The sequence below is a fragment of the Cuculus canorus genome, chromosome 9 (genome assembly GCF_017976375.1).
Source record: "Cuculus canorus isolate bCucCan1 chromosome 9, bCucCan1.pri, whole genome shotgun sequence".
NCBI lineage: Eukaryota > Metazoa > Chordata > Aves > Cuculiformes > Cuculidae > Cuculus > Cuculus canorus.
In genome coordinates, this window is record NC_071409.1 from 22,591,683 (window position 1) to 22,735,861 (window position 144,179).

A 144,179-nucleotide genomic window follows, 5' to 3' on the forward strand; every position below is an offset into this window, starting at 1 on the left:
TTGGAGTAGTGACCTAGAGGTAAAAAACTTTTTAAGACATACTGTCACCTAAGATATTGCCACTTGGCTTCGCTACCACTTAAGGCCCTTCCTTTAGACCTATATCCCTCTTATTAGGATACGTGCACTCTGCACAGGGTTTGCAAAAGAGAACAGAATTAATCTCACTATATTAAAATTGCTTTTCATTTAAACAGGAGCACATCTAAGCCAACGATGAGAAACTCTATTATTCCTTTCTCCTTACTTTCCTCTGTTCTAGTCATTTTCTGTAACCTTGCTCCCACTCTGCAGAGCAGAGCTGATGAAGTAACCCCTCAAGATGACATAATTTATGATCGGCCTTACTTGCACGTTTTTTTACTGACAGTATGAGAAGTAAAATATGGAATGTGGTCTAAATCTCTGTATTACTATATTAATAAAGAGGAAAGATCTCAGAAAAGTAAATCAAGAACTAGCTCCAGTGATCTTATAGATAGAATGGAAGAGGAACAAAGTGAGATGAGCCCTCTTGCTCCAGAAGAACTTCTTGTTACCAAGTCTTCTCCTTGGAACTCAGCAATATTTCTTTCTACCACAAAACTAAAGCTGGCAATTTGAAAATAAATGACTATATGTTGTGACACATTAAACCATACTACGAATGTGAAAGCCACAATCACTTGGGTTTCCTCCTTTTTGCAATACCTTTAATCCTAATTCTAGTTCCAGTTTACACCGGGACTGCCCGGACAGTTACAAATGGGTCTGCTTTACTGGCCTGATTGGATTAACTGAAGTTGGAGCTGCTTTCCTGCTGGTAGCATTTATAAACATGTACTGCTGCAAAAAGACTCTAAAGCCACACATTCGCACTTTTGACACGGGACAGAACTGTCAAGTGCAGACCTAATCCCTTAAAGCTAACATACAAAGCCAATGCTGAAACACTCATTACTAATTGATTGAAAGCTGATGATATTTACATTTCTATTTTATACAGATACACATAAAGTACTTTCCCCCCGCCCAGAAGCGAATAATAAACAAAAGTCATAGGCACATCCCAGGAGTATGTATGAGCTGATATGCCTTCATTTGCACTTGCTGGGATGCAAGATCTACCAGTCTTGTGGAGTAAGATATTAAATATTACTGTAGTTGTACTTTTGGGTTTCCATATACCATTTCCATGTTCTGATTTCCATATAAGAGAACCAAACAGCACCAAGACTGATGCAGAACTAAAGTGTGGACTTTGGCAAAGCTACTCGTGTATCACACCATGGTGGTTGCAGGACTTCAAGGGGTTCACAGGTATGGCCCATAAAAGCTATCAAGGATTCTTTGAAGTAAACCCGTAACAACTTTCCTCTATCACACAGCACATGAATTTCCACTCCTCTTTAAAACCACTAATGCAATTGGAAGTAATATCCAAAACACATTGTGGAGAACCAAACTTTTTTTCTGGCTTTGAAAGCACTTGCAGACTTATTGTGAGAGACTGCATTTTGTTTTATATAAGTATGTAGATGAGACTGCTGACTTTATTTACATGCTACACATTAGTTGGCCATCTGGCCTCTCCCAGAATAACATAAGAACAGATTTTCAAGTAATTAGAAAATCATAAAGGCAATAAAATTTATTTATTGTTATGAAGGACAAGTCTGAGTCATTCTTATTCTCTTTCTTGATTTTTTGTAAAGTATTAAAAATTGAAAACAGATTTTAATAAAGATATGATTAGATGTACAATTTGAAGTTAATATAAGAATTTTGATACATGAAAGAAAAGGCAACGATCATGTTATCTAATAAAAACTAATTAAGAATAAATCCTCACTGAAAAGTGCTGCCATATCATCTTTTTGACCAGTTCTATTTTTTTTTTTAGGATTTAAAATATTACGTAATTACCACACAATATTTTACATAACCTTCTACATTAAACTAGCTGAAACGGTAACTGTGAGCAAATGTTTGTTGGAAATAATACCCCTGTAAGATCACTGAATTGCACAGAATAGAGCTGCTGCCACACACCCCCCTCCAGGGCAGGTGTGAATTGAGCCATGCTATTGTGATAAACATGTTGACAGTAGAATCATTTGCAAAAGAAAACTATTCATATCTTTTGAAGTGAATCAAAATAGAGAGATTTCTTTCATTATCCGATGGATAACTTCTTACACAATTGCTATTGCAGCAGTATTATTTCTCATTTCATTGACTGTGAAGGCCTAATCTTTATTTACTATAAATATTTAAGGGTTCTCTTTAAATAAAAATTACACCCAGTATTTTTAAATAAACGGTAATTTTTCTGAAATCAGAGAGATTTCATTTGCTGAAGAAAATCAATATATAGGCTCATTTGCAGATATTCAGAAGTTGCATGCTTGTACCTCTTCTTGATAAAAAAGTAAGTGGCTTTCCACATAAGTGTTTTATCAGAAGGTACTTAGTTATAAGCACAAAATTCTTCAAGCCATAGCTTGAAAAATAAGGCATTATTTCAGTGAGGACTATAGAATTATATTCATCTAGAAATTCCACAGAGGAAGGAGAAAATCAGGACTCTCGATACTCTTCAGTGATTACATTGCAAAATTCTGTGCTCAGTCGTCTGGAGAAGTTAAGCTCATCAGGCCATGACTCTCCATCATTCATTTATTTTCCCTTTGAGCCATGAATGCAACACATTTTCCTTCCCTTCCTTAACAGAGCTGAATTTTGTATTGGATTTTTTTTTTTTGAATGTCACAGCAAGCAAGATGTCTAATTTCAGTATCAATTCAGAATCCATTCGGATACAAATCCACAGGAGTGTCATTTTCCTGGAAGCACAGCCAAAATAGAAAGGGCTCTGCAGGCAGGGATGTGTCAGTCTTGCTCTAGGACTGTATTTCCAAGGCTCCACCAAACCAGGCTCTCAGCACCATTTCTCACTGCAGGTGCCCCTATTAAAGTCACGTGCATGATGTGCCTCATTGATTAGAAACTCAGAGTTTTTGTTCCTATCTAAAAATCTAATTAAGAACTGTTTCTAAAAAAGTTGCCTCCTGAACATGGCAAACACATCTAACAACGCTTGTAGAGCACTCCAGTTTTGTGTCCCATTGATAGGTTGCAAAACTTTCACCTCATTTCAATTGTTCCCAGTCAAGGCACGACAACAACAAAATTAAGATAACAGACATATTTTGCTGTTGTGTATGGATTATGAAACAAAAATAATAGTGCCCTTGATCTGGGCACTAATGGGCAAATATCCCATTGAAGAGATGCGGAGGAGGTACAGCTGAGATGTCAAACTTCCCAGCAATAGTGTTATCTACTGTATTTTAGATACTAAATTAATTCTTTTTTTTTTGTGATTATAGTTATCCCAAAAAATAACCAATCTCCCCAATTAATTTTTGGATGTAGCTGTCTAATAATGTTATTTAAACATTTCTTCAAATAAGGGTATTTTAAGTTCAATCAGAAAAGAAAGTAAGAATTAGAGCCTTTATACATCTTAATGGGTCTTATTTAAGTACAGGCAGCCTAGAACACTGGTGGATAACATACCACAGCGAAAAAAAGGCAACGTCAAATTAGTTTGCAGGCATCTTCCAATCAGTACAAAACCCACAATCCAGGTAAATCGCCCATGCACATCAATTACTGTTTCCAAAACTGACAGGTTGTGTAACGTGAAGCAGCAGCCATTTACTCCGGAGCTTCGCTTTCCGTAAAATGTCAGTTTCTAAAATTAAGCTATTTTTTAAATTATGCATGACTGTGCAAAGTGTTCCGTATAATTAAAGACAGTTTGGAGGCAAGAAATCTTGTTTGCTCTTAATCCACAGTGTCAGGAAACTAACTGCAAGTACCCCCAGGAGAAGGTATTTCAGCATAAGGACAGTGCGCAGATCAGGTGTTGGGGAGCTGCTACAGGAAACTCTTAGAAAACTGGGTTTATGTGAGAAGCACAACCAGGTGTTAAATATTACACAGGTATTATTGCCAGGCACGCTTTCAAAAAAACTTTCTAAACCAAGTTTTGTATTCTGTCTCTTCAACTCTTCCAACAAAGTGAAGACTAGGTTGTCTCTTAGGAAACCCTCCTACAGTCATTTTGGTCTCTATCTAATGATATTTTTATAGGAAAAAATAAAAATGCTTCACCTTTTATTTCCAAACTCACTCTAATATTTAATATTTCTCAAATGAGAGAACTTTGCTGTGAAGCAGTGACTTATAAACCATTTTTCTACATGGTCAAAAATTTTCTGAAAATACATTTTAAAAAAGATTTTTAGAGGAGTTAATGAAAGTTACTGATTATCTTCTAAAAATGTTTCCAATAGAGTGCCATATTTTTATAGAAAATATAGTTTTTCAGGCAGAAAAGTTTAGAAAAGTCCTATTTAATTAAATGTTGATAGATGATCTTCACTAACAATATGTCCTTTCACTTCGACTAGCTGTCTTAACTAAGAACCACAAGTGAAACAAAACCAGTAGATGAGTAAACTAATCCCAGAAATACAGACCAATTAACTCCAAGGAAATCTGACTTTTCTTAATAAAAATTGACTCCTCATTACCAACCCTTCCAGCTCTGTAAGTTCTTTTAGTGGAAATAGCTTCTTTTTAGTTAAAACCCAGGCCATGGTGGGACAGCACGCTGCGAAGTATGTAGTCACCATGATAATTATTTAATTAGATATTTTTTAATAAGTGAATTCAGAGTTTTAACACTTTGACATTACTTCAGAATGTTCAGGGACCTCCAGGCTTAAGACAAGTATTAATTACTACAGATGTAATAAACTACCCCTTGTTCATTAGGTTCATCTTTTCTGAAGATGCCAGCATATAGCTACTCTCATTTTTTCTCTCATTTTAAATCTGTATTGGTTGAAACCAATATTTCAGCATTCAAGAGTGTTAAACACCTACTAAATTAATATCAGTTTTATTAAATTAATGTTAGTTTAACTTAAGTTGCTCAGTAAAGAAGAAAGAGCTATGAGACGCTCTACTTGAGTGAGTTGAACAGTTAGTAATTAAACTGCAGGAATGACATCTCCATAGCAAGAACCATGAAATTTTTGTTTGTCAATTACAGAGAAAATGTAGATTATTGAAACTATTCCAACATATGGCAATAAATAAATGTAAATTAAAATACTATATCACGTTTCAGCATGGCTGAACTTTTGACGCATCCTCAGAGAGAATGAAAAGTCCTGCAAGTCTTACCCATTACTCCCCCATCAATCCCAAAGAAAGATATGTTTGTAAGGGAAGTATTTTGTTAGAATCGTACTGCAGAAAGATAACAAGAAAAACAGTTCACTTTCATTTCCTATGCACTGGAAGAAACATGTGCAGCTGAAGAGGCTTACTCCCTAATCCTCTTGGCACTCAGCTATACACACCACAGCTGATACTGATACCCTCCAAGATCCTAGGTGAGATCAGCCAGCTTAATACAAGCTCCCAGCTGGCCTCAGGTTGGCTATCCACAGGTCTGAAGCTGCCAACCTTCCTCCAGCAAGAAATTGTCACTTGTGGCAGCCAGAGCTCTTCCAGTTTCCTTACTGCCCTGCCTGGGATCACTGGCCTTCCTGTTGTGACTGTCCTGACCTTCCTTCAAATGATGACAGACAGCTTGAACCACACAATAAGCCATGGAGGGGCTCTGTAGGACAGAAACTGTATCAAAAGCTTGTGACGTTCCCTGCATGGCCTATGCAAAGCTAAGCACAAGTAGGGGTCTACGTGCTTACTTTTGCCTTTTACCACTGTGTTATTATTAGTTTGCAAGGATTAACCTCTTGCCCACATCCAGACTACTAATTTTAGAGACGGTTTAGAAGGGATCATTTTTCCTAACTGATCTTTGCTGCTGGAAAAGCTGTAGCCTCAGATCTTGATAATTTTTATGGAAACAAAGTTCAGGCCTCTGGTAGCACCGCCATAGCCTTGTTGCACTTGTGGGTAGTGTGCTGCATTACACCAGATGAGCATCTCTGCCAGATGTCAAACTTAAAGACATTACCTGGAAAAACGATCTCTCATGCGCTGCTGTAACATCGACCGACCCTGGAGGGATGTCAATTTTGAAATCACATGATGTTGCAGAAGACAAATGGAGCTTGAAAACCTGTGTGAGAGGTGCTGGTAGGAAAGTTCCTGCAGGATAGCAGTGATCCTTGTCAGTTTTTTAACCTTTTTAACATTGAGACTCTAATCCCTTTGCAAGAATCTATCCTGTGCAGACAACCAGCCTTTGTCTGCCAGACACTACAGAGATGTGGAAAAGACAGGTCATGCTTTGGATGGGAAAAGCAGCAGGTGCAGGGTGGGGAAGTAGCGTATTTCCTTCTCATACACCCACTGAATAGCAGGAACCTGTAGCTTCCCTCAGTCTGCTAAACCAGGTGACAGTCCTTTATTTTCAGTCTTTCCTTCCTACCAGAGACTTACCGTTGAAGGAAAAACTGCACACTACAGAGAACAATTTCATCAATTAATTCACTTTTATTGTTTTCCCAGCTGCCCTAGATAGCTGTTTTTAGTCCAAGATGGGCACAGGGGAAGCTAAGGTTGTTCTCATTACCACCTTTCACGCCACTGAAGTGTGATATTCTGTTTAAATTTTAACAGTTTTCAGTATTCGCCATGCTCAACAGGAAATTTAATCTAGAAATCATCTTTACTTACTGTCATGCCACTGCCAGTCACTCCCGAATCCAGCAGATTCTGTCTCCTAGATGCTTCGTATGCGAGTGTGCCCTGCTGCCCATTTGCCCTGGGATATCTAAGGAAGAACCTAGGAATAAAGTTTTGACACAGGTTATCCCTCTTCCTGGATAATATCCTCCATGACCTGTGGATCCGCAGCAGAACAGCTCTCCAAGCGGCTGTCCCAGCAGGGAGCCTCCTGCCCCCAGTTAACACTTTCCACAGCAGCCACACAAAGCTGGAAGTGCTCTTTCTTCTCCCCTTTCCACCTACAGCTGTCCACCTAAATTAATTTCTGCCTGCACATCAGAAGGCTTAGTAATAATGAAACAAAGACAAAATGTTGCATTCATCTTTTAGGGATTTAAACTATATTCTAAAATCTGAAGATATGACCTACTTTTGTGTAAATCTCCACGAGCAATGTGTTGCTATGTTGGTTTAATTTTATTTATCATTTTCGATTCCAAACTATAGGTCTACAAGGCATTTGAAGAGCAACATCCAGCTTGACTACCGTAATTGCAGCTTCCAGTTATCAGGGAAGAATCACAGTTCTACACTTACAAAATTATCTCATCTCTCTTCATTACAGCTTGACCTTTGCCCTCTATTATTGATGCAGCTGACAAGGCAATCACATAAGATGGCTCTGAAGAAGCTGACACAATGGAGCTTTCAGATATAAATGTGTAAGTGTCCTGATTTGTCAGTTTTCCCATTACAAACCTTCTTTGTCAGGGGTTAAGGGGAAATAGCTAGTTCAAATTTAACCATGAAATTTAATTATGGGCTAAAATCTGCTGAATTTAGAAATGAGATTTGGTCATAAAACTGCGTGTGAGAGAGAGAGACTAAAACCAGAGGTATGTGACATTAAGACATCACCAAAAATTCACCTTTGCAAACCAGGTGCCTGAATAAAACCTTCCCTTCAGAATTTTGGACCTTAGTCTCAAACGTGCTTATTCAAGACCTTCATACTAAATTCAAACTATTAAAACAGAAAAGGCAAATGATGCAGTAAAGTCAAACCCTTCAAACCAGTACTCAACTCTCTTTAACTATGTTAGATATAAATAAGTTTTAATAAGCAGAGGATATAGAAGCATTTTGTGTCATAGATTCTGAGTAATTAGAAGACTGGATTAAAGCAATATTACAGGCCACAGATCATTAATGCAAATGCTGGAGTTAGCAATTCTGGACACAGCCCTGGGCACATACATTAGTATTCACAGCAAGGACTTCATAAACAGAACAGCACACTAATAAAAAAAAAAAGAAAAGAAAATCACTCTGCAGATTGCAGATGCTCAGTATAAGTCATCTTTCAATTTTAATTTGAATCATCATCTTTACAAGTCAAATTGACTAATATTAGGGTACCTTATCCAAGAGCCATGTGGTCCAATCAAAGATCAATTTAAAATGCGTTTGAAGAGATTGATTCTATAATTCAGGGACATAAGAAGCTTTAAGCTCTCCTAGCATTGCCAAAACATGACCGAAGCATCATTAGAGCCACAAAGACACACAGATAATACTCAGTGGATGCAGACTAACTGAAATGAATCCCTATTAACTTACCTGGAAACATAAGTCAGAAATAAATCACTCAGAGCTTGTCCTTCCTTGAGTATTTCACTGTGATAGCCAGGCTTAAACTTTCCTTTTCCTTTCTGTAAGGTCCTTCAGACCTCTATGTGCCTTCTCATAAATGCATCTTCAGTTTTGGTTTGTTGTCTGTCTTTGCAGGAGCTCACACCCATCACAAAGCCGCTAGAAAAGACCTTGGCCTGCTCAGCTCCATGGCCTTAGCTTGGAGAGACCAAGTCACCGCTAACTACCCAGCATCAAATCTGTGGAGAGGAGCTCAAGCTCAAGGATGTGAGACATATTTTCTGACCAGTTGCATAAAAAAATAATCACCTCCCAGTTACTAAACCAGCTAAGTCTTCTCAACCTTGACAGCTTGACAGCATAATGTTCTTTGCTGCAATACATAGGACTGAATTATAACTAATTCCTCACAAAGCTTACGGATCTACAGCCTGCAAAGTCAAGAAGCACACAAGTGTGGGGCAGTCCTGTTTCTCTCTTATTATGTCTCCAAAAAGAATAGCAAACTGTCCTCTAAAATACATGTGTAGGCATAATTTGTCATGCTTCAGAAATGCTCTCTGCAAATAGCAGTGGAGACTTGAAAGGAGAGGGATGCAACGGGAGAGTCAGCAAACACTCCACCGACAATGCCAGTTGCTTAGGTAAGGTTAGAGTAGTCTGAAGTGCTAAAAGTGCCTCTGCCCGATGAGCCTTATGTGGAGACAGGTGTTTTAAGAAGTAAATGTATTGAAAGACACTTGGACACTTACCCTTCACCTTCATAATCTGTAGATGTCTACATTGACAGAGTCTGTGTAAGAGTTACCATCCTTCCTTTTCCCTCTGGTACCTCTTGTTTAGCTCCTCCAAAATAACAACAAAATTTTGAACAGCAGATATATGAAATTCCAGGCTGTTTTGATTGAAGAATGCAGTACACAGATTACATTTGATTTCCCAAGCCATTCAATATCCTTAGGTACCCTTCAGGTAATGATTTTTAACTCCCACTTGCTGGATTTTATGCTGAAAATATAACCTTTCTCAAAAATCAACTGTTCCTGACATTCTCTAGGGTGGAGGTTTTTTCAGTGTTTGTGTTTGTCAAGTATTTCACACAGAGAAGAACTTGGCATAATTGTTCTGCCAAATTCATATATCCAATTCTAGGAAGCCGGACAGACTTTCTCCTTTTTATTGTTGGCTTTACCACACCATTAGTTTTGATTGGTGGTGGTAGGAGCACAATGTGCAACACAGCATCTACTGCTCATCGTTTGCTCCCTGTGATGTCAACACCAGAGTCACTCTACACAGAGCCAGTCTCTCTATTGATGGTTCTCATCTCTCAAAAAAATTGAAAACTCTTAGAAATGTACTTCTAAAATTTCAGAACGTAATTTCGGATATTTTCCAGTTTCATAAAGCAAAAAATGCTTCCAGGGAAAAATTTACTAAAAAATGGAAACCAAAATCTTAAGGACTAGATACTCGAAGAGAATACTGTGAGATTCCTCTGCCTGTCCCCCCAAGCGTCATATATATTTTTTTTATTTTTTCATAAAACTCTATGGTTTGAGTGACCTCTGGGCATAATTTTAACACCAGCAGCACTGTACATTATCCAATCGGTGGTAATGAAAACACAGCTTCCCATAGGTTCTCAAGCTAATTAACTCTGTTATGCACAAAGGTTTAAAGTTCTTACTCTTTGTCTATTTGAAATGAAACAAACTCATTTTTTTTCTAGCATTTTCATTATTTCCTCATGAAAATCAGAATAGTAATTGTCTATTTTGTTTTTTAAGGAGTTAGATATATTCCTTTGGCTGAAAAGCTTATGTAAAGAAGCTGAAACACTTAATGTTTAATAATGAAATCAATAATATGTTTCTGTTAATCTATTTATCTGAGATTTTTCTTTTTACTTTGTTCATTTTTCCACCTCAATACCTTTTGCAAACTACTTGTTATTATAATTTACATAAAGAAGTGATTGCAAAAATGCCTCAGAATAAACTGTTTCCAGGAACAACTCATTTTACATAAAAGATGATGCTTCAGGACAGCAGCTAAGTAGTCTTTCTAATAGTGCCACAGGAGGCAGTGTTTGGCGGTGTCTTCCAAAGTTTTAAAGCAGCCCGAGCATTTGAAACAGATGTTAAAGACTAAAGCAATACTTCATTATATTTGCAAACAACAGAGGAATTCTATTGTCCAGAAAAATGTTTTTGTTACAGATATGAAATGAAGGAAGAAGCTGTGGCGTTTATCATGGGAAGAGAAACTTTTTAACAGTTGCCAACATGTCATACGCAGTATACTCAAATATTTTACAGGTTATTTGTCTAAGTAATTCAAGCAAGATTGCTGTGGTCAAAAAAATCACAGTATCAAGATATTATCTAAAGGATGCTGTTAAAAGGTGAGATCCTAGAGCGGTTGTTAAAATAAGCTTCCTCTCTGCAACAGAAAACGCCACCACTAATCCCCGGGCACATCTGGGCTGTCAGTTGGGTATAAGGGTCACCTGCAGGATGGTGGCAGCGGATGGGTCTCCATGGCCTGGCAGCAGGAGTTTTGTATCCTGCACTCATGCCACATGCAAAACATGTATATAGTGATGTAAACAACCAGACTCTTTAAGCAGCCTCTGCAGGGAGCAAGGGTTTGCAAGAAAATGCATTTCAATTTAGCGAATCTCTGTCTTTTGTGTTTGAGTACCTTCTATTACATTAAGAAATCTGAATATGTTGTGCAAAATTTGTATTTAAATATTCATAGAAAATTCAGAGTTCTTTACATTTAAAAAGTGGGATTGAATAAAATAGTCCAATTGGCTAAACTCCCATCTGAGATAGCACATCCCTTGTTTCTATCAAATGGGGGAAGCTAAATGCAGTCACTAAAAGTGTGCCTGCATGTACAGAAATATATAGATTTTCTCAATGTGGGGGGCACACTACTGTATTCATAATAAATGTGAAGATGTAATAGTCCCTACAAAGCACTTTCCTCAGCAGTTTCTCGTTTTACCCTCTGACTTACCTTTTGGCCAGGACTCCAACCTCCTCCCTCCGGTTTCCCGAGCTGGAGGTGGCTTTCCAGAAAAGCCTCCCTTTGGCAAGTGAGCCTCAGCTTCAGTTTCTGCCATTCTCTCATAATAATGGCAATGTCACTCTTGCAAATATTTCACTACAGTAAGGATATTCATCTTGTATTTACAGGAAGACCAGTTATAGGAGGGGTCCAAGAAGGTGCAGGCTCTTGAGCAAATAGAAAGAGCTCTGTAACCTGATGAGAGAACAAAAAAATTCAAGTGTTGTGCAGTGATGGAAACAGATTTGTGCAGTGACTATGCGGTTTTCAGTAGGTTTTGTTTTACGAAGCTTTTATTTATACAAGACGTATCAAACTGTTTAAAAGAAATCTGCAGCAAATGGAACCAAAATTGGCTTTCTAATAGCTGATATTCTACACCCTGAAAAGGTAAAATATTACCCAACAAAACAAAAAAGACAACCATTTTCTGAAATAGAGCAGAGCAGTTTCCTCTAATGCAGGAATCACAGATTAAATTTCCTGGCTTGCAATACACAGGAGGTCAGAAAAAATGTTTATAATGGCACTTTGTTGCTTAAAATCTATGAAAACAACTGTTTGGTCTGTCAGGTTCAAGCTATAGTCTGCTTTGTTACTTTCTATTTCGACCTCTTAATCCCATCCATCTCTGAAACAAAGTTAATATCTTCCTAAATTCACTTAAGTTCTCCTTCAAAGGTTCTGAAATCAGTAAGAATTTTTCCACTGGGTGCAAGTTGGACATAAAGCCTGTTTGTTTCTAAAAACTTGTACGGATTCACAGGATATATATATTCCAAATATATATTCATTTTTATGTAGACTATTTTAGTTTGAGTTCCCTACACACCCCCAGTGAATGAGAGGAATAACATTACTATTTTTTTTTTCTCTTGTAGCACTGACATAACGAAGTAAAAACCCAATTAATTTATTTCTAAAATGCAGCAAGTTAAATAAAGCACATAGCACCTAATTCCACGAACAGAAAAAACAATATCCAATACAAAAGGAAAATCAGAAAATCTTGCTACAAATATTGTACTTTTTTTAACTCACAAAATGAACGGACTATTACAACTTCTGTAGTGTTGTTGCAGTTGCAGAACATATTCCTTTGCATTATGGGGAAAAAAAAGAGTTAAATAATATATAAAGACAAAACACACAGAAGATGATCTAGATCATCTTTTTTCATGAAGAAGACCGAGTAATAAATAACATTATCACTTTTTCCTCTTTTCCATTCATTGTGGATGCCTGAGAGTTCAAAAAGCGCACAGAAGAATAGAAACAGACTGGTCAGTGGACTATAGGCATCATCTACCACTTGAGGAGAACTGAAGCATAAGTGCTTCAAAAGAGGGGGGTGGTCAACCTGACTGTGAAGTAGACTGACGACAGAAGTCAGTGTGGGGGGACAAGGTGCTCCACCCATCTGGATCCATCCTTTTATTTTGGCTTTCTTGCTCCCATGTCTTCAAAACTAAATTTCATTGGTGTCTTTGGAGAAGGGGAAGACTTTGCTGTCTCCATCTCATCTCTTCAAGAACAGCTTTCTGGCCTGCTTGGATTGACTGAGCTACACACCTGGTCCAGGAGGGCATCCTTGTGCAAGTGAATGCCAAAACCAAAGATGAACCTTACCAAAAAGATGAAGATGCTGGAAGTGAATACACCTAAAGACTTTTATTTAGGTTAAAAGCACTCAGAAAACATTGCACAGTATCATAAGACCTGAATTTTAAATCCAAAAGTAAATATTGCCCTATTTATATTTTAAAATATTTATCTCAATTATTACTTTCAGAAAAAAATGAAAGCACCAATAAGCATTATTACGAGTAGCATATCTGAAATGTAATCATTAATGAGTTGTAAGCAGATAACATTAATTGTATATACTCTTTGTGAATTTCTAATTACCTTGTACAATTTTTCCTAATGATGGTAAGCATATTAAGATGTGCCATACTTTCTAATAATCTGCATTATTTATTTATGCTATATTTACACTCCTAAATATATGGAGACACTTTAAACAGTTCAGAATATTTGCAAAGTCTAATCAACTGACACAAGCCCTGGTTGAGATAAGCACTTAAGCATTTGTTTTGCTGTGTTTCCAAAAGGGATTACAATGCATTTAAAAAGATCAAAAAATCCACATTATTTATCCAGGTATGTAGCATCTATTCAGAATTCTATATTTTAGATTCTGTTGAAATAAGTAAAAATAATCACCTTGGCATAATTTAAGTGTGTAATAGAGAAAAATATGAATGCTGCTCAATCATACTAATTACATCCTGGGCAGTCGTAGTATTGTACTTATAAAATTAGAATCACACAAAATAGTTAATTAGTATAAACAACATGCTGCGGAATCTGAAGAAGATGAACAATAACTCTACAGTATATAGTATATATATAACAGTAACTAAATAACAACATCTATAAAGTAACTAACAGCCTTCCTTAAATTATTAGTAGCATATGAAGATTCGGGAATTTTTCGAGATCAACACTAAGAGTGTTTGAGACAACGACAGTGGAATAGTTATGTTTTGAGAGGATGATGAAAGCCCAAATCCAAAGCTCGGGTTCAATTTTGTGCTTAACAAAAGGTTTCCACGTAAGGCCCAGACCTTTGGATTTGGGACATCTGATGTCTCCTCAGGTCCACGGCTTATGGGTCCTCTTCATTTTTAAAAATAAAGGATGGACTAAAAATGCTACCTGCCTGATCAGGAAGTTGAACAGAAACTAGTTATATGTAATCATTAAATGTAAATACCAACAGTCCGAGACAGGCAAACACTTTGGTAAAGAGCTTTCTATGAGACAGGAGGCAAAGCACACACTCGCTGCATATCCTGTGCATTTATTCTTCAGATTTTCAATATAGCATGTCTGATATAGAGCAAGGATGCGATTTTTAGGGAATAAGTAATTTTAAAATTTAATATTTAAATACAATATATAGAAGAATGCCTTTCTATGGGCTTAGTAACAATTGACCAATGTCAAATAAACAATATTGTTTTATGAATATGAAAACATTATTTGCTGCACATCGTTAGTAATTTCAACACAAAGTCAGTCAACTAATACTTTTTTCGAACGTCTTATTATAGCGCATAAATTGAAATCCACTATAGATGTGAAGGATGCGAGACAAAGAGCAGGTGTATGCTGTGCTGTTTTATGGACGTATTTTACGGCTGGTAAACAGTTTGATGATACATTTGAAATGTAGCCTCTTTTACCTCTCCTGCGTGGTCTGTTTTGGGACTGTCGGCAACTCCTGAGCTGCAAACTAGTATTCTCTGTCTACACAGATCATGTGTGCGACTTGACCCTCCGCATTTCAGATTTTGCTCTATAAAGCCTCACTCCATCAGGTTTATCCTGTACCTGTGGGACTCCACGTGCACAGAGCTTCCCTTCTGCCCGGTACGTGGGGCCGTTACAGGGCAGCACTAACACCCATCCTTTGCTAGAAGCTAATGAAAAGTCCTCTCTTTTTCCAGCCTGAGCAATCGGTATTCACTGAAAGGGCAACAATCCCTCTTGTTTCAGAACAACTTGAGCACTTGCAAGATCACAGTCAAAACCACTAGTGACAGCCAACAACAGAGCAGAAATCATCTGCTGAACATAACGCATATCCTAGTGTGACAAGCCCCTGGAAACACTCCTGATAAGCCTGGGCTTGCAAGCCTGATTTAATTTATTTTCTCTCATGCAGTCACACCGTAGCACAGAGGTTCAGACAACCCCCAGTGTATAAGCAGCACCTCTATGCCCAGAACAGTCTTTCTGCTCCAGGACTGAGGCTCACACAGACACCATCCAACTTGAGGCAAACCCCATAAGCCTTTCTGAGACAAACAGCTGCTGGTTCACAACTTGAGATTTTAGGACCAGATTCTGAAAACTTGGTTGACTGTATTCACTGTTTCTTTCTACTAAGATTCATTAATTTTAATAGGAAAAAGTGTGTTTTGTAATATCATTATAAATCTTGCTCGTTAGTCTGCCAGTCATGCTCGGCTACTGCACTGAGATAGAAACAGAAATTGCTAATTATGTGCCACAATAAAGATTATAATGTATGCTATCATTAACTATTCCTTTATGTTTGATGAACTAATAAATAATTTCTTCCTCAGCCATTATAAAATCATTTTGCATAAAGACCCTTGATGCACTCCTGCTAGGGCATCCACTTACATGCCCCTCCAGGTAAGTATTTATTATGTATTTTTAATCACCTCTGAAACATGGTGTACCTCTCACAACTCAAATACACATTCACTTTTTTTCTGTTGCCAATGACATTATGCATGAAGAACTTCAGCCGGCAACTGGTTTACTTGCACTCTGTTGTCAAGCTCAGGGCGTTCTTACCACCCAGAGTGAGTGGACCTGCATTGTTCATCCCTTTCTCCAATGGTCTCCCAGATGCCTCCAAGTCAGGTTCAATCCCCTCTCTCCTGCCACGCTGAAGAGATGCTCCAAAGATGTGGAAGTGTAGTAATGAGGCATGAGGTGCAGAAGATGGTCCACGCTGCTTGGCCTCAAACCTGGAGGCTAAAAGCAGATGGTACCAACTGATGGATAATACGCAGCCACACAACACGGTGTGAACACACAAGGCTGGGCTTGGACCTCTCCCTGGGCTTCCTCCTGGTGTCGGCAGTCCGTGTCAGCAGAAGCCGCAAGGTAAAACTGCCCAAGTCCACTCCAGCTGTACACTTGTGCCCCGGAGCAGATGCTGCCTCTGCTCACATCTCCCCTGTGCCCTCACCCCGTATCGCTCCATGCGCAGAGCTGCAATTGGGAGCCCATAAACAGCTCCCCAGAGCCACTATTATTGTCTGCAGCGATTCAGCCTACGGTTCAAAGACAGACAAAGAGGTTTCCTGTCTCACCACTGAACTTCCCATTCCACTCGCTTTTCTTTTAAAATTGAATCAAATATAACAAATCCACTGTAAAAGAACAACAGTATCTGCTTGCATTGAAATGCTTTTTCTCCCTGCAAGAGAGAAGATAGCACAGCTAAAGCAGCAAGTCCAGCATGAAATCAATTCTATCCGCTGTGTACAAGTAAAATGCGAAATATAAATATGAATGTTCTTGTACTATTATAAACATTGGGTTTTTTGTATCGGGAGTGTTAGCTTATCTGTGTTATTTCCACAAAGCTTTTTGAAGTTATGCGTATAACAGCAGCCTTAACAACTTGTTCCTTCAAAGAAACGATGTAGCGCAGCACAAGCAGAGTGACTTAAATAGCAAAATTACAAATGAATTGCATCTGCAGCCTTAAGAGCCACTTTTCATATTTGTTACATGAGCCATTTAAGTCCAAGTGCATTTTAGAACTAAGGACTGGGTAAGCTAAGCAGAAAATCTGTGATGATAGCAATAATGGTTATATTCATCTACACTTGGAAAGTGGGCAAGATCCCTGATCATGCACCAGGAAACAGGAATGCAAAGGACTGCATAACCTGGGAGTATTTAAATAGGCATTATCCCTAGAGCTTACACAATGTATGAAATATCTTAACAGCAGCTCCTTTGCTATTCACTAGCATCATGCACAAGTATTCTGGCTCAGCAGGCACACCATTATGGTTTTTAATGGTGCAGCTAGGTCACATCAATCTAGATCTATGCTCCAGAGCAGAAATAGGTCAAGAAATGATAATTAGGAGAATTCTGGCTCTGAACACTCTGGCTTTAGAAAAGCTTGTCCAATATAATTTGATAAGCATCCACCACTTCTGTTTCTAGGAGTTCCACCTGTTACTTGCAAAGCTTTCTCAGGACAATGGTTTTAATTACATTAAGTCCTTACCTCAAAGAGAATCTGAGAAATGTTTTAATCACTGTCAATATACAGCCAAACATAAAGCATTATTTAGCCTGAGAGAAGGGAAAAATCTTGAGATCGATTCATTATTTTAGTTATAACAAATGGACTGTGGGCTTTGTCCAAATTCTGCTGAAGTTGCTGATAGTCAGCCCATTGACTTCACTGGAATTTGGACAAGGCTTCATCAGCTGTTGCAAATCCTTCACTGGTAAACAGTCCAGTTTGCCCAGAAATTCCAATTCTCTTTGTGAATTTGAACCCCAGAGTACAACACCCATGTGTAACAAATTCCCGAATGCAAACCAATATGATCAGGGAGATCCAAGAAGGCTGCTGTAACAACAGAGACCACTGTGACAAATACAACTCTTGACGTGCAACAGGTGGAGCAAATGTCACTATTAATAACATCTACCTGAGTTGGGTTGTTATACAGCCACTCACCAAATAGGAAAACACATCATTACAACCCAGTGCTTTTATCAATTCCAAAAATGCTATCCAAAAAATTAAGAGAGAATGAGAATAAGTAAAACAACAAAAAGAAACAGGAAGAGATGGAAAGAGCTGATGAGTTGTGACCATCTTTTAGAAACAAAATATTCATACAATAAGCCTCATCAATAAAACCAACTTAACAGCTATTTTTTAACAACATTTGAATACCCACACAATATTGCCGTGTGCCTGTATTTTATTCCTTGTCTTTCAATAATTTAATGGCATTTGCTCTCGCCTTGGGCTCATGAACCTACAGAGATTGGAGTTACTTTTTATTAGCGATTCCTTGACAGGGGTCTTAAGTTTCCAGAGGTCACAGATCCCACTAGCCAGCTTCCTTCATTATGCAGAATGCACACTCAAACCTGTAACTATGAACCAAATGCTAAAGCTGAAAAGTATGTGAAATGTCATGAGTTAATCCATAAATATAGAAACCATACTATTAGCAGATGGGAAAGTGGCCATTAGGGAAGGCAAGTGGAATGATGCTGGTGAACAGACCCAGTGGTGTTATTTTAGCAATGTCCAAAAGAAAAATAGTATTTTAGTAGCAACTGGTAGCCAAGAAAAAAAGAATCCATACTGGATTATAACAACATTTGGAAATACTTAAGAAACAAAACCTCAAAGCCAGTAAAATCTCAACCTAGAACTAACAGAGCGTGTTCCCCTTCATTTTTTCTCTCTCTGTGAGTTTTCTCCCTCCTTCACGATGTTATAATTTGTTTATCCTCGTTCTGTAGAACAGTATCTATTGGCCTAACAGAAATTATTACAAGAAACAAGAATGTGTAATTGGTACATGATACAGATATGAACATGGATGAGCTCGTGCATATATATATATGCAAATACCAAAAGAGGCTGGTGTTAGGAGGAAAATGCTCATCATTGCGCTCCGGCTTCCTCAACTATAAATCCTGATTCCTCTCAGAAGCTGCATTTCAATCCTGACCATTCAGAACCACTGCATTTCTTATGGCGTTTTGCAGTTTTGTTAGGCTATTTACCTTACATACAATGGTGATTTATTGAACTAAACACGTAAGTTAGACACTTGAATACCAGGTATTTTCATAGTCACACTTCAAGATCCATTAGAGCCCATCTCAAAGACAGGAAGCTTCTTTAGGTTTGTTTAGTGTCCTCAGCCTTGATGAGTGCTTCTCCTTCTCACATAGAAGAGCCAGTGACTGAAAGTAAAATGATGTGTACTCGTGAAGATTAAAATCTCCTTCACAAATTGAGTGTATTAAGCATCTGTGCTACTTGGCAGAATTGTGCATCAACTCTAAAATAAAATAGTGTTAACAGCTCTACAAGATTTTTATTTCTCATAGCATTCTGCACTCTGGGTGAGTCACATGGGCAAAAATCGGAGCGAGCCTTTTAGACAATGAACTAAACAGCTCTTAAATCAGGCAAGCGTGATGCCCATGAAGACAATTTACCTTTTTTAAATGCCATTTTAAGCAACAAAAACTCCTTTGTTCTTCAGGAGTGCCTCTGAATCCAGACGTTATGTATCTGTCATAGTTTCTCTTACTCTACTGTAAGGCTTGGGATATTTATTTACACTGTTTTCATATTTGTTCCACGATGGTTCATTACCATGAGGCTGAACTATGATCCCAGCAGTAGCGCTGACATTTATTTCAGGGTGGAGTATAGTAGCTTGCACCACAAATTTCTGCATCGGGAATTTCCTAACTGTGCTAAAATAGATGAGGTTTCAGATCCTCACATTTTACTAATGATGACCATTCTTTTACAGCCACGTCACCACAAATTTTCCCATTTCTTGTAAGCACAAGTGTAGGTCAGGCCTAACGAATGACCTTAAATGGTGCATTTATCGTGTAAACCGTAGTCATATATATTGATATGTGCTCAAAGGTAAAACTGAATTTAAAACTCATTAAGAAATAAGTCTATTAGTAAGATAATTAAATATAATCATGGGTAGGTCCTTAGCTCTAGGAAAACATTTTTGGGGTCTTTGCTCATGCATGACTGAATGCTCAGAAAACCTTTTTGCTCTGCTTAACATTATTCTGTGGATCTTTTTTTCCAGCACATTACAAAATCATTAAAATTAAAATGCAAATATTCAATTTTTTATAGCTTGAATTAGTCACTTCATATCTGCTTCCAAGTGTGATATCTACCTCTAGAAAGTCATAGATAATCAAACCTCATTAATGGAGCAGTGAAAGAAGAAATAAATAATTAGAAACAACAATTTTGATTATCACTTTCTTATTCTAATGAGTAGGAAAGCATCATGGACAAATTTGTTGTTAAAAATAGTAAACGTTTAGATAAACCAATAGTTTAGACTATAGGTTGTTGATAGTGCAATAATGAATGTATGCATTCATTACTTTGGCACAAACTTTGCTGGACAGTCTTTCCAGCTGCTCTCTTCAGTGACAGGAATCAAGGGAGCCATCGGGGAGGACAGGAGCTCCAGGGATGCCCAAATAATATGTGGGGCCTTTGAGTCCCCTGCACCAAGTCTTCAACCCCTCACATGACATAAGGCAGAGGAAAAGCCAGGAAAGAAGAGTATTCCCTCCCCAATGACTTTCAAAGGATTTTTCCCAAAAACGATGACATTGACTTTCTTTTAATGTCATATCATCCATTCTTTACAAGACCAGAATTTAAATACCTTTAATGATGCAAATAGATGTCGGTATGTATTGCTGAGGCTCCACTGAAGGTAATGGGGATCTTCCAATTACACCAGCAGAGCGTCGGCCTCTTTAAGAGTAAAATGGCATGAGTCTACCAGCGAAGAGTGCTGTTGGAGAAATTACAGGAGCATCTTGTCTGTGAATTATTAATAAACAATTTGCAGTTGAATTATTCACCCAAAAAAGTCATGTAGACATTAAGAAATATTTTCCGCAACAGAGTTTAAATAGAATGTTTTGCAAGTAAAAGGAGTTCAATTAATGGGTACAGTTACCTACTAGAAAGCAAGTACTTTCCTATTATTAGGTAGTACTTGCAGTAGAACAGCTCTATTACACACATCCCCTCTACGCTGAGAAACCACAGAACCAAATCATTTACAGAAACACTAATAATTACTGCATTTACTGACATATGCTGATTATGGTAATTTCAAATTATAATTTAAATTGGTTTTATTCCATTGAAAAATAAAAACAGGATAGAATATGTGACATGAGAGTAGAAGTATTGGCAATTAAAGTGTTCTACAAATAAATTACTGTAAAAGCCCAGTTACTCAGCAAAGTGGCTCAGGTAAACAAAAGACAAATTTATGTGATTTGAATCATCATCACATACTAGAAAAGAGTTGCTGAATAGATGGGGAAGTGTTCAAAAACATTAATAATAAAACAAATACTTTATATAAAAGAGTTACTAGCTGTTACATATTTCTCTATAGAATTACTAGCTGTTACATATTTTTCTATATGAGAATATTGCTGCCAGTGATCTAAGATTTTTGTGTTGTATTAAAACATTTATGTCTTCTGTACAGGAAACAGTAAGACAACACTTCAGCATTTCAGTACTGTACCATAAAAAACTCCACTGTATTAAATTCTAGTATTACCCAGTGGACAGTCCAGTAGATAATTATTTTATTTAAACCATGGAAACAGCTCCTGCTCTTTAATCCTTTTGCTTTTTTTTTTTTTTTTAATCCAAGCCACTGCTTTCCAAGGTTCCCACACCCCCATCATGTGAACTAGAATATAAGTGAGGAACACAGCTTCTGTTGTAAAGAATTAGTCATCTAAGCAAATACTTGTTCTACATCTAAATTAATAGTAAGAAAATAAATAAGTTCAATGTGGGTATCTCTTAAAAAAGAAATCAACCTCTAGAAGCTACACACTACCCGAAGGACAGGCTCCACTATTCCATGCTCTCACATGGCCAACACACCTCCAAAACCAGTTTGGATGCCACTCTTGCAATCTACAGCTGCTTGAGCCATGCATGACATTAATCTACTTTCAAACATTCTATCAGTCTTCCCAAGTGCTTACTGACCCCCGGTTAATTTAGTGTTTGCCTACTTTCTTGTGACACTATACTTTTATTTTATTTTATGACTCGCTATTAGATGTCTTCAGCACTTTCTGGTCCTAAGGTTAGTGACATATAATATAGAATATGACCTCTTGTTTTAGTAGATATTCCCCATTCCACAAGAGACCTTCCTTTCTTAGTGCTTCTGTGCGTCTGTGATAATTTGAGTGCGTGTCTCTAGCATTCTCAATAAAATAATAATAATCTGTTTCACAAACTTGCTTCAGCCAAACTTTACAGCACGTTTTACTTAACCTTAGGTATGCGTAATTCCATAGGGAAAAGAAGTTTACTTAGACAGTAAGATAGCAAAGTGCTTGCTCATTTATTCTGATGCAAATAAAAATCAGAGTCAACAAAGTGTATTTATCCTAGGATGCACAATGTGAGAATTAAAGGAAAAGAGGCAGTACTTTAGCAACATGAGCTGTCAATAGGCATTTGTTGTCATTAGACATTTATAAGCCTGTTCCTAGAAAAAAAACCAAAAAAACCCAAAATCATGCATTCACCAAACCTATTGATAAATTTACTCAGAAGAAATGTTTTCTATGAAACTTCTTAGGTCACTATATTGGTAACCTGAGCAACAAAATTAATGTATAACGATAACAAAGTGGCCAAATAAAATGTTTAAGGGTCACTTTAAGCATATTTGATTATATGCCTGCCTAAATATCAACTCAAATCTTTTTTTCAGTTCAAACTCTAAACACTAGGATTTCAACTTTCAAAAATTCAATCAAATGCACATACAAAAAAAAAAAAATGACCAAAGAAGTTAACTTTATGCATGCAGACAGAAAGACATCTTCCAATCCCGTTTATCATGTAATGTGGGAAATACATGTAATTAGGTTTTCTTTCTTTTTATCCGTGCCTCTAGAAGAGTTACAGCTTTGTGGGATTAAACAAGTGACAGGCTTTGTTTAGAGTTTACATGGCTATAAAAGATTATCTAACGCCATGGAGAAAATGAAGATTAGTACTGCCATGCTCTATTTTTATTCCAGACATATTTTGAGTGCACAGGGAAAGCAGAAGTGCTCTAAGGCACCAACAGGAAGGCTTAGCCCCATTTCACACCACTTAATCACAGATTACAAATAGCAGGGGACAAGAAATCAACTCTTTTCCTATTCCTAAGCATTGTGGGGTTTGTTTCTAGGCATGTTTTTTTCTTTGCAGGAAATGGCTAATTTAACATGCCTATTAAGACAAAGGGATGAGTTTTATCCTATTTTCAATTGGTTTATATCAAACCTTGATGGAAGGAATGGGTTTGTGGGGTTTTGCTACAGAGTAATTAGTTTAATTCGCCATTTGCCTTCTGCTTGTTAAATTCACTAAGTATTAATATCTAAATGAATTAATACCTAAATAACTCTCTGTACATAAATAAAAAGTCCATGAAGTTAAAGAGTAAATACCAGGGATGTGTACTTCCACTATTCATTGGATTCTTGTAGTATTTGCTAATTTTCAAATACAAGCATCCAGAAACACAACGTTAGGACTTCATAAGTGTGAACAGAAGGTATTTGAACCATTCTGTGCAGAGAAAGAGGTTCGAAAGCTTTGTTACAGGTCAAGGGAAGATTGCTGACTTAGGGAAGACTCATTCACCAGAAAAAGAGCGTGAGAAATCACTCCTGTGAGATGAATACATTTCCCTCATCAGACGATTAACAGAAAGATAATGATTCTTTACAAAAAGCAATGGTTTGGCTTTCTTTTTTTTTTCCTTCAGTGTCACACTGGAATATGTAGGAAAAGAAAAAATAGTTATCAAGTCAGATTGCTGAATACTTATATAGAATAAATGTTGAATTACTGTTAAGTAACCAATTGTACATATGAAAAAAGTCCATTGAGACTAAGAACAAATACCTGGAGTGTCCTCTTTTCTTATTAATTTTGGATATATGAACAATCATCACATTTGAGGCAAACTGATGGGTTACAGTAGCTTCTCTGAACACTTTAAATGTTTTACGCACTTTAAGGATTTTATGGTGCCTTAATACCAAACTCTAAAATGCACACAACACATTTAGCATCTGGAAATGACTTTAAAAACTAACAGTTAAGTTTAATTGTGAGGTCTTGGGAACATCTTATGAATGCCAATAAATGATTTTTAGAGCAGAATAAATAAAGATTTTGAAAATTACTAACTTCTTGGTTTAGAAAAGATTAATACTAAATAATCAGTGGTTTTGCTTTTTTGGGGGGATGTGCACCTGTTTGGTATAGCTTGCCTGATTTATTTTTGACCCATGCCTGATTTATTTGCATTCTCTATAAATAAAATACTCTAGGCACATCTGCTACCAGATACATTGTCACAGAGCTACCACGTAGCAGTGGCACTTCCAGAAATGTTTGCATCTCCTTCAAGCTTTACTGATGTACCACTGGGAAAGGTTAAAAAAAAACTATTAAAAAACAACTCCAGAATAATCATAAGTCAAAACACATCACTTCTGCCTGACAAAACCATAATTTAATGCAATACTACTCTCACAAACAAGCTAAGCCATCCTGCTTTCTTTCAGGTTAGTTTTCTTTTCACGAAGACTATATCTCCGCTGTTCCCTCTCATAGATCTGTCTTGCTTTTGCTCAAGAAAATCTCGTGCTGAATACTTGGTTTAATGCCAGGCAGCCCAATTTCATGGCGCTCTTCCTGGCATCCAACTTCCATCTGACTGTTTTCCCAGGCAGCAACATGTCGCGTTATTAGATTAAGTGTGATTATATCACTGGCAGACGTGGTTACTCCAACGCTCTGGATAGTTACCCCTGTGCTTCACATTGTTTGCTACAATCACAGCCAAAAGCTCACGCAATAAAAATAAATCAGTATAACTTATCCATCAGCCATTCAAATTACCAGCTCAGCTAGCAGTCCTCTAACAGCCTTTTGCTTTGATGTTTTTGCCACCTTCAGGAACACAAACATCATAAGGAAAACATGACCATTTCTCCACCTGCTTGCAGAAGCACTTGGCGATGAGTTCAGCCTGGGCGCTGCTGACTGCCCTGAGTTTTTATTCCTCTGAACTGGAAAAAACAAGACTCCCTCCTGTGCAAATGATGGTGCATGCTATTAAATCTAGTTAAATCCAGTTATCTTTGTTTCTCATACTTATATATATATCTAAATATATATAGAGAGAGTTATTCCCCTCCCAAGGATCTAAACAAACTGCCTGTAGAGCCAAAGGAAATTTTCATATTGATTTCAGAGTGAGTTTTAAAACTTCTTAAAGTATCAATTAGACTGAATCTTCTGCCTTCCTAATATGAGTTGTCTGTTTCTCTTGTAGGCCTTTCAGTTAATAAGTAATTGTACAAGATTTTCCTTTATACGTATTTGTAGTATACAAATATTTGTAATCTTAACCTTCAGAAACCTGGAGAAAAAAAATGTATTTCGCTAACCATAGTTAGCAAATACACAACGGCAGCCTGACCGCAAAGAAAACATCAGCCTCATATTTTATAGACAGAACTAAAATTTTCCTTCACAGTACTGTGTTTAAACATAAAGGCATAAAATATTGTTTCCTGCAGAAATAACACTAGAGATAAGGAGTGTTTAAAGAAATAGAAGGACGCAAACATCACGTTCATTTTCATTTGAATGGGGATAATTCCTACTAATTTAAAGACAATTATATAAGTGTCGCTCCACTGAGAAATGATTTCTAATCTCTAGCATAATCTAACTATAAGTCTTACTCAGGGAGGATTATTACTGCAAATGGAATGGGCCGGGGTTTGTGATACATCCAACCTTCAATGTTTAATGCCATGCCTAAAAATATGATTAGATTTGAAAGCATAAAACCTCATAAGCCACCTCTTTCGGTGTCTTCATTTTTCACAATATACACGAACTTGAACAGAGACAATTTCATAATCAAGACTGATATTCTCTTGCAAATACCACGTTGATCAGCCCAGTGAAGGGATGCTAAACGACACGTTTCCAAGTACATGTAATGCATTATATGTTAAACAGCAGCGGAAAAAAGCTAAACGTGTTTGCTTCAAACTCCTACAGGAATTTACAATAATCAATGGCCTTAATGTGATAACAACAGGATGAAATAATTTTAAGAATAGGTTGCAGTTAAAAATCTTTCCAGGCAAGGGCTCAAAGTGCTGATTAATCATTAATATTTCAAGACTCGCAAAATCCCAGAAGTATTTTCTTGCTATTACAGCAGTAAATCTGCAACTTGGAAAAAGTTTAGATGATGAAGTGTAATCCTCATAGGCAGCTTCTGCCTCTGGGCAGAGTGAGGGTCGGCTGGACAGAGGAAGGCTCAGGGCAGGCTGTGGAGTGCTTGCTCCTACCAAGCAGGACTCTACATGGGCCATGAAACCAGTACCACTTGAACAGGAGAGTGGGCATCAGTCCACTTTGAAGTTAAAAATATTGAAAAGGATGAATTCTCCCCTAAATTCTTTAATTACCCTTTGAAGATTTTTTTTTCCCCTCAGTTTAAACTTTGTCTTACTTTTTTGATTTTTATTTAATTTAATGTAAATTGTAACTCTCAGCTTGGTTCTACAAATACAGCACGAAAAAAAACTAATTGGCAGTTTATCAGGGTCACATAATATTTTCCTATGCTCTATCTTGAACTTTGTTGTAGCTCTTAAACTCTGCACAACAGATCTACAAACATGGGCTTTTAAAACCTAGGCATCAGCTCATTTTTTTTAAAAACAGTGTATCTGCTATATATTAAATTGTAATAAATTTGCATGTGATATTTAATGATTCAGATTACAGTATAAAAATGGGGTGTTCATAGTTTATTTTTTATAAGCAAGAAATTTGTTTTCAGATTTCTGTTATTTACTGCTCAGGAAACTTAGAAAATCTGAGGCCATTCTGATTTATTTTTTTGTGTGTTGCATAATTAGATATTAAGTTCTAATTAACCAAGAATGATAAATCCCAGCTGACAAATTATTACAGGAGAACCATGTGACTTTCACTAATTAAACATTAAGATACAAGATTAAGTGACATACCTAAAATCTAAGGAAAGAAGGGAAATTTCAGGCAAAAAAAATAAATGAAAACCACTCACATATAGCTTAAGAAAGGTAGTTCTTGTTATTTCTTTGCTATAAATAACAGCACATTCATGAGTAGCTGTTATAGTTTAACAACTTTTTTTTTCATGTTTTACCTAGCTCTCTTCTCATTTAAAATAGATTTTTCAGTATATATATAATAAAAATAACAAATCCCTTTATTTAATAGAAATTATAACATTTATGATAAATGTCTTGTTAGTATCTGCAAAACTAGCATGAAAAAGCATTTGGGCTTTTAGGGATTTAAGCCACAGGCTTATAAGCGATAGTGGTCTTCAATACCAGATCAGCCCTTACAACTGAGAGACGATGTCTGCAATCTGATCGATGTGTTCTTCTGGGGAGGAGAGACGGGGCATGATGGATTGCAGATTGAGGAGGAGAAGACACAGCAACAGCATTAAAACAATAAAGAGTTGCCCTGGTCATGGGCTGCTTCTTGTCTTACCTCTCAGAACAACACGAACCGTCAGGAAGCTCAGTCCCAAAGTGTTTTACAGTTATTCATCCTCTCTTTTCCCCTAGTTAACCTTTCGCCCAGGACACACCAAGCGAGTGCACAACCAACTTATCTACCTGTAAAGGCTAGATGAGGCTCCCAACAGTAACTTAGACATACAGATACAGCAGTAACAATTGACCACTCACTTAGTAACTGTACGATTTTATGTAAGCTGGTCTAACCTCTAATGAAAGGCAGAGCGTGAAATACAGACCGCCTCATGAATACCTTCTGTACCTGCACCTCCTTCCAGTAGAAATCGCAGAACGGAGAAGCAGCAATAAAACTATCCTTCCTGCTGTGTTGGGCAGGGAGCTTCCACACAGCTCCCACGTGGCTGGTGTGGTTTGGAAGAATCGGTGGCCGTACTCAAGGCCTTGGCTCTAGAGTCATTCCCGACTTTCAACACAGGAATACAAATGAGGGTGATCATATGAAATCTGTCACAATGCTGATCTTTAGCAGAGTCAGTGATACAACATCACTAAACCTCCTGAGTTGAAATGCTGTGGTTTAGAGACCCGTGGGCATTGGGCAAGGGTGGTGAGGCCCTGGCCCAGGTTGCCCAGGGATGGCTGCCCCATCCCTGGAGGGGTTCCAGGCCAGGTTGGATGGGCCTTGGGCAGCCTGAGCCAGTGGGAGGTGTCCCTGCCCATGGCAGGGGGTGGAACTGGATGGGCTTTAAGGTTCCTTCCAACCCAAACTATTCTACAATTCTATGATTTTTCTCCCCTTTCCCTTCCTTAACTATGTCCTTCCAAGCAGATGGGATCTCTACTGGGAGGAGAAGGAAGAGGGGGAGGGGAAGGGCTTGTCTCTGAGCTATCCCAGCACAGACACCAGGATAATTTATCTCCAGGCAATTTTAGTAACACTAGCTGTAGAACACCTTTAGCACTGGACTATGAAGGTACCATTAGTAATACATCTCACATTCAGCCTGTTTCAGGCTTTACTTAATGTCTAGCTCACCTTTCTCTTCTTTTTTCCCCTACCTCACCTGCAGCTGCTTAAATACAGTACATTCAGTTTAGAAAACACTGAGAGCTACTTGTTAGCAGCACAACTAAAATGTGAGTTACACATTCAACAGGAATTAAGATAATTCAAAGCAAAGAGAGACAACTCAACTTTCAGCACTTTCATGTTCGTGATCAGTTTGGGAATGGAGGCTCTTCTGGCTGATACTTCTGTTTTTAAACCACTGAAACATCAAACTCAAATTTAACTCCCACAACAAAATAATGAAGAGGGGGGATGTGGGACAGAGAGCTCTGAGATATAACTCCAAAGTAGCAGCAGCTTTGTAGTTGGGATAAAATGAAATCTAGTCCATGTCTGAGTGCATGACATTGCACGATGCTTCACGAAGGAAAATCAGCAGTGCTCCTTTTGTTGGAATAAAAAAGAGAAGAAAGAACCGTCCCCTTCCCAATTAAATTATTTCCAGAATATATTTCCTTGCTGACAAAGTGCATGTCCTTCTAAAGACAGGGAAAAAAACTGTGCTATAACAAATGAGAATTTGTACAGAATTTCTGATACATAACAAATTCTCTTAACCTGGATCAAGATGGATTTATAATAGACAATCAGCATATTCATAAAGAAGGAACTGGTGTACTTTTAAGATAACCTCAAATGTCAACAAATTACATAGCAAAAATGCTTTATGTTAAAATGAAGTCTTAGTGAAAGTCTCTTTTGTGGAACTGACTTTAATTGGGAATACATTTTCTTCCTCTTAATTATGATGTGGATTTCAGGAATGCAACTGTTGAACATTTGTCTATTCCTTACAACTTCACAGTAATTCTTGACAAACTTTCTATTTCCCTTGTTTTAGAGGGCTTTAAACTAATACCTTCATTACAGGACTATCCAGTTAATAAGATGGGCACAGGGTATATCAATATCAACAAAATCAACAGTGTGTGGAAACAGACCCATTAATATGAAAAACAAGTATCAATCCATCTGTGTGACACATTAGTCTTGTACCTACCAAAAATGAAAATATGTGACTAAATTAAAGATTAGGTCATGAGAGTCAAAGAGTCCTGACAAATCCTAGAACATTAACTCTTGCTATAAATGCAACTGTCACGCTTGACAGGCATTTAACCAGGCAGAAATTCCCAAATAAATTGGTACCCACAGCATACTGCTCACCTCTCCGACAGATAATGGCTGACCTTCAAAGCACATTGCAAATTACCTGGAATATTCAACAGTCATTTTTACAGTGCTGTTAGTGACAGACTGTCTCAAATAAAGATTTATATCCTATACACAAGAAACTGTATAAAATTTACCCATAAAAGTTGGAGAGTCTCAAGGAGTACAGCTCTTCAGCAGTCAATAACATCCCAGCTTCTGCTCATGTTGTTCTACATGAGACACTCATCAAAATTACAATACAGCTAAGTAATTATAGAAGAAGAATTTCCTTTGTACTAATACACTCGTTTTAATTAGAGGTCATAACCCACTTTTTGCCGTATTCACGCCTTGCATTTTTTATCACTAGTATTAATATTTTCACTATATAAACAGCAGCACAAGCTTTGAAGACTATGAAGTACGGATTTAGAGGTGGAATGTGGGGCATGATCCACAAAACATCAAAACCTGAATAAACTAAACTGTAAAAATTATGGCATCCAGTTTACACCACTTGTTATACCTTGAAGAGTGTTTTTAAATTGCTTCATGACTGAAAAAAAATGCCGCCTAATTAATCAGAAACACATAAGCTAAGACTACTTGTAGAGTCAGAGAGAGTAATTGCTGCTAGTATTAGGAAATCAGCATATTATTTTCTGGAGTTTATTCAGTCTCTAGATGCTCGGCCAAGTAAACATCCCCTTGCTTCCTGTATGAAAAACAGTAACAGACAACAAAGAGAGAAATGTAGAAAACGTAATACAGAGACATGATGGACATGGTCTTTGGTTTTGACTGTTAATTGAAACTAGAATGAGTCCTTTGGAGAACTGGAAAGGACATAAATTATCAGCTCTTTGGTCTCTAAGCAGTGGCAGACGTGTGAACAAGCAATACTCATTCTAAAACATAGTTTTGAAAGACACATTTCTATTCTATTGTGTTCAGTGGACACAATAAAGAGCTTTTTCACACAGCACTGATGTCTGTGCTGTGAAATATTTGGACCAGCACCCTACTTCACAACTTAATGGTTAACACTAACACTGTTAATATTGATTCCGATTGTATGTACGTACACGTATATTTCATAGTTTTCTGCCTATGCTTTCACTTTGGAAATCCTACCTCTTATCATTAATTATCTGAATTGCAGATGAGACACACATGAAATTTCACATTTGTGTGCAGAAAGTTCATTGAAAAGTCACTTTCCTATCCCCATCTGAGACGCCTGAGCTGCAGTGCAGGCAGTGTTGTGTTTTACAGATCAGCCACCCAGTTGATTTAATTCACTCAAGTGCAAACAAACAAGTAGAATTCTGGGTTTGCAGATTTAAGTCTTTGAGTAATGCCTGTGGGTTGCTGAAAATCCTTTTTTATTGAAAATTGAATATGTCAGCTCAGTCATCACTTTAATTTGTTTTAAAGGATTTATTAGAGTTTGATGGCTTTTCTCCTGCTTGATTTTCATGTATTTTCCTGATAAAATTAAAATCATTGGAGCTTCCACTAGAGAAGAACTTCATCAATGTGTCAGTAGGAGCATGATTTTAATAAAACACTCCGGGAAAGTTTCTTACTGAAACACTTTTAGACTTTGTAGGAGGCACAAAGAATTCAAAGGTACGGAGAGATGAAAACTATAACACTAACAGCGAAGTGGAGTGGATATTTTAGTATTTCTTATTTACTGCTCTTCTGAACTTGTCTGCCTTATTTAAACACCACAGAAACATAACTGTCTCTTCTGTTTCTTATGCCCACACAGACACTCATGCAAAATCTTTATATTAACAACTTCTCTTGAGAGCATTCAAGATAGTATTTTAATACCCACTGTAAGCCTGAAACATTCAGAGACCTAGAATAAACTTGTAATTTATCATTCCCAACATCATTAAAATGCAGAAGAATTGAAAGCAAAATTCAAAACAGCCTTCAGCTGAACCTTTCTTGGGAGAATGGGAAGCCCTTTCCAGCTCCTGCAGCCCTGACATGATGCTGAACACAAGTGGTGCCGGTCACAAGGTGCAGGTGGGTCTGTGCAGGAGGATGAAGTGGCCTTGGGTGCCACTAAGCCTGGGACACGAGCACCAGAGGAACTGAGCATGTGCCACAGAGTGATGTTTGGCTCCCTGTAGCATTGCTGCTTTTTGTGTGGCTGGGTATATGGTCCTCCATTCCAGCTTGGATACGAATCACTGCAATGTGCCCTTTCTCTTTCAAACACACCCATCCTTGTCATGGCACACATGAACCATAACGTAGATGGTCTTATAATGCAGCTCTCACCACTCGGCATAGAGGAGAATTAGAAAAGCAACCTGGAATCAGATGGGGAACCTCAGTAACAGATATCAGTCAAACATAAAGGACAATGGAGAAATACTCCTTTCTGCTGACAGACCCTAAGGATTCGCAGGTGAGATAATAATTAGACAAAGTTCCGTTAATTACCCCACTGAACTTTGGGAATCTCATAGACTGCAAATCATCCTCCCATAGGCTAGCAAGCTATATAACACGCAGCCAATACAACTTTGTCATGGTCCTCAATCCTCCTCCATTGTGTCCATTTTCAGTAGGCGACTGGCCTCCACCGACTACAGGTTATCAACAGAGGCCAGGTCCAGACAGCAGCGATAACCCCACACTTCTGACAGAGAAGAAACTTCGTAGGAGGATGCTGATGTTGTAGTTCTACAATAAGACTTATTCATTCATTTCTTTGATGCTCTTAATTATCCTGAAAACCCAAAGTGGTTTCTTTTGCTATCCTTGCCATCTCTGCAGAGCATTGAAACTCTTTCCTGAACTTTGGAGCAGCACAATACCAAATGAGTCCGAATCAAGAGAAGGTCTTCCAAAATTAAGTAGTTGATATGATCATCTTTTGCCTTCACAGTTCCCTCCCAGAGCAAGCACAAACAGACTAGTTGCTGGTCAGACTGCTACCACTACTCTAATCACTGTTGCTGATAACAAAAAAAGCACAGCATGGGACAAGTAGGTTCACACTACGGACTGTAAAACAGTGACAAACACATCAGGAGAAGGTTCCAAAGAGTCCAGGGCTCAGGAAATTCAGTTCCAAACTTGCATGTATCTTACCAGAGCAATACGTATGGCAGGGCTGGCGCAGAGGAATAGGATGGACATAAATACAATGCAGAGTACTTAAAACAGAGAACTCTCTGCAAAGCGAGAGCACTAATTCATAGCAGCCTGATCTAGTGGGAGGTGTCCCTGCCTGTGGCAGGGGGATTGGAACTAGGTGATCTTTAAGGTCCCTTCCAGCCCTAACTATTCTATGATTCTATACACAGTGGCTTCGTGCCCACAATTGCAGTGTGTCAGGTAAAGAATTCCAGCTCAAAAGCAACCAGCCTATCCTGCTTTTCTGCAGGTCAGACCTCATACTTGCAATAAACAGTCCTTCAATAGATTTTTCATTTGCATTCAAAAGTCCTCACTTTTGGTCCTTATGTTTATAAGCACAAAAAGTTCTTTAAAATATGGTTTTCAAAAATCTAAGTGGATACCATGTAAAAATACATATATAAATTAAAGGCACTGTAATAATAATAAAAATCAAAGCTTAAAATCTTATTTCATGCAGCTTGAAATAAAATATGTCATATTTATGTGCGTTTTGTAGTGTTATACTTTTCTTTGGTACTCAACTGTAATAACTTCATGCGCTCTCTGGGTATTCAAGGAAATACATTATGTACCTGCATAGGAATTCCACTTTGATTCAGAAAATTGTCTGCCTCCCACAAGTTGTGCTATGCCAGCAGAAATGTTTAAAAATAAATTTAAAATACCCTACCAGTCAGTTAAAATTACTTAAAATGAAAATTTGGCGTAAGCTGCATGATAGACATATGAAAACTCTTAAGAATGAGCCACATCTAAAATGGAAATGAAACACTATTAACGAAATGCAAATGCTGTCAGGTCTGCACTCCTGAGCTTCCCCAGGAAGACCCATCCTACATTAATATTCAGAGAGACAGCAAAAGAAATTGAATGCTGGGAAATACGAAGTAATATACAGGAGAGAAAAGTCTGAAATACCCATATCCCTTATGAGTTTCAATATTAATTGTAGCAACTCAAGAAAATGATCGGCATCATTTTCAGCAGTTAAAAGCAGACCTGTCTTTGACATGTAAGTTCAGCTGAAACAGCAAACAAAATATTAGAACGCATAAGTGGGATGAAAAATAACATAGACAAGATTATAATGTCATTATATAAATCCTTGATTCGCTCTTGCCATCTGAAATATGGTGCTTAGTGCCTATCATCGTCTCAGAAAGCATCCTCTTGGACTAAATACCTTTCAGAAACAGGCAATAAGAATCATTACTGACATGGAAAAATTTTCTAGCAAAGTAAAATTATTTACCTTAGAGAGGAGACAAATGCAAAAGACATAATTAAAAGATACAGATTTACTAACAGCAGAGTGATCCTGTTCTCTAGTCTCTTGATGAGAGAATTCAGGGGCAGCCTGTGAAATTGAAAGGTTTAAAACTGGGAAAAATATTTTTTCCTATACAAAACTTAATTATACAGTTGAAATCTTCACCAAAGGGTATCACAGAGGCCAAGAATTTAGTTGAATGCTAAGAACTGCGTATTTTTTAAAAGATATGAGGGCAGTGAAAGTCACAGTATTAAGTTAGGAAAATGGAATTCAGATATTAGAATTAACTCATTTCTAACCAGTTAGAATCAAGTATTTTCTAGACTGCAATTATTTTGTCTCGCTGAATGCTTGAAATTCCTTGAAAGGAATTTAGTTGCCTTCCTCATGTCATGTCAGACAGAGGACACAGTCTGAAATGAGCTGAAGTTCAAATTAATCCTCTTTTCCAGCTCCTACATTTACACAGGTCTTCATTTCTGTTTAGTGACGTAGAAGTCACCAGTTATAATTCAGATCCAGCATTTAGTGTTGTTAGTTTCTATGCACATCAGAAACATTTGTCTGCTCCTCTGGCTGCCCCAAGGTGACGCAAGGTGAGAATTAACACCAGTGGCAGCAGTAGCTGTAGGAGAGACAATGCTCAGCCGAAAATATCCATAGAGCAACACCAAGAACCCAACTCTCCACATTTAAACTGCTAAAATTCAAACAAGAGGTCCTGGGAAAGAAGAAAGAGAACAGAGTCAAAGAGGCTAAAGAGCAAAATGACCTAAGCAGGGCCAGAGAGCAGCCACCCCCATGAGGGTCAAGTTAGACAAGGGAAGAGGAGCAGTCATGGATTCTAAAAAGATTTTAAATAACAGGATTTTAAAAGACTTTTACAGCTCTTTACTTGTATTATAGACACAACGCATTTTGCCCTATTTGTCTTTCCGAAGGGGAATTAACTGATCTTATATCTATCCCAAACATTCATGAAAAACAAACCTTTCTAGGCTGGCTCAACGCTTTACCTAAAGGCTATTGCCAGCACTGCATCGTTCCATCACAAGAGCCATCATAGCAAGATCCGGTAACACGCTTATATCTTTAATGCTCCCTTCCTCTCTTTCCAGTTCATCCATTCTTCTGCGGGTCTCTATGCTCTTCACGCTCTCTATGGCATGGTTAGCCTTGACCTCTGCACCGGGAGTTCAGCTGTTACAGACTCAATCAAAAGAATTGAAAGGTGTTAATTTTTCTTGCTACAATTCAGACAACTTCAAACAGTTTGCAGGTATTTAATATTTTAAAATACCTTCCTAACAACAAATAAAGCAATCAACGGCATGAATAATACATATGAAGTAAATGTCGATCACTTGTTGGTATGGACAAAGCTATGAAAAGAACCTGAAAATATTTTATCTGTTCTCTAGTTGGATCGATATGAACAATTGATTCATTTTGGAAGTACTGAGATTTCTCTCACTGGTTATCGATGCGGTTGCTTCAATGTTTCAAGCAAACAAGTTTAGACTTCCAATTTACATGAAAAAATGTCTTTTTTTTCTTTTTTAAACTATCTCATGATACTGCCTATTTTTAATTCCATTTCTGGCTGGATATGAAAATTGGCAAGTTGTCTTAATTTGATCTTCCTTGATGGATGAAAGGATGTGTGTTCTTCTCCCAGCACATCCAAATTCAATTGTGCAGGATGAGGTTTCGCCACATGACAATGAACTTCACGTTGTGTTTAACAGAGTTCTCAAATTGATTACTGAGCAATCCACAAAAGGCAAAGCGATGTAGTTGGGACTGACCTAAATAGCAGAGAAAATACTGTCAGTGTTGATAAATTCTTCAGACAACAGTATAATATGTAAAGGCTCACATTTCAGTAATGATGTGCATTTCCAATCCAGTGTACAATGCCAGAGAGCCACAATAAATAATTTTTACCTGCATTTGCTGTTTGGGCCCTGCACAGAGTAATTGCTGAAATAGCAGTTAAAGTGTGAACATATTTTATTTTAATTTAAGTTACTGTACAAGACTACTACATACTGCCAAAACTGTAGTTTTCAGTCCTAAAGAGTCAGACTCAATCGCAACTCTACAGATGACAAACACATAGATCAAAGTTTCTTCATTCCCATCTGAGACAGACAAAACCAGCAATGTACAGGGAGTATCTGAGAGGCAAAAAAACTTCTTATATTTCAGACGTGAAATAATTTCTTGAAAACTTGTCTTTATTTTACACATTCAATATTTTTACTGTCCACTCAATCTGCAGTGTATAATGGTAAGAATTCAGAAGCCTATAGAAAGTGTGGAAATATAGAAAGATGAGGGTTAATGCTCATTTTTCCTATTAAGGAATACTTTTCCTCTGAAGCATTTTTCTCATTTGCCAGACACATGTACCTATTGATCTCAGTCAGTAGTTCCATACACGAGACCTCTATCACAGCAACAATTCATTCCTAATGCTCTCAACTTTCCTAATTCTCCCATCCAACAACACATTTCCAATGCTTTTTAAGGAGTAAAACCCTACGAAGGTATCTCACACACCAGTTTTCAATAGAAAAGAAAAAGAGAGGGAATTTAATATTAATCATTATTAATAAGATCTTTCCATTATCATAAATTAAGGTTTATTCCAGCTAATCTAAAAGAGGGTTAAATTAAAGCTGCGTGGGTTGACTGGGGAGCTGCTGTAGTCTCACCTCGGCAGATCGCTAACTCACCTTTTGCATCTCTCCTGGGGAACTTTTCCATTAACACAGTGATTAATGCCACCTGGGCAACATCCTCTCGCCTTAATCATGCTGGTACAGTGACAGTAATACGACCAAAGAATATTTCATAATAGTACAGCCTTGTTAGTGTAGCTGTCAAGGAAGCGTGTGCAATTTCAGGGCACTGACCACTTAAAAGTTAATAAAAGTACAAGTAACTTCTGTAATAACTAATTAGCATCCTTTGCAGAACTCTGTTCCTATTTTAAGTTGCCAAATGCTGATTTCCATTTTGTGCAATTACACACCTATTTATGTGTTACATAAAATTAAATCAATGGCTTTATGGTTTAAACACTATTGATGTTGCAACTGCATCATGAATACGAAAGCTGGGATTTATAAGGTGCAGCACGGCTCGGAGCTTGGAGCTCAGAGCAGTGGTGCAGAATAACTTGAGTTATACCACACCATTAATACTCTCCATAAGCAGCCAGATGTATTTGTTCTGAGATTTTTAAAGAGCAGTCTGTCTTCTTCAGCAGCTTTTATATAGTGGTTTTTTTTCCTTTCGTGAAATCTCTCGGAAATACATCTTTTTTTCTGCTGGTCTTTCTCAGGCATGTCAATACATATCTATAATTATTATCTTGTTATTTTTACTCTGCTGATAAATTAAGATGTATCTCAAAAGTACAATAATTTTTAGAAATCCCTATTCTGATTGTTTACAGATAAGAACCTCAGAATTATTTCTCTCAATAAATATGTTTATAAATATTTCTAATAAACTGCACTCTCAACTTCACTGAAACACATTACCTATGCATTCACCTAAATACATGTAAAATATTAATCCAAATATCCAAATACACACACTTCAGCCTTCTCAGAAATGAGTTGGACTTTGCTGCAGGCACCTATAAAACCTGGCAATAGAGCTCCCAAAACGTATACAGGAGTGTTAGCACTAGACTTCAAAATGTGTGTGACTTGTTTGACTTTCACCAGAAAGACCAAGTTCAAAACCAGTCCTGGATGACAAAGAATAGCTCCTGAGTCAGCTTTGTACTTGATGTAATCCAGATTTGTGTGAAATTCAACCCCACCCAACTGTAAGAAATTTGTGTTTCCAAGAACACGATCTTCACTTCTCAGCCTTTCAGTACAAATTTCCATGGATCTGCATGGAAATCCTAAAGGCTGGCTACCTTTTGTACAGAGTTCTGCACGTAAAGCTAAGCACTGATTTCCTGGAACATAATTTGTGGGATATAATCTTCTATGAGATATGCAAATTTGAAGATGAAAGAGCAAAGGCAATTTCATTTTCCATTCCTTCTTAAATATTACCAAAACCTAAAGTAAAAATCCTGTGAGAACTCCTACAACAGAAAATATCATGAGTCTGGAGGTTATGACCTTTCTGAGAAAACTAAACTAGGGAAGGAAGCGATATATCAAAAAGAGGCATTGACTTCAGAGGACGAAAAACAGAAAGTCATCATAATTTTCAGACTTGAACAAATACTGTATTTCCTAGTTTAGTGCATAAACTATTAATTCCTCAGATTAAAAAAAAATAAGTTTAGAATCAAACCAAAAAAGAACAAAAAATGAAAAATTACCCCAACCGCTGCATTTTGAAAAGGTTTGCTTGGAATCGCTAACAATGGTTCAGTCCCAGATCCTGTTCCCATTTGGTGGCAGGGTACTTTTACCCCTGCCCAGAAATGGGAACAGGAGCAAGGTCCACCAGGAATAAAGCGTTTGAAGTTCTTATTGTTGATCAACTAAACTGCACATAGACACATATGAAGGAATTAGTAATCAGGAGGAAAAAGAACAAGTTCCATTGGCAAGTAGCCATGACGAACGGCAGAGCTGACCTGCGGCAGATCTGCTGGGGCACAGTGCTGGGCTCTGGAGGGAAGTTCCACCATCCCCACTCTCGGGGCTGAATAACCATTTCCATCCCAAATATTACTTTACATACACTCTGGGCATGAGGATTAAGGGAACATGGCAGTGCTCCAGATAAACTTTCTGGGAAAATTAAGAGCTCCTTTCATTAATATACAATTTATTTATTTTTTACTCCTATTGTAGCTTGGATTCAGTTCTGCCAATTTTGCTATATACACTCACAGGCCTTGATTTAAGCAGCGCGTGCCACATGTACAGATGCCAAGAAAGAAGAAAATCCTTTTCAATCCTCAAATGACAAAACCAGTGGTGCAGGACGGCACTAAACACTAGCAGTTGTTTCTTTGGCTCTAGTTCCACAAAGGAGATCCAAAAGACAAATATGAATTTGGAATAAAATTCTGAAACTCAGGCACAGCCCTCATAAACACCAAGAGACACCAAGACAACTTCAACTACCACCAAAGATTATTATTTTTTTTTTTTGCTATGATGCCCACCAAAATTAAAGGTATTCTTTCAATAAAATGTCAGTTGTAAACACTAAATCTATTGCATGAGTGATGGTTTGTTCATTGTAGGGATTGCTCAAGAACAGCATGAAATGACCCTTGCAATGCTGGCAAAGTCAGTGTCAGCTTGAATTACAAGTTACATAAATCTAAGTTACACAAGTTATATCCCCTAAAAGCTGATCCAACTTGTGCACTAAATTATTTGGCAAGGTTTCTGTTTGCAAATCAAACTGGTTGATTTGATGTCTTTTTTTGCCCACTCTGCCATTTTCTCCCATAGTTCAACTTTCCCTTTGAATCTGTATTTCCAGGAAGCAGCAGTGACCAGGAGGAAACCCATCCTGCTTTTCCTTCCAAAAGAACGTCTTATGAAAGGTCTCCATGAGTTTTTCTTGGCTGAAGAATGTAGGATGAAGGTTCCATAGAGGCTCTACAGGAATATCTAGAATAATACTGATTGAGTTAAATGGGTCGACTAACCCAGCTAACACTCCTTATGCAATCTTTTCTTCTGAAAATCAATTCCATTTTCAGCAAAACATAAACATGTTAAAATACAGCTTAAAGCTGTTCCAACATGTGTTTTAACTAAAAGAAGACAGGAATTTTAGCACAGCAACATCTCAACATTAACTTAATCTAAATACCTATAGCATTGGCATTTTACTCAGTAACATAATTTACACTATGGAGCTTTTTGTCTTTCCCAAAATCAATTCCTCTACTCTAGATGCGTTCTTAACAAGAAAAAAAAAATAACAAAAAAAAAAAAAACCCAAACCAAACCTATTTCCAAAGACTTTTATAGAGCAAAATCATTTAGTTGCTGGATGGGCTTCCCTGCCCTGCTGTGAAGTCAAATCTTATAGCCAGATAACATACTGACATCTTCACAGTTTCTTTCTTTAAACACTATTCTTCACAGACTCTTATTTTACCATAAAATAGCACTTAATTCAATTACTCAGAATCACTTTCTCTAAGCATGCAAGTTTTCTTTTAAGGAAAAAAAAATTATATATTCAATTTATAAATAGGTAGTGGGCAAAGCAGGAAAATATGTAAAGTTAACATATTCTAAAACACATACACAGAGCAAGGAAAAAAGACAAGTACAATCTATTGAAACTTCACCCCACTTCATAGGTCTCTAAACCTCAGTCACACTGTTCAGGCTTCTCCTCTCCAAACTGAGGCATTGCAGCCTCTCCAGTTTCCTCTCCTAAGGCTGTTGCATCACTCCTTGACCACTTTACTGCCCTTGCTTAATATCTTCTCTAGCTACAAGATATTGATGAGCTCCTGCCATAATTTAGTTTCTTAATCCGCAAACCTCTGAAAAGAGCTTTATTTTTATTTAGTGTCTTTGGTGGTTTGGCATAAATATTAAGTGCATTAGGGATTAATATTCAGTGTACAGGGAATATGTTCTTGGGCATTAAAGCAGCACGGAGCACACTTTCACTGCTCTGTCATGTTCTCTAAATGTTTTGCCCAATTTTTTCTTATGTCACTGCCTGGTTCAGAGTATCTGAGCTAAAGCCACTGTTCACTCCCATCCTCTAGCACACCAGGGAGGCTTGTAGAATCTATTATGACTTTTCCTCAGGAAGAGGGGAAGACTAACTTAAACTGTGACAGAACATCTTCTATCAATAATAGAAGAACTTTTTTTCCTAAGGTTCATATGACTTGGAGAAAATTAAACCAATGAAAAATCCAATGTATAGCTTGGTTTTTTTTTTATTTTGGTCTCAAAGCAGCTATGCAATAGTTGGCATTTCTTATTATCTCAGGGATCAGATTAGTTCTGGTTCGCTCTTATCCACCTCAAAGCCTTCCGCACCCCTCTGCCAAGCACACCAGTATCTTTTGCTTACCTCAGTTTAACAAAAAAAACCCCAAGACCTTTTAGTAACTATACACCAGAACACCTATTGAAGGAATGTTCCTTACCCAGGTTGTTGTTTTTTTCCTTTCTTGCATTTCTGTCTTGTATAACAGTCTTTATGAGGCAACTTTATGGTAAATAATCCATCAAAAGCAACACACAGGGCAAGCATATTATTCAGTCTAAAATAATATATTTTCTCATGTTCTGCACTCCTATCTGCATTGCAGGTGGCAAAGTTAGAAAGAGCTGCTGAGTTCCCTATCAGTAAATAAAACAGGACGAAAAAATGTTAGCTACGGTGTGCAGCTGGCTTAGAAAGAGGATTTCCAAATTAATTAATACATCATGTTGTGGTCCAGTGGATGGTTGCGTTTGATTCAATGAAAAAAAATATTATTTTTCACCCTCTGATCATTTTGTAATCTTTAATAAGCAACTACAATTTAAAAGCAACTAGTTCAACAAGTTTACAATGATTGGCTGTATCTGCATCACAGAGATAGCACACCTTCACTAAGGCGGAATAACGGTGATTGCCCATCACTCCACGGCACATTTGTAAGAGGGAAATAGAGCATGCAACTAATCCTCCAGAGTGCTGGTATTTTATTTGAGGAGATTTCCTCTATGCTCTGTTTCGCCCATCCAAAGAGGCAGTTATTTTAATTCAAGAGATGTGTGTCCAACACTTTTTCCACTATTAAGATGTAATGCCTTTAATTTGGAAAAACATTTTTCTATTTTCTGTTTGTCTTATGCAAAAACCATACAGCTGAACCACAAATTTATTCTACAAGGTTGCACCCACCAACAAGTTAAACTTAAAATAATGCATATAGTACCCTCAGATTCCTTTGAAGGCAGTTGGAGAATTCGCAACCGCCCAGAACAGATCTGTCTTCTTGTTGCTAACAAAATGTATTTTGTTGTTGAAAAGTAACAAAATGAGAGCTCAGCATTATGAGTTAACACTGCATGTAATATTTACATCATGTCCATTATGGCTCCGAGGCAAGACCAATTAAATTCAGTGGAAGAAATTCCTTTGACTTCAATGGGCTTTACATTAGACTATTTCAGCAATTTACTGGGTGAAATCTTAGTCCCACTTAAAGATGTTAAGATTCTCGTTGACTTCAAGCAAACTCTGATTGTTCCTACTGCAGTTTATTGGGAAACAAACTACTCTACTTGCCTGCTTCCTTGTGTACTAAAGAGCAGGTTGAGTGGATGATACCTTTAATTCATTATTTACCTTGTGTGATATTTTATATTAAGGCACTCGGATCAATAGAACCAAGAAAACTAGGAGAATTTCTGAGTATGATTTAAAAGCATTAGTTTTATTCTGAAAGTAACAAATCATATTCCCTAACCTTCCTCCTCTGTGTTTTGAAGATCTAAAAACGGTATTACCTTTACTGCTTTAAGTTACCTTAGATTTGGAGTAGATTTTTTTTTTTGCTTTTATTACAGTAATTCTATTAAATGGTGGACAGTGGTCAGGAGATCACAGCTAATGATGTACAGCTACTGCTACAAAGATTTTATTTTTTCTTCAGCTTAATTCATTATAAAAGATAGAAATATTTTCTTTCTTAGGATTTTTGGGGGACTACAAGGTGGCGCATCTAGGCAACTTCAATCGGAGAATTAACTCCCAGTCACTATCAAAGGTAAAATATGTTATTATGCTAGTATTGTGTATGAATATCTATGACTGATTTAAATCACAGCTTGTACAGACTACTTAAAATATATTTCAATCTCTATTCACAGTGTGATCAGATGTCTAGCACAGTCCTTCCCATGCAGACATTCACATCTTTTCTGGTGCCTCTACAATCATTCACAGAACAGAAACACTCCCCAAGATGTGGTGTATTAGTAAAGCTACAGCTGAAAGATATTTGTTTGCTATTCAGTATATAGAGCATAAAAAAAACACTGCCCACTCTGTCACGTGGGAAGCAGGGTTGGGAGCTGGTGGGACAGGATAGGCATGGACCTCATGGTGGGCTGGACCATCAGCGATGAGCCATCCCACCGTCTGGCTCCTAAGTAATCATACCACTTACAATTCTACGGATTTTCTGTTTAAATCAGTAAAGCAGAATTTTCCAGCATACTTGTTTGGTGATGGTTAACATTAAACAACGATGCACGGCTTCCTGCAAAGGTCTGATGACTCTAGAGCTTAATTTCAGCATCCTGTATGTTATGAAAGGGTACAAAATAGTAAAGAAGTAGCTGTTATACATGAGTTTACATCAGTCTGTGGTAGTATTTCTTGATATGTTCCTGCTCACATGATACCTTTATTCCGCTCAAATGATGGCTGAAATAGAGGAAAAAACTAGAAAGGTCCTAAAATGTTCAAAACCAGAAGAGTGCAAACTGGCTGCTTATTCCTTGCTGTCATTTCCAGCAGAAGTTCTTCTGCCTTCCTGCCCCAGCAGTTTCCAGGTTTATGGCTGCAGCTTGTCAAAGTCAAATACCAGACGATGTAGCAGCCTCTGTACTAAAAGTATAGTGACATGACATTTCAAATACTGAGAGCAGGCTGACCGACACTGACTTTCTGCCTCAGTTTTTACTACTCAACTGTTAGAAAGTAAAGTGGGGAGCACCCTTGGAGACACTTCGATAACTGCGTGTGCAGGACTTGGACTTGCTCAAATACTAAACTAAAATATAAATAGAGCAAATTGAAAAGCAGTAGCTCCAACTGAAGGTTCTTTCTCTCCTCACCAAGGGCATTCTACCTCACCCCGGACACAAACATATGTTCGGTACTTCCACTGCACTTTGCAATATTTGAAATGGCAAGACACACTCTTAAAAATATTGAAAAGTAAAGTCTAACTTCCTTTATAATTTGACATTCTGTTTTCATATAGTAGGAGCAGATGTGCAAACGTTTGTTTACTCAGTTCTTGATAGTAGGCATTTGCTAGCAGATGCATGAAATTAATTTCTGCTCTAGTATTAAAAATCATTTCCTTGATTTAAATGTCTCTGATAAAGAAACAGTATCATAAAGTGGTTTGGCTGATGAAGCAGCACAAATAGAAACAATACTTGCTATTTTAGGTTTGCTATTTCTATTTGCTTAGATTGCATAGCGCGTCTTTCAGGAAAACAAATAATTATTTGTAAAATCTTCCATCCAAACATTTCCCTTTTGAATGTGTTTCCAAGAGCAACATAGAAGAATATTAATTTTTAACTGTAAAAAAAAAATAATTTTAGCATCAGTCTGTGATTTCTGTAGGTTTTACACAGTCAAAAGAAAATGTAGGATTTCATACTCTCTTTTTTCCCATTTATCAATTTAGAGGGAGCTCTGTGCAGCTGCAGAAAAATATTATATTACCAGTGTTCTTTTATTTTGATCTCAAGTGTGTCCACAAGAAGCCTTTGTGGCAGACAGAGAGCAAGTAAGGAGACTTGTTATAGAAGCAGTGTTCCTCTTGGGCTTCTTGTTGGTTTGTGGAGTTTTCATGTTTACAACAAGCTTTCAGAGAATTTCTGATGTACCCAACTATGCGGGTGTATGTGGAAAAGACAACATGACAATTCAGACCCTGCCTATACTTCAGGGATTCCTACATACTTGAGCCTAAAACTTCTATGTTTCTTAACAGAGCCGCAAGTGTTAGCATGGTTTTACCTGGTGTAAATCCACTGTTTTAAAGAACTGCCTCAAGAAGAGAAACTGGACAATTGGATTTGCATTTTTCCCACATTAGCCACTCATCCAGTTTATAAACTGCCCCTGGACACAGGCAGGTAGAGCCTGAGCCGCTGTGCAGCCACTGGCCCGGGAAGCTCTAGTGGAAGCTATTAACAGAGCAAGAAGGGAACACTAGGCTGAAAAGCTATTATATGGCTTAACCAAAGGCCAGGATCGGAATAAAAAAAAACCAAACTCTGCAATGTTTGAAACATGGGAAAGTAGATTTGGTCCATTTTATTGTTAAGAGCCTGTAATGATTTTCTATTATAAATAAATTAATAAAAAGAATGATCTATCTTCTGCAACGATGCTTTAACCCTCGGCGAGGTATTATTTTATAAGTGGCACAAACAAGAAGGAACTGCAGAACTGGAGGAAACACAGCATAATTGGTAGAATGATAATCTAAACTGCACTGTTGAATTTATGACTTCATATTTATTTTTTGCAAGGCTTACATACTATATTTGGGCATTTGCGTCTTCTTACAGCTGCCTTTCACTCTTTCACTTTCACAGAGAATTTATAGCTAATTTATTTGCTTAATTTCGGATGACAAAGTAACATTAAACCATCAGTCAAAAGAACATTCTATCAGAGTCACCAACTGTGAAAGTGTCACCTATAAATCCATACATTATAACTAATCTGCCACAGAAGTTAATGAAGTTGATGTATGACTTTGCGTCACTTAGGAACTGTATCTAGTGAACAGGAACATCGTAAAATGCCACTGGTTTAATCCAGAATGATGCTCCTTTTCACAGTGTTTCACCATGTCTTATACTACCTACAGTGGCCGAAAGTATATCAAAACAACCCCCCACTCCCCTTTTCATGACATAAGGCTTTGTTAGACTCCAACTCAGTACTAACAACACTGCAGGGTTATATAAATAAAATAATAAAAGCAAAGACACGCACATCTCCTTTTATGAAAAGCTCTCACAGCACTTTACAAACATTAATTAATTAAGCTCTACAACATACCGCTCCATACTTGAAGATTATTTATCTGTGTACTACTTCTCCCTGCTCGGGCGCTAATGGTCTGTCGCTGGGTCACTGTGGATACTGTCCCACAGCAGCACAGCAGATAAATAAATAAATATTCATCTAAAAATACTGCCAGCATGAAACCATGCGGATAACACTCTTCCACACAAATGACCCAGGAGGCAGCAGCGCTGCAACCCAGGCTGAGTACATACCTGTATGTATCTTCGCAGCAGCAGTCATTTGGGTTCCCCCGACCTGAACCCTACCCTTCATTTTAAAACTGCCTTTAACTAGAGATCAGATTTACAGATCCTGTGTTACAGGGAAGAGGATGAAATGATGACTAGTGCCTTCAGAGGAGCGTGGCATGGAGCAAAAGTACTGCTGCCCTGCTCAGGTCCACCCTTGGATTGCCTTTTAGGACATTTTGCAGAGTAACAGCAAACTTGTGAGCATGGCCCTTACCAGAGCAGAGCCCCTCGGGGTTTCAGGGGGTTTAGCCATGCTCAACAATCCTCTGACAAACCATCCTGATGGGGACAGCGATATAGTCGGGGTAAGAAAGCCTCAACTGAGTGCTTTGAGATCTTTAAGAGGAAACGTCAAGTTGCTTGATCCTTGGGAAGTAAGAAACGTCTCTGTCAAAGGCTATGGAGGAACCTTGTTGCCCTGCTTCAAACTGATTTTTTTCGACATGTGCTCCCCACCACGTCCTCGAGGCCACGCAGAACCTGGCTGCATCAGGAGCTGAATCTGATCCTTGTAATAACGGCTGCAAGAAAGGCTGACACAAGGTCTGTTGTAAACACATCAGAAATTACTTCACCTGCCTAAATTTTGTTTCAGGTGAATCTCTCTGGTGCTTAGCAACACTTTATATTAAAATTCTGTTTTAAAATACAGTGTTAATTAAGCAATTAAGGATGGCAAGGCTTATTTTATGGCATCATTTACTTGTACTTAGATTGTGCTGTAAGGTTAACTGCATAAGACATGTTTTATGGCCTTATGAAATGATGTCTGCCTTTTCTCATTGCTTCTATAACAGATCATAATGAATTCTTCTGTATGTATTTTAAATTATTTTTTGGATAACAAAGTGGTCTTGCGATTTGCCACATTACCATAAGATGCTGTCTGCTAGAGATTAGAAGTCAGTTAGAAGACACATTGTACTGTGTATTAAAAGAAAGTGCATTAGATGAAAAAAGCAACCTAGAAAAAAACAGCAGCGACATTCATTACAAATTCAGAAGTATAAAGGATTTTGTTAGCCAAAAATAGTGGAAGCAGGCTATAGGCTACCTATAGGCATGGCTCTTGAGATCAGTATGGTCCGGAGCTATTGAGTATGGTACGTGCATCAAAATGATGGACTTTACCCAGATTATATCGATTTCAGGAATGGTTAGACCAAATCAGCAGTGATATCTCTTATTATGAGCTGTTTTCTACCAAAGAACCAAAGAGAAAAACTCTTAAATGGAATAAAATTAGTACAGTGCAAAAGCACACGAAGATTCAGGTCTCAGTCAGTCTCCAATCATGTCTAAACTGTGCAATGAACATTCCTCAAAAGTTATGATAAGGGCAAATCAGGAAGAACAAGTAATATTCTTTTCAATAAAAAGATGATTCACTTTATTGATGTAACTGTATATGGTTCTGATTACTATATGCATTGAACATGAATAATTTATCAGAATGTATTTGGAATAATGTGCACACCTAGAAATACTGCTGGTATTTTTAAATTCTGCTATGATGCATTTTAAGTAAAACACAACAAATGCAGCCATTCTCTATCACACACACTCGCAGAACACCTAAACCTACCTTCTTCTTTTGAAAAAAAACCCAAAGAAAACAGACTGCAGGAGAGACAACAGATTAGTTCTGAAAATAAAGGACTGGAGGCCATGGGATGCAGAGGGCAGGACACTTGTGGCTCTCCCGCAGGAAATACAGGCTCTCATGGGACATAGGCATGGACTGAACTGAAGGATGAGAATAACAGAGCAGTTATACAAATGGTTACCTGCATAAATTAGTTCAAGGTCATCACAGGAACTGTTTAATTTTCCCTTCATAACACTTGTCCTCAACTGGAATGTGTGCAGGGTGCGCGTGTCCCGATGGTCCATATGACCTATATGGAATCCTACTAACCCACTAAGTCTTGCAGACTGTATTAGCGTGAAATAGTGGCCATGTCTAACTCTAGGGAGTATTATCTCAGTCGTGACTATGGCTTCTATGTGCCACCGCAGTAGAAGAAATATGAATAGTAATATCACTCTTAATGACTTGAACAAACCTCCAAGTCCAGTGCGCCATGGGCAGAGCAATCATAAGAGACTAGCAAATGGATTTGCTGAATATTAACACGGAGATACAAGGCAGAGGAATAGACGGCTGTGAGGGGTTGTAACAAGAGCCTGTAAGAGACAATCAGAAGATTTGTGGCAAGTGCTAATTAGTAGCAAGCTATGGATGATCATTTCCAGCCATGTCAGGAGGCCCAGGAAGCCTTTGCTCCAATTACTGGTTCCACTTTACTGACTCGGGAGTAGCTCAGATACTTCTGGGCAGCATCAGAACACACAAGCAGAGGTAGATGTGCTGGGAAGGCACCCAGGATCAGGCGATGTGGGGTGAAAGAGCCCTTTGCAAGATACTAGAAAACGCACTCACGAAGCTCAAAGATCAGCACCTCAAATAGAAAATACATAATAAAAGCTGGACAAGATGGCAAAGTGGGTGATGATGAAACTATCCAGCTCTGCCTGTTGCAACTTAAACCTTCTCTTGATAGAAATGCTTTTCCACACTTTTGCCAGGCAATAACACTGAAGATGCCCTTACAGCATAATGTATCTGTACTTTGTACTGCTCATCTTTTTTGCTTTATTAGGGTACACCCACACCTATAAATCTTAGCCATCCAGGAAGGGACTCCTGTGTATTTCCATCCTACCCACTGCAACAATTAGAACCTCAGGACAGCAATTGTTTCTTTCACCACATCCATGTGTTGCTCAGCCTTCATTTAGACAGTGCTTTTAGTAGACATAACTATTAGCAATAGCCTATGAAGAAGGTTACATATATTGTTGTTGTTCTCCAGTACCCTTCTCCACACATTTTCTCATGAAATGCTGCTATAGGAATGAGCTTAGAAAAAGCTTTACTTCGTTGTCTCTGTCTCAGACAGTGATGTTATCAGTGACACATTCAAGTAACCAATAACTAATAATCAGAAACTAATATGTAATCAAGCATTCCTCCAGAACTGCTGGCCTGTTTTATCATGTCGGATATGAGGTCACTGTAAATATGCTATTTAGTAATTACTTTCTCATTAGATCTCTCCAAAGGAAAACCTAAAAGCCATGACAAGCATTAAAAAACACACAAAAATTTTAAGGTACTTGCAGAAGGATACAGGTAAAAAGGCCCATTTAGAAAAGCATATTCATGTTATCAGTTAAAATGGCCCAAATCCTTTCTCAATAATTTTATTTTTATTTTATCCTTTATTCAGGACAACTCTCAAAAGAGGGCAGTTGGCTTGATTTCTTCTTTTTTTTTTTTTTTCAGTTGGAGTATCCGTGATCTTGTAACAAGTCTTAAGCATAATATACATCCATTTAAATTTCACCATAGCAGAATTAAATTTTTCAGTAGACATCTCTTTACTTTGCAACAGCACACCAGTGATTTCTTGAGACAAATAAAATGTCAACACAGATTTTACATCAAGCTCCTTACCAATCACAGTTCCATCTGTTTCTTCTGCATTTGCCTTCTGTCAGAAAAATAGTCATCTGAACCAGAGGAAATCCCCTACTAAAAACCCAAGATTTCTTCCCCCTTCTAGTTCGCTAAGAGACATCCTGCATTTCCTTTTAAATTGTTAGATTTGCAGTAAACTGTCGCACCAAAAATAAAACCAGTTTAAAGCTGCATAGATGATACTTGGGTAAACCTTAACACACCAAGTTTATACCAAGAAGCACCGAGTTAAGGCAGAAACAGTGAGGCAGGAACGTAGATGAATGAGACAGGCAGTTTAAAATATATCAGTTTCACCTGCATGAAATCCTAAAATTTCACATAAACAAAATCTAGCAACTAATCACACATCCCAAATACTACATAGAACAGAGTATAAGAATTGAGTAATCAAGTGCACTTCTTGGGAAAGTTGTAATTCACTCTGTGCATCCGCTAACCACTCAATTCTCACCTAAAACAAGGTTCAATGGATAGGATGCTACTCAGACACACAACAAAAGTAAGGATTTTCCCCAAACGCCTACACCCAGTCTTTAAAATTAACCATTGATTTCATTAGCAGTTTGGTATCTGAATAGATTTAAGAGCCTTCACTTTAACATGGTGAGACAACACAGGTGGACATAAAAACCGGCACATAGAGTCCATGTTAATTTTTCATGGTGATTTTAAAGTGTATTTAAGCCCACCAACATCATTTATTCTGTCCTACACTTTCCTCCCATAAACACCAGCAGGGACTACATCCACATGCAGCACATTGCTCACCTGATCTGATCTAGAGTGGCCCAGTCTGTGATAACATTATCTTCACATCGAAACTCCAGCATTAATCAATGCAAATAATATTCCACATTTGTTCTAGAAAAGGTTGAAAGGCACCTTCTAATTTTTGTAACTGCAACAAAGACATTGAGCATCCCAAGAAATGCATTGCATGCAGCGAGTGCATCCAAGCAGTGCACTTATCCAGGCTGTGAGCTAAATCACTTAACCAAGAGGCCATAACAATTCTTGATGCTCCAGACTTTTATTGTGAACAATTTGGCTGTGTAGGTCACAGTGCTACATCTAATGGTGCTGAAAAGACACTGTTTGCTGTCATCGACCTTTAGAAATGCTTACCCAGTTGGCTCTGGTGCCAGTTTCCTTGATCTTATCAACTGGCAACTTCACTTTAACAAAATTATTTTCTGAACAAAATCCAAATATATCCTGTCAATAGCTCTTCTCTTCTTGTTTTAGGCATGTCACTTCATTAGACTATGAATATCAGAATTCAAAGGTCATGAAGAAAAATGCAAATTCCATTTCTAAGTATGTTATAAACAGAATATCGCTAAATAGAAATAAAGTCACTATCTGGAAAAATTTCAAACTGAAGTTTACAAATGGAAAAAGTATTCTCCGATTTACAAGATGAAATACAAAGAGATCTTCGCACTTTAAAAGAGCAAGATCCATACATTCTTTATATAGCACAAATCAATGCTTCATGGCTAGGTAATGGTCCAATAACTTTGTCTCCTGAAGGACTGCTGAGGATCAAATGGATACAATTAAGTGAAAAACGTAAGTACTTACAGGAAAAGTTTAAAATAGATTAAATCATAAACTACACATAATGGCTAGTGAAACAGTCTATGCAAACCAGCTGAGGTCACATTAGTGTTCTTCTTGCAAATCTACTGTAGGTAGAGAATGAAAGTAGTAAATTAAACTCATGGGAAGATAAAACACCAAACCATCACTCCAACACAGAAATCAAACAAAACTACTGCATTTTAGAACAGTAATTCTGAACATCAACTAGAAAGCATGCCAGAGTAAATCCAAAGTGGAGAGCTGTTTCCTGCAAAGCATTGTACAGGGAGAACCTTTCTCCATGGGCTTCAGCACCAACACCACCTTTCACCAGCCTTGGCTCTCACCTTTTGTCCTTGCTAAAATAAGCTTTGTAGTAAATAATTGGCAACGATTACATGAGGCAAACAAGGCTATAAATATCCTTAATCCATAGGTAATGAAGACTCTATCGCACCTGAGTGCTGCCTGCATAGGTGTCATGTGTACAGCTTGGCCAAGTGGCTCTGCCCACAGGCTGGTGCTGTTGGGGAGGAGGACAGGAACAAGAGGATACTTGCTCGCTCACTCAGCCCCACAGCTTCTTAGTCTAAGTATTTGTCACTGCTACCAAGAAATAGCTCTGCCAGTATTTACAGTAATAAATTAAACACTATGAAAACCAGAAGTTTTTGATAGTGCAAGATTTACTGTCCTCTACCCTCCTCAGCTCAAAAGTTGGTTTTGCTTGACTTAAATAATGTATTTATAAAATTTGAGTGTACAGTTTCTTCAAATACTGAACAGCTATTACTGAATACCTTCAGCTTTCAACTCTCTCGCTGTATGCACCTTGATTATATGCATCTTGTGTCACCAAGGCTGCCTTATTTCAAGGAGGACAAAAATGAACAACGGAAAGACCTGGTTCTTAAAATAATAAGAAGAATGCTACAAGCTATTTAAAGGGTGAGAAATTTTGCCAAAGTAAATGAGGCAAGAGTGTTCTTCATTAGACAAAATATTATTAGCTATGTGAAAGACTGTTTTCTTCCTCTAGTACTAATGAGAAAAACAAAGTGATGGATTTCAGTAACTGAACTTTGCATTTACAAAATAAAATTGCACAGCTGTCATAGATTGATTAGAAGTCTCTGATCAAACCTGACTCCATTGTAACTCAAAACCACAAGCTAATAAAATTACTATAGCTGTAGCTTCAGCTCATGCAACATAAATTCCCCTTTAATATTTTAAGATCAGAGTTTGCTCAATTAGCAAAAATACTTGGAGGAAACAAGGAAGATTCACCTACTGCTGTGGTGCTCTCAAGGACATGGAGGGGAAATCATGGACTGCAACTACAATAACTACACAGAAACATCTTCAGATGTTTGCGTGTGGTTATTTCAAAGTTAAATTTTGGATGGACAACCACCACTTCAACAGAGCAGCCTTGCCCAGACCAGGGAGTGTTCAGATGCTACTCTGAGTCCTGAGTTTGCAGTGACACATCAGCCTGGCAAATGGCCATTGGCTGATTCTGAGACTTTCTTCCATACCACCTTCTAAAGAAATACTAATTATCTAAGCTTTCTTGGGATTTTAATCATATTTACTCTAACTAAGATTCACAGTGAAATCAGATATGGTTTCCGCTCATATTACATGACATACCAGAAAAATGTTATTAAGATACTTAAGTATCACTGACGACTTATTTTTTTGCTTTGGCTTCACATTGACAAAAAACTTCCCCAGGATTTTTCTACAGATATTGGAAAGATGTGATCTATTTTATGGCTACAAGGAAATTTCCAGGTGTTATTTTTATTAGTGATTATTTTTTAGTTCATTTATGTATATGATACTGCATTCTTTCAAAGAACTGTCTTGAAATTCAACTATTAAACCAAATGTTATCCATTCAGTTAACACCCCACAGCTGACTGGGAAATGTCTGATGTAAAAGTGAATGAGGTCAGCTGGAAGAGGAATACAGCTCAGAAAAAAAAACAAAAAACAAAAAAGAGAGAGAAAGATGACTCACTGCCATCTGTTTGCTATTGGATTGATAAACAAAGTATTGAAGAACCCTCTTAAATTGAAAAGAGTCTCAGCTCTTAGGATGTTTTTCAAATTAACCTCTCAAATTAAAGCAGTGATAAAGCGTTGATATGCATGTAAAGCCCCTCTATATCCTTAATGTGTTGAGACATGGTTAAGATTGAATTAAGGATATAAATCACCTCCAGTAAGTACAAGCTGAATCATTCTTTCTTCTCCAGCAATGAGTGGGAAATGCCCTTTCAGAAAACTTTGCAAAATGACATTGAATTTCATGCCTATCTGTGGCTCTGACAGGAAAACAATCTCACTCGAGAAGAGCTTTCAAGCACCCTCTTAACTTCCACTGGATTACACCTAAACGCACACTCAAACCTAAATATACTTTCAGGCTCTATATATTTAGAGTGTTTAGAAAAGTGATAACTAAGCAGAACTGAATCACTGGAAAGTGAAAGGAGAAGCCACTTACCTCACACCAGAGGTTTTTTGCACAATAGACTGAATAAAAGGACTAAATAAAAGCTGGAAATCGAACCACAGCAAATCTGACAATATACCCACATGTATTACTTCATTCTAACGTAAAGATAGTATAAGCCTGAAGTTGATAAGTCTTATAATCAGTTTCTTAGAGCTTTTGGTTCCCAGTAGCAGCTATACCTCAGCAATCATGCAACCAGGTGCTCTTACCATAAAGAAGTTGCCTACCTATGACCACACACTGGTTCCATTTTCCAGCTTAAAATCAGATGTAACGTTTCTACTACAGCCATTTGGAATTGTTGCTTTAATTACAAGAACAGCCTGAGAGGTTTCAGAACAGATGCAAAAATGAAATTAAAAAATGTGCTGAACAAATGCCTGGTGATTTGTTCTTTCTTCTGCAGAAATGTGCTGCAGGTATTCCAGCAAGACTTACAACTCTGCGCCTCTAGACTATCAATTTCTAAACCGAATTTCTTATTGCACAGCGCTGAAATCCTTTATGCAAATGTTTTTGGTAAATCTAATAATTGTTTCATAAGTAAATTACTGACTCTGGCTTCAAATTTCCTGACTTCCTCTGTCCATCTATTTTTCAATACAAAACATCATATATGTTCATATATGTACATATATTCAACAAGATTTTGGCTGACATACACACATTCATCTATTCTTCTCTCTTTTGAGGAATAAACTAATTTTCTTCAGAACTATTACTGGAAAGAAAATCAACGGTTTGTGTTCGAATCTTAGGTTCCTATTGCCCCAAACTTCGGAACAGTCTGCCAGTTATTTTTTTTATTTCTAATCCAGCAAGGAGAATATGATATCCAAGATAAGATTGGTTGGGGTTTTTTAAAAAAGAAAAAAAAAATCAACAAACCAAAACAACTTTTTTTAAGTCATAAATTATAAAAGAAAGGGAAGAAATTTGTTCCTCTGTGAATTTGTGGCACTTCAAATCAGCAGAAAATCTGATGATTTTGTTATTTTTCAGTGCTCATTGTATCCAAAATCATAATTACTCTCTTCTACATTATTTCCCAGAAAAGTAACTAAAATTATAATTTTCTAATTAATTCAGTGTGACTTTTCTATACAGAAAATGGACCATGTTTCATAATTTGAGAGTCATTTCCAAAGCTGAAAAGATGAGACGACTTTTTCAATGCTGTTATGTGCATTTGGCACCCTGGAGAACTCTCATTCTCATCATTCTGACAAAGGTGGTCAGGACTCAGTAATAAAAACAGAAAAGAAAAATAAAATTATGATGAACAGAGAGAGATAATCTGGTTTTCTTTCCCCCATGGTCACTAGATCCTCCTGCAAAGTTTAGTGTGTAGCATATAAAGAAATGCTGAAATGGATTCTTAAAGCCTATAGAATCTGAGAGGATAAAAAAAAAAGAATGAGTTAGAATGATAGAAACTAGTTGTTGGAAATCAGTTAATTAATCTGGGAGCTTATTGCCTTGAATTCATAAGAATACAATTTAAGATTTCTTGAATACTGTGTTAAACCTTGACTATTCTGAGTATTCTTTGAGGGTGATCCATTTAAGTCTCTCACACTCAACATACATAGGAAAAAATACAATCTCAGGAAAAAGAAAGATGCTCCTCTCACCTATGTAGTTACTTCTGTTATTTCAAGTTCCCTGAGACCCTTTCCTGCCTGCAATGTTTTGCAATCTGTAATTTCATTTTTTTGCTGGCTTTCCAAACTGCTACCGACCCATCTTTTCTGGGAGTTTTATTCCCCATCCTTATCCACAGGGAAGCCGCCCGCTAGCCAGCTGCAGCACTTTCTCAGGCCATGGATGCAAACAACTTGGAAATCTCCCGTTGTCTCCAGTCACTTGAAACTGGCCTCTCTGCTGGCCGAAAGCTCCCCTGCCTGTTCAGAAAATCTACTCTTTATTTTAATTATTTGCTTTCCAGGGAAAACATTACACTTGCAGACAAGAAACAGTCATATAATGTCAGGCAGCTTAATGACTATAGTTGTGGCACACTGCGATGTAAATTGGAGAAACTGAGCTCAGCAACATGTTACGTTAGTGAGCTGTGAGTTATTTTACTTATGTTTAAGCTCCCTTTAGGGGATGATTTGATTTCTATGCAAGCCGGTTTATTACAAGTTTATGTTGAGGAATTAATTTTTCAATCATAATACGTACGTTTTAATTGCAGTTTTTAGCAAATGGTTCCAACATGAACCACAGTACCTTGAGTCTCCTTTAAAAGTGAAGTAATCTGTGTCTCACACAGCGTAAATGAAGTTTACATTAGGATATAATAATGTTTTACCTTCTCTGACTTATCCCCTTACCCCTTCTTTCTGATCAACAGTCACAGACAGTGAACAGACAGCAACAAAACACCACTCAACAAAGGAGAAACCATGCGGCTTCCTGGCCTTATATTTTCACTGTATGTTAAAGAGAACTTCATTTCAGGACAGAGAGAATAGTGATTCATAGTATAGAAAACATACTTCGAAACAAGGTCAAAACAGCTCTGTTATTCACTGTATGGATTGGTAAAAGGCCACTTGACTATCAGAGCTGATGGATAACAGAAGGCTCAAATCTTTAAGAATCATATTTTCAACATTTTTACTGAGAAAAAATTGTTCCAGACAAAATGCTTTAGCTCACTGACCATGAATAAATCTGTTTCATTTCATCCTTAGTTTTATATACGCAACATAACACTTGCAATCAGCAACTTGGATGCATCGTTCTAAAAATGTTAGAATGACATACTGGTCTTGAATTTCTGTCAAATTTCAAGTTTTTTTGTCCAAACTATGTGATCTAAAATCCTCACAGAAGATATTTGAAACAGCATTCGCTAAGCAAGTTTTTTTTTTTAAAAAAGAATAAAAAAATCAAAGATATTTTTAAAAGTCACAACTGATCAGCATTTAGATCTGGAAGAGGTTTCTGAAGATTTTTTTTAGTGTACCCAGAAAAAGCCTTTGACAATCTACCTAAATCAGATCTATCTAAACTCTCTTTGATGCCAACCCTAACAGTTAGTTCCGCTATAGGTTCTTTCCAGATAGCAGGCCAGATCCTTAAAAAAAAAAAAACTGGAAAAGCAGACACAATATAGGACATCATGGCTCCAGATTCGTAAAAACATAGCAGACTCAAGAAGGTATGCCATCCTCATATAACCAATAGTACACAATTTTCTATTTCCCCTTAGGCTTGTCACAGAAGGTATGAACAAATGTCACTCAAAGCTATCCTCGAATTTCATCTAGGTGTCTTGCTTCATAGCAGGAAATTGCGCTAATAAATCATAAAGGTTCTGTAATTCATTATATTATCATGATCGTTTGTAATCTTCCTGTAATTAGGTATCAACGAGTTTCCTTGGAGAACATATGATTGAGCCTTAAAATGCAGAATATTCTCAGCAGCATAAAACTGCAACTGGAGCGTTTGCTGTGTAGTGTTTCTCAAGTGTATATTTAATGTATGGAGGGTTTTTCCCTACATCCAAGCCTGTCTGTCAGGGAATATGTGCTCGTTACTGCACGCACACGTAACATCTAACACATCTGTGGTTAGGAATAATGAGTTGTACGCCCTCATTGCATAAACTAGCGTAAGCAACCCATTCCAGCTTACCATCAGACATGGAGAGGGTGGAGGGGAGGGGTATGTTCGAATCAATATTGATGTAGCAAGACAATTATTTTCTCCTCATACTTCAAGCTACGGCAGTGGTCAGTTTTCTTAAAACAGTAATAAATCAGTTCAGTTGTTCTCTATTTAAATAAAGCAAAGGAAAATGCAGTACCCACGCAGACATTTCCATTGGGATGTTCAGCATTCAATGTATGTATTTTCATATACACACACACAAGACAGAGCGCAGGAAACGCATCCACACACAGTAATGCACACGCGCTGCCCTCTCGGGCTCCTCCTAACAAAACCAGGAACCACCACGCTTTCCACAGTTTCTGGATCTACTGTGTAAAGATCATCTCATCAGCCAAGAGCTACCAATGGCTCTGATGGCTCAGCCACTCCCAGAAGGAAAAACCAAATTTTTCTTTTTTTTTTTTTTTATCAGGAATTAAAGTGTACTTAAGAAAACTCACTCTGATATAAACTTCACAGTTTATTTCACAACAATGGCAATGGTTTAGTTGTCGTCATTAAAAAGTCTGACAAAAATACAGTTAAAAGCGCTCAATAATTATTTTCAACTGATAATTCACAAGGAAAACATTTTTTTCACAAAGTGCAGGAATATGCCAATAGAAACCTATTACAGTAAGCACCTATCCTCAATGAAAAGCAAACAATGAATAACCCCTTATCTCTATTTTTGTACAAAGGAGCTGGCAGAGCTGAAATTGAGTGTTACAGTAATATAATTTTTTTTGCATATTGCAGTAAGAAATGCTGAAATAATTAACACAGAAAAGTCTAATTACCTGAGTATTTATATTTACTAATTCAGTTACTAGCATAATACTGACATCATTCTTCCGTTTACAATCAGACACTTTATCCAGTCTATCTCAGAAGCAGTTTCCAATAACGTCGTATACTTACTGGCTTATCTTTCTTTTCAGACACTTGCGATAAAGTTATTTTTAAAGCTTTAAACATCTTTTAAAATTCAAATGAAACTAAGAGATACATCTCATTACCTATGATTGCTATTGACAAAAATAACACAGTATCACAGGGCTTCTATCTCCAATCTTTATAGCCCTATCTTGAGACACCGAAGTAAAAAGAAGAAATTGTACAAAATGGAAATATCAAACTCCTACTCATAAAATAAGAGCTCCCAAAAGCTACGAAAATAATCACATAAGATACCTACCATAGACGTAAATTCAGAAGACTCCAAAACTCTGAGTTTAAAAAAAAAAATTAACCATTTCCTTTACTTAGTGATTTCTTATTGCCTTGAAAGTTGCTGAATTACAAATGCTGCAGTGTAAACCTAAAAGTCATCAGGATCTAGATGCTAAAAACTAACAACTTTCCCCAGGATTCTGAAACTCGGTTGTTTTTATTGTTTTTCATTGAACCACAAATCAGAATCCTAAAGAGATCTTGGCACAAAAATATCACTACAACCCACCCCTCCAAACCTGCCTTTAGAAGAGTTATGTATTGGTATTTTGGTCCTGCAAACCCTTAAAGATAAAGAGCTAAAGAGCACAACTGGCAACATAAAGCAATACTAGTGAATTTTAAGCCTCTTTTTTCATATGTTCACAGAAGTCAGGAGTAGCTGTTGGTAGAAAAAGAACATATTTGAAGACATACAGGCTAAATGTGGTCCTCGGCTCACATGTGAAACTCTCAGCTTCACTGCGCACAAGCAGGACTCAGAAGAATTTATTAATATAAGCCTGAGCTCACTGGGTCTCCTGTCATTAGACAAAAAGCCTACATTTTCCCTATCCCTGAAATGCTCTGATTCCTGTCTAGCTTTCAAGAAAGCAGCATTTTGATGATGAGAGCTATAATTTTATTATGTATACAGTTTAGGTTACTTCTGGTATCCTTGAATTCATAGAAGATACATATGACAAATTGTGCTGTTCTTTCTGGGTTTCTTGGAAGTACCATGTTATAAAAGTAGAAAATACTGTTAAAATGTCCATAGTTGCACCAAATATTTAATTGGTATTTGGTGAAACTTCTTTTATAGACAGATCATCTTTCATTCTTCCATAGATAAACTATTTAAACAACAAATATCGCTGGTTTATACAGACTCAGAAAGAAACATACAATACATACACACAGTAAGGAAGAATGCAGCATTACTTTCATATCATTCTCAGAAAGCACATGAATTTTCAAGGTTTCCCAAAGGAGCGAAGCTCTTTCCTATGGGTGGCTCTGTAAGCTCCTAGTAGCTGAGGGATGCTACAGCGTGTTTGTTTCTGCAGTCGCAGTGAGCGCTTCTTCCAGATCTAACAGTGTGCAGACAGAATGGGTGAGAAAAACAGGAACTGATCACGCACTGCTGCACAACAAAATGTTTGTACAAAGCAACTTGTAGCAGCAAGAGGGTAAAACTCAAAGCCTTCAAATTCTGCAACCTTCCTTTGTTTTCCTTGGAAACCAAGACTCCCAGGAGATAGCCATAGTTCTATCTACAAAATTCACGCTATGTCTTATTTACATAAAGGACAAACAGAGATGAGCTCAGAAGATATATTTATCTGCTTGCGTTAGAAGAAGCAGATAAAGTTATGTTTGCAAGTGTTTTTCCTGTGACGACGCACAACTGTAAGCAAACTTCTATGCACCGATCCGCCTACTATACAAGTGACTGTCACTGAAATAAGTATTCATCCCTAAAACCCTGAAAGCTCTGGGACAGCGAGACCTGTTTCAGGTGGGCACGTGCTAAAAGCCTCCTGAAACACGTGAAACTCCTTTGGTTTGCAAAAGAGAGACCGCAGGAGCATTATATCAAGAAATCGATAGAGCTGATAAAGTAAACTAAAAGGGTAAACATATTTTTTTTGCTTTGCATTCACTCTTTATGTTGTCATATCAGAAAACTTTTTCAGGACTGAAATACATGCAGGCAGGGACAGGGGGTTGTCTGAAGTTCACCGTTTACAGTACATTTATGCCACAGTGCTCTCAGCTGTAAAAACATAAAAATTCCCTTTGTGCAATGAAGAAACTCAAACATATTCTACCATATATGCTAAGAAATATCCATCACCAGCCATACTAGATGAACAACTCTTTTCACTGCTCTCCCAAGTTAAATCTCGGAGTGGTTTGAAAGAAATTTCCTTTGAAACATTGCCTTTTGTCGGTCATCCAAAGTATTCTGGCTTAACCTCTTCATCCTAACAGGGGATGCAATTACAGTGGCTGCTTTTCAGAGGCCACTGCTTAATACAGAGAAGCGGAATATTAGCTACAAATTATATCAGGAAAACTGGAAACAAGATAAAGATATTGCAGATGGATTAGCAGCAGTCGTTGTTTTTCCTTTCAGCACTAATGCAGGATAAATCAGGAAGGTGTTCTGGGCAGTGACATGCTGAACTATAGCCAGTGCCACTGCCCCAAAAGGGGTCTGAGATCCTTCGTCCTTTCCCAAAAAATGCAAAGATTGGGCCCCTCATAATCTGTAGGGCCTAATTAAAAAAAAAAAAAACCAAAAACCATGCAACTTTCTGAAGTTCATGCAGAGTGTGGACATTCGTGTTTTATGGTCTATTTTTAGCAACCTGCTGATATCTATCATGAGATTAACTGGAACTGGGCAAGAAGAATGATTGGCCCTGCAGCTGGGAATCAAACACTATTATGACAAAAGAGCAACACACCACATAAAATATCCAAAATAATTGTACACTATAATATTAGAGAACTAGTGGTATCATCCTCCTTTTCCCTCGAGAATTTCTTGGACAAGTTCATTTTACCAAAAAAAATGCAATTTAGCATCAGACTTCCAGGTACTATAGTGTCAGTAAATAAGTATTTTCCAGCTAAAAATTCCTCCAGTTGCCTCCCTTACACAAAACACAAGGTATGCTATCTATTCTGAAATCGAATTTCCTTAAAAAACTAAAGATGGCAACAGTGCAACTGTCACTATATGGTCTATGTTACACAGTATGTGCTGTATTGTCAGTCAAAACTGACAACTCTTATAAAACGTGTAGGGGGAAAAAAAATATTCCTCTTCTTCCTATTTTCATGGCAGTTATACACTTCTGGGACTACCCAGTGCTTTAGCATATGCGTATATTATTATCTCGAAGTCATATTTGACATATGGCAATTTTATGGCAGCACAACCCAACAACATTATCTATCTGCTTTGGATCTACTGATTAGAAGAAAATGAAGGTATGTTCATTAATACTGATATTCTCACCAGTTTATGTACATTTGATACTTATCCAACAGCAGTGTCTCCTCACAGTGACAGATAAATCAACTGAAATACCCAAGAAAGAATAACTACTCAGGAACAGGCAAAAAGCAACCATCGGTCCACGAAATTGGGATGGGCAGTAGAAGCAGTACTATTCCTGAGAATATCCAGTGGCTACGGACAGAAGCTTTTCCAGGTGCTGTGCCCTACAAGTACACTGGACTTGGCTCCCCTACAGCAAAAGCTGTACCATCTTCAGATGTGGAGGAGGAGAGGAACAGAGCAGCTGCAATAGGATAGAGATAACTTTTAGTTTAAGTCTGGAACAACAGCCAGGCCTTCAAATCCTTCTGTCAGATAAGGTTTTGTCTCAAAATAATTATACTCAAGGCTTTTTTTTCTGGGACATTCACCTACATTTTAAACTTTCCACATAGGGATTCAGTCCCTGTCCTTGCTTAGTTCTCGAAGCAACTCATTTCACCCCCTTGGGTTAAAAAGAAACTTTGAAAAACTTTCAAAAATAACCCCCTCCTTCTTGTTTTCTCAATTTGTTTGTGATTTTTCATGGTGTTTTCAGTTCACAAGAAAAGCTTTAGAAAGTTTCTCAGGTTCTTTTGCACGTTGCAGTGGGTGCTTTGCCAGTACAATAATACTCCGAATGTTATATTCTGATTTTTGTGAACTCACTCCATTGTCAGCAGTACGCTTAGAAGAAAACTGCTGAATTCTTAATTAGTGTAAAGGTATAAATAGCCCCAAATTGCATGTTGGGAGCATCGTTTATCCTTAGTTCTGCATGAGCTTGACTTCTTTAATTGAAACTAATTTTTACCTAACCCAAGAAGCTAGGTCCCTTGATTCAGAGACCACATTGATTTAATCCAAATTACTCCCGATAAAAGCCCAAGTCATTTCATGAGATAATGAGATATACCACTATGCATTGCTGCGCCCCTAAGGAATCTCATTAAAATTTGGAAATAACACTATTATTAAACACTTTTTTCCTGTGAATACATTTTTAAATTATTTAACAAGATCTATAGCAAACAGAGTAGCATCTATTACTATTTGATGAAAAATCTCAACCAGTTTTCTAACTGCCCTAGTTTTGCAATCTCTCACAGAGGAACAATGAACTCACTACTGGGCTCTATGGAAATGCAGAAACTCCTCTGATACAGATTTTCAGCCCTTCTCTGCAGCACGCAGAGAACAGAACTTTTTCCCTATTACCCTTAAGTTGTCAGTTGTTCATTCCTCTGGTGTTTTGTACAAGAGATTGTTGGATAGCAAAACCAATTTTTATCAGATTAATACATTGATAAGTTATGCACTGTTCCTCCAACTCCTGACAGGTGCATATGACTCAAGAAAATGCAGAAGTCATGCATGGTCCTACTGAATTAGTTTAATGTTTTAAAAATGAGACCTTTTTTAACGTTTAAAAAAAGCTGACAAGTATACTGACAAGAGTATAGCTTTCCTAAGTGTCTCTCTATATGCCTATTTTCGCACTAGCGTTCATGCTGGCAAAGTTGAACTTTAAACAGGTCAGTTGTTTTGGCAGCTTGAGAAATAACCACAAATCCACACAGAATCCAAAGACCGCCACATGATAATAATGAAGAGTAAAACGACAGTAGATGCACTATGAGTAATATATACATCTTATATATTGCTGTGGCTGCTGCACTGGAAGGTACTGCACTTTCTCTTTTTGTTGCAGAATTCATTGTCCTACAGCTTTCACCTGTCTTGAAATAATAAAAAAGAATGGCTTTAGCTGCAGAATAGCAACATTCTATTTCAGCTATAAATAAACTTAGTGGGGGATAAAAATAGGCCATGATGGAGATTCCAGCATTCCTTCCAAGTACTCAGCTTGAACCAGTCAATACAATTTCCCTTTATCTAAGAATAAAGTTTAAAAGTGATACTTTTAAACTCTGCAGAAAGAAGCCTGTACTCCTTTTCATTTTCTTTCAGTGAAAAGTGTTACAGCTGTTTAGGGAGACTGATTTTTCTTACTCTAAAATTCACTCTTATCGTTTGTACCTTGAAATAAGTGACTTAAATGTCTTTCTGCCTAATCATAACAGAACTGTATTTCATTTGTGACTGTTTCCTGACATTTCTGAAAAGTTAATCTGTATCCAGAAATCCAAATTACATGGTCAAACCCTTGGAAATGTCTTCCTCTACTGGAATATTTTTGTTGTTTTTTTTGAGTAAAGTCAGCCTAGAGGACTGATGCTGCAGCTAAACAAGCATTGCTTCATTCATATATAAGCGTGACACTAAAACTAATTTTAGATACCCAATACCCTGAAGTGTGGTATAAACACAGCCAGAGAAAAGATGTAGTGGGGGAGTTGTAAATAAACATCCCACATACATAGATATATTTGCACATACACATCAGCGACATATCAATGTTGTAATCTGATACGGAAAAATCTGCTGGAATGAAAACTGCTGAATAAATATAAAGCATCCTTCTGATGTACGATCAATTCAACGTGCTTTGCAGAAATTTCACGTGGCTAGAGCAGGTTTGCAATGCACCCTGCATCTTACACAAAGGATGAAAACTTGTCCCTTCTTGAAAAATCCCCCATTCAGAAAATCTAGGTGTTATCATTTTGCTTGAAATATAAGAGCTAAACATCTCTCCATCCACCATGTTGGTGAGATGCACCAAAAAAAAGAGAAAACATTAACATAATTAAAAATAAGCATCCTTCCCACTTTTGTGTATTAAGCCAAAATGTAATTATCAGAGACATGCTGTACTGGATGTTGCCTTTGCAAACAGACGAGCCCAGCATTGTAAACAGCCTGCTTCCTAACTGTGTGTGCATATTTATGTGCCCATTTGTAAACATTTTATTTAGTTGATTTTCAGTCATCATTTTCTAAGACTTTTAAACACGGTTTAATTAAATTCCATGGACTTACAAACAATTACCATGCACTCATTTTAGAATAGTCTCAGTAGCCAAATGTTTGGCAATCATAAATTGTAAATTAATGAGAACTTAAGATAGAGATGCCATAACTTATCTCAGAGAAAGTAATACGTTAAGTGCACTAGTAAATTAATATATGCCGGCTTGAAGAGAATAGCATATTTTTTTTACCATTTTGGGAGATTCCCACTTCTACAGTTACTGGAAACAACCAGAAGCGGCTTGCTTACTGTGGCTCCACAGACATGGTCAGTGTTCCATCCTAAATGATGAAAGCTGAACTCGTGTGTGTTGAAGCTATCTCATTAAATAACTCTAGAATAATAGAAACAAACATACAAGAAATGAAGGTTAAGATGGTAAAAGGCATCAACTCTTCTTTGCTCAACATCCTCCTTGTAAACAACAGGCAGCTACAGATAGCCTCTAAAAAAACAATCTAGCTGGGGCATACGGAATAAAAATTCCGAACTAGACAAACAGGCCAGAAGACAGAGTACATGAAAATATGTCTAAAGACTAAAATCAAAGGACAGAAGGGTGTAAATGCCATCAACAAGGCTGACTGCTCAGTAAAGCCTTCTTGTTGCATATCCATATGGTGCCGCAACAGGAGGGAGAATCCCTCCGCGACCCAAGTCCCCTTCCAATGAGCGCTTCTGTCCCCACAGGGATAATCTCCCAAGCAATGATATTCACCAGCACTAGTGAAAGAAAATCTCTTCTGTAGGCTTTTCCCAGGTATGAAGTGGTTTCCCTGTGCCTTCCAGCGATCTGCTTACACATGTCAACATTTCAGGTTTTGATGAGGGTAACAAGGCCAGTTCTTGCAAGCCACAACATCGACCCTCCAGGCCTCCTCCCAATAACAGGGTAAAATCCCTTTGAACTTCTCACCTCTCGAGTCTAACAGCCTTTGCCATTCAACTTGTTACCACTGGCAGAGATGTTCTTAATTTTAAGCATAATTCTTTGGATAGTAAAAATTTGGGGATTTGGCCTCTATTGGTGTTCCAACAGCAGACTGATCCGAAGCTGCTCTGCAAATTGTGTTTAAATATTTTAAAGCCTGAATGAATCCTAAACTCAGATGTTCAGAGGTACAATGTACCAGTCTAAAGAACAGACAAGTGAAGTATATGAATGTAACGGCGCGCTTTCAAAAGGAGCTAGATGTGAAACTCAGACTTGGAAAACAAAAAAAAAAAACACCCACCCAGATGGAGCAAATTACTATGCAAGCAAAGGGTATAAGCATCAGATCAATCTTTTCTTTTCAGTGAAGTCAGCAGAGAGATCTCTCAATAGGAGTGTGATGAGATAAGGAATTAAGTTTCTCCATGAACAATACAGACCTGAGAGATACAGAAGGGAGATCAGCAGAAGAGAAGATAAGGGTAAAGACTGAAGCAAAGTTAAAAATTTAAAGAAAACTATTACCTATTCAAGATTTAACCACACAGGAAATCATAAAGTAGAACTTAGTTTTAATAGTCTCAATATTACAGACTAAGACTAAGGAGTTTTGTAAAGCAAGATAGCTTAAAAAAACATTCACAAACTATTTCTCAGTCTTTGTAAATGACCAGGCATGAAATTACACAGAACCACGCACTTTGTCTGTCCCTAAAACTTCCAATCCCAGTGACTCTTGTGCTCTAGGCAATCTTTCATAACACTTTGCAAAGTTTCCACTAATTCTCATGCATCTTAAGCGTATTGGTCTGTGCTTAATATTTCCACAAATACACTTGCATATGAACTAGCCTGTCTGTAGTTTTCTCTGATGGAAGGTCAAACGTTTCTCTCCGCTCCTGCTGTTACAGGTATTTCTGCAAGGCTCTGCAGATGCCACAGCTCTTTTGGTTCACAGTGCCAAGGGGGAGGGGGTCATTCATGAAAACTGCTGCCCATGTAACTTTGGGTACTTATTTATGTGCCTATAAAGGTTTAATGAATATTATTATTATTTAAAGTTTTATGTTGAACAATAAACACACATTATTAATAGGACAACCTCCTGAATTTATTCCAGTTGCTTAACTCCACTGATCTGATTGTAAGAACTGTATTGTAAGGCCCTGTTTATATATCATTATACACCACCTACTATAACACTTAACTACTATTAAGACATCCATGATGAAACATATTTATATTAGTTACAAATATTTATATTAGTTACAAATCTTACGTTAAAACACGTAGGACTTTGCATGCATCCATTAAAGCCAATGGCAATTAAGAAATAGAGATAGAAAGTATTACTGAGACAGCTCTTCAAGCTACAATTCATTCTTGTCTGCATTCAACTTGAAAAAGTTTGGTGACATCCGTTCTGAATTGGAATGTCAGAAAGACAATTATGCAGCAAAGGGAGAGCCAGCACTGGGTCAGTAGGTACTGAAAAATAGATTTTGGAGTTGTCAGCAAAAATGTAACACTAAAACCTGTGAGCATGAATAATAGTGCCCTAAAGAAGGATATAAATACAAAATAGAATGGAAAGCAAAATGATATCAGTGTGACTCTACGAGCGATTTGGGACACTCTAGAAACATAAGGACAAATATCATATTGTCAGAATAAGAATCTGAAGAAGGACAACATCTTACAGGCTTAATAAAAAATAAAAAAAAAAGTCAGAAAATGCATCAATCTCATTGCTTACAGCAGCAAATGAAATAGAAAGATATATATAAGGTCCAATCCATAGACATAGCAATATTGAATGGGGAACAGCACGTAACCTTAAGACAATATTTGAAAAGAGCTGTCATGTATTCCAACAAGGGAAAATTCAACTACAAATGTGAAAGACTTCCAGATGAATCTTTCCTTCTCGAGGCTACTTATCTGTTCTCAAATTCCCCTTCACCTCTCCAACTTTGTAAGAGAGATTTTTCTGGTGTTATATGCATGAAGGAAAACAAAATTAGGTTACATTAGTCACTGCGAGAGAGACAGTGAAGATGCACAGGACCTGGCTGGTTTGTCCATCCCAGGGCACCATCAGACTCCTCCACTAAACATGCTGGCTGTAAAGACTTTCTAGACTGAGGACTCCAGTCTGGGCGGTTTGCTGTCATCTGCCTACCAAAGGCTGCAGGTGATTCAAGCTGGCAGTAACTAGATTTGACAGTGAAGAAGGGATTAGCCTTTGGTACTAAGCCTGAGGATTTTTTCCTTCTCAACAGTAACTAAAATGATATCTTTTAGAAAAGAAGTCTATAACAAGACAGAGATGTTTTAAAGCTACTGAAACTGAAGAAAAAGCAAATGGAAAATGACAGCTTAAATTAAAAATTGTTGTCTGCTTTTGAAGTAATACGCAGTTTCAAAATCAGTAATCGCCAAAAAGACTGAGATTGTGATGGACTAGGGGTGTCTTTTGCATTTATTGAGTTGCTGAAGTGATGCAGGTAGAGAAGCCACCGAGTCTTTGGAGCAGCAACCTGCTACTTTCATTCTCCAGAGAGTGAGTATACCAGACTTTGGGAGAGAAAACACAAGTTGGAAGTCTATGTTTTTGAACTAAAGCAGTGGAGACAATTGTCATGACAATGATGGTAAAGAACAGTATTATTAAGACCAGGACATAATTATAGCCAAGCATTGGCTGTGAGCATTTCCTACTGGAAGCTTTAAAGATGCATTCAAACCCTGTGAACAGGCAAAATTTAACTTCTTCTAAGTGTACGGCACCAGGAATAAGAGGAAAAAAGAATGGTTCTAAATAGCATATCTTCTGAACTCAGCTCTTATGTTCGCATGCAGCTCTTTCATTGTCTCCTATTTTATCTGCCTCCTCCACTTTTTCAGTTTTAAACTAAGGAGATCAGTTAAGCTGTAGGTTTACTTGAATTCGAGCTAGCCTGTCCTCTCCCCACTACACTGAAACCGTTTCCTACTCTTTGCCAAGTGAATAATTTCATTATGCAAGACCTCTGGGAGAAAAATCTTAGTACAACTGGTGCCTTTTGAAATTATTTTACTCCAACAGTGGGCAGTTAACGATCAAGAGAGAAACAGATAATAAACGATCATCATAGCAGAATGATCTGGCAAAAGAGTACCCAAGGAGATAACAGGATCAGAAAAACAGATTGTGATAAGAATCTGAAGCTTATTGTGCTGATTTAGCTAAGTATAATACAAATGCTCTTGAATGTGATAAGATACCAAACCATCAAAGAATCAATGTTGATCAAAGAATTTACATTGATCAAATCACCAAATGAAGAATAATTTATCAGTAGGTAAATGTGAAAAATCCAAAGAATTCCTCCACAGATTTCATCACAAGACATGGTGTAAATGGGTAGTTAATAAGTGACAATAGAAAGGCAAAAAGGACACACATAGAAGGCACCAAAAAAGTAACAAATGTCTGTTAAAGAAAAGAATGAGTGGCAGGTAATAACCCTATCAAAAAGTAGCTGAATAGAAAATCTAATTATCTGGAATCTGTTACAAGACACAAGCTGAGACAAAAGCCTAAAAGCCTACTCTGTTCTCCTGCACAGCTCACGTTGCTGTAGTATCTGAGCATCTCAAATCGCTCCATGCATCTATTCTCACAACACTCTTTGAAATGAGCTAATGTTGCTGATTCCTTTTTAAAGAACAGAGAACTGTGGAAGGCCACGCTAAGGCCAAGCTCCCCAGAGGAATCTGTGTCTTGCTTTCATTGATGCAGTCCAGATGCTCAGATAAAAATCAAACATGAAATCTGTGAGAAAATAAGGAACTGGTTTTAAGTCCAAGGCATTCCTTTTCTTAGCTAAGCAAACCATTTCAAACTAAGACAAAATTCTTCCCCTAGAGGTCAACAGTGCTAGGGGCGGGTAAAGCAGGTCTGTAAGGTAGCATCAAATTCCTCTAATTGCTAATATTTTTCCAATATTTTTTTTTTATTTTTTTTTTAAAGAGATAAGTTAAAAAAAAAAAAAAAAAACACTTTCCAAGCCACAACAGAGAAAGGACCGGAAGCAACAAGATAAAAAAATGACTCTGGAGACACACAGTAATCAAGATAAAAACAAAATGCAATCACAAAGCACCACAGCAAATACATCTAAAGGCCACTGCTGAAACAAACTTGCCCTTAAGAATTAAAAAAAAAAAAAAAAGAAGAAGAAAGCTCCTCTTCAGCAATAACACTAAAGCCAGATAAAAGCTGCAGAGCCATCCTTAATCCCATTGAGTAATTTTTCACACTCCTGGATGGCAGCATCTTCTCCTAGAAGCAGTAATTCTCACTCCCATAGGGCTACTGCTCTCCTGCACTGGGGGACAATAGCTCTCATGCACAGCAACCATAAATACCCAGTACATACACACCAGTGGCAACCACTGATAAATTAATGTCATGGGCTGTCCTACCCCGCTGGCGTCTCTATCTCTTATGATTTAGATCCATTTGCTCCTCATCCCTCATTTGCCGTTATCTCATTAAACAACTATTGTATTATTTTCCATCAGCATTCTCCCTCATCCCCACAATGCTCAGGGGACGCTTTGATACAACTGTAAGTGACGACACTATAGCCTTTCTACTCTTCTGGCAATGACTCTGCTTTTACACAGTTAGCACCCAGCTCCTTACCTCCTTGCCAAGAGAAACTTGTTGCTTAAACAGTTGATGCACATGAAAGCAAAAAAAAAAAAACCAAAACCACAGGGGGAAAGAAAAAAAAAAGGTATAAATGTAGCTCAAGAAACAGGAGGAACAATGCAGAACACAATCAGCTGTCAGAGTCGTTGCCAACAGAATGAAACAAAGAAAATGAAGCTGTATTTAATGGGAACATTCAAGAAGAAGCATCGCTGGCACTCTGAGACCCATTACAACAATAATTTCTCTGATCTAGCTTCCACCAAAAGCCAGAGTGCTAAGCAGAAGTAAAGAAGCGCCAATGTGTTTTACAGAATGGACAGTGAAAACTTTCATAATGCTGCAATATCGAATCTTGCTTGAGTGGCAGGTGGATACCAGATTGTATCAGCGCACCTGCCGCTAACAGCTTCAGGTAAAAGTCTGCACAGAGGCCATCAGTGAGCAGTCACCAGCGCAGCCTCCAGAGCCTTTGCAGTAAAATAAACCTTTCATATCACTACAGCAACAAATATACGTCATTACAAGAATAAAGCTCTCATAGAAAACGCACTTTTTTTTTTTTAATTTTAAAATGAGCATTAAATTACCTCAAGTCTTCCATCTGAGCTCTACCTCTGGCACCTGCTCGATCTCCCTGGCACCCTACGACTTCCCAGCCATTCCCATTTCTGAGGCAGGTTCTCACAGCTCCTTCACTAAAAAGTCAAGAAATCTGTTATCATCCATATGCCAAAAAGTGTATTTTTAGATAGGCAGAGGAGACATCCAGTGCTTCAGGTTATCACTGGAACTTGAATGAGTTGATATTTTTCCCTGCATACAGGGCTAAAGACTGGTGAAATCTCTCACTCAAGGAAGAACCTTAAGCAAGTTGAATAAAATGAAATATTCCTACAGCATGAATGTCAAAATATTTTTTCAATCAAACACTAGCAGCATCGGATAAACTTGGATTGTAATCAGTGTGTTTAAAATTTCTTGTTTTTTCAACTTCTTGCTCAGAGTAAACCACCAAAATTGCTAGTCCATAAGAACCTTCAGTAATGCTGTTGTAAAGCTCTACCCTCTGTTAAAAAGCCTTCCTTAAGAAAGTCTCTATCAGAAGAAAAAGAACCTAATCCCACCACTCTAATCCATCACTGTAATCAACTGGATCATCTGGGAGAGCTCAAGCACGATAGGCTGCAGCAATGTGCCTTTTGCCGGCACTATTAGCGCTCGGCCTAATTTCAACTGAGAGCAGCAAACATGAACAGATGGGAACCTACTTCACAGCTCAATAGATATAACTTTGAGATGAATCTGGAAATTCACGTGAATCCTATTAACTCTGTGGCCGCTTCAGCCAAAGTGGCATCCTGCTGTCATTCACATCAAAATCCCATTGGAAGAAAAGGAGAAAAGATAGAGAAAAAGCTATTATGTCCTATATGTGACACCTTGCATTTGGTTGCGTACATGAGATAAAACAGATATCTGTATTTCATCCTGTAAGCCTCTGGCATGTTAAAGAAACCGCAGATCTAAAACTGGCCATTCCTACACTGAAGAATGGCAAATTCTGCACAAATTCCCAACATCAGTTCGGCCCTGACAGAAGCACGACAGCTGCATCAGCACTGTATTAGACCTGTCCGTTTTGCCAAATGGAATCCAAAGGAATGTATAATACTCTGCAATTTAATGTTATACACTTTTACACCCCTGGTAAGCTTTCCTGATTTTGCTGCCATATTCTCTTTACTCCAGTTTCCTAATATTGAGGAGTCCTTGCCAGCAAACCTCTCCCTTGTTAAATACATCCACAGAAGATGCTGAGTTTGAGGGAGTTTGAGGTACGTAAAAGTGAATACAGGAGAAATCAGACCTTTCTCCTTGCAGTCCCTTTCCTGACAAGAGAGCTAAAAACAATACCAGTCCAAACTCATTTTCACATTACCTTTCTATTTTTTCCTACCCAAGATGCTAAGGATATTATGTACAATATTAGGGTATACTTAAAACCTGTGTAAATGATTGGTAAAGTGGTGACTTCCAATGTGACATTTCCCTAAAGTTTCTAATCACATCAGAAATTACACTAAAGAGAAAAAGAAATCCATCTTTCTCTTAAGAACAATTCTTTAATCAATGGAGAAATACAGCAATTCTACAGATTTTCTTGAATGGTTTTATACAACCAACAAAGGTTTTGTTCCTACCTTACAAAATACATAAGAACAACTTTTCTGTTAAATCATGCAAACTTCTCAAGTCTTCTTCAGAAAAAAAATAAAATAATCATTTTTTCTAATTCATGAAGAGATTTCAAAAATATTATATCTAGTTAAAAACCTTTTAGGAATGCAAACCAATGTATAAAATAAATGTTGTTTAAATTAAGAGCTAGTAAAGAGTTCCACACTCTTATAAACTTGATATCTTGAGCTAAATGGCCTGATCTGTAAATAGGGAGGAAACTGCTAACTCACAACAATCCTTCACACAGACTATAATACATTAGCAGAGGGCAATAATATGTTGCCAGCCCAGTTTACAAATTAATGCCTTCAGTATTAAGTTACACCTCTTCTTCCTGCATCAAATGAAGAGCTGCTTTCTCTTTCCAGTGCGCTTACAATCTTGCTGAATTGCAAGAGCCCGAGTCCTTCAGGCTTTCAGGGAAAGCCCACGGTTGGCTTTTATTGATTTAGAAGGAATTTTAGCAACATTTTTCTTCAGAGTTGTAATCTAGAATCCTAAATGGATATAGACAAATCAGCTCAAGAACGAGTGCTCAAGGAGAACTCCACAGTGTGTTCAAAACTGAGAGAACTTGACTCATCGATTTCAAAGAAATGTGAAATAACTACATCTTTGCTTAACTTTACCCACTGGGACTTCTAGAAATTACTTGAACACAAGCTTTTCTTCCACTAGATATTTCTCTAGTACGGTAACAATTGTCACCAGTCAAGTATTTCTGGATGCATCTTGGTTAAAATAGTAGCTCGGTCTGGGTTATGAGACATCAGCAAAATTCCAGACGTTTCCTCTGATACACCAAAGAGCACTGCATTTATTGCGTTAATAGAGGACAGTTCATGCGGCTCACGAACAGCAAGCTTCACACACCATAATCACTGCTCCAGTACTTCAGAGATGATCTGTACATATCCCCGAGCTTAACCCACATCCTGGGCTCATGTATATTAGCAGCTCTTCCTACATCTCGCTCTTTGCACATCATTATCAGCATGAGTAACCACCTAGAAACAAGCAATTGCCCACAGTAAACAAACTGGAAGGGAACTCCCATACACAGACCATCTTTGTAGCCTAACAGGCTTTTTTTGCACACTATCCTCCAGAGTACTGGAGGTTTATATAGGGATTTGCCATCCGGTAAAAAGCTGGTCCAGAATAGTTTGAGGGCAACCCTGTAAGATGATTCCCAGTGGGACAGTTTGGGATATAACAAGTGCTTTGAATACACAATGCATCAAACGCTGTCAGCTAAGAAGGAGTTTTCAGTTGCTCAACTCTTTTCCAGGGGGCCCGTATTCCGCAGGGTCGCTGAGCTCCTACCAGAGAGATCTTGTATGTCCCCAGCCAAGGGGCTGGGTGGGATGCACCGGGTCTTTTTGCAGGGAGGCGTTGAATGGGTCATGCCTTGTCTCAGAAGTTCTTTATCAGACACAGTACAGCCAGAGAAACACTGTTTAGATTTGCAAGATTTGCTCAGTTTGATAAAGAATTGCAAATCTTTACCAAAAATCCCAGGTAATAATCTCTGCTTCTGACTCTTAACTTCCAAAGAAAGAGATCTGGGGTCCTAATTCAGATCCCTCTTTCTTCTGGGAAGGTTCTTTACTGGGAAATAGGGAATCTGTTGAACCGGAGTCTGGAGGGGGGGGTGGAAACCCCAAATCTTTAGGAGAGTAATACAGAAAGAGAAATAGCAACTCAGAGAAATCTCATTTGAAAACCTATTTGACTGAGAAAAAGCTATGAGCTTTACATAAATAAATAAATGAAACACAGGAGGAAAGATACCATTAAGTGCAAAACCAGAAAAGGGAACATTTATGAGAAAACAAGTTGTAACCATATAAAATTCCCTTTCCTCCAGAAACACATACAAGTAGGCTTCGCATGACAAAAAAAATAACTGCCGAATCATATACCAAGTATACAGTGAATTTAGCACCAGTAGCAAAAAGAGAAAAATTTATTCTATCAGAAATATATTTTTTCCCACAGGAAAAAAGAGAAGGTTGAGTTGCTTTCCCCACTCCTGCTGAAGGGTATTGCTGTCTAGATACATCCATAACTCCTGTAAGAATCCTTTTCTTCAGTCTCATCACAAAACATCTGTGTGCATGGAACCAAACCCAGTATGTTTATCCCCTGTACTCCTCTACTCCAAATAAAAGGTAACCACTGTTATTACACACTTCCCAGGGGTTTGCTGTTCTAACCCCACACCTCACACTCTCCATTCCTACACCAGATTTCCTTCTGCTCGTTTTCTTCTGACAACTCCGGCACTGCCAGCAATTGACAGCCAGACTTTTCCACACCTCGATAAACCTAGATTAATTTAACAGAATAAAAATACAGTAATTATTCTGGATTTATGCTTCTGTAAAGCAAAAAAGTTCTTACCTTTAACCCAAGAAGTAACATGAAATATCCTACAGTGCTTTTCTTAAGATAATAATTTAACTAAGTTAAAACAAAGGGGGAAAGGCAATCTCTTCTGAGCTTTATTAGCTGTAAACTAGAGACTAATCAAAAGAAAAAGGAATATATTGCTTTAAAAAAAAAAAAAGAACGAAAAGACAACAGTAGAAAGCAGGCTGTAATTCAAGAACCTGTGTTCAACATAGAGTGACCAGAATGGGAGCTCCGATTGTTTTCATCTGCTGGTACCAATTTACTTATCTATTTTTATGGATTTTATAATAATAAGTAATCAGGTACACACTAATCACTGTAGCACTTTAAACTTCTGATCAGTGGCAAATTCAAAGTAAATTTATCAAGTGGAACATTCCTTCTGTTTGTCTTATATATACGCTAAAGCTTGAATTATTTCTTAACAGTTCACTTCCTCTCAGATCTCATACACTACATAAATATTCATAAACGTGCTAAACACCAAAGACAACTTTACCAAAGACTTTGAAACAGACTGCAAAGCAGCGTCAAAGTCCTACCACACTGCACTGACTCTGCAGCAGAGCCATTATAGTTCTGCATCTCTGTATCCATCCTGCAAAGACCCATAAACACATCTCCAAACATGACTCTACCACGAAGACAAAAGTTGTGGTATCTTCAAGCTATAGAATCATAGAACCATAGAATCACTATGTTGGAAAGGACCCACTGGATCATCGAGTTGATAGGTAGTAAGTAATATGAAATAGAATCCTACGTAAAAGGATTCTGTAGTTTTTATATCAGACCAAGCAAGCCTAGCACACAGCACAATTTAAATGCATATTCACTTTTTGTGGTTTAATTACCACCCTGACCACTACTGTTGTGTCCAAGCAAGAATGTAATGAATACTTCCTCCATGAGCTGTTTCCTGCTATGGCTGGAAGGGCTCACCAGGGATGAACCAAGGAGGTCATCCTCAGCAGACTCAAAGCCAGGAAAGTGGCAAAGAGGACAAGACCTCGCGCAACAGCGTAGTCTGCAGCTGGGAGCTGGCAGCCAGAAGACACATCTGCCATGTGGCAGCCACCAGCGGTTCCTTGCTGCTTGCCTCATCCCTCCCACTTGACGCTGATTGCTCAGAAGAGCCGATCCCAGAAAGACTAGGTGCGTGGAAAGGATTTGTAAACTCCTTAGGGCTGGGGCACAAACATCTATTGACAATTTTTCTTAATGTAAACAAGGTCACAGTAAGAAAAGCTCATTGTGTAATTAAAGAGAAAATTAGCAAAATATGTAAATTAAGCCTAAAAAATACTGTCCCCATACACCAGTTTAGGGTAATTTTATCTGTTAATCACAGAGGGTCATCTCTCAGGGAACAGCAGAACAAAACCAGTCTTCCTAAGCGCAAGCAAATCCTCTGTCTATGAGATCCTCAGAGCGCAAGTGTTTACAGAAACACACTTCCATTACTTCAGAAGCAGAAGCTACTAAGTTCTTCAAATTCTCTACTCCATCGACCCATGTCCCCCTGCAGTAATATTTCTCTATTCTGCTCCCGTATTTTGCACATATTTCTCCACAAAAGATAATTATTTTTCCTGCTCCCTCAGCACAGAGAAGTCAGCGGGGAAGACCCTCTTCATCAGAATTTTATATTCAAATGTAGCGCAAAGACTTGAATACAAAGACAGCCTGCATCTACATGTTTTATTCATCCTCATAAACATGATCAGTCTCTTAAAAGCATTTTTTTCTCCCTATCTGTTTCTTAAAACGAAGAAGAGACGAAGCTAACTTGCAAGTACAAGGTCTAGATCACCAGGCAGTTTAGCTCTGCAAAGCTCTAAAATCTTCTGTGCCTAAAATCAGCATATATCATTTTTTATATTCCTCATGTAACTGCAGTAGCCGATTGTCCCTGACAAGTCTTAATTTAAATATTTTCAGATATGTTTTCTAGGTTTTAGAGAAGAAAATAAAATGAAACATCAGAGAAAGAAAAGTCTGTTGCCATCACTATGTATTTTAAACACTTTCCTGTCCTTGAGCTGTTCTTTCAAGGTGATCATTAACCAGTCCTATAAAATCAACGTGCTCTATTCTTATAGGAAGACAGTTAATAGGTTGCATAAAGTTAACAGTGTTTCCTCAATTTTCCAGCTGAATTCAAACCTGTTCACGAGTGATTTGTAGCACAGCATATGATTTTTAGAAGATGCTTCTTTTAGCAGATATTATTAGCTTTGAAACCATGCATAAACTGTCAGAAGGTCAGGGAAGGATAAAAACTGGCAGTAAGTGGCTCAAGTAAACGAAGGTAAATACATTAAACAATCTGTTTAATACAAGCTCCGCGTGAGTCAGTGGTGGCACCTCTTCACTGTAGAGAAAGTTAAATGTAGATAGGAAAATACCAATTTTTGAAACTCAAGGGCAGCAAATTTTGTTTACATGAAAGAACAGGGAAAGGAGGAAAAACAATGCAATAAATCAACTGGCAGTCATTACAGCAAATTCTGCAACATGGCAGCAACATGCAGAGCACTCCCGTCTCCAACATCCTCACCTCAGGAATTCCAGTACTTCTGTCCCTGAAATAAACTCACCTGTAGCTGTAAGTCTAAAAATTCTTCATTAAAATTAGATGCTGTGACATACTCCTGGCAGGACATAAATAACTCCCACTTCCCATACCACAGCGTTTTTTTGCTGCTTCGCTAACACAGGGACCAAGACTCAAACTCCTGCTTGTAAAGCTGCAAGGAAGTTGTAAAAGTTTATCTATCATCCAATTTTTCAAAAACTGAGCTATTTCCATAAACACTAGAATTGCCTACAGAAAACTCTTTAAATCTATAGCTGAAGGCTGAAGTCCAAAAGGTGCAGCATGATCATCTCAGGCTGTTCCAGGAGCACATCAGGCATCGTGCCGCACTCTGCCTTTTGCCACTATCCTCGCAAAATGAGAGCAGATGCTCCATAGTGCATTCTCCTGTACAACTACTTGATCTTACTGAAAAAATACCATCACGGATGCAATGCTACTACAAAGAGTTTTAGCTCAAGTAGATGATACACATTTAGTATAATGTCTGTAATATTTTAGGTCTTTAGAAAAGAAACTGCTTGCAATTGTAATTTGTCTGTGTTCTGGCAGGACTGAACCTCAAATTGTTCTGTCTATCCCTAGGTATTACCTCAAATCTACTAGTAGTAGCAAATAGTTATAATCATCACTAGAAATACTTCCCTGCAAGTCAGGAATTGTTTTATCTATTGTCTTGCAAGTAGCCTTCAGTTTGCAGTAACACGATACCTGCAAGCGAACTCAGACACCAACTGGCTACTAGGAAAAGGGAACCTTAATTACTCATGCACGGTTAGTCAGCGTAGAAAGGTCAGATTTACATCTGTATGCATAGCCTAAATCATAGATAAGTTTCTACTCAAAGAATCATAGAATCACCAGGTTGGAAAGGACCCACTGGATCATCGAGTCCAACCATTCCTAACACTCCCTAAACCATGTCCCTAAGCACTTCATCCACCCGTTCCTTACACACCTCCAGGGAAGGTGTGAGAAGACAGTAGAAGCATCTGACTTCTTATTCAGACATCAAAGAAATAACTACCTTTATAATCTAATAGCTTCCTTCAATTTTTTTCCTATTATTTTGAATTGTACTGTCAAGTCCCCTATAGGCCACAAAGCTTGTATGGTATTGTCTTCTATCAACAAGTCCTTTATACAAACAGGTATTGTGAAGAAACGGGAGGATGAAAAACATGCTGTTCTTTCAGTGACACAGTAGCTTTCTAAGCTCAGGCTAAAGAGTCACACCTAAACAGAAGATAGGATGCTGTGAAAAGCAAAAACCCCACCCAACTTGGAATGGTAAAAACCAAACAAATAGAAAAACTTAGACGAAGCAGAATTCCTATTGGCAAAATACTCGTATTTATTCCATTGTTAATACGTAAGAAGAGATCTATTTGCAATATTTGAATTTGATTTCAGAACATTAAAAGCAAAGTACACTGAATAATTTAAGCTTTAATGTATTTCCCTGAATGGAACATGCTCTCTTGAGAGCTATGTAAAAGAATCAGTTTACATTGTGCAAATGGACAGTAGTAAAGAAAGATTTCCCTAAACGCAACACGTCAATACAATTTACAGTCTCTGGCTTTATATAAAGTACTATAAACTTGTTTTTCATATTTTGGCTAATGTAAAACTCTTGTAGCTGAACCATAATGGCATTCAATTCTTATGCCTGAATAATTTGATCATTGGAAGAAAACAAGTATCTAACACATGGGTGGAGGAGAGATTTCAAATAATTAATCAAAACTAGGAAAGAATGATAAACTAGTTCTCTGATACTTTGAAATAAATTCTGACTGTAGTACAAAGTGATTGCAGCCTCTTCAAATTTAATCAGTAACATCAGCATGAATACTTAAGTCTTGTAGCAGTATTTCATAGACAACGAAAATAATATTCTCTCTGGGTTCTCGTGTATGCAAACTGAAGCTACAATTTACACAAACAAAGGTCTATTAATCTGAAACTACACAAATTCTGGCTCCTGTAGTCTTTATGTAATACCAGAGGTGCATCAGCTTAAGAGATGAATTTTACTTTACTTTAGTCCTTAGGACTAAAGAGGTAAACTCAGAAGTCATTCATTTAGTCCTTAGGACTAAAGAGACAATAAAGAAGATTCAGTTAAAGAAAAGAAAGTCTTTCACTTTCTTTAACAAGTCAGATGTTTGCTAAAGCTGTCAGGATGAGAGAAAGCCAGTTAAAAAGCACGGGTGACTCTGTTAGAAGTTTGCAGGTTCTCAATTTTAATTTGGCAAATACCAGAATTGAGGACTGGGACAGATCTAACACTTCTGACATGGAAGACAATGTATCTCATACCTTGATTAACATGATTTAATTTCAGAACTAAAGCATTCAGGTACATCATTATTACAAATGACATGACTGGCTTTAAATACTAAGAATATGAGTTCATTTATGGCTTGCACTGAAGCTAAAGTGCAGACAACTGTTTGGACAGTGAGTAGAGGGAAAACAGCAACACAGCTGTCATGGAAAATAACCTTGTTTGGCCCAAGACACTACTGGAGTCCAACCAAATTAGGAGCAAACAGTCAAAGAAGAGGCAAAAGACAGCACAAATTGATGAGCCCTAGATCAAATGTCCTGAAGCTCCCTGCAGGGCATCTGCTTAGAAGGGGCCGGTGGAAATGTCATTTCCCTTACTATAATACAGTTATTCTTTTTTAAAAGTACTGGAAGTGGACAGAAAGCTAGGTGGCTTCTCTATGCCCATTGATAGCTGCGTGCAGCCTGGATTCCTGCCACCAGAAGTAAATGAGGGAGGTGAGCAAGGGTCTTTGTTTCCAGAAAAAACCCCACCCACGCACTGCTGATCTGCCTGTGGATGAGCCAACCAGTATCAATTAATGCAGAGTCAACAAAACAGTCCCAAATTTCATTATGTAGGAGGCTAAACAGGAAATTTAAAATTACAAAGCAAGAAATTCTTTACAGAACTAAATAGCTTGGAACCTATCAGCTGTATTTGTGTTTAGGGATGGCTGAAGGAAGTGTTATTACTCATCAGCTGTAGCTTTGAGGACATGAAACTATAGCAATTATGTACCTAATCTAGACAGGTGCTTTACTAATGCCTCACTCAATCATTTATTGTATAAACATCTTTAAGATACCCAAGCCCCCAAATATTTGAGTATAATTTCTTCCTGGGTTTAATTGAATTTTGCAGGTATGGATGAAAACTGAGAAGAGAGAAAATAGAATGAGTATCAGCAATTACTAAAAGAAAAAGCAGAAAATTCTTCTTAACAGTCAACAACTTATATTTTCTCACATATATTCACTAATGGAAATTTAGAATATCCTGAGGTTAACTCCAGAGTAATTCAAAGTCCTTTTCACTCATGTCACAAGAACTCAGTTTTCCTTTCACATAAATCAAAAGGACACAAATTCACAGCGGAGGTTCCCTATCTCATCTTTTTTCTTTTATTTATTTTTAATTCTTTCTTTTCAAGTAGTATTGTTTCTTGAAACATCCATCATCCTTCAGGTCTAAAATTTCTGTGAAACTGTTACAGCCTTCTGATATATCATGGATTGCAGTTCCTCCAATGTGAAAGAGTGGAAAATCAAAGAGGTCTTTTAAATAGGTGAAACATAGGCATATGCAAAATGGTAACAGAAAAGTAATTCTAGCTTTTCACTAACTGATAAGTGTATTTGCTATTTTATTCTTACTACTTTCATTTTGAGATTTTCGGGATGCAAACACTCTTTGGGATCTCTGAGTGTTCCTGTGTAAAGAAATTATGGGATTTTTATTTTGCTGCTTTCTAAACAGACAGATTAAGAGCATGTGGCTCTTTCTGTCCACGTATGACTCTAGCTTTATCACCTCTTTTGGCCAAAATTGCTCTTGAAAATCAGAGACAAATTCAGATGTGGCTATTCTGATTAAACTGCATCAATTATAATCCAAACTTCGTAAATCTGGTTAAGTTAGCGGCAGTGGTTGCTGCATGCACGCATTTATCTGTTTTGGTACTTGGATATTCAGTAAAATTCATGACTATCTGTTTAAGTAGGATCAGGCCCTGTAAAAAAACAAATAGTCCTTGCATGATTTGAATGCAGATATATGCCATTAAGAGCAAAATGGTGGCATTGCATTAAACAGTAGCTTTTTTTCTTATATCAGAGTATGAACAGCATACGGTGGACAGATACCTCAATACATTTTTGACATGTACCCTATCTTGCGAATGGGATATCTACATTTCATAATAATTTAATATGAAACTTGTACATGAAAACCATGTAAATGCAGATCTCTAGTACATGAAACAATCTGTCGGTACCCAATCAACATTACTTCCAGAGAGCTGTCGTCTAGAAAATAAACAGAATCTCTTCCCCGACAGAAAAACACAGTAAAGACTCAGACAAAACCCTTAGACGTAATGTAAGTTGTCAGAATTTTTCCTGTAATATGTAATTTAAAAAAAGCCCTGCATGAAGCTGCACTTTCCATTAAATTATTAGTCATATTTAGACCACCCGTTTTTAAGCATTAGGACATAATTTTCATATTTTTGAAAATATGAAATTATTCTATTTAGAAATGAAAATACAATTTCATTTCAAATCATACTGAGACAGTAGTGCCCCAGATAGGCTGCTCTGCACCTGCAATAAATGACATCTGCTGGCAGTTCACATTCTGCTTATATAATATCCTTTAGGACTATTGTAGTTTGTTTCATTTTTTTCTTTAACTTACCTAATGAGTCTATTTTCTAAACAGAGGATGCCACAGTACCAGCTCTGAGCTCTGATTAGCCAATGCAGATTATTTGCCGGTTGCTACCCTGTGATTGTCAGTACTCCCCTCTCCTCTCTGCTGGGCTTCTGTGTTTAACAGCATTCAAGCTGTTTGCCAGCAAGAAACTGCTTCTTTCCTTCCCCTTGCAGCCCACATAAAACCAGCCCAACGTTTACATGAAAGGAGGAAAAAGAGAAAAGAAAATATTTTTTTCTAACTGCTGAAGAAAACCACGCGCACGAGTGTCATCAAGCAGAGGCAACAGCAACATGTCTGTTAAGAGTTGTCCGTCTCTTTCTCTCCTCTTACCATTTTAACTTTCCATTGTCCACCTCTGCAAACAGACCTTTTTGTACAGTTTTAAGAGGCTACACAACTATACGATTTTCAAGCCCATTTAATTGTCAAAAACTCAAAGAACACATCAGGGTATTTAGGAAAGCTACAGCATTTTAACTGAGATGCTGTGATGCAGTACCATATTCTTCCTGCGTCTGCAAAGGTCAAAACTAGCTTTCACCCTCTTTGCTTTTGGTAACCAGCCGCCAAGTAGTTTTACTTGCATTTGCAGCCCCTGTTCAGGCAAATAAATATATGTATGTATATATATGCATTTAGTAATAGTTTTTAATAGTATTTCCTGTTTCACATCACAACCACAATGTTAAGCCACACTTTAGATGCTATTACATACTTTCCTGAGAACACAACACACCAAAAACATCCATAAGAAAAGCTGGTTTTGTCTGACCAGCGCATCACCTCATGCTCTGTCCTCTCAACCTTTTCACTTCTCCTGATAACTACTAAAAGTCTTAGTTTTATTACAGCACTCCGAATCCGGATAGTCTATGAGACTGTCTGTCTTCAAGGCTAAAAAAATATAGGCTTTTTATTTCTGTTGTTTGCTTTCACTTTTACCTTGAACTACTTAAAATATATTGTCCTGAGGTAAATGCAGAGTGTATTGTGGCCCCTTTGGTTTTACCGTGAAGGAGGCTTGAGGTGGTTTTGCCCCACCGTGTAGATAAGTGCAGGATCTTTACTTTTGAACAGACAAGAGAGAGGAAACTCCCCTAAAGATACAAAGATATAAATGGGAAGCTTTTTAGTTGTTTGAAAAAAAGTCTCTTTCTACGTTTCCTAACCATGAAGCTTTCAAATTCAGTGCCAGCCAACACAGCTAAAGCAAACTGAGCAGATGTTATTTACTCATTTATTTTAATAAATAGCAATGATAGTGAACAGCCTTAACTCCGCGAACCACCCCAGAAGAGAAGCTTGTCACAAAAGATTGTGTGCACTGAACTGCCATGAACTGTTCTGCAGTACAGTCTTAACAGTGCATTTACACACAAATAATTTTGTTACTTATTGTTCTAGAAGTGATTATGATAGTGACCAAGAACGTGGGCTCACTGCAGTCTGGAAAGCTGTAGAGGTGAAAAAGTAAGAGCTAAGTAAAAGCAGATTTTATTTTATCAAGCAAACTATATAAGATCAGTAATGACAAATTCTCCCTTGGAGAAGTGGAAATGCAAGCTCAAACAATAGTAGCTCTGAGCTTACAGAACAGATACGCCAGAACTCAGCGAAGTGTGGGATAAGGAAAGTGTGATTGAGGTCACCTCTACTTAACCTCTCCTGGGGAGGAAAATGCAGGTAAACCAGAAAGCTGTTAAAAAGCAGCACCAAAAGAAAAGTGATTCCACTTAATAAAGTTGCCTAGAGGTCAACGCTTATAGCAAAAATAAATCAAATGGAAAGAAAAAGGACAGTTTTCAAATGAGGTCAGCTATATCCAAAACGTTAAAAAAAGAGACTGCAGTTATACTGAATGTTGCATTTTGTCTTCTGTCCAGAACAAAAGCTCCGACACTATTCTTGGTCTTTGGACTTAAGTGGTAGAGAACATGGGAATCATGAATGACTAGTGGCACTGGGGAGTTCCTACACTTCAGCTTGGGACAGTTTTGGACCAGCAAGTACTTCCACTGTGCTCTTCAATTGTTTTTCTCTGGACCAATAGTTTAAATGACTCTTAGAAACATCATTGTTTTTAGCCCCAGACTTTAATGGTATTTCATAATAAACAAAAAATATACATGCTCCTTTAATTAATCTTTTTTGTTTTTCTTTCAAAACATAGATGAGGTTTTTGCCAAGACTGAGGAGCTTTTGGTCCCAATCTAAGACATCCAAACAGTTTTGAATGCATCTAAAGAAATTTGGATGGCTCATAGCAGAAATGTCTCAACAAGGCTAACGATTACTGACATTACTAAACCAAAGGGCATAGATAAAGATTTGTAGGACCAAAGATGCAAAACATATTAGTCTTCATTCCAGGAGATGAGGTATTCCTGGTAAAAAGAATATCAGGTCTTGACAGAAATAATCACAATCCATTTAAGCAGAAAGATTATCGGGATAGTTTACTTTTTTAAAAAATGTATATTTTAGAAAAAAAAATAAACTCTTGAACACACAACTTAATCTCTGTTTCTGTGGGAAAACTATTATTATGTTCAATAAAAACCTAAAAATTGAATCTAAATTTCATATGAGAGTTGAAACATCTGCAATCATCTCTGAATCCATCAACTGTTCTTCTCTCAGATGCATAGACCATCATATCAACAAGCATCATTGCATTGCACTGGTATATTTAAGAGCAAATCATAGTCTGATTCTTGGGTTTGTTTAACTGTATGATGCCAAGTTGTTTAAAAAAAGACAGCAATTCATTTTGAAAGTGGGTTTTATAGCACAATATTACATTGGACTGCAAAGATAGATTAGCTTGAAATTTGTTCTGTAATTAATTCCCTGGAGAGAAATCTATTTGAATGCAAAAAGGAGGAGACTTAATTAATGACTAAATATATTTAAATTGATATATTAGCTACTCACAGACAATTGTAACCCCATTCTTCATTGAAACACAACAGAGCACTGACTAGCTTTTTTACAATGTAAAAAAAAAGCTATAGAATAGATCTTTTGTAAGTAAGAAAAAAAAGAATAATGCTTTTGTTTGGATTTCAGTAACTCACTAGATATGAAATAATTGAGATTGACATTAGTTATTTTGAAAATATTAAGTTTTTCTTAATGATAGAAAAAAGTTAATGGGAAAACACCAGTGAGTTACGTTGAAATATCAAGTTAGATTAAGCCTTCTGAATCTTATGTTTAGTAATCACCTCATCAGAAAAGAAGGGCAACGTTAACAATAAATGCAAAAGACAAAAATAAAGGAAGATAAAAATCACATAGCTGGACTTCAACTGTCTAGTAATGGGTCTACGAAACACAAGGAATCGGCCATCGAGCTAATGAATCTTATCTTTCCCTGTATTTTGCACGAAGTCTAATTTGGTAAGGATAACATAAGAATGTCCATTAGAGGGATAAGGAATGTCCCATGTGAGACTCAGTTAAAATGTGGTACTAATAGTATGCCTAGAAATTTTAAAGCTTTATGCTTTAGGACTGAAAAATGTGGACTTTGAGGATGCCAAGGAAACCTGGAGTCGCTTCCAACCAGAATGATGTTATGACCACATTGAGACTTACCTAGATGCTTAAATTCCTAAAAGAGTCCAAGTTCACACACTGTACAGCACTTCTCACACTGCTATGAACCAGACCTTTAAACAGAGCTCTGAGCTGAGATAGCAAATATGTCTTCTTGTCTAAAGGTAAAAAATGATGTGGAGAATTTTTTTTCTGGCACTTTCTAGGCTCATGGCAGAGAAAATATACTATTTCATTCTCTCTGGTGTCAACCTGACTCCTCTGGGAAACCTTATTTTCACTGAAATAAATGAAATGCATAACCTCAAAACATCACGAGATTTCTGTGACCATAATAAATCTCTCCCATCTACTAAAATTGCTCCGGTTCAACAGGAATTGTGTTATATCACACTTGTGCACGGTACTGCAGCCAACAGCGGTCATAATATTTAAATATCTCTAGATCATATGCCGTCAGTTTTTTTCTATATATCTGCAAATCAATATCATAACGCCAACTGTCACCAAGATAACACCACCTCAGAGTTCGAAAAAAATTATCGGTGTTTTCTGATAGCTCTTACTAGGAAAGGTGCAAACACATTTTGCATGCTTAACTGCATGTATTTGTACACATATAATAAACTTATCAACACTGTGCCCCCAGGAGACCAAACATCCGCATTTGTTTACTTTGTTAAAGAGATGCAATGGCTAAAAAAAATGTGTCATAGTCATAACCGCATAAAGATTCTATGCAAGGATGTAGAGATATAGAATACTTTTTGAGGAAGAAGTACAAAGGGATCCTTCTTTAGCTCATAGGAAAATCTTAAATATCATATTGAGTCAAATTATCAGGTTCTTTTAAGAAGAACTGCTACGCAGATGTTGTCATTTCCATTAGTTGGTGTATGCAACAGATGAGTAACTGGCTTCTTGGACATTTAAAAGTATTGATTTGGTTCTAATATTCAGGAAAAAAAACTGACAGAAAAATCAACTGTGAAATTTAGTAGAAGAGCCTCACAATGATGAAAGCTACTGTTAAAATAGAAAAGCAATGCATAAACTCAGGCACATTTTCTATGGTGTCATCCTTCAATCAACTTACCATACATATTATATTGAATCTAAACTATGGCCACATGCATACCAATCTTGTGAGTGATGTTGATGAAATTGATGTTTATCACTAAACACAAGGCAGCAGATAAAAGAATTTATATTTCGGAATTAAAGCAGAAAATTACTTGACATTGCCTTAATATTTATCCATTGAGATCACACATTGTTCAGAATCAAGCCTGCAGCTACGACGAGCACATAACAAATCAGATTAGGGTAACAAACTCACTCAAAGCACTGAAGCAGAAAACAGTTCAGTTTAAAAAACACTTTCCCCTATGGCATCTTCATGAGCAGCGTGTTCCCAAGATTATTGTATTCCTACAAAAACCTGAAAGAGTATCCGTGTCCAGCGGATGTCTTCTTCCTTGAAAGACATTACTTTTCCCTTGCCATGGACCACAATGACATGAAAGATGCTACAGATCATTTCAGGTAGTACCTGTCAATTCGTAAGAGAGGAGACTTTCAAATGAGTTAGAAAAAAATAGCTGTAAGAGTTTCAATTTTTACCACAGAAGATCTCCCTACTCTGATTTTTTTTATTATTTCTGGGAACATTGCAGCATGAATAGGCCTGCCGGAATACAAAAGGCACGAAACTTAAACAGTATAGTAGTGCATACAATTATTTCTAAAGAATTTTAATACCAGTTGATAAGGCCTTTGGAGAAAAGTCTTCTTCCTTTATGGTTACACAAATTGATTAATGTTTGAAAAGAAGAATCAAACAGATCTGTTCAATTTGTTTTTCCATGAGGATTTCCCCTGCAAAGGGCACAATTGTGCTACACATCAGTAGACTGGCTGAAACAAGAGCCTAAATGCCATCAATATTTATACATATATAGCACAAAAAACACTGACTAACAATAATGGCAGTAGTAAAGTATAAATCAAGACCAACGTTTAACCAGTAACTGTGAAAAATAGATTTGTTACCAGCAAATACACAAAGTAAATGCAGTACGAAGCAATGCAGTACACACAGTTCCCCCAGCCGCAAGAGGGTTGGCCATTGCACACAAGAACACTGAGCACTGATGAGCTCAGTCAGCTGAAAGCTATGGGCAAGGTAAAACCTGTGATCAAAAATTGAAATTGTGGTCAAGCAGTGCGACTTGTGTCCCCTACCCTCATCCCAGTAAAATGCCATCTTGAGAGGCGAATGGCCACCAGTTGAAACAAGTTGGCCACGTGCCTATTTCTCCTTTACAGGTCTCCCTGGTTCTGGTCAGTCAGGGTGATATTTGTGTCAGAACACGGCCCCGTAGGAACAGACAAGACCTGGTCTTGGCCCAAGCAGCAGCGAGAAGGCAGAGCCTGGGGCTCCTCTGTGCTCACTGCTTCCTTCCAGGTAGCACTGCCAGGGGGTACTTCAAGCTACAGTTGATGTAGTGAAAAGATCTGATCTGCCAGGATCTAGGAGAAATAAAACAGCTAAACCGACTAAATAGCTTTGTTGTGCCCTCGCTCCACCCAGGATCACTCAAGAAGGTGCCTGACCCCATGGTGCCAAGAGACAGGTGGCTGCCTCTCTCCAAAATCAAAGTAAACCCAAAGAACAGACGTGGGACCATCTATAAAGTCTTGATGTCTATTTTCTACTGATTTAATTTCCACACATCACCATTTCAGCAGAACACAGTACATCCATTTCAGCAATGGAAAAGCATTAGAAAAGAAAGCCACAAACAAAAGTAATGTCTCCACAGGCAGCACAAAGCTACTATTATAGACAGCCGCTTCTGCAACATGCCACAAATTCTGTTCAAAGAATGACATCTGCTTTCATCAGACATCAGAGTCCAATATATTTAAAGAGGTAATACATGGGAACTAAATCATAAGTTATATAGTTAAATATTTCACAGAGCTTCCGTACTTCTTTTTTTTTTGTCAACAGAAGATAGGTGGCTTTCGGAGAATATTCATTGAGTCTGTCACTTGAAATGTCTCTCTTCAATAATTAACACAAATACTTAACTTTCAAAGATGTTAGCATGTCATTACTTGTCACATGAATTTAGAGTTAGATACTCGCAGAGGTGTGTTTGAAGACTGCTGCTGAGCAACTTTTGGCATTCATGAATAAGACATAGGACCTTTCATATTTCATTAGATGTATGCATACTTTCTATAGATTTGAAATAAAAGTATGCAGTGTCTATTATTGAAGTAAGCGTCCACTTTGAACAGAACTTTAAACTAATTGTGTTTAGGCAACAAAGCCCACTGTCTCGGTCTGGAGGTCCTCATCCACAGACAACTTTTAATACTAATCATCCAAATGAGTAGGGTCTTTTTTTGTGTGTGTTAAGATAGGCTGAACATAGAAGCAAACCATGCCTCCCCATCTGCTGCTGAATCAATTGACTATTAAAAAAGTTAGACCCAGGTAGAAAAGTTAAGTATTTCATTTTCTCATTTATATTTCCCGCAACATAAACTATAGAATTAGTCTATACTGACAGGTTAATGTTGTACTGGACTGACTTCAATTAGTTCACATTAACACACTTTACATCTATGTCTCCCTCCCATTCTCCAGGGAGTAATTTCTCACCTTAAATTTCAGTAGATAAGGCTGATGAGAAGATCTTCCCTCCCATTACACAGCGCCTGCGATATACGGTGGTGTGGACACAGTGCAAGTTACTCCACCACTGTCCATCTTCCCCAGGCATTCCCAGACCTCCTGGCTTCCCACCTAAATCTGCCTACCACTGTGTTTATGTATTCTCTGCAATTTCAGGGAGGTTTTTATTTTTTTGGTATCTCTGTTTATGAACTGGCATCTTGCCACTCTTCACAGCTCCAGCTTTCGCTAAATGAGACACTTCTTTCTGCAGTTGTGCCACTGCTTCCACACAGAATCACTGTTGTATTTGATTTCCTTAGAAAATTGGCATTTCCAATACTACATGGAAAAAGCTGCCACAATTCAGACATCATAAAATATCTAAACAGAGGACACTTGAAGTGCATTCATACTGTGTCACAGGGACATATCACAGCGCAGGAATTCCAGCAGGAGCACACGGGAAGGACAAAACCAGGATTTTTCAGGGATATTTCTGTAGATCTATCGGTATCATCTCATTACCAGTGAACAGCAAGACAGAATAAATTCAGGTACATAGAAATAGATAGTGCTAAGAACCAAATGCTTGCACTAAATATGCTTGAGGGGCTGCGAGAAAGGAAGTGGCTACTCCAGGACAGCTGTGGATTGCACCTCGGACGGAGCACCCCAGAGCTCACCCATCACCCTGGGGAGACTGAAGCAGCCAAATATTTACAGAGATAACAAAAATAGTCTGCAAATGCATGTTTTCTGTTGCTTCCTTCCGTCCTTCAGCTTCCAGGCTTGACCTCAAAGTGGCATCACCAAGACATGTGATTCCATTTTACCTGAAGGATGATATCCCAGTTCTCATTCCCCTGTTCTTCCCAGAAAAGCTGCTTGCTTGCTTCTTGTCCCTTGCTCATGAACTTTCTAACAAGCATTTGGTAACCTCTAATTAGAAAAATCCCAGAGCACAGAGCTAAGCAGTGCCTTTTCCTCAAGGGACACTGCCCCAGGAGTTGCACAGTAAAACAAGCACCAAACTGCAAGAATGCAATCATTCACAAGGAAAGTGTTTTAAGCCAAAAAGATATGAATGCGTTTTCATTTGATATCATTAAATGACTAGGCAACTTCAATTGTGAATTGTGAATCACCCTTGCATGTTGTTTCTGCTTTAAACTCTCTTTTGTTTAAGCAATATTCATTAAAAGTAAGTGAGTCATTAGGTACAGTCTAGCTCTCAGGCAGGAGAAAGCAGTGGAAATTCCCCACTGCAGCTCATATCCTCAGGATTGAAAGGAAGAGTCTGCAACCCTGGTTAACTCAGCACCGAGGAGAATTTTTTTAATGCAATTAAGTGGATGATAAATTGCTACTGATCTGTGAAGATGCAGGAGACAAAGGTCTATTATAATAACTTACAATAATTATAAATTAAAACTAGTTTATAGACCTAGCTATCCAATCAAAACTTTAAATTAAGGGGAAATACCACTTGTTAATTAATGGACAGGAAAATGATCATTTATCTGCATGATTTACCTGCATCAGTGCAATGTGCCTGTCTGGTCCATGCTCCACCTATTTTATCCTAACAAAAATATTCTTTAATTCTCTCAGTCCTCTCCTTTCTAACCCAAAATGTGTAGCTCTCTGGGCACTGAGTAGGCAGTATACTCAACATGCCATCTGCACAAGTACCTCTGTGTTTTGGGGTTTGAAACTAACCGTCTGCATCTTTGCAATGTAGACACAGCTTCCTCCCTCCTGAAGGCAGTGGTACAAAGCGCAGTGTGCACAACCCCAGCGATACACTTCTTTTGCATTGAACAGTTTCACTAAAGTTCTCTTACACTTTAAAGACATATGTGAACATTTTGTTTATTTTAAGAGAAAGATTGTTTTTCTTAGACTTAAGCAAGGAACCAGGACAGAGGTTTCAGCTTATATCCAGCTGTCACAGAGCTAACAACAAACAGGTCACTGCACCCAGCAGCAACAGTGCAGTTCCACTTCTCCCATCAGGAGATAGGTAGGACTTGGAAAGACTATCAACACAAAGATACCATAGTTATGATGCACGTTTTGCATTCTGGGAAAAAACTTCCCATTGAAGTAAAGCTCTCGACCACAAATAGATTGCTAAATCCCATCCAGCTGCTTTTGAAATTCCAATTTGAGCAAATTAAGTGCTAAGTCTGTACTTGCTCCATATCATGTATAGGACAATAAATTTCTCTCCAAAAGGATATACATAATGGTGGGAATTGGTAAAAGGTATGCATGAAAATAGTGGAAGAGTGAAAAAAGGAGGCAGAGAAGAGAAGAAGTATTGAGGAAGATGAAGTTGTATGAAAAAACTCAGATGTTTCACTTCACCAAAGTGGCAGGGGGAAGGCTAATCTATACTAAAGAACCTATAAACTAATTTCTCCTGAAGTCAATGACAAAACTCTTAATCATTCCTGTCCAGTCTGAATTCAACAGTATCTTCACACAGACTGTGCTATCGTATAATAATATCATTAAATTAATCTGTCCGTTTCACTAAAACCGCTTACTGCTTTGAACAGCTGTATTGATCATTTAAAGGACACAAAACACAGTGTGAGACAAATGACAAGACACGAAGTGAGACCCCTAAAAAAATGAGTTTCCTCCCAAGCAGTACCACAGCTAGAAATGAGACACAGGAATAGGTTTAATTCCATTGCCCTCACACATACCTAGTGCAATACTAACTTCAGGAGGGTACCAGGTCCCACTCCAGAAGGCAGCGTGGTTTCTGGACGTGCTGTTAGACAGAGCAGCCCAGCAAGGGTATTTTGGGCAACTCAAGTGCTTCTAGATGATTCTGCATGCCTTTGGGTTATCTGTTCTTAGTAAAACAGCATCTGGCACTCCAACATTTCCTCTGCATTAGAAATAGGTACGCTGATTCTTCTCATTTTTATTGTCATGTGGATAAAAAAGCCCACCAAACAATCCCCCTCCGACACACGCACATCAAACAGAAGGTAAAAGGAAAACTATTCATGTATAGAAACATCCTATCTGTTGCTAAACCTTCAGTACCTTTTAATCAGCTGTCAATGCACAGCCGAATAAAGTGCCCAAAATTCTAGACAGTAGGGATGAAAAACAATCCTGAAATTACAATAGATAAAAATACACCTCTGGAAGTAGTAGATATTTTTAAAAATATGCATCTGAACCATGTGGTAGTCGTCTAAATACACGTCTTAAATTCTACATAGATAAAATCTTTATCTCAGAATAAAATAACACTTCACATATTTTTGCCTTATGGGTGAAATCCCCTCCACAAACATACAATTTGACTATTCACATCTGATGTAGCTTTAGAATAGATTATCTGGTGAAGTGAAACCAGATCAAAGTATTGATGCCTTACATTGCAACACACAGAGATGTTCTCATACAGAAAAACAATGACATTTTAGTCAGCAGATTGTGGTATTTTCCTTTGCAGTTTTTAAAATAGCATAGAAAGTCTAAATCTGTCATACACTAAGAAAAGGAAATACAACTTCCTCTTCTGGTTAAAACATCAGAACAGCATAAAACCCATATATTCCATATCAGCACATGAAAAATTCAAAATATTCTAACTGAGAAAAGATCTACTGGTTAGATTCTTAGAATAAGGCAAAGCATATCTGAAAAGTCCATTTTCCACATGCAATCTCACATCAACTTGTTAGGCCCTCCAGCTGCCAATACTCAGGTCTTTGACTTCTTTGTTCTTTAGGGACAGCAGCCAGATGGTCAAAATTGAATATCCCTCCCAGCTGGCCAGTATGAATTCTTGTACCTGCTACCCAGCTGGCCAGCCAGCCTACAGATAGCTTCAGGGTGGCCAGCCAGAAAGCATATGCTGTCCTTCACTGAGCTACTGGACCAGTGAGCAGAAATCTGGGAGAAAGATATGCTGTAGCAGTGAAAAGATGTCATCTTGTTCTAGAAAATTAAAAGGCACCCATGCTCACTTAGGCTACATATTCTTGCTGAAGACTCTTGGTACACAAAGGGTGCATAATCTGTGGGTGCTCCAGTACCTGTTGGGATTATATCATCCCAATTCAGGTCAGAAGTTATAAGGTAGAGAAGCTGAAGAGCTGGTGAAATGCTTCTCTCCGCATTCAGGCTCTCTGAGATACTTGCTCAGCCAGAAATGAAGCTGCTGTCATCACATCTTGCAGGCAACGAGGTATTCCTATCAGCACAATGAAATCTGACTCAAAGACATCAATATCTCCATCTTAAATCTGCCATGAAGACAAAGACTTAGGGGTCACTTGAGGATTAGAATTAGTTTTAGACCAAACTCCAGAAAATGATTTAGGGATAGGCAGTATTTCAAATTGACTCAAGTAACTTGCACATATCTGCTTCCGGATGCAGACCACTCCAGAAAGGAACTCATAGATTCAGGCTGTGCTTAATTTTCACTTCCTATGCAAGGGACTGTTGGACACACTCTATGAATAAGGTCCACAACGGCCACATGCCGAGTACGGGATTACTGAACTGGTCAATAAAAAAATGTTGAGGAGAAGTGCATCTCCAGGCAGTTTTGGAGAGGAATTATCTTTCAGTACGCCAGTATCAGTTACATCAAAATCTGTACATGTAGAAATGGATCTTGGCTTTGCCTTCCTTCATCAACAAGTGTACAACTCAGCGAGTCTCCATCATCTGCTCTCAGCATGGCCATCTGAAACCAGTGAGCAAAATCCAACAGAAGGAGCTTTACTCTGGTGCTGTGGATACAGCTGCTTCTGCCATAAGGAAAACAATTCTTTTTCCCACCTTGGTAGCTGACATTTGGTCCCTATGACTCATTTATTTCCCTCTCCATAGTGCACCAGCATGACAAATGTAATTTGCACAGTTCACATGGCAAAGAGAAGCATTTTATTCAGAAACAACAGAAGAGGTTATCAATCTCTTCGGGAAGAGATTTAGGGATGTGTGCAGCTATATGTGGACACGCAGGACTTAACCCTGCATTAAGGCTGATAGTCCAAGGGCATGGCAAACCACAGAGAAGACAAAGGAGAAGCAACTCCAGAGACTGACCTCCGAGCACCAGCTGTCATTGGCAGGACGTCGCAGCCAGCTTGGGGACAGCTAAGATGACAACAACTGGTTCCACCAAATCAATCTAAACTGCTGAAAGACTGAGCTGTAGAAACACTGACCAGTAAACATTATAGGTTAAGTACAAGGGGAATAAAAGTTGTTTTGGGCTAGTGCAACCCTTCAAGGTGGCACCTTATGGGGTTTAAGTGTGTTCCAGCCCCATTGGTTCCCCTTCCACTGCATACAGCTTCTGCAGGCTTGCTGCATGCTCTGCAAAGGCACCTTTGCAGACATGGAATTGCCTGTGGATTAACAATAGAAAAAGTGGGATGCAAAGGGGAAACGCAGAGCCTGTATATTCCATTTATCTAACACAACCTGCTTAGTTCAATTAACAAGAGGTAGACCAGCTTCATTTACAATGACAGAGAGATAATCCCTATAACGTCATTGCACAGTGGGCGGGGCAGAGATACTGATGTACTCGAAGAAATATAGAGAGCGGAAGGCCACTTTCCACCTGCCTGAATAGCTACAGAGGAGCTGTGTATTTGATATCATCAGAAAGTACGAGGCAAGCCCTTACGAGTATCCCAATAATTCATATTCATAAAACTTAAACTGAATTCTTTCAGTTTTATCACTCATAGTTCATTTTTCTCACATTGCTCATATCACTCTTAGCAAAGGGCCAAGCGAGTATATATTGCCAGACCATATACAAAATAGAATCCAGAAATTCATAAAAGAAATATTTTATTCATTTTTTTTATAGAAAAAAGATATTAAAATGTATTTAAAATTAGACAAATCATTCTAAGATTAGTATCTGATCCACACTTAATCATGAATCAATTATATTTCACAGACTGACTCCTTCCCTATTAAGGTTGTTTTCTAGATTTGTCATTGTTTTCCATATAAGTACACAGTATATAGTAAGAGTAGGAAGTTACCTGGGAAATTATTTAAATAAAACAATGTTATCATACAAGATCTTACAAGATATTTTTCATCAAATTGGAAAATAACTAGAGTCACTACTATTATTTTAATATTCCTAACACAGATAGAATACAGGAGATGTAGAGCATAGCAGATATTTGTATCTCAACACAAGGTAAGGTTTTGTGCAGCTTTTTCTCTTTACTTGTTCACTACGTAAAGCACAAGAGTTCTCGTTAATAAGCAGTGTGTGCCCACAGCCAAGTGAGCTGCAATTAAGCACAAGCCATGGAACTGAATATCCGACTTACAAAAATGTCATGATAATAAACATCTATTCTCTTTCCATTAGGAAAAAAAAATTGAATTATAGCCATGCATTTAATTTCAAGGTAAAATATTGGCTATAAATTCAACAAGAATACAGGGATTGTGAGCTTTTAATTAACACATGATGTTTCATTGAAGAAAATGGTGGAGGAGAAAAGAGGAAAAAATCTGAACAATGTTTTCTACACATTTCTAAAATATTGAAGTACTGAGACACTTGGAACAAGCTGTCACAGATAGGAATCTAAGAAACTTTGTTTTCTCAGCAATTTAGAATTTAGTAAGGGAAAATGAAAAAAATCCTATTAATACTTAATTACCAATTGATTAGCAAAGTAATTAAAAGTGATTCACTGTATCTGTTATAATCAAATTAATCAGCAACTTAATCAGATTCAAAAATAACAAGTTTCACTCCTATTTACTATACAGTATGATAGGTATGTATGCAAGAACAGAGATATAGAGATACATATGCATGCAAACGTATATCAGTTCTTATGCATAAGAGAAGTACAGGTCGAGGGAAAAGAGAGGGTAAGAAGAGAGGAACTAGTTTGAAAATTTGCCTCTTGAGATTCGGTGGATCACACTAAAAGCTCACATTCAATGCACCAGCATTCCCAACGGGCTTATGATCAGCTCTCAAGGGGAGATAACTTCACTTAACGCCTGTTCATTTGGCCACGCTTTTCACGTGAGAGGTGTCCCTGACTCAGGAGGAGTTTACTGGTCTCAACCTGCTGCCATCCAGAGAAGCTCAAAGGGCCTTCTATGTAATTGCATACTTACAGAGTTTCAAGATAATTGACTTTCATTAAATATTTGATTATTCATTTTGACATTTTAATATTCGCTTTGGCTGCACGTGGAAAATGTCACAGAATCACAAGGTTGGAAAGGACCCATTGGATCATCGAGTCCAACCATTCCTAACACTCCCTAAACCATGTCCCTCAGCACTTCATCCACCCGTTCCTTAAACACCTCCAGGGAAGGCGACTCGACCACCTCCCTGGGCAGCAGGAACTACTTCCATGTCATACTAATGGAACTTTCCACTAGCATCAGACCACCTGACTTGAGCCACAATCTGGGTATCAAATGTCCAAGTGTACATGACTGATGGACAATCTCTTTCTCAGGCAATGATGGGACCCCTTCCCAGGCACACAGAACCCCAAGAACACTGTGGGTGTGCCCAAGTGCTCTGGATTGCTGTGTTGTCTGTGTTCCTTCCCCAGTATGCTTGGTTGAGAAGACTAGTTATTATTCCCTTCTTCAGATGATTAGGGAATTTCTTTCCCAATTAGAGACATTTCAGGCAGGCCGAGGGGCTGCGTTGGTACTCTGGATGACTACTTCTACGCAATGGGAATGTTCCCTACAATGGTTGTGTTCCACTGGAGCAGGTAGTGGACCAAATAAGGGAGACCAAGTGTTGTTCCAAATACATCAAAGACCTTATGCAAAGCAGCACAACGTGGTGGTCTGTGTGGCTAGTGAGGTGGGGGAAATACCACCACCACACAACCCTATGTAGGTATTTTGGGGGCTGTTATTTGTTTTGTTAAACATCTATTAATTGAAAAAATAACCTTGTTCATTTTAGCATAATTTTGTTTTCAAAGTTTTTGGACCCCAAGTCATTCATTACCTGATACCAGACCATCATTACAGTCTGTCAGGAAATTAGTTATAAGGTATTTCATCACCTCTCCCTTTAGGGGCACCCCTGCCAAAGCCCGTTCCTACCCCCTTCCATTTCATGCTATTGCCCTATGCAAATGAGAGGCTGTAATTAATTCCCATTCTTAGTTAATACCTCTGCAATTCCTGCAAAGGAAACTTCTCAAAGAAACTATTTAGGAACTGGTAATGTAACGGGAATGTATTAGTTAACACGTTTCTTCAACCCAATTAAACCCATAGAGCTTCCCTGGAGCTGAGGGCACAGTAAATCCAGGCACAGGAATGGCTCCATCAGTCGCTGTGCCCGATAACCTCACAACTCATCACTGCAATTCTGATTTTGTCATAACGGCTTTCATTGCTGGTGATTTTCATGTGGCAAAGGTGCACTCCTTGGCAAATGGAAGGTAGGAAGGCAGCGAACCCACAGCGCCAGTAGGGACTGGAAGTACACACCCTCCACAGAAACTCATGTCTGCTTCTTCTAATGGTGCCCACAGGGAAGAAATTCAATAGCACATATGTCACTGCATTTACACCAAAAGTCCAGATTGGCTTCATTTTGCACTATTGCACAGTTCAGTAGCATCTATTAAACTGCAGACACTTGCAGACATCCTCCTTCCTTCCTACAGAACTCGTAGTCAGGTATGTACTTTTAGATAAACAAACATACATTTTTCAAAGGCAGTTACATTTTAATATCCAGAAATATGACTCTACCCCAGATGTTAATGTTTTATTTAGCAACATCCCTAGAATTTTCCAGACATCTCATATTAAATGCATCTCAATATATAAATGCATACAAGCTACTGTTAATTAGGTATACATAGCTACCATCACATTAAAATGAAAGATTCCAATTAAATAAATGCATCTCAACAACGAGGAAACTAAGTTACCATGTAGACTGACAACAGGAAAACCAAAATACCAGCAGCCTCTTTTGCAGATGGATGCTAGTATTTCACCAGTTGCTGTAATATGTTTTGGAGACTCAAAGCAATATTTCTTTTATCTTCTTTTTTTTTTTTGTTTCTGTTAGTAACATTATCACATAGATTTTCTCATCCCCAAGTCTTTCTTTTCCAGTTTATCATTAATCTTTAAGCCCTCCCTATAACTTTCTTTCTCTGATGCAACGGTGTGCCTCTGACCTCTCTCCAGACATCATCTGACTCCTGCAACCTCTTGTCTGGACCCCAAAGCCACACAAGACCCTCCCATCTTCCACTTTTCCTCTTGACACCAGTGAAACTACCGTAACCAACACCGACATCTTCCTTGACAAGGCTTAGAACAACCAGTATCAGCCTTCATCAATAGTCCTTTGGCATTATTCTCTCTTGAGTATTTGGAGTCAGGGACTCCATCATGCATTGGCCATCTCAGCACTGAATCAAAACACAAGACAGACCCCTAAATTCATGGTACACAAGACAATTTCTGCTGTGCAGTGACAATTACTTTGGAGGTGTTCTTTGAGGACCGTTACCTCTTCCCTTCAGGTAATTCTGGAAAGCCTATTAAGGCCACATTACATCTTTATTACAGAGGTGTTTAACCACAAATATTTAATGCACAATATATAATTATATAAATATGACATACCAGAGCATATAGTGCAAGATTTTGACCTGACACAAATCTCCCTGCAGAGCCACTGTTCAGATTCCAGGCTGTTGTCATGAATTGATTAATTTTTCAAGAAGGTATTAGTGGTCCAGCCTCTTGATTTTTCACTTTTCAGCTCTGTTGCCTCTCAGCCTTGTAAGCCTATTACTGGATTGCTTCAAAACCTATTTACCTCTGAAACCTAAAATGCCCAACTGTCAGAAAAAAAGACATTTAGTAATTAACTTAATCCTGGACAGGACATCTGTCAAGGCAAGGGGCAGAGTATAAAGTATATTTAATATTCATATTCTACTATTATCAGAAACAAAACACAGGTTGTGTTATTTTGAGGCTATCAGTCTACATGCAGGATTTAATGAAGACTATGTCAGGCACAGGTTCTGAAGGTTTTCTCCCGCTCTGTAGAAAACTTTTTTTCACCCAAAGGGAAATATCTTGTTTGATATATAGGTCTACAGATGAGTCTGCAACCTAAAATACAATTTTCTTCTGTTGTTTTTACCAGTAACACTCATACTTGCAGTTTATGGCAAAGAATCGAAATGTTATGGCTTTATAGTGTTTCTAGTCTCTGAAAGAATTCACTTTCATCAGTCCCCCTATTTTAAGCAACTCCAACAACAACCCAGTGCTGGCATCCATCAGAAAAACACACAGAGCCACCCCTCTGGATTTTGTAGCACTGAACTGAATTTCACTTTCTGTTCTTTGGAATTTCAAGGCTAAAAAACATAGTGATTTACTTGCTGCTGTCCTCAACAACACACAACAGCTTCATATATTTGCTCTATACTTGGCAGTCTTTAATTTATGTCTTCCTGCAATCTGGTGAGCTCACTGCTCTGATCTGTTAAATGATGTGATATCACTGTTTAGTTGCTTACTACGAGCTCATGCTAAATAGCTATACAATTAAATTTTGACTTACTTGGCTCCAGAGTGAAGTAAAGCAGAGCAGGGCTTACAGGCAGGAGCTGCCTCGGCTGCCAGGTGGTCCCTCAGATTTGTTGTTTCCTTTTCCAGCTATAATGTGCATTTGACCATGTCCTGCGTTAAACTCAAGAAAGTAGTTTGGTCAAAGACAGACAAAACTAGCTTTATTTCCCATCCAGTACTGCATGGAATTAACCTGTGCTCCTCCTAGAAGCAGTAAATGCAATAAATCCAGCTTTGGAAAAGAGCTTATCTGAGAAAATACAGCTTTACCCCGTGCTGTTCTATAGTACGGATATATCCCTCTGATACATTCAGAAGGGCAAAGAATAAATGAAAATATTGGGATCCACATATGATGACGCCAATCCATATTTGCTTTAAAAGATATTTTCCTGTGTTGGGAAAAAATAAAGCCTGCTGTTACGTAACTTATTACTGTAACCTTATTAAATTACTTTGGGATGTTATATTGCTTATATTATCGGTTTCTTAATTGAGAAATTGGCTGGTAAATCTCCACACATTCCATCAGATGACCTTCCTCCATGGTGACACTGTCAGGGAGGGGACAGGACTACATGCATATAAGAAGACGCATTGATTTTAGGAAAGCTGTAATAATGTGTATAACATCCCTCCAGTCTTGAGGAAAATAACCAACATCATCAGGAGCCACATTCAGCTCGTTTCCTTACTTTCCCTTACAGGAAAGATTTTTTTTTTTCAGTTAATTCAGATGATGACCTTATCATGAAATATCTGCAAGTTTTCTCTTGGAATGCGATTCTGAAGACCTGAAGGCAGTGACGTTTAAAAGCGCTGGGTGCCTGGCAGGATCTGGCCCCGCTCTCAGGAGATTACTCTTTCAGCTGAAGAACATCCACCATTTGTCATTTTGTTTCTTTTCTACGCTCCTGTCAACAAATTCAACCTTCTGCCCATTTGCTTCAGTGACAAATTAAGTTGCTATGGGAGTTTTGGAAAGCAGGCAGGATCTTTGGAGTAAAGCAGGACCTTTCGAGCAACTGCATTTATGGACACTGAGCTAAATTCAGTTTCAGTTTTTCTTGCTAAGGAATAGATTCAAGGTTTCTGTGAGAGGCATCACCCTCTGATTAACGCAAGAAAAACAGATACTGGCACGAGCAGGACAGCTAAATTTTGGCCTTAGATATTTTCATTTGTGTAACAAGTCTTGTTATCTAGGGAACTTTCATTCTTTTTAGAGTAATTTTTAAAAACACCATTTCTACACCCATCACAAATACTATTCCAGAAAAAAAGAAGGCTTTTTTTTTTATTCAGCTATTTGAAAGGAAATAAAATCCAAAATCAAGGGCTTCTTTTTTTTGCCTTTGTCACAAGCAAAGGAGCTTTCCCAGTAAGGTCTACTCTAACCTCCCCTCTGTCATCGCACAGTCTTGCTCAGAGTCACATAATGCTGTATGCTGGATAGGACCTTTGAGGATTGTCTGGTCAACCTCTCCATGCAGGACGTGTTGGGCCAGGGACCCAGGGCCTTGTGTAAACAGCTTTTTAACACCTCCATAATAATATAAGACTGGTAATGCCTACCTGAAATGAGAGCATCTTTAAAAACCTCAGCATGTGATGATTCCTCTTTGCAGAAGTAGTTGTCTTCTGCAGGTCTTGGAGCAACACAAGGTTTGCAGAGTAGCAGGGTGAAGTGTTCTAAAACTACAGGAGCCAATTTAAGTGGGAAAAGAAACATCTCCATTTCATTTCATCATGTATATATTAAAACCCTGTGCAATCCAGCAAGCTCCTATATGCTAGTAAGCAAGCACATATGCATCCTGTAAGCTTGCTCAGTCAGCTTTGCTCAAGTTTAGGAATATTTCTTATTAGTTATGTATAATAATCTACAGGAAACTGTTGCACATATGTATGCATATTTTCATGTAGGCTCTCTACCTTTCTCAGTTTCATATATATTTTATCACGCTGCTTACTGCAAAACTAAAAATTATTTCCCTCCTAATTCACTGTTTATATTATGGATATGGGTAGGCATTACAGTGGTGTTAATCTGAATTCTCTTTAAAAATAAAAATATGCCAATTTCTACACACTAGCTTTATCTAGGGAAGAAATACGCTCACCTGCAAATCTACTAGAAGTAAGAGAAAGAAGGATAAGGGTAGACTCAATCTTACTTTTGATGAAAGAGTCAGATTTGCACTCCATTTCATACACAGAAGGTCCTGTGAAATCCTACCTGGACTCAATATCAGCAAGGAGAGGAGCAGAGGGGGAAGTGTAAGATGAGACTGGGCTCTGAAAATATGAACATCAAAATCAAATACTCCTGTACAGAGAAAGCAATACTTCAAGGATGACAAGGACAACTCTTCAAAAGCCATCAAATTGCAGGATGTTTTGCTTTTCAAAATTGCACCTATCAAAGAGTTATGCTTCACTCAGAGATCATTTTACCCACAGAAGATCATCTCTCTGGGATCAAGAACGAAAAAGATCAGTCGTCCAACTACAGCAGAGCTTATTGTCCTTCCAGTTTCCCTACCTCTCCTTGTGCTTTTTCATTTTGACAAAACAGAAGATTTATAAATCATACTGTTAAGATGGAGGTTAGCAGTTCCGCATTTACAGGCATGCTTACTGTCTTGGTAGTTTGGTATCCAAAGTACTGAGCCCTTCATGGGATAGTCTTACTATGAGATAATGGTATTAAATACAAAAATATGTAGCAAAATGCGCAACACTTGACTTCACCTATTAATTTCCTCACTCAGACTTTCCGCATATGCATTTTTCTGTAATAGAATATCTGGCAGTCTGGCTTTATAGGTTCATGTTCCTTTACTGCTGCTGCAGGAGATGCAACACGCAAAGTCTTCTTGCGCCTGAGAACACACAACAACATTTTCAGAAATGCCTCCGTATGTCAGATCATTTCTCATTTTGAAACCAATTCTGAAGTCAGTATTGAAAAAAATCTTTCAGTAAGAGATTCTATTGAGGCACTAACTTTAAATGAAATAATGATACTCTATTAATCTCTCAAGGTTTTGATTAGTAGTATACCTGGGTAACTGCAAATTTAGATGATTGAACTAAGTATGCAATAGCATCTTTGAAAAGATAAAATGTATTTTGATGTCTCTATCAAACTTACAGAAAATACATTACTGCCAATGAAGCATTTCCACTCCACCATCTATTTTCCACATTAGTTAGCAGTTCTTAGCTAGTTTTACCTATTTGTATCCCAAAAATGAAGAACATGTATTTTACTCTCATCTTGCTCTGAATTCTTTTTCTGTCTATACTGTCTCAAAGAAAACATGCAATTCTTTCTGCAGCTTAAAACACAAACGTTTAAAACCTGCGTGTGACATCTGTAGGGCAGTATTTTGAAAGTCAATATTCCTTTTCATCAATGCAATTTCACCCCTGAAATAAAGTGTTAATACTCTACATCAGCTGCTGATATCTAGCTACCGATTTGTGTCTGCACTTCAGTCTCCTGAGAGACTGCTATGGCTCAGAGCTGCTGGCATGGTGGTGTTCTTTTCATCTACATGCACACATATGCACAAGTACCTTTCCACAGAGTCATATCTATGTAGACAATAAAATACTATGGATGCTCTGAATTGTTTTCTCTTGGCTGGAATGCAGGCTGGGTTTGGTAATGCTAAAAATCACAGGAATTTAAAAGGCAAATTAGTATTCCTTTCATCATTACATGCAGCAATTTTAATGGAGTGCCTTATTTTCACAAAATGAGACCAATTATTTTCTCAGATATCTTTCATCATAATCTACACAAGCTAATAAATTCCTACCTACCAACTAAACCATCAATTCACGGGCCATTCATTTACCACAGCTTCTGAAGTTCTGTCTATTTTTATTTGGAACTATGATTTCAATTTTCAATGACTACCATTTGTTACAGGCATTTTCCTTTAAGGCAATTATTTCAATTTGATACTCAATGTAAAATGTTAACATTCACTAGACCTTCACTAAATGAGTAATTTATGCTGCTTTATTCAGTATATGAACCCGTAAAGAAGCTGAAGAACGAGTCATTTAAATAAACTGGAAAAGTTTAGACTGCTGTCAGCAGGTGGCTGTGGAACAAATAAACCCAAAATACTTCTTTTACAAAGATTAACCTTTTGGAGTTAACAGAAATCATGGAAGAGTCTGGGTTTTAGAAGGGATGGAAAATGTAACCTTACAAGGTTACTCTCCACATCACAGAGTGCAGGTGAAGTCAAGAAGTCTTGAGTGACCAAGACTAGGGGTTTATACTATAAAGTTCATAAAGAAAGGCGACAATTACTCTGGAAAACATCTTAACAAAAATTTAGCTTTCTGCTAACCTGGGGAAGTTTCTGTGCGTTGTTTTCTTCTCACTTTTCAATCCTATGCTAAAGTCTACAGGGAACGAATAGCGTGCAACACCATCTACATTCAGAAAGCGTTCGTGTCGTGCACTTCTGAGCTACCTCACCAAGGCACATTCAGCTGTGATTTACCAGTGCAGTCACAAAATCCTCAAACTACATCTACACAGCTGATATCTAGCATGCATACAAATATTTCTGTTATCAGTCCGTGGGCTGGAAACATACCTGGAGCTGGGTGAGTTTAGGGAGAGTAAATTGGGCATAATTAGTATTAGAAATAATGTTAGGTGATGCTAATATCAGGCAATTACCTTTTTTAACAGCTGCTAAGTAGTGTTAATTGGCTGCTATGGACTACAGCTTTCCAGGTTTTGCAGAGCAATACTTATATATTCACGCAGCAATTAAGCAAATTGTACTACGTGACATAAGAAATAATGGAAACGTCAAAACCATGGGTTTGCAATGAGGGACTTGAATTAAGACTTTAGAGCACTGTTGTAAGACTAATTTGATTTTGCTAGCTGAGCCACAGTGACGTTGAGGATTTCTCTTACACATCACAGAACACCTAAGGACAGCCATCAGCTCCCAGTATTCCACACCTGTCAACTCTACTGACACATTCACGTGGAAAATTCATGAGTACAAACAAATTCATCTGTTGAAGACAGCTACCACATTGTGTTTCAGCTATTGAAGTTTCTAGAGTTAAAGCAGGCAAAACTAGATAAAAACACGGACAAAGTTTATTGCCTGTGGTTTTCAATCCAGCCAAGTCTCATGGAGCGTACTCCACCTCCGGTAATCCAGTTCCTAAATAACGCACTGCATAGGAGCGTTTGCTGCTGCATCCTTTAACGCGTACCAAGAAGTCAACAACATCGAGTATTGTGCAGGGTTGTTAGAAAGACAACCACACTTCTGGCATTTGACTCATCCTATCACTATCTCAGCCACTTCTGTGGGTCAAAGAGTCACACTGTGGGAAAACTTATTGAACGTCACTAAATTACTTTTTAAGTGACAAAAATCCCCAAGATATTTTTGCAAGATCCAAAATGGCATCTATAGCGCTGCCTAACCCCAAACTGTCATTTAACAGATATTTAGATACCAGTTGCAAAATGGTGGTGTACCTAAATGTGTAATGCAAGCAGATCAAGCTAGATTAAGGCTTCCTAAAACTGCAGAAATCAAGTACAACTTCCTTTCTCATAAGGACAGAAAATATGTTGCAGAGCAGGGAAAGTTTCCATAGAAATAAAAAAGGAGCAGGAGGAACTCAACTCTAAAAAGTCCAATTTTCTGAGCCATTTTAAGGTAATTTCAATTCAATCAGCATTTCTGTTGTGATTCAAACACAAATTAATCCCTCTAAAGCCCAAATGAAATCTCAAACAGAAATAATGTCACTCAACTTAAATTCATAGAAAGATTTTTTTTTTAATCTTTTATTTTGTGACCTTATGAATCAATGTTACAGTACTGTGCCCCATTCTTACATGCAATACCTCCTATTACTGCTACTGAAAACTGGTGTGCTGCTTACTGACATCAAGGTGACTGCGAGAACAGATATAGGAAGATTCAAATTAAAGAGCAGATATTTCGGGAACCTAAAGTGTAAAAGAAAAAATTGAAATCATAACCTCATTTCTCGCAGTTTATTTTTGTCTAAGATCATTAAAAATCAGCCATATAGATTCAGAATTGGTGCTTCCTAGCTCAAGCTTTCATCTCAAACAACAGCCATAGACATATAGTATCAGAAAACCAAGACCAGCATTTACATGTTCTCTGATAAGCTCCCAAGCTTAAGCTATTTTCCGATTTATATCTACTACATAGATAACTAACAGCCATACTGATTGCTGTAAATTCAAATTGAGTCCTTTTTCTGTCCTTGTGTTTCCTGTAAGCGTTTGTTCTGGGATAGATATAAATTTCCTTCCCTTCAAAACTTGGTAATTGGGTGACTTAAATACATACTCACAAGTTTGAGCCAACAAGAAAACATCACTAACAACTTTACTGTTTTTGAGGAAATGAAAGGAGGGTTTTTTGGTATCATGTTACAAAGTTAATTTTCCGATTTATTACCAGAAAACGCATAGTAGATCAAAGAATTTGTGTGTCCAGAGATGAGCTCTGCAATTAAATTTTCTCATTACAATTTATTCCTCCATGATTTCTGTTGAGCCAGTGCCCACTACTGTTGTATCAGATAGCCCAAAATACTGCCCATATAAGCTACTTTTTCAATTACTGGTGCTTTTGTGGTTTTATTTCTGAGCAGCCAGAACTGATTTTTAAGCATCAGTAACTGTAAGCAGGTAGGATGAGCAGAGCCAGAAATAAAACAGCAATAAGATTGTATATTTTCATCTTTGTTTCTTACAACAATTCATTAGTAAGTGACATTATTTATTGTAATATGAATTTTGAAATATGATACCCAGACAATAAAAGCTTTAATCATTTAATTGTATCCTTACATATAATATAGTGACAGTCACTGTAGACTTTAAATCGCCTTTCCACAGAGCAATTTCAATACAAGACGATCAGTCTAAGAGTGATGTCATACACAGCAGGAATTCCTCATGAGGATACTCTTGATATTTGAGTGAACATATTTTATTGTAAATAAGCCTTCAGAGCCAGATTAATTTGGTTAGGATGCCATTTGACTAAAGCACACCGTTTTGTTCCCCTGTAGTTGTATTTCTCCTCACATTTCGCCTTCTACGTTGTTTCTAAAAAGGCTTTCCATCACCAAGAAATCTGCATGAACATCTTCACCTTTGCTGGTCGTTTCTGGAACCCTTCAGTAAGGTTTCATAGAGACGAATGATTTGTGCAAGGGAAATGTTTAATTCATGCCTGAAAATGACCCAGATGAAACCTAAAATAATAATTCCTTCCTCTGTTTCTTAAGGGAAAGAGCTATGCCTTGGATTTAACTGTAAAATTTTTTAGTAATTGCTAGTGACAAATCATTTTCTCACTGGAACCTATTTATACCTTGTCTATACATAGAGCTGGACTCAAATGCTATAATTTTAATACCCATGAAGGTGTTAGAAAAGTAATTTTTAAGCTTTAAACGGAAGCCTTCACTCTACATGAATCTATATATACATACAGCATGTAAATGGATTAAAAGTTTCTCCAGCATAAAATCAGTGATTACTGATCTCGGTAGGCACAGAAATGTTTAAGTGGCATTTACCAGACTGATTCCAAAAAGGATCTCAAGAGTTCAAAAAATGAAATATGAAAAGTGCTTGAAAGCATACACAATATGATTTTGTTTCTATTTAATCCATTATCTTATGCAGCCTGTACATTGAAGGCCCGAATACCCTCAAGATTCTTGAAGCAGAACTATAATACAATATCTTCAGCTCATCTCTTCTTCCTGCTCATGATCTCTATTAAACATACACACTGCACTCAAGAGTGATGCCCAGTAGAGAAACAAAACTTCTTCCATCCTATTGTTGGTGGAAATTTACTGGAGTTCTCAAAACTACCTTCACCAAATATTCAGAGTTTTTATGTGCATGACATGCCAGTCCTTCCCTAGACCTAAAAAATTAAGGTTAAGCAACTGCTTTGTTTTTCTCAAGGTCATTTGATCAAAATTGACAACAATACTCTAAATAGAGGAAACTACAAATACATTTCAAATTACCATAACATTTTGTTCATTAATCCATCTTCCAATTTTCTCTTGAAATTGTTATTTTGATTAGTTGTAAATAGACTAGATAAAAAGTATCAATGCCAAATTTGATAGGATAGCTTTCCAGAGTATCATGGGAGGAAGTCAAGCAAGGAATTTAAGTTCAAACAAAAATCCAGCTATAGAGCGCACTCACAAACTGTGTTACAGCGTTACTGTTTGGGGTTTGTTTGGGTTTTTTTTTTTAGTAACTCTTCATGCTTTAATAATTATTTTGGTATAAAAACACAAAGAAAACTCAAAACCACAGGTAAACAGAATACTCTCCCAAAACCATTTACTCAGATAATATTTACAGTAGAGCTGGGCAAGTTAAGACAACTTTGTTGTTAGAATGGGGTACAGTATACAGAAGACAAAAAAAAATTCACCCTCCCTCCTGTTCTCTCCAAGAGCAAATCAAAATGTCAAGACAGTTTTAGTCTCAGAAATGTAAGACTGCTGCCTGTGTTATGATGAGGAACTGCATTTTCTCACGTTCCTGACAGTAAAGCCACAGGAGGTCCACACCTAAGGAAAAGCTGCAGTAGTGTTGGGAACAGACCAGATTTAAGCTTATATCAGTGTTGCACATTAAGTATTTATACACTTAAGGAAGATGTTGAACAGTTTTCATCATCGCCAGTTACTGTACTATCAGTAAAGTTGCTCATTATATCAAAAATCAAGACAAAAATGATGTTTAACTTCTTTAGAGTAGAATAATTACGGCAAGATTGATTTCATTGTGACATCCAAAAACCCCATAGAAGTCCCACTATTTATAGCTACACATCTATAACTGCCAGACAGGATGTCTATTTTCAGTCTCATCTTTTATTATGATTTCCCTTGGAGGAAACAAACAAAAAAGTCATACAGATCCAGCTTTTCACTCAATCAGATCAGTCTCACTGTAAATGATGTCTTCAGAAACATTTCCTACTCGCTTATAAAAATGTCTCTGTAATCAACAGCTCAGTATTTTTCAGAAGTCTGTAAACATGCCCATTTTAGCATTTTTAGAGGCTGCTGGCTGATGTGCTTCAGCTCTGGATTGCAGCTAATGATGGATATAAAGAACTAGGTAAGCTACATAAATGATGCTCACTAATGAAGTTCATTAGGTGAACAAAATGCCTAGTATTGAAGTGACAAGATAGTTGGGTTGAGAAGCAAATCCCACTATTATAATAAAGAAAAAGGGTAACAACTAAATCCCTATGAGTTTTTCCTCCTGCTCCCAACCCACAGAGTATTTAATACTTAAGATAATGTAACATGAGAAATTAGGTATTGAATTATATCCCAGGATGATACACACAAACACTCGGTTATTTAAGGTTTTGGAGTTAAGAACCAAGTTCAAGGCAGATATATTTTCTCTGCAGCCATGAGGAGCCAGAGGCACAGAAAACAGTATGAATAATATCCAGAATTGCATTGATTTTTTCAGTAAGCTTAGTTTTCTATTCCATAGTTTTACCCAGAGTGATTAAATGATAATTTATGATAAATCATCTTACATTTTCTTAGTTTTCTTTACATTTATATTCCCAGATTTAAAACACAGGCTGCTTCTGGGTTGGGTTTCTAAAGGCAGAAGAAAGTGAGGGTGCTGATGAGGAAGCAAACCTTCAACTTTAAAGCTAACTCCAATATACTTTCAAGATGTAACAGTATCAAGTATCCACAAACAATATCCAACATAAGACGAATTTAGCTTTTGAGATCAAGACCCCAGTGCACGTGGGAAGCACAGAGCATCCATGTGGAATAATCCAGAAAGATAAAACTTGAAGACAGGATTATTTCTTGGCCTCACTATATGTTGTAGGGATACTTTAGAAATGGGAAAATTTCAATCTAAGGTAATTGTACAGGATTTTACAGTTTCAAAGAAAGATGAGACAGAACAGAGGCAACCATGGAAATAGCTGCAGATAAAAACAATTGGGTTCCAGGGTTAAATGGAGATAAGCTGTCAAGTTGCACTTGAAATGCTCAGGTACACTGCAAGGCATTTCCCTTAAGTGAACACAAGGATTATCTCCAAATAAGTATATACCTTTCTGCCATGACAGATAGATAAGGGAGGTGAAACAAAGAGTATCTGGAATATACATGCCTGGGCAGGTGGGACCAGCACCACTCAAAGCCAATAATGGGTTCAACTCTCCATCACACACAGTACACCACTGCTATTTCTACGCTGTCTTTCTCAGTTTAAAATCAACTTGGAAAGATACACAAGTTATTTATCATTATGAATATATGCATATGCATGTCTGTCTCTCTATATAATATCTCTATATTTATCTTCTTACCTCACTAGTTCTCAAAATTCTTTCCTCTGTCTTATTTCTGTCTGGAGTGTCTCTGGGACTATTGGTTATAGTTCCCTGGAGGTCAACTGTTGGGGTCCCATCCAGAAAGGGCAGAGTCTGAACAAATACCAAATGATACAGACAATGTGGTCCTATGGGGTTGAGCAATAACTGCAGAGAGAGTGAGGCTGGAATGCTGGAAATCATTTCTGCAAGAATAAAAGCAGAGTACATGTATATTGAAAAATTTTGATATTTTCTAAATGTTTCTCTTAAAAGTTGTCTGAAAGTCCACTTCACCGAGTTAGAATTTGTAAGCTATTAGAAATGTTTTGAAAGAGACTGATGTTCTCCCTCACATTCCCCCTCAGGTTTCTGATTTCCAAGACTTTGGTTTAAAATAGATGTATATTTATACCTCGGTACAGCATTTACACTTTGAGCAGGAAGCACTGCTGATGCTCCTGCACACATGTGAGCAATCATACCATGGCAACGCATCACCAGCATCAGAGAGACTCCTGGGCAAGAAAAGATATAGTACAGGAATATTTATTTCAAGTTTAAGAAGAGACATGTCAGCTGGCAGCACAGCAGGCTTAGAGGAAACAGGTGGATAACCACATCTCAACACAAGGACAATAGCTTTTGAACAACTAACTTGAACACAGCCAACCCTCTGGACACTGACTACAAACTCATTTCCAAAGTCAACCATTTTGGTTGTGCCAAAAGTACCTGTCTGTTCACCTTCAACCCACAACATTACTTCTAGTTAGTAAGCGATTTAATTTTTCTTTATTTAAAATAGACATTGGAGGCACACCAAAATAAACAAAATATTTCTATCCTTGGAAAACTTAATGTTTTAAGTATGCGATTGGAAACATGAGGAAGCAGAGAGTTATTTTCCTTGATGCGCACTGTCAGGCAGAAAGACTAAGGAAGTAAAACGTACATACAAATGCTTTAGAAGACTAGCAATGAGGACGTTAAGAAATGAATGAACATACATAAATACTTCAAAATGGTTGTTACAAATCTTATCATAATAGTATTACAGACTGTGAAAACATAATTGGACTGTTTTAATAACTTCTATAAACAAACAGGAATTAATGAGCACAGAACCCATTAAAATCTAATAAATACCAAAATAGGTTGGTTTTTTTTTTTTTTTAACTTGATTTATTTTAACTCAATATGCCTCACTGCTAACCAGTAAATGTCTTGGAAAGCTAATGTAATTGCAGGAATCAAAATTAAAAGGGAATTTGAATTCACTCTCTTATAACCAGAATATTAATACCAAGAAGTTCTTGAGCCTTAGTTAAGTCTATTTCATGCCATTAAACACTGGCACTTATTTTACATGACATTTAATTCTGTTCGGGCAGTAACAGCTCAGTAACTCAGATGATAAGTGCAACCATAAATATCTAAGAAGTGGAATTTACCTTTAGACATTAAAGTCCTGTTAGGCTAAGTGGACAGGAAATTTAGGAAAGCTACAAAAAAAAAAAGGATCAATTTTTACTTTAATTCAATATGCCTGACAATGCCCAGGTACTGCAAAAAAAATGATTCATGATGTTTACATCTGCAAAATAAAGCAATCACCTTAATACATAAAGCTTTATGCTGCCATGCATACAGCACTGAGATTATGGGTCAACAGTTGGGCTGCTGACTTGAGGAGTCCATAATGCACATGGGTTCGGAGAGGAAAACAAAAAGACTCCCTCAACTTGGTGCTCTGCTTCATAATTTTTCAAAGCACAGTCCCATGTATCACCCAGCTTCCTCCTTACAGGCAACAATCTCCCTCAGTAGGCGGTGGGTATCACCACCTCAGCTTCCCGTGGGCTATTCTGTGGTGTGATCGACAGGACATTATCCTTCAACGTAAGACAGTGAACTTTCCTACAGAGAGCAGGACCACATGGACTGTGAACCACACCTTAAGAGAATGCACAAGACTAAAATCAAGTCAAATATCTTCATCCAGGACTTGCTATGATTTTGTCATGGACTACAAAAACACGTGACCCTGAACTGACTCCCTTCTCCAAGCTGTTGCTGGCAAACAGAATCTTTACGATGCTGTATGTGACCAACCTGGCCACTCAAAGTTTTCCACTGAAAAGAATAACATGGATTTTCAAAGGAATATGTGAGGGCCAATCTAACCTGCTCAATTTCCATAGGAGCCATCTTACGCCTTCAGACTCCCTTGTCTCCCACATTAAGCACACAGGGAATAAGGATTTCCAATTTATCCCCAAAATTAAAGTGGGAAGATTAGAAAGATTATCCAAGATTTCAGGCTGATATTACAGGGAGGAAACATCATACAGTTACAACAGAACACTTGCTGGAAAAGGTCTCTCAAATGTGCCTTTATAGGAGTTGGTTTTAGTGTCCTTCCCTCTGAATATTAGACTTAATTTGATGGCAAATTGTCTACAAAGTCAGTGATTATTTAGTAGTTACCTTTTACTTCCTTTGACTTCTTAATGAACTGAAAAATCTTTCAACTCAAAGGTCTTTAGATCCCTGATGAGCTGTTACAGATGTTTCTGAGCTAATTCCATCACCTTGACCGTAGTTACAGAAATATAAATGGATAAGATCATACCTATAGATCATACTTAGTCACAGAGCCCAGCAAGCCCACGATACCTACCTCGCTTGAAATCTGTTCCTAGGAGACTTTCACACATCAAAATTTCCTAGCTCCCAAAGCGCTCCTCTGCCTTAGGCATATTTGATAAATAAACAATTTTGACAGCAATGTCAAAACAATGACAAAAGCTATTAAATGCCAGCCAGGATGCTATTGCCCTCCTTCCAAACAGGCACAGAAACAGCACTACCACACAAGAGCATCCCAAACTCTCTATGTTGGTGCAAACTGATCTTCTCTCAAGAGTTTGATGACTTGCTACCATGCCGCTCTACCCAATTTGTGCTTGAAAGTGTTTGCATAGTAACTGTTTAAGGTATATTATTTATGAAGTCTTGTAGGTGAAGCAAGCCGCTCTTACAAGAGTGAATAGCATTAATGCTTGTATACATGGAACACAACAAATGCACTGAATAGGATGAAAAGGAAAAAAGTATGATAGTCTACAATAACTTCTTTTAACTTAATGCTGTATATAAATCTAATTTTAGTCATAATATTACTTTTTTGCTTCAAGAACAAAATAGGACAAAGGCATTTCCAGATTGGTTATTTGATGCTGCATTTGTATTGACAATAAAGATCATTTCTAGGAATACATTTTGAACTGCACATCACATTTTAATTTTTTTTTCCTGTGAGGCAATAGCTAAATGAGGAACACACTTAAATTCTATTTATTAACATTTTACCTGTTAAGGTTGAAACATTTGTATTCACAGAATAAAACTGTCGGTTTGTTTTCCCTTAGCTTTTCCCATTTTCGATGTCAAACAAATTGTTACAGATGGCAGGTTATCACACAGATAGATATTCTCTTGCTTTGGCAGTGCTGCAGTTGCATGTAGACATATTTACTTTTGTCTGGCACTCTCACCATGCAAGACTTCTCTTTCAGGTAATCCAGGAAACGCAAATTTTACCAGAAAAAAAACCCACCTTAAAATACAGATATACTGATCTAGGTTTTAGGGAGACAAAAGCTGGAGTCATGGCTTGCCACGGTGTACCAGAAAGTCATCAAAAAGAGCTTTAGATACTTACACAGGAAGAAACAGGTGGAGCTGGCGGGGCGTGAATCAGCCCAGTGCAGCAGGGCTGTGTTAGGATGGTTTCACACAGACTAATGTTCAGGAACCCTATGGTATAATATTATATATTGCTAAGTGGAACTATGCCAAAACATAAGCATATTTTAAGAAGCCCAAATAGCTATTTAATTGCAGTCTGAACAATTGTGTTGCCATTTACATCCTTCAAATGACAGTGATTGTATGCAGACTTGACATGGAAAGCTGAGAAGCTTTAAGAAAGCCACTAGCAAATTGTTGTCATACAAGGAGAGAGAAAATGGTGATTATTTGAGCTCTGTAAAAATGAAATAATAATTCTTAAAAAAATAATAAAATAATATTACCTATAAGCACTTCTTCAATTAAGAGAGTATCAGTATCTCAATTAAGCTTCTATTTCCAGGGATTTATATGGTAGCTAAGCTGCAAAGACTTGCTCTAGGCTGGAATATGACACAAAAAAATAATAATCCTAGCAGCAGAATTTTTAGATATATAAAAAATATTAAAGATAGTTAACAGATTTTTCAGCTTGCATGAAATGGAAATGAGTAGAAACGCATTTCAGCACAGTGGTTCAGGAATTATAATCAGGCCTATAAATGGCTCCAGTTACTCATCACTAGCTAAATATTTATCTCTGTGTCTCTCATACAGCCATCATCACAGCAACAACAGTCTTGCTATTTTCTTTGGTAGTCAATAGCTTTCTAAAAGCAGAAAGAAACCATTTCCATATTCAGTCGTCTTATTGCTGATGCCAAGTATTTCCGGTTATTCTTTGAACACTTGTTTTCCCACCAGCATAAGGAATATTAACTTAGAATATTATGTGAATTGAGAGGAACAATTACGGTCTCCCTGTTTCTACCTTTTTTGTTATCAACTTAAGTCATTTTATATCAGTTCACAGCCCTATGGTTGAAGGTATATGCCTGATTTGTAAAAAAAAAAAAAAAAAAACAACATTCAATGCTCCAGAGAAAAGATAAAGTGGTCCTGAATATCAGCTGCAAGAGGTAGGGCTTATTCCAGAGAAAGCAAGACACTTGTAGATCAGGGTCCCAAAATTCATCCACTAGAAATGCTTTGTAAACAAAGAAAAGTAAATGTCCAAATAATAAATATTTGTCTTGTCACAATCCTAGCAAGAGGATTTGCCCACTAGGTTTCAGCAAAGCAAAAAACTCAATACTATAAAGCAATACCATTACATTGTAACACACAATATTCTGGTTTATCCCTACACCAAGAAGCTCATTTGCTTTTGGGTTTTGATGTCAGGGTTTGCCAGTACAGACACAATCCCAATTAACTAAAAATACGAAGTTACAGGGGATTAGTTAAAACTGCCTTAGCAACTCTGAAGCCTTTCAGACATACAGAATTAATGTAGCCTAATTTCCATTTAGCTTAATTCATTCCTAAGAATTTAAGGCCGCTTGAATTCTAAGTGTCTGGTTGTCCACAATTCAAAATGCAGTTAAAAGAACCCATTTTTAAAACCCACTTGGATTATATTTCCCAATTGCATCCACAAAATAAGGAAGCAACCTAAGAAAACTTGACAAATTATTTAGGAAACTGCTAGATTAGTATTACCACATTGTTCCTACAGAGTTATGCCCACAGCAGCAAGTGATGTAGTAGTTTGCATTTCAAGAGCAGCATCCTTCTGACTTCAGTTTCACCATCAGGATAACATGCATATATTATAATTAGATTTAGCAATGAGTTTCATGGTAAAACATACCAAATGACTGCTGTCAGCTCTTCTGTGTCTCCTTTACTGGTCCACAGTAGCAGATAATTATCTTTTTTTTTTTTTAGTAATGTTAATACAGCATTTCTACCAGTCACAACTGCTGTAATTTGCTGCTAATTAGGTTTCCTTTGAATATGACCTGAAACCATAGCAGCCATCCATCTGCTCCGATGCCACAATAGTCCCATTTTTAGCCATTTGCCTTTCTCCTTATTTATTGATAACCAAATGAAAAGGAATGCCTCTCCCCAGCCCCGGTTTGGTTACTTTAAATGGTTACACCATTTTATTAGAAAAGTGTAGACTTGTGTCAAAAGGAGGGGTAGAGTGAAGTGATAAATGTGTTTCCTTTCTATTTATCATTGAGGGAGCATCATCTGGGGCGCTGTGCTCCATTTTGGGCGTCACACTTTGTTGATGACATGGAATGAATAGAGAGAGGTCTGAGAAAAGGTACCAAAATTGGCCAGGAAACACAGCTTAGAGAGACAGATGGAACGAGCAGTGACTCAAGAACAGACAACAGAATGGAAAAATAGCAGTTTCCAAAAAGGCAAAAAAGTGCAAAGATGGAGAAAAACTATTGTCCACACAGGACTAACACATATGTATATTTCCAAATCCATCAAAGGACATTTAAAGAAAAAAGTAAAGGAAAATATGTTAACATTGGAATAGATTGAATGAAAAGATGGGAATTGAAATCACCTTTACAGGCAATTTCTATATAGTAGAGAAATACTTTCTAAGAATGATACTTCGGTTTAGACTAATGAAGTATCTAGTCCTGTGAAGCCCATTCCATTCCCACTTTTATAGGATACTCCTGCACCCATGTCGCAAAAGGCATTATCCACACAATACAGCTCAGAGTGGCTTTTTCAGATCAATAGGAACTTCACCAGGGACATGACGCAACCAGTGTGATGCACTCTGTGCGTATGTGCAAGACCAGTGGTGTAGGGGACATGGGCATATTCATCAGCCCACCTTCAGGAGCAGCCAGGTCTCCTTTTGTTTTGTCCTCTATGCAGGAATTAATCAAGTGTATCTTACCACTGAATCTTGTTAAACTGCTGTTGCATTTACCATTGAACTTTGTTAACTCACTGTTTTATATCATTAAAGTGTATTGCTGGTTCTGTCTTTCAAGGGAGTGCATCACTCTTTCACTCTATCAGTGACAAGCAGCAAAACCAAAAGAGGCAATCCTGAGAACATCCAGAAAACTGATGAACCTGCTCAAACTCAGCTGTTCAGTACAAGTAAAGAAAGAGAACTACCCTTTCTGGGCTGAGAAATAACATGACATTTCAGAGGCAGATAGACAGCATTGCTCTTGTCCTCCTGCTGGAGCTGCTCTGCAGTCTTGTAAGCAAAATCTGTCTCCTCCCTGCTTCCAAGCCCCTTGCAGATGACTGAACACTGCTTGCTCAAGCTTGGCCCCAGTCGTCTAAGTTACAAGGGAGATTTCAAGATGGAAAAGCCATGGGCTTCTTGCAACTTGGATGTACTGCCTCAACCTGCACCTCTGATGTCCTGCAATTTGCTCTTACGTCCTGATTGTCACCAGCCAGTACGTCCTTCTTAGCAGTGTGAGAAGCCCTGTTCTGTTAGGAGCATGATTATTTCCCTAAACATTGCCATGGTATTTATCAATACACTTCCCATCCTAGAAAACTCAACCAGTCAACCACGTCCTAGGAGAAACCAAACACGTAATTCAAGCATAAAGGTGCTTCTGTTCGTCCTTCTGACTGTGGGGAAAAAATAGTCAGGCATTTTAATTGGCAAAATATTGGGTTGCTCAAATGGTTTTGTTTGACCTTTCAGATGTGGAATGACACCTAATGAAATTCCAGATATCGTGCAGGACAGCACAGAGGGAGGCAGCTTTAATTCACGGCATCTACTAAGCAGCCGTCTTTTTGACACTTAGAGGGGAAAAAAAAAGCCACAGACATTGTCAACAGAAAGACTTTGTGAACTCCTGTAAAACTTAACTATTTCCAATGCAGTTTTTAAATACAGTCTTCGTGCTGGTCCTTAGTATTATGGTCACCAAGTAACATAGCATCCAAGGAATAGATTTAAGAGAACAGTGCTTTAATTCTGACAACCTGAGAGTAGCAGGTATTTGAATTATTTATTGGCAATTTGGAATCAGAGCAGTCCCTTTCCCCCACACAGCTCAGCCACACTCTTCCACAGGATTAATCCAGTCCAGTTTTCCACAAAAAAACCCCAATCTTGGCAGAGCAACCTGTGCTGGCCGTAGATCACTCGTCAATGTGAAACTATATCATCATTAAATACAAGACCCTTCCTCAGCAGCATACATTGCAAGTCCCAATCCTGTAAACTGTTCCACAAGCATAAACTATCGGTAAGAAGCAAACTGATTTAAGAAAAAATAAAGCTTTCTGGGCTGCTAGCATTCTGTCTAGATGTACCAAACTTCAAGGATTTAGAAGTATCTTCCCCCATGAAAATAAAATCTATATGTGTAATATTTACTACATTACACCAAGATGAAATCAGCCTCCCCATCTTCCTTTTCTTTTAGTCAGGTACTGCAGTTCAGCCTTGGAAGACTGCAGATATGTGGGTAAACATGCCAATTCTTTTACCTTTCCTCCTAAGAGTAGCCTGGGACAGTCATCCTTTAAGTACACAAGAGAAGGTGCCTCATAAAAACACTTGTTGCTATTTGGTCCTCTGCTGCTGACAGTAAACTATTCTCTCTGTTCTCCAAATACCTTTATTTTAGATTATAGATCAAACAGTTAAAATCTCAGGCCAAGAGGTGAATGCTGTGGAAACACGGAAGTTGCTGAAAATGGGTTTCCAGAAATATCTTCAGGGTTAATTAACAGATTGTGTTAGTGTTGCTGCAACATACCAGACTTTTTTTTTTCAGTATTACCAAGTAATTTTATTTGTTTGCTGTAAGTTCTGTACCCATTTCTTGTGCTAAATTTCTTATAAAGGTTGTTCCCTGCACACGTGTCAAACTTTGCTTCTCAAATGTGTCCCAAACCAACTACAATCTCAGAAATTCGGTATCATTTTACTCTCGACAGTAAACAGCTAAATGTGTCAACTTTGTAGTCCGATGCAAGGAAGACATAATTGAAGGCAGTTCCCTAACTTAACTACAGTGAAAACTTACAAGCAGAAACCCTATTGCAAAAGAAATCTTTATCAACTTGATGTACAAAGAAGTAATTTGCTTTCTGCCTTACTAACAGCATTGGAAGCAATCAAATGCAACAATTTCAAAAGGCTGTTACCCACTCACTGTTGAAAAAGGATTGCAAAATAGATTCTAGATTTACATTTTTTTCAGGTCTTATTTTAATAAGATGCAACTCTTCTTATTTCTGTGTAAGATTTGAAAGCATCCTCAGGGTTGGTAATATCCTGAGCTGATGCTTCTGTCTGCTTTTTGGGGCATCAGGGATCTTGATGCATGTTTGAAGTAATTAGGAAGAAATTATACACTGACTATAAAGTATTTCATTGAATTTGGACTCAAAACTGCCTAATTTTATGATTTCTATTTGTTATTGATGATGTGGGCTGAAGCGGAGAAATCCAAATGCAAGGCATTCTATTTTGAGCTTTCTTGCATATAATTCACCTACTCCTTTTTACTCAATCCTGCATGCCTTCCTACCACAACATTTGATCTATGAACTTCAAGTCACAATAATCATTGCTTTGAAAAAGAGCATATTATTTATGTTAATGACTGTGTGCAACGGCCTGGTGGTTCCCAAACTCCTAGAGGGCTGGGCAAAGCCGTGCCTCCCTGAAAAAGTGCCGATAGCAGCAATTTTCCCGCCCCATCTAGGGGTTCCCACCATCTCCCCTAAATCAATATACAGCAGCTGGTAGAGGAACTGGTAAGAGGACTATGGTATATGATATACCGCCACCTATTTTTTCCCCTGCAGCAAAATACAGACCGATTAGCACATTTTGGCAGAATAATGCGACTTGTTCAGGGCATCCTAGAAAACCAGTTCACTCCTAGGCTTTGAAACCCAAAGTCCTGGTTATGCCAACTTCCGTTCAAAATAAAACCCAGGATTTGCCAGCAGCACACGAAGCATGACTTGTGCTTACTTCGTTGCTCCCGCAACCCTTGCACAAACTGTGCCAGCTGCTTAAGTCACCCTAATATAAGTTACGTAGCACACAGCTTGCTGTTAACTCTGCTGCCCAGTGTGTTATTGCCTTCCACCAGAAACCAGCACTCTCAAACACATCCCTGAACAGCTTTTCTCGTATTAGCCATCTTTTCTTTTTTTTTTTCCTTAGGTATAGGAGAGCAACACTCCCAACCTACCCTTTTAGTCAACGTGCTGACCAGAACTGAAAACAACCATCCAACCCTGAAAGACCAATTTGGAAGAGCAAGAAAACACAGCAGAACAAAGTTGTATGTAAAATAAGAGCTGGAGTACTTGGAAAGATCTTTTTTTAATAAGGTGGGTTGAAATGCACAGATCCCAGGATCCAACTACGTCCCTGGTTATTCGGCAACTGTCCACACAGTCTGGTACGGCAGAAGTGCTCTTGCAATTCACCTGCAGGCTCAGCCTCCTCCAAAAAAAGCTCAGCTGTGCTCTTTGTGGAACAGCCGTTGCTGTTGTGTCTTTCATACATACTGTATTTCCAGATAAAATGAAAATTGGATACGGATTTTTTTTTTCTTTGAACTATACTACAAGAAAAGGACCTAAAAATAATACATTTCACAAAATCTGAGGATAAACTCACCAAACCACAGAAGGTAATCTGAAAAGTCAGCAAAAGGAGTTATCTATCCGTTCTTAGAGTTCACTTTGTGCTTTCACATTCTTTTTGCTTCAATATACGCTGCAACCAATTTATCTCAAGATAGTGGAGATTTTCCTAATGTTTCTGTTAAAGATAACACAAACAACCAGAGAAACTAGGGCACTGTATAGGAAACTCAAAAGCTTAAATCTTTTTTGAGGTCCCACTAAGGTTTTCTGACAGGTGCATTTTTAAAAGGAAAAGAAAATGAAATTCGATTTTATTTGAGCTACTGAGTAGTGATAAATCATACTTAATTAGTGTATTAAAAAGGTATTCTCTACATACACACTGTATTACACAGAGCCAGTCTACATGACTCAGGACTAATTTCTACAATAACGTGCATTTCTCAATGCTTGCAAAAAGAGAACGAATGTGACCCTAAGATATGTCCTTTGTATGTTGTAGTTGAGAGAAAGCACTTCCATGTCTCAGTTTAGAAAACTGAATTATACAAGTGAAAACTAGACTTTGCCCCATGGAGATCATTAACTTTACTTCCCCTGAAATTCACAAACCTGCAATGCTGTTGAACACTTTAAAGTATTCTTTCCCTCAAAAACTCTTTCTTGCCCACCCTTACACCTTCCTTTGGGGGCTGGGGTGGGGGAATCCCAGGAAATGACGGTGTCCCTTCTCTTGAAGAGATGCTGAACACACCTGGAGCACAGCTTTGGGGCCCTGGAGGGGCTAAAAAGCTGTGGCAGAGAAGGTCACAAATCTGACAGTCCCTCTCCATCAGCTCTCAGACCTGAGGGCTGATAGAAGAAAACATCTGAAGAGAGTGGGAACTGAGCAAAGTGTCCCCCAGCCTGGAAGCAAGACCCTGCCTGGGAGTCAGAGCAGGCAGCTGGGTCAAAACCCCATTTCCATTCGGAATCACCACACAGTGTCACTTTAAAATATCATCAGAACTTTTCTTTTCACCCCCATTTCCAGAATTTATTTTCAAGTACATTGTAAGAAACTTTTGGGTTACTTGCTTTCATTACTGCAATTTTTCTCCTGCATATCTGACACTTTCTTCCTCTCCACACAGATTTTTTTTTCCTAGTTTTCTCTTCTTTATTTTTAAGACTTCTCCTTTTTCCATCATTCTTGTAATATATTGGTAGTACCAACAGTTTGCATCTGTGCTTACATAAGGGCAGGTGTTCCAGCACCCCATGAATTACAACAGCAACTGCAGTTATCATATGCAAATTCTCTGTTACATGCAAAATCTCGAGTTTCTTAGATTTTTTTTTATTTTTTTACTCTCCTGGAAGTGCTACTGCAAGCAAGGCAGGAGGGATACTACTTACCCCATTTGCTGTTGGGAGTACATACTCCACACAGTCATCCAGGTCCCCTTCCCCAGTCAAATTACCTGACATCATCTTTCTTCCTATTCATAAAATCTTCGTGCCACAAACAAAATTTATTTACACATCCCAGTTGTTCTGCTTGCTAAAATACCAGTTTAGGAGACCAAGACGTTTCATTTTCCCTCAGAAAAATTCTTTCCAGGAGTTTCATTCTATTTGACTAACCTGTAGTGATTAACAGTTTCAAAAACTCATAAAAGCACATAAATCTTTGTTTTATCAGAACATAACTGTTATAGAGCATATGAAATTAAAAGAAACTTTATGTGCAAGAATTAAGATGACTATTGTGCAGCTAATAGCAGATTTTTGATAATAAGAGCAATAACCCTGCAGATGCCATAATTTTCACAAGGCAGTTTAGGTAGTGGCTCCTAAAAAGATGAGTTTAGGATTTGTAGATGGGTAACATTTGTAGTCCAACTACTGAAACACCACAAAGTACTGTTAAGATTACTTTTTTTTGTTACAGGTAACATGATGCATCCCTGGTACAAGGCAAAGATGCATTCCCTAAATGAGATATGGTCTTGGACAAGACATGTAGTTTCAATGAATTACACCAATACACAGAATCTAGTGGGAAGAACCTTCGATTTACATCAGCATAAACAAAAAAATATTGTGGTTTCTTTACTAAGATATCATCTAGCAATATTAAAGCAGTCAGCAGGCTTCAAATTTCGCTTGTAGAACAGAAGAGCAATATGCTGCTGCAATGTGTAACGTAGCATCTGCTCTTCCCGAAGTGGGTATCAAAGGTGCATTGAAGAGTCAGTGGAAGCACAGAATTACATTAAAACTCACTACAGCCTTCAACATCTTACATGAAGGGGACCACCATCAAAATGACCATTTTCCACCCTCTCCCAAAGACAACCCAAACCTCCAGAATGCTGCAAAACACCCTACCTAATAAAGAATGAATTAATTCACAGCAACAGGGACCAATGTTTTTTAAATTAAAACTGCAACTTTTGACCTGCTCATCAGATTTAAATTATCCACAGCACTTTGGCATATATATGTACGTAGAAAAAGGCCTGGTTCCCATCCAGAAGCAGGGGATGCCTGAAGATTGAGACCATCACCTCCCTTGGCCAGAAGAAATGTGGAGCAGGGGAAAAATCTGTGGAAGACAAGGAACCCAAATGTCTATCCTGAACCTGGTTTATTCTGAACAGAAATGCAAGGTCTGGAGTTTCCATGTGAAACACTGGCATAAAGTACTTTTTCCTTTTCTATTGCTCCTGCACGATCATTTCATCCCTTAAATGACCAATATATGATTCATAAACTGTTCTAAAGTACTGTTTTTCACCATGACTATAGGACAACATTTTTTAATAACAGATGAAATTGAAGACTTTCACTTCTAACTATAGAAAGATGTCATTTATTGTTGTCTACCACCTTCTTTTTACCAAAGCCATGATTTATAGCCCCAGCCAAACTGGTGAGTACTGTTATGACCTGCATGGTGTTTCTGCTTTTAGGTCCTATGCTCCTGTGCCCACAGACGCTGTCTAAGGTTTTGATGTACGCAACGTTCACTGAACTTGTGCCTGTTAGCACCAGTGCTTTCAGTGACATACTGTAGATCAATGAGTTATTTTGTGCATTGATTTGCTGCTTGGATTATGGGTTTATTCCTTCAAACCTGACTTATTCAAAGGAAGAGAGGAAAGTTTTTAAACTGCTACTTCTATAATTTGAGATTTTGTTTGTTTTTTTTTTTTTTTACTTTGTTACTATAACACTCCTTATGTTTTTTAATCTCAACATCCTTTGTGTGCTAATGAAGTTTTCTTTGACGTAGCATTTTCTATTTGTAGGCTTTGTCTTGCTCCATCCCCATTGATTTACTTCCTCATATCTCCTTTATATGAACCTTAGTGAGGTCATTCATATAAATTATTTTTCCTTTTTTTTCTTTCAGTATTCCTCATCACTCATATGCCATCTGTTCCATCCATACATTGGAGAGGAACATATTTCTAAATTGCCTCAATGAGATCAGTTTTATTCAGCTCACTCACCATGTACGTCAGTCTGAGCTAATTTACTGGAGTGAAGTCACCCATACTCTCTCCACTTGCATTTCACAAGCGATGCATATTTGCAGGCTTGGTTTTGTTAAAGCTATCAGCACTCCTTTCAATCTGTGTTTACCACAGCAAGCTGTAGGGAGATGGAACCAACCTCATCTGACTCCGACAATGCTACTATACCCACTCTGAAGATCGTACAGTGTAATCACTATTTTTATCTCAGTAGGGAGTGGCAAGCAGGCAAATCTCAATAGGTTCTCCTATTGGTTTAGCTAGTTTATAAATCTAGAGCAAGTTTCAAGCTCTCCAAGTTATTTCTTTGGGTGTGAAGAGGTTCAATCACAGAAGTATTAATAATGTAAGCTAGGAAGTCTCTTGTCTAAAGTGTTAGGCTTGGGACAGATGCGATCTGGGAAACTTGGCTGGTCAACATGGTGTGATGCTACTTCAAAGACAATTCTTGAGGCATCACTTCACTTCAGAAGCTACAGCTAGCAGTAAAATCTTACAAAGTTACAGAAGCAACCATTTCTCTAAGCTAGCACCATTGAAAGGACTGCCATTTTGATTTGCAGAAGTTGGAGACATGTCAACGCTATATAAAAAGGCAGAGCGTGGGCTTGACATACAATAACAGCACTACAAATCCAGAGGGAAGTAAGTAGCCCTTTGTTGCCTCACATGGTACATGCCACTCCAGGAGACCACAGTTCCATGTACAAGCACTCGTCTGCAACCCTTCATACCTGAACCAGTGGAGGAGGGACATCATCTAGACCAAAATGATCTGAAAAGGGTCTCATGAATGACCAGTTCTACATAATCTGTCGCTGCAGAACTGTGCAAAGACATTGGAACCACCTTACAGCTTAGAAACAAGACTTATAAAAACTTAAAAGATATGATGACAGGAGACATGCATCCAATTAGAATGCTTAGGACTTGAGGGGATTCCCTCAGAAGAGCTGACCTTCATTTCATCTCCCCACAACAGCACTCATCGCCTCTTAAGCGAGTGGCTCTACCCAAGGTCCGTTACCATTGAGTTTTATTCTGATTTTCTGAACAAGTGATCTGCATGCTTTCCTCTAGCAGTAGAGGAAAGAGAAACCCTGGCACATCTTTCCACAAAAATCCTCTGAAAAACTTTCTAAAACATTTTGCTTCATTAAAGACTGAGGAACTCTGGAATGATTTTGCATTGCCTTACATGAAAGTGTCATCAAAAAGTTATTTTGACCCATTGAAAAAAGTTTACAGAAAAATATTGGAAGTAAATTTATTTCTGAATATTCTTAATTTTTGAATACTGCTTCCTTTAATTATCTTTCTCTAGCTATGAAACCCTTATTACACTGAATATATTTCAACCAGTGCTTGTTCTGACAAGCTATGCCAAATACCTCCACAAGGAAACATCTGTCCAGAGCTCACATCACCACACAAAAGGGATATTGTTTGGTGTTTCATGAATCCAGATAGGCTTGTTGTGAAGTAAGACATACACATACATCTAGCTGCAATGCATGTGTACCTCAGGACTATTTATTGACTATAAACAATAAGAGATTATTTACCCCTGAGAAGATACAGATGAATACATGTTCCAGTGAAAGCTATCCTACCACCAATAGCAGCCTCCACTGATCAGACTTGTCTGCAACAACGCCCCGGTTCCAAGAGGCTGTCAATATAGAGTTCCTCAAGCCTTCTTAAAAGCATACTAGGTCTAAGATTGACACGAGACATTATAAATCTTCTGTTTAAAAAGTTCCAATAGTTCAAGACACTTCAGGCATATTGTATTTCCTTCAACAGCAGAAAGAAAAGTACTATCTTCTATCTTAACATTCAAAATCTATTCCCACAGAGAAAACAACTTATTAGTAAACAACCAACATTTCCCACAGTGAAAACAATTTATTTCCCACAGAGAAAACAACTTATGAGCAGAAAGCACACCGGAAAGGCAATCTGGGTTCTGCAGAGCAGCTGCTCATCAATAACGCTCTTTTGAAAACATGCATTATAACGACCTCTATTAGAGCGCACATAGTATGGTGTGTTACATCAAATGCCTGCATTACTAAGTGTCCATATCTTGATAGTAGAAATGTATTAAATCTTCTAATACTCCATGTGTAATCCTGACACACCTGGAAGTCTTGGTGTAGAAACTGCAAAGCGAAGCATGGCTCAAACAGCCTCCACAAGAAATAGATCCATTAAAGACAAATCTCAACTTCCATTTTTTTATTCCATCAAGATTATTTGAATAATGTAAAATCAGTTCTGAAAATGATGAAAAATTAATGTTTGTAGCAAAGAAATGTCCCAAGGTGTGGTGTAGAAAAGAATAATAAAGAAGAAGAAAATTAAAGGTACCCATATTAACCATGGGTTCACCTTCAGGTAGTATAAAAAAGCAGCACCAACATAAACCCCCATAAAGCAAATAAAAACAAGAAAAAGGACCAAAGCAAGCTTGTTTTTAAGTTGATCTCTAGAAGTCAAGGTTAGAACTCAAAACATTTTAAAAAAATGCATTAGTAATTAACATTGTCTTTTTCTTGACAGCAGCTTTGCTCCCCCGTGGCATGCAATCTGCACGCAGCATTTCCTAAGCCCCAGCTCCGAGGAGGTTGTATTTATCCTCCATCAAGGCGATCCATGAGTGTTTGCATGTTTGTGCAGCGTGATCAGGGATGTTTACAGAGCTATTCATCATTTTATTCTGTCTTGTCCAGAATCACTGACTGTTCCTTGAAGCAGAACAGCTTCAAGAAAGGTCCACATACTTTTCAAACTAGATAAATTAAACTTTGAATGCACTGGTAACTTTACTTAGCGCCACTCAAGATGGATAGGTCATGCTTCATCATATACAGCATATTTCCAAAACACAGAGAATTGTAGTCTTTTTTCTGTACTTTTTTTTTCTTCAGGGAAGAAGAACAAGAGGGCTTTTCTTATATCCTTACTTTCTGTAAGTTTTGTACCATTCATTTTCTGATGTATAGCAACTGTAAAGAAGCTACCAACAAAATTGGCTTCCTCATTATTTTTAGTGTTTTTGTCTTTTAGCTTTCATAAATAGTCAGCTTTTCCTAAAGTACGTGTCCTAGTCATGAACAAACTAAAAATTAGTGCCTCCCAAGTTTACCCCAGATGAACACTCCTGAACAGCAGCACCGCAACACAGAAGCGGTATTCCTTTTTCAGAAGGAAGGGCAGCATTCATATACTTCTCAGGGAGTGGATCACATACAAAGAAGTAGAGGCTGTTTTGTAACTTGGAAGGGATACTTAATAAACAGATAAAAATCAAATCTGTCATTTTTTTTTCCAGATGCCTGTGGGTGAGCATCTTCCAACCCTGAATTTTGGATATCTTCCTAAACCAGTTAGGACATCGATGACTGAGCAATATAAGCATTTTCTCCTGAGGTCTGAGCAGAACTAGTTGTTGTAGCTCTCAATTTCCAGCCCCTTCAGCAAAAAGTCATGGCACCAAAGCCCACCTCTTCCGGTGCAGTACAAATAGATGGCAATCTTTGACTTAGTAATGAGGCAGAAAAAGTGAGTGAGAAGCTGGTCTCGTTCAGTGCTGTGATTTATTTCAAGTTGGCAGCTCAGACAGCTACTGTGCTTTCCTCCAACCTGTTCACTTGATGGATAGTGCCCTAGCACGAGCGGACAGAGCAACTACGGAGGTGATGGCAGCCTGCCCTCGACTCGTGTACGGCTGATGAACCAGAAGGACCTGTACAGCCTTCCAGTGCAAACTGAGGAAGACTGACTACAGGACAGGAAGAAATCCAATAAACAATCAGCTTTTAATGTGAGGCTCACTTACAGGAGTCAATCAAGAGGAAACTATGACTTACCATCGCTTTAAAATTGATACTGGGTAAGAGCAGAATCAAGGCTTTTGTGGCTCTATCTTTTCCACATAACACTTCATATTTTTGAGGCTGAGCTGTTTTTTATACGGAAGCTATTATTGGGTCCTCATGCAGACACAGCTCCCATTAGTGTCAGAAGGAGTTACCGTATGCCTGGTTATTGAGAGGACAGCAGGCTCCCCTGTGGCAGGACTTCTTTTAAAGAAAAGCCTCACAGAACTATCGAGCAAAAATACCTAAAATTTTAAAACCCTTCAGGCAATGATTATAGCTCTACTGGTCCTTCAGAGGAACGTAAAGAGCCCTGTTATACAAACTAATATTGGTATTTGATACCTGGCAGTAACTCAAAACATTCCTGACATGAGAAGAAGACCTAAGCTGTATTTTAAACAAGAGCACAAGCAGGTGTCTGCTTTGCTAGTCTGCGATCACTCGGCCTCCTGGGCAAGAAGCGTTTGTTTTTAAAGCTATCTTGAGATCTCCATTTCCACCTACACAGAGTAACCGCACTCCGAGATCTTTTACGGCTGCAGCAGAATCGAGTCCTCCAGCTGCAGGCACGCTGTCAGCCAGTGAGGCTCTCCACTGGTTAAGTGGTTCACTTGACCTGGGCCAGCTTGCAACAGCAAAACAAGTGAAACGGAGCTCTGTTTTAAGCCCAGGGCCAAAGGCCTCATTTCCAGCGCTATTTCAACCACGAATCACCTCCTCCCCACAGATTACACATTGCATGGGGTGGGAGGATGGCAGTGTGGCACCAAGAGGTCAGCGAAGGGATAAAGACTTAAAGGGACACAAGGTAAAATTCCCTTTTTCCATGATGTGAGCATAGAGAAAAAAACACAGCACTCAATACCAATGAAGAAGCTGTGACAGCACATGATGATTTTTCCCTACTTCATGAGAGGTTGGCCTGTTACAAAAATATTTTCATAAAGATAATTATGGTTTTCACTAACAGATATGGCACTGAAATCTGAAGCAATGAGTCAAAATATGCCAAATTAGAAACCAATTTTACTACTATAAAAACCAGACAACGCATTTTATGGCAATGACATGAAAAACTTCGCTTTTCCCTTTCCCTGAAAAAAACATAAATCATGTCCAAAACAATTCAACACAATCGTCTCATGAGTTTAGTAGTAGCACTTATTTATTCTTTATTTCCATTATCACGTTTTCCTTTCTCTCTCCAGCACTACAATAACTTCTTTACGCTACAGCACAAAATCATCAATCTATTGCAGCCATAGTGGGAACTACCATTTTCACCCATTACTCTGCCAGTGCCTATGCACTTTGCTCTGTCTCATTAACCTGAAACTTTGCTCTTGGCAATTTGCTTAAATTTTAAGTGAATAGAGGTTCAAACAGGAGGAGAACACGCAGCAACTTCTCTCCAAAAGCCTTGCTAACTGTCCTAGAGAATTTCAGGTCTGCAGGCTAAAAAAAAAATCAATACTGAAATACTGTGAAAACTTGTTTGTGAGCTTCATGGAAGACTTGCCAAAGGCATGTACATGTGTGTTTATACAACTCTTGTGTAACTACACCAGAGTCCACACCCCCAATGTGCATGAACACAACCCCCAGGAGCAATCCCTCCTGCTTAAAGCATAGCGATGGTCAGAAGAAGCTGCTGCCACAAGGAAATTGAAGCCTGGTCCTTCAATCAGAGACACCAAGTTTTCACAGACAGAAGGCGTGAAAAGATGATGATGTGGAAAAACTTTAAAATAGGACACAAGCATATCTGGAAAGAAACACTGAGAACTCGATGGCTGTTAGGTCTGACAGTTGCATGCAGCCTGGCAAGCAATCGTCATCTCCTCAACTGTTCAAAAACGATGAGTGTCCCCAAACCTATGATAAAAAAAGCAGAAGCTAAATGGAGCAGAGAATATGGCCAGAGTTCAAATTCACTTGTGGAAAGCCAGATGACAGGTTTTGCAGTCAGTAAGACAAGGAGAACTTGTTCCGATTTGTATATTACAATGCAAACAGATTGCACACAAGTTCCTAATCTTGCCGCATTTCAGAATAAGCCTTAGTTAATTAAAGCTGGCAGGACTTCTGAAAGAAATACAGCAGTTACCTTCAACAAGTATTTGCTGCAGTCACACATACAAAAAACTTGTTTATTATTTTGTAAGTATGTCTGTTGAAGCAGACCATGAAAATTTTGGCCAGGGACACAAAGCCATGCGTGCTCGCTGAGATAGACTCACTGTGCAAACCCCATGTTGCACAGCACTAAAACAATTGCAGTTGAAGAACAACAGAGTCCTCCTTTCTCCTTGTGACACCATGGATATCTTGTACCATGATTCTTCCCCCTAGAGCCCTGTTAGCCAGTTCTGTCTGTGTACTTGCATAATAAGCATTAAAATAATTCCTACATTTCTGTGCCTTGAATGAAAAATTGTTTAGCAAAGTGCATCACTGGCACTGAACTTACATGTCTAGCGTTTTGCAGAAGAGAAGAGTGAATATTTTCCCTTTTTTTCTTGACGTTTAGCTTTGGTCAGAGGCAAAATTTTGTTAATACACACACATTTGAATTACAAACCTGTCCCCAAAACAGTTAACCACTAGCACTTAAATTGCTTCTTTTTAGGAAGGAATTTCCTTAGTAATTTACACAGTGATGTCATTACACTACATATCAGATTATACATATCTGGCACCTATCAGCTGCAACATCATTTCCAGCCCTCTTATTTCTGCTGTAGCTTCTCTGGCAGAGACGGCCCTTTTAGCCATTTGGGCTGCTACAACACCGATACCGAGTTAGTGAATGGAGCAGGGAATTTTGCTCACAGAGATCACAGTCAAGGAAATTCAAGTCTGTCTTTTCTGCATGCATTCTTTCATGATGGGGCTAAAGAACAGAGCTACAACCAGGTTCCCTGTCTTCTTCCTCTCATCACACGATATCAATGCTTCGTAAGCTACACAAACATTGCTGGCTGTAGGCCAGAACAACAAGCTGTGAAACCTTTCTGTCCTTAAATATATAGTGCCGAGGACCTCTTGATAGACCATTTCATATAAGTCTAGACAGATATGAACGGTTTACCCTTAATTAACTCATTTATTATGGGCTGATAAAAGAACCACCTTTAGAAACACACACACCTTAGTTCCCCTAAACCAGCATTTCCAAGAGTCACAACTTCTGTGCGCAGGCAAAGAACATTACTATGTCCACTTACCAGGGGCTTTTTTTAGGAAGTTATGTGATATGACTGACACACGCTTGCTGTTTTGCATTTGGTTTTATAGCAGTTCAGTTGACCTTTCTGCTCAGTTTCTTTATTGAGCATCAAGGCAGCTCAAGATATATCTTCACATGGAGCTCCTCTTAAGATTCCTGGACATTTGGTTTAGTGGGTTTTCAACTAGTTAAATTCTGCAGAGATGCCTTTCTTTAAATGAGGTGGAAAAGGAAGAACTTCTGATATTGACAGAGAGAAAAGTGTTTCAAGTATGCATACTACTCTCAAGCTGATGTAAAAATATCTTTTATTAACCTAGACAATAATAAGAAGCCGGGTAAGATTCTGTTCTTCGTTGTTAGCCTCTACATACGCTTCATGATAAATGCTATTGAAGTACTTTAATTACTTTTTTGTGTTAAACATTCAGTATTGAAAGGAGTAGACTTGTTTATATGATCTCAGCGCTCAAATATGAAAGTAATTGACATTTCTTCTGATCAAAGGAAGGGAATTATTTCTGTGCTGAATTCAAAGAAGTTCTCATAACAACAGTGCATCTCAGTAGACACTCATTACCATAATATAATAAGGTCTTTATAGGAATGGGATCAAATGCACCTTTTCACATTATAATGTTCAAGTGCTGTTAATTATCTTGCAATGACTAGATTTTATTTTATGCCACGCAACTTTAAAAAAAGTTATTTATACACTGTGGTTATTTGGACAAGCCAGATTGCTCATTTAAGCATTACTCAGACACTGCGAGTAACTGTTTGTCCTTGGAAACAGTTTAAGAAATTGGGACTCAGATGTTCAAAGCAAGCACATGTTGACTAGACATGTCCCCAGGCTGTCAAGAAGGCTGTATGCTGTGCTGGAGAGAGCAATAGGTGCCTTTAGTGTGAGCAGTAAAAATAAAAGAGGTGGATTCTTTCACATGGAGAGGCTTTATGTTGTGCCTAGAGGGAGTGAGTCACAAAGACAGCAGCACTCGCCTCCAAGAAAGTTCAGAATTTTGTAAGGTTTAAGTTTTCAAACTCCACATCAGTCACAAGAGCTGTGATCGTTCTCAAGTAGCAGAGATGAAACTAATGGCTTTATTGAAATAAATAGCTTGTTTGGAATAAGTGAGATGAGAAGCTGAAGGAACTCTTAGCGGGTGTGCAGTCACAACAGCAAACTCATCAAGAATAAAGGAATCCTGGCTGGTACACAAGTGAGTCAAAAAAGACAGGAGAAAATTAGTGACAGGAAAATGAGCCCTAGCCTCATATAATAAAAATTCACCGAATAAATTGGCCTCCTTGTCCAGCTTTCTGCAGTGCAAAAGAAGCATCACCCTCCCTTCAAGGGAAGGCATAGGCACACAGCACCTCACTGGGAAAACAGTCCCAGAGGCACCACTACCTGCGCATCCACCAAGTTTTCTCTGGTATGTTCCATGCTCTTGCAGAGGACAATGTTCTCAGCATGTCAGAGAAGAGGTACAATAAAACTCTACTGTTCCCCAGAACACATCTGGCTGGAAACGTGGATGGCTGATCGTGCTCACCTTTGCGAGCTCACGTTCTAACTTGCCAGTCTGGTCAACTGTATTAACTCTGCTTGTTTCTGATTACATAAACAAGCTATGGACCTGCAGAAAGGAGAAGCACTAACAGCAGAACTCTTCTAACGAGGAAGTGACTGACAGAGCCTGTGCTGCGGATCTGGAACCATCAGTGTTAAGAAAGCACTAAAGCATTTGGAGCTGACAGTGATACAGCAACATGTTAAAAGCCAACACCAGACAGAAAACAAAGAGAAAGTCTTCAGAAATAAAAGTTTTATTTTCATGCAGTTGGAAGAAAGGAGACCAATGAAGGGGTATGAAATTAATGGGTCTGTTAGTGCTGGAGACTATGGCAACAACCTTAGCAGCTTCAACAAGGACTAGAAGGAAGCCTAAGGATGAGACTGAATGAAATCACAGCAGTCAAGATAGCAGATAAGATGCTGACCGTTTGTACTTAAGAATTGACAAGCTTAGGACACAACAGTGGAGAACAAAGTCTTCAAGGGAGATGGGCTAAAAGGACAGATAGTCACTGCACTGCAGTTAGTACACAATCAATATTTCTTCTTGATGGTTATGAAACTACAGAGTCACTGCAAAAAAAATTGCTATTTCCTCTGAAGTTTAGGATGTTCAAAGAGAAAAAGTAACTTCCTGAGCTCCTTTGAAAATCCAAGACTAAGCACTGACATCCAATCTTTCTTGTTGAAGTATGCAGATATATATGTATTCAAGACCAAATGCAGAACCTTTCAATGCCTGCTTCCTCAAATTAATATATTAAACCAGTTCATATGGTATCTCAACCCATCATACACAAGTGCTATCTCAAGAAGCTACACAAGAAAATGAAATTTGAAAATGTTGTTTCATAATTCTGGAATAAATTGAGAGATAATGAGATAGCTACAGTGCTGTTCCACTTGAAACTTAATTTCAGTGTAATTCAAATGCACAACACTGATTACTCACGCCATTTCTGGGGGAAAAAAAAAGAAAAGGGGATTTTGACTCCAGCAAAATTGAAAACAGCATCTGTATTTCTACCAAAAGAAGAGGAAGAAACACATCTCAACTAATAACTCTTCAGTTTCTAGACATTGCATTCCCATACTTAAAAAAAAGTACTTTTCTTGATTTTAAATGTGTCTGTTCCAAATCTAGCAGACAAAGACTAGAGGCTCTCAAACCCCAAAATCCACATGACTGCTGTTCACTGCAGGCAGCCAGCCATATGTAGGCAGAATCATTTTCTGATGATACATCCACAAGGCAGCTGAAGCAACTTTGAAATAGGATTCTTGTATCAAACTCCTCAAGCAGGAGCCTTAGGGTGTCTGTTTTTGGAAAACAGTGCAGCGTATTTCACATTTCTTAAACATTTTAATGCACAGAACACCACCTCCCAACCAATGGGCTACCACACTCTGAATCCCTCTTAACCTGAGACAAGAACATTTGACTGGAGATGTGTAAAAGGAGAGAAAAGCTTCCTATGCTGTAAAACATCCCTCTGGGTGCCCCCAAGGCAAAGAACTGGGGGACTGCAGAAAAGGCTAAACTGAAGGAACCTGTGGAGATCACTTTGTCCATATTTCTTCTGAAGGCACTCAGATTGATGTCCATGTCCAGCCAAGTCTTGAACATTTCCAGCAAGGGACAGTTCTCCATTTCTCTGAGCAATTTATTCCCACCCCCACAACTCTTTCCTCTCTCCTTCTAACCACCAATATTTTTTCCTGAAGCAACTTGTGCCTGGTGCTTCTGCCACATTTCAGCTTGACAAGGGGATAGAGTCCATCTTTCCTACATCTATCTTTTTGATATTGAAAGATTAGAACCCCTGAATCTTCCCCCCTCTGGGCTGAAAAAGAAACCCCATTCCTTATGCCTTTCTTCATGTACCAAGTTTCCAAACAATCTTGGAGGTCCTTCTCTAGGTTTTCCACTCCCTTGAGCAGAGAGGAACAAGGCTGGACACAGTATTCCGATATGCAATAACATATGCCAAATAAAGCAAAAGGATCACATAACTTGCCTTGGGATGCTTCAGCACCCACACATCCAGAGGCATGAAGGGATTGGAGGATGAAGCTGACTCCTTGTGCTTGGGTGTGTTACCTTGGACAACAGCAAAATATTTCAGGCCGTTTCACCTCTCTTTCTAGGAGAGTCTGAGCCAAGCTCATTATTGACTGCTCAGGCATCAAAGACTGTTTTTCTTGACTGCATATAAAGCCTCCGAGAGCTAGTTTTAACAAGCTATTCAAGGATCTTAACTTGGCTCAGGGTTTTAAGAGCAGATACTTTGAAACAGTAATAGAGCAAACACCATCAGTAAATGTTAGCACTCTCCCTGCTCCCAATAACTTCGCAAATCCACCTCAGTTGCAGTGTTGAGGGTAGAAAACCAAAAAACTTAGAGGGGAATGTCTAAAACCTGAGCAGCACCTGCAGTGCAAGAGTGAGACGATCACACTCAGTTTCTTTTAGCTGAACTCTCTCTCTTCACAAGTAGGGCACATTTAAGGTTTAAATCACTGTCATGGTGGCTCTGGAGATCCAAAGCTTGTTTGAACACAGGCTTGTCCTTTGCACCCTTGGTATGCTCCTGGTACTGTCCCAGGGGGTGCCTGGCCACATTGCAGGGGCACCAGATGCAGCGATATCCCAACAGCTGTGCAAGAAGGATATGCAGCCATCTACCTGCATCATGACTTGCAAATGTCTTTAGGAAGGAGTCCTTTCCCACTGACCAGCTCACTCCCCAGTGAGAAGCATGGACAACTTTCCATTGCCATTCCTGGAGATAACAAAAAAAACCTCTGACCAAAATAGAATTAGTCACTTTTCAAGTCAGCCACACATCTCATCTACTCAGCCTTTGCACAAAGGCCTTTTCTTTAATTAAGTCCTCAGGAATTAAGAAGAATTATGTTGGCATGATTACATGCAGTAATTACAAGAACGCAGAAACATAAAACCAAGAAGGCAAGGTCTTTATAAACTAATCGTTAGAATGAAACATCTTGAGCTAAATATTTTTCCCAACTAATTCAGTAAAGGCATGTGGCCATATCCTGTTTAAAAACAAATTAATAGGTAATTAAAAAAGGAATTGTTTCTACTACCACTTAAGATTCAAAGTTGTACCCATTGGGTATCATGTAGCACTCCAAGAAGGGAAGCTAGGTGACATCCATTACCTCTAAATTTTGCTTTATAAAATAAAACCAAAACCACATGTGGCTTAAAAAATATTCAGAAATATTTTATTTGGTTTGATCCTTTTCTTTCAAGTCCAGTGAATACAAATCCTCACTTCACAACCATCTATTTGACCCATGCAAGATCTAAATTTGAAGTTTCCCTTGGTGGTAGAGGATGGCTCAGAAATTCACTGGGACACTAGTGGGAGCTCCAGAAAATCCTTCCAAAGAGTCCTGAAGCAGAAGTCACACTAGCCTAAGGCTTTGCAGTCACATTTTTTTACCATTTAATTTTTCTTACCACTGTTTTTTGTTCAGTTAGAGTTGCAGGGCTTAAACCCTGGGAGAACAGTATGCAGTCCTTCACAGCAATCTTCAAGATAGACAGGTAGATATGCATGATCTTTGCTTCGTGACAGATGTCAAGAATCCCTAAATGTATTAAGAGGAGGAGGATTTTATCACTGTAACAGCAGAAAACATCTAGTGTAATTAACTGATTTTCCAAGTCCAGGATCTTCCTCCTCTCCCTTCACTTGTTTTATGACAGGACAGATGAGATGCAGCCCTGACTGGACACGCGGAGGGACTACTATAATAACTACATCTTAAGCACAAAAACACCTGTGTAAGTAACATTGGTGTTAAAGCAGACACTGACAAATACCAAAATATTAAAGTACTAAAGATCCGTAGCTCAGTGCCACTGCAAAGGAGATGCAGAGCTTCAGGTGGGCTGTTCCTATATCTGCATCACTGTGTGCAGAAAAGCGACTTCCACTTGGCTCCATCTGTAACCCTAAAGAATGCTCTAGATCCAGAGATTTGCTGGGAGCTGAGGGCTTTCCCAAAATTCTAAACTCTTTTTCTGGGTTGCACAGTGTTCAAGAGATGTACGGGTGTATTTCTTACATATACATAAAATACAGAAATAGGCATTTTGGGAGGCTCAGATCCTGAGTCATAGCCCCAGTCACTTAAGGTAATTCTGAAGGATCCAACCTATATATGAGAGACAACACAGATGTCAACCCCCATGATAAACAACAAATCCTCCTCCTCACTACAGCTAATTAACCTAAACCAAGTTTTGTGCTCATATAACTGTACTGTCACCCAAACCAGCTTGGATTGTCAAAACTATGTATTCCCAGCACATATGTTTTTGAGGAATACTTGGGCAAAAGCAAAAAAAAGCAAATAAAAAATTAGTTATGATCTCTTCCACAGTTCACCAAGTACCGCCCTATTTGTAAGGTGTTCAGGTACATCAAATCTTAAATCTAGTGTTGGTGTTTCACAAAATGTTTAGATAGACTATATTGAAGATTTATTTAACTCTATTTAGAATTTCCTCTTTTCTTATGAGACAAATATTGCTGTTTTAGTCATATCTTCTAAATGTAATTATCACAAAGGCTAACAAATACCAAGGAAATACAGATATCTGTATTTTATTAATACAAACATGCTAGATTTCCACAGGATTCATCTGCAACAAATTGGAGCTGAAAGAAAAGGAACAGTCGTCATCTCTCATCCTCCAGAAAGAGTAGGGCTGCGTGCAGAGAAGCCGGGAGACACCATCCCACTGAGGAGGTGGCAAGAAGCAGAGGACAGGGAATGAAGATGCCATGTCAACTAAGTTGGTCAGTACAGTGTCTGCCTGGGTACACAGCACCCAAGTGATCTGCCAGCAAAGCATTGCTTGGTTTTTTAATCTGTTCTTAGTCTGTGCAGCTCACAAGAGACAGATGAGCCCGAAACTCCAGAGTCTCCAAAATACAACCCCAAAAAACAAATGCCTTGAATTTACTCGTACATTCACCTCAGTTTACATCATATTGTTCCCTGGATAAATGAGACTATACCTATTTACAGGCTTCCTGGAAGTGTTCGCTGGGTTTTAAGGGTCTTAAGTCTTTCATGCAAAGAAAAAAAAACCACACTGCTTCTTAAATGCCCACTGCCCCTGCTAATCAATCACAGTTACATTGCGTCAGGACTTAAGGCAAGGGAAATGTAGGGAAAAAGCACTACGGAGTATTTTTCAAGCCAGGTAGGGAATTACAATTGTGCAGCAGCTGGGCTCCAGAGGAATCCAAGGTACCCTCATTTCCACAGCATCACCCAGAGCACCAGGATGTAATTAAGAAAGTAAATTCATAGGAACAGTCATCTAAAGTTCAGCTGATGTCCATTCTAGGGAAGTTAACAGAGATGGTACGAATATTGTGCTTGAGCAAGAAAGGAATGAACGCCTGGAAAACGCAATGCATACTTGCAAGAAAAGTAATCTTATTAAAGAAATAAGTTACCTGTTGCCAGCAGAACGTCATCTGCCTTCAATGGCTTTGGAGCCATGGGTGTTTAGGTCAGCCTACTTCATATGTCAAGAGTGTTTGAATTTGAATAATTGGCCCCCCAAAAATCCTTTTGTTTCTAGGCTGATAGAATCACTTGTATAGCAACCGAGAAGTGCCAGAAGATTAAGTTGGTAATGAGATTGTACCTCTCCCTATTCTCATTAGTTTGTCAGGGCAAGTAACTCATGTGCCATTTTCTGTTCTTGCCATGAGACTGCATTCTTGTTTTTCTTTTGTTTGATTTTTTTTTTTTGGTTTGGGGGTTGTTTGGGAAGAGGAGTGTTCTGGGGTGGTGGTTTGTTTGGGGTTTTTTTGGGAGGCAGGATTTGCAGGCTACAAGACAATATCATTCTCTCCATATTCTTATCCTCCCCATTTTTACATTTTATATTCTTTCCTGCAGAAGGACAAAAAGGATTCCTGTGATGTGCTGTACGATTAGCACTATTCCTCCACTGATACATCTCAAAACACTCAAATATTTAAAATTACATGGGGCAAACCACAGATCAGCACTTCACCTGTTCTATGTACTAACTGAAGGTCCATATGTAAATGAATTTGTGTCCCAAGGTCACTGTACTTACTAACACACTGAACTTCCCAGGCACTTGAGTCAAAGCTCAATGTAATAGAAGTCTCCCCATCCCAAAACATAAGGCTTCATACACTGGCCTAAACATTGAAGAGATGTCTTGTAACAGACCATACCACCACAGGGAGACGCTGGCCTTTCTTACCACTGCATTCGTATTTTTTCTGTACCTTGCTAACAAGATGTAGACTGATGGGACTGCAACAGAATTCATGATACGGGGAGCCTGGATTAAAGACAGAAAAAGAGTTCTGATAATGATTCAATTTTTCACAATCTCTTTTGAAAGATTTGTTAAGTTTTCATAGCCAGCTTGCCACCAGAGAATAAGAGATGTTTTAATCAAATACAAAGGGAGTCAAATACAAGTCCTTTACTGTCTTATCCTTAAACACACATCCATCCTAAATTCATAGAAACTACAACATATCAGGGGATTCTACAGCAAACTACCACACTGATATTTGACAAATTTACCTATACAGTTATACAATTATGCACATAATTACGTACATTCAACCTTGTCGGCACTCAAACTATGCTCACCGCTATGCACTTTAAAACATAGTTATCTTGTTTATACAATACATGTTCATGCTGTAATTATAACTGAGTTAAAGGCGAAGACTCCTCACAGACTTTCCCCCACACAGCTTTAGGTCATCCTGCTAAATAGTTAAGTAATCCATTACTTGTCTATAAGTAATGTAGACTCCCTTGTCATAGCCCACTCATTTCTTCACCTTTACAGTGATGTTTATCCCTCTTCTAATTAGATTTTTCATCGTTCTGCTCCTTTAGGTACATCTTTACCCCTTGCTATAGATAGAAGCTACCATTCTGACTCCACGTATTTTGCCTGTCTGCAAGTGACTTCACGAGTTCCCAGAGCACCAAATTGGCCTAAACAAAAACAAAATTAAAAAGACTGAGCATCTAATAATGAGAAAAATCATAATGGAATTGAAAAGTGGAGCAAGGAAGGGTTGTTTATTTTCTGGGAACTACAATTCATTTATCTGAGGGGGTTCTATGGCTGAATTTTAGCTGCAATGTCCTTCCTGCCTCTACCTCACCCTCCAGACTGTGCAGCTGCTTGAATTCATACATCTATCCTGCATTTCCTTGGAGAAAGTGATAAGTAGACCCATCTGTAAGTATTTGTACCATGTTCTTCCATTCCAGCTGAGAGCTGGCTGAAGGTCAGAGCATAAATTACGTTTACTACAACACATTTTGATGGGCTGAATCAATACCCGTGATCAAGTGCACTGTGCAGGCTCCCAACAAGGACAGATCTCCACTCCTGTCATGAATTCTTTCTGTTCTTTAAATCACAGCTATCTCCATTATTCTACTGTCAAAATAATCCTGTTTTCTGACAACACTGAAAAACACATACCGCAGGAAATGGCATTCCTCTTCAAACTCAGTTTAATAAATTCTCTCAGGATTTTTCCACAAAGGTAGGAGCAAGTATAGGGATCTATAGAAAAGTTATCAAATTCAAACATCAAAAAAGCATCAGAGTTCTGCTGGAGAATTAGAAGAGACCTAATTTCCCCACATTGCTGCTGCTTTATTAAAGTGTGCTGCTATCTGCACAGTCTTTTCTGGGATAGAATCTCAACAGTATGTTACACTGCTCTGCAACACCGCAACATCTGTGTATCTGCAGGATATATCATTTAAAATAATCAGACCTAAATGCACTTATTTTTTTCTAATACAGAACAGAGTTTTAGTTTTTCATCATTACAGGAGGTATACTTCAACCTCTCTACAACCTACCTAGAATGGTGTTTCAGTTGTTTGCTCTTCAGATCATTCTTGAAGGGGAATCACTCAGTGTCAAAAGTTTGAAATCGTATTTCAGGACTATAGTTTCCATTTACCACTGGCAGTTGGAAAATTCTCCAGGGACTGGCTGTCAATTGTTTCAAATGACCCCAAACCATATAGCTCCAAAATCTCACCATTATTTAAACATAAAATACCACCACACACCACCCCCCATGAAACAAAACTACACAAGAAAAGCTGCCACCTTACAAAAATAAAACAATTGGCCAAACCAAATCACCCACCCCATCTCCAAGGAATGCTTTCAAGGAGATCTAATTTAACATCTTTCTTTGAAAATTTTGGCCAAGTTCCATTCAGCCCAATTACAACTGGACTAGCAAAAGAGAGTTGTTTTCTTGTAGTAATACTTGAAATTTCTCTTGTTTCTCTCCTAACAACCTCTCCATTAAATTAGGCACATGACCCAAAGCGTACAGACTATTTCTGAAGAACAAGCACTTAGTTCATTTAAGCACACATGTATAGTCCTGTACTGCATTTAAGTGTTTTCCTAAAAGTGTACATCATTTCAAGATTGCTTTCAGCAGCTCTGAATAATTAAACCAAAGTTGGACATGTGATTAAAGACCTGGCACTTAATTTATCGACAGTAGCTGGCTCCACAACTACCTGTAACACACTCATTCTCCAAAGGCTTTCTTGTGATCCCAGCCAGTCCAGGGACTTGAGGATATATAGCATATGCACAATAGTGTGTAATTTGTAGAACTATAGGCATTCCTGACAAGCTATCAATTTGAGCAGAGAGCTCAAAGAAAGTATTTTGGGTCACCGTCATATGCTTAACACGTTGGGAAGCAGTGGCAAGAAGGTAGGGGCTGATATCTCATAACATAGATGAGATAATGGCCTGGGATATGAAAAGACCACAGATAACACTAAAATTCAAATCTAAGTCACACTTTTAATTCAGGTCAGTAAAGTACATTGACTAGCTGCTTAGGAATTGGTCTTGAGGACAATTCTAATATGGGACACTCAGAGGCTGAAAATCAGGGAGTAAAGGTAGAGGATTATTAGCAATACAGAGAATTTCTCTATACATGAATAATTTTTAGGTTTATTACAAACACAGTGGAAGTCAAGAAAATAACACCAAATCAGTTGGAAATTGAAGAGTTCAGGGAAGATTAACTTGTGACTAAACTATAGTCCCTTGTACCTCAAAAGCCATTTTCAACCAATAAAATCCAGATACCCCCAAAGATGTGAAAACTCATTGTTTCAAGGGCTGTATGGATTATGGCAGAGACTGACACCAAAAGTGCCTACTGATGATCAGAAAAGCACATCCTTCTCAGTCTTATCCCACTGAGTGGGAGGAATCTGGCAAGGCAAAAAACAGCAAAGTAAGAGAATGAGGGAAGCAAAGAGAGGAAGCTCTTACATCTTCCCCTTTATTCTTTGCTTAAAAATGATATAAAGAAGGAAGTACAGATTTTTGCTCCCAAGAGAAGGTCAGCAGACATGAGTAGGCAGATGAGCTAGATTAAACAATGTGGATCCTATGGAAGAACAAAAATTATTTTAGGACAATCTTTGTTGTTTTGACTAATTTGAGACCAAGCAAGACTTCCAGAATAAAGAAACGGACTTACTTGGCATCATTTCCTCCTAAGAGGATCAATTTCAATTTCTGCAGAGAGTTTACAGTCAGGAAAAGCACTGTGGAAGTTGGTTTTATTTGCCTTTTAGACATACAGATTTATGGGACAGTCTGCGCAGCAAGCCAAAGGCTGCAGCATCCATTGTCACTGAATTTGTCTGAGTTTGTTAACAAAGCAAAGCTACACAGTTTGCTAAATGTTGGTTGTCTGGAGGTTGCATTACAATAGCTATACTTTACCCTGGATAAACATCTAATCTCCTAGGACAGATCAGTACAGAAACAAACCTAACATGTTTCATTTTTTAAGATGTTTAGTGTTTTTCAGTAGAGCGAGTTGATGATTTCATACTCAATAAGCTGGCATTAGTAAAATAAATCCTACTTTTTTATCAATAATACATAAACAATCAAAAAAATAAAGCATTGTTTTGTAATTGCTTTGCATTGCATTGGTCCCACACAGGAGAGAAGCTGTGACTAGACTGCTGAACAGGTTAGCTCTGCTGGACCCCACGAAAAATAAGTTAACCTGCCCTGCACCCTCGGGGTCACTGGAGTACAACTGAGCAGGAAGAGCAAGCTCCATCACTTAAATATCCTCCCTGCCACTTCTCAGATGAAAATAAAGTTCTCCACCAAACCACTACACCACTTCAGACTCCTTAGTGATGTATTAATTTTGATGTATTAATTCATGAGGTCCACAGTATCTCAGAGATCTTGACAAGCGCTGCCCACTGATAAGTGCTGCACAGAGCTGTTTTGCAGCAGCTTTTTATTTCAAAAAGAAAACACAATGTCAAACTTGTGTAGCTTGGCGAGCATACATTACTCTTGCCCTAGGGCTGCAGTAACCTTGCACACTTTTCTCACCGAATACACTTCAAAAATGGGGGATTTTTTTTTTACCCTAAGAAATAATACATATCTTATTCTCCACACTGCGGAAAACCCCAAGGCTCACCTCTCAGATGCTTAACCATATCAAAGAAAGGTCCACCAGTGCAGGAAGGCCAAAGCACTTAATTCACAACTTGAATTACGAAACAAAAGCAGTTCCTAAAAATCCTCCCCTATTACAGTACCTGCATCTCAGAGAATTGATTAGAACAGCTTCAAAAATAAGGAATCAAATAGTTGTGAGATCTTGCAATTAACCCAAAAAGGAGGTCAACATAGAAGATCTCACACGGTAGTTTGGGTTAAAATAATTTAGTTCTAAAAACATGGTGTCTCCACAGTCAGGCGGACGGACTGCAGGAGAACTCAGGTTAGTGAAAAGGAAAGTCATAAGGACAACGTCAACTCAAGAACTGAAGCTGTG